We start from the raw sequence: 116,735 nt of genomic DNA, 5'->3' as shown, positions 1-116,735 counted from the left end.
GTTCTTAAAGGACGCTGGTGGGATATGATCGGGAGAAGACTGACAAATGTCATTAGTTTTGAAATTACTGGTTTTGTTCCATAAGTACGAGTAGTTTCCACACTGTATAATGATGATACTGTGTGAGATTTGAAATAAAAGATAACAAAAATATTTTGTTTTTTATCTTAAATCTATATTTACCTACTTACTAGTGAGTTTTGTTGTTTTTAAAAATGTTGCAATTGCTAATGCGTCATATGTAGTTAAAAACATTGTAATTAAGTACATACAATGAACGCGAAGCGGGGTTTGCAGAAGTCATCCACCATACAGCCCCGACCTCATTCCTACTGAATCCTTTTTGATAGAAGATTTGAAAAAAGAACAACCAACGGACTAGGCTCATTGGACTATGATTAAAAAATGTAATTGTAAAAATTTGTTGTGATTTGGTGTTATTTAAATGATTCACAAAGTAAAAATTACGCAAGAACAATAAATACACAAATTTAACCTCACTTATAAATGATACATTTTCGCGTCATTAATGGCATTTTACTCCACGAAGCAGTAATTGTAAAGCCTAAACACATCGTTCTACTGAAAAAAAAACAAAATTCTTGCTATTTTTATTAAATTCTGGAGGTTTCATTCGTTTTTCGATAAAGCCGTTACTGTGACGTCAGGCTCGCGTTTACCTAAAAGAAATTTCTTAGTTGATGTGCAGTGGGTCCTCTATTTACAAATTTATATTTTGGTCAAACAAACCGTGAGACGCAGGTATACTCCGTACGGTGATAGATTGCACGTTTTTAAATTCTAGTTCCAAAACATAAAGCAGTGAAAAATACTAAACTCTCCATCTCAATTGTTTCACGTTATGTAGAAAACCGTTGTATCCCTGTCCCTGCAGATTAATTCCCGCCAAACCAGTTTCTGTGTCTGTCTTCTGTCAAAAAACGTGCAATCTATCAGAGTACGGAGTATACCTTGAATTGGTCAAAGACGGTCAGTAGGCGGTAGAGGATTACCATCTGTTCCGTGCCTGAATACGGAGGTAAAATATCTCCATAAAATGCAATTTGCCCTGGGGAGAGAAGTCCGACAATGCCAAATCTGAATTGGCTGCACTGCAAACTGTTGTTTTATTCCTTTTTATTAAAGAGGGATCAAATTAATTTTCAAGCCGCCGGCCGTTATCGACGGTTTTGCATGATTCAAAATCCGCCGGGAACGTAAAATTCCCGGCCTAGTACTTACAAAAGTGACGTTCACTAAAAATTCGCTAGAGAATGAGAGCCCGATTTCAAGTCAGGGTGACAAATAGGTGATGCAGCGCAAATGTGTAGCTATCTTTGTCCTACACATTAATTACTAATATGCGTCATCTTTCTCAAACTTGCAATTTTGTGCCGTTACCATGACAATACAAGTTGCAAGTCAACTTGAAATCGGCCTCTGAGCAGGTGGCATTGAATATAGCCAACGGACTCCGTTTTGGCTTAGGGACGCGAGGGTCGCGGGTTCGATTCCGCTTGTGAAACAAATTTTTTACTTTTTAAAAATGATTTAAATTTGTCGGCATGAAAATTTTTGTGGATTACACGTCCAGAAAATGTTTTGCGAGTGCTCGTGTTGCTTCGCCTCGGCTAAACCGCCTCGGCTACGCAATATCACTCACACTCGCAAAATATTATTTTTAGAATCTGCGTCTCTAATAGGTCTATTATTGTATTCAATTTGGAGTCGTTTATGGCTATCTCTTAAAGCACTCGTGATTTAATAGATCTCTAAGAACATTTTTATCAATATTTCAGTGTATTATTGTCATTTACACCAAAAAACTTCCAATATTAATGTTCAAACTCTACTTTTTAACATATGTTGCAGTCGTTACCTTGAATTACCAATTAATACAAAATTCCCTAGAATTTGAAAGTTTATTTTTTTTATTTAAAAATTAAAACAAGGGTGCAAATTCTAAAAAATACCATAAAAAACTTGTTTTATAAGGGCATTGGCGCACTCGTTCCATACAAAACTCCCCTACGGGTCGTTTTCTACACCTGGAACTCGTGCGCCAAATCAACCCTTATAAAACTCGTTCTTTAATATACTATTTCTGGACTTGTGATCCAAATAACTATTGTAATCGAGTTATCCATGAATCCGAAACCGTATGTCGTTACTTGAACTCCATGCTACAATAATTACAGCGCAAAACACAGGTTAGATCTCGACATATCAATCGCAAAGACATACGGATTCAAATCCATGGATGACTCGATTACAAATTAATTTGATCGCTCGATATTTATAGGTATAAAAGTTAAGCACATTTGTGCAACTTTTTAGTGGCTAATGTGCTAATACCTAATAGGACAGTGATTGTATACATGTTAGATGCTTTAAAAATTTTATCCACTAACGCACTAACATGTTTCTTCCTTTTTACAGGAAATGGTAGTTTATTTTTAGAATTTGCGTCTCTAATATGTCTATTACTCGTTTATGGCTCGTGGTTTAATAGATCTCTAAGAAATTTTTACAAAATTAATACAGAATTCCCTAGATTTTGAATATTTAATTTTTTTATTTAAAAATTAAAACAAGGGTGCAAATTCGAAAAAATAACATAAAAAGCTCATTTTATAAGGGCATTGGCGCACTTGTCCAATAGAAAACTCCTACGGGTCGTTTTCTACACCTGGGACTCGTACAAAGGAAAAGATTTAACACCTTATGAGGCTACAGAAGCCAAATTAATAAAATGTTTAGAAATTGTAAATAATCGACTAAAATTAAAAATTAATGACAATTACATGTATCAGGTTTAGGGGCAGTTTTTTTTTTTTTTTTTTTGCCTTTCCCTTTTCACCTAACAGGCCTATCAGGTACCTTTTACGGTCGGCTTGGTTTCTTTTTCCTTTGTGGTGCGGCGGGGCTCCGGGGTACTTTCCCCGGCTACCTACGCCCACCCTCTCTCCACTCCTTTGGACGACACAACACGAATATCACAACACACAACATCCATGGGAGGCCATCCGGCCTGGGATTTGAACCCTGCTGACCTCGCGGTGGTGTCGGGAGAGTGTCGCTCTTCCTTCCACCACCCTACCGTCAGCCCCTACTAGACATACACACACATCCATGGCCCGGCGGAGTTTCCTTCCTTCGAAAAAATCCTCCCCCTTCGGTGGGATTCGAACCCACTAGCGCCGGGACCGCGACCTCGGAGCACTGTCTCCGACAGCCATGCGGCCACCCAGCCGTTTAGGGGCAGTTGAACATTAGCAAAAAAGAATGGTGTTATTTTGTTGTATGGACAAAAAAAGGTATTTGGTACGAAATAGTTATTTTTATATTAAGTGCGTGAAGAGAGTGTTTTTTGTGCATGAAAAGGTCTTTTACGCCGAGACGAAGGTCGAGGCAGTATAAGCCTTTGAATGCACAAAAACATCTTCACGCACGAAATATAAACAATATTTTTTCTATAATTGATTCAAAAAATTGAAATTAAAAATTCAAATTTTTGAAGGAACTCTGAAGTTTCAATGCAGTGACCATGTTGCTAGGTAACTAATAAAAAACAGTGCGTGAAGTGAAAGGCAGAAATAGTCGTGTGCGTGAAATCGCATTTCACACACTGTTTTGTATGGTTTCTATGGTTTCGATCTTACTAACAATGCAAAAAAAAATACACGGAAAAAAATGACCCACTTCATGCACGGATAACTATGCGTGAATTTCAATTTTTTCAATCAATAATAGAAAAAAATATTTAGAGATCGGGAATTTTGGCATGAAAAAAGGAAAAAATTGTGCTTATTTTACACTGGTGCATTATTACCAGAAATTATTGATCCACGTAAAAAACGGGACAGAGAATTGCGTAATATTAAAATGGGTGATATAATAATCTGATGAAGAAAATGCAAATAACTATTATATTTCTCCCTAATTTCTCAGCAGAAGGCCGACCCTTCTCTAAGCTGTTAGCTCAGGTAGCATGTAGGGTTGGTTGCCTACAACGTGAAATTTTAACGCTGAGAAATGACTTCATTTTTTTCGTTTTTTTCAACTAATATTCAAGTTGGAAACACCATCTTTCGTCTGCGTCACATTCACAACAATATCTAGTGAATGACGTGAGATATTTTCGACATCTCTTTTCATTTTGCCTACACAGCTTCTAAGCAGAGCATTCTATTTGTGGTTTTTTAACAAATTCATCAAAACAAAATTATATTTTTCTCTTCATAGTTCACTAATAAAAATGTTCTTAATTTATATACAAAAGAGAGGAAATGTTCATCTCATACCGTTTTCTCAAAAAATGTGATCGAAAATCCACTTTTTCGACCGTTTCAAACTCAGGTAAACCTTAACAACGAAAAAATTGTCGTGGTAATTAGCTACTAGCAAAGAGTCAGTGTAATTTTGATGCTATTGGCCAATTTGAAATTTTTCCTCATTACGATTGGCTGACAGGACTGTTTAAAAAATAATCATCTGTAAAAAAGACAATTAATTGAAAAATAAACGTTTTATAAAAAGACTTACCAAAATTTGTGATTATGGAAAAATTGTATCTTGGATGATGGTTTTTCAAAAAGTAAAAATTTATAGTGGCGAAATGTCAGCATTAGGTAAACATTTTCATACTTACGGCAAGAAGAGCAGATAATTTTCCATTATCTATCTAAATCCAAAGCGTACCTGATGATGTTATCAAAACACATTTCAGAGTGCATTTACAAGGACTTACAAAAACGGCGAAAGATGACCAAATTTCTCATTTAGTGTATGGGGGTTGATGATAATATTGAAAAGGAAAATGGACTAGTACATTTAGGATATGCAAAGCAGAGAAGCATTAAATATTGTGACTACCACAATTCAATGCTTCCCCACCTTGTGTGGACGTGCTTAACGCTTTAAATTAAAAACTGAAGACAACCACTTTTTTCTTGATGTAATTCTGACGAATATTAATACAGTTTAAAAAATTAAAAACTAACATTTAAACATAAGGTACCTATAAGAACACTATTAAGGTGGTTTAGTTTTATAATTAAGTCTAACAATTAAGTTAACAATTTTAAAGAACCTAAAACCTATATACCTATGTATGTATTAATTAACATTAGTTTTCCGTTGACCCCTTGTTAATTTCAATATTAATGAATTATTTTGTCTAAAATATAGTGTATTAATGGACCTCATTAATACACTATTTTTCATTAATCAACGATTTTTGCGATTTTGACGTTTTGATGATATTTTGATGTTTGCACTTACCAACACTGCAGCAGGTAGTGCAGTAGGGTTTTCTATATTTTATAGCTCCATAACTGCACAATTACGAATTCACTTTTTCAAAAACCGACATTTTTGGTTATAATTCGCATGTCATATTTTTCAAAGGTAACTAGGTTTCCGTAGCAATCGTGATTTTTACGTGAAATTGAATGTCTTCTGACACTTTTTGTGGAAAAGTGTTGAAAAATTTTAAAATGGCCTACCCTGAGGACAAAAAAAGAATGAAGGTATTTATAAGGTCTCATCTTTATGGAAAAAGATTAAATTGGTTTTGATTTGGCTTTAATTTCAAAATTTGTCACCAAAAAAAAAAAAGTTTGCGGTCAACGAAAAATTTTTGTAATCAACTCTTTTGTTAATCATTATCAAACTAGTTTATTAAATAACTATTATGCAATGGTGCAATCATTAATGCCCGGTTTCTGAAAGGGCCCGATAACGGCCGGTTAAATCAAGCGTCACTATGGAAACGCTAGAAAGTAACCAATTACATTACAATCATGATTTTTGTATTTATCGGAGAGTTAACTAACTGGCCCAAGAAAATTGTTTCCAGAAACCGGGCCTTAGTAACGTAGCGTCTGTTTCCATTAAATTTTGTATCATTTCTCGAGATGCATATTGTAAGGGTTTTTTACCATTTGTATCTTTAATATTCTGTTTAGCATTATTTTTTAATAACTGAAATATTTTATCCCGATTATTATTCATACATGCATAATGCATCGCGGTACGACCGTCCTTGTCGACAGCATTCACATGCGCACCTCCTTTAAGCAACGCTATAACAACATCCTTCGAAAAAAAATCTTTCTGACAAGCATAATGCAGAGGCGCTTTATCATTGTTGTCCTTCATAGTCACACTGGCGCCATTCTTAATGAGCAAAAGGAGTTTCTCGGCAGAACCACTGTAACATGCGTAATGTATCGGATAGAGATAGTCCTTGTCAAAAACATTCAAGTTTGCTTTATTTTCTATTAAAACGTCTAACACGATGTGAGGAATAGACGACTTCTCACACACAAAATGCAAAGGTGCGCTGGACGTTGAATTTTTGATGTTCACATCGGCGCCATTTTGAATCAGCAACTTCAGTTTTTCGACAGAACTACTCGCACAAGCATAGTGTATGGCGGTACGATCTGCCTTATCGATAATATCTAATTTAGCTTTGTTCCTGATAAGCATTTCGACGCAATCGGATGAAATATTCGGATTTTCACAAGCGTAGAGTAACGGAGTTTTACCAAACTCGTCTGGGATATACACACATATGCCATTTTGAATCAACAATAATTTCACTTTTTCACAAAAACCATTTCGACAAGCATAGTTAAGAGGGGTACAAGAAAACTCATCGACAACATTTAAATCTGCATTATTGTCAATTAAGATGTTCAAACAAGAAGGAGAAATAAATTGGTGCTGGCATACATAATGCAACACTGTTTGTCCACTCGAGTTTGTAGTATTGACGCTGGCGCCCCCTTGAATCAACAGTTTCAGTTTTTCAAATGAAGCACTCTTGCAAGCGTAATGTATGGGAGCATTACCAGTCTTATCTGTAATATCCATGTTTGCTGAGTTTCTAATCAATAACTTCACGACGTCGTCAGAAATCTTCTCATTATGACAACAGTAATGCAGAGCAGTTTTTCTATTTCTGTCTTCAAGATTCACTCTTGCGCCCCCGTTAACCAACAGTTTTACCTTCTCAGAACAACCGCTTTGACACGCGTAATGAATGGGAGCCTGACCACTCTCATCCACTGCATCCAATTGTGCCCCACCCTTGATCAAAATTGTTACAATTTCGTCAGAAATGTGCTGATCTTCAGAGACGTAATGGAGAGAAGTTTTGCCGGTTCTGTCTGTTAAATTCACATCGGCTCCGTTTCGAATTAGACATTTCAAAGTATCAGAAGGACCTTTCAGACAAGCGTAATATATCGGAGGTCGTCCTTTTTTGTCTACAATATTCAAATCTGCGTTATTTTCGATCAGTAATTCTAAAAATTCTAAAACGTCGTAAGAAAAATCCTGAATTTCAGATGCATAGTGCAGAACGGTTTTACCGGACTTATCTTTAATGTTCACATCGGCGCCATTGTGAATCAGGAGTTGCATCACTTCTAGGGAGCAACATTCTAGTAGAGGAGTTTTACCATTTTTGCTTTTCTCATTTAGTTTTGCTCCAGATTGGATCAAAAACTCAACTGCTTCAAGATTGTTGCTCTCGCAAGCATGATGGAGAGGTGTCCTGTTGTTGTAGTCTACCACATTTAGATCTATCTTATGAATTTTCAAAATGTTGGCAAATTTGGAGCTGCACATTGTACTTAGAAGTCTGGTGTTTTTAATAAGGTATTTTTGGTATATTTTGTTATACAATATACATTTTAAACTATTGATTGATTCATTGCGAATCGCCAAGTGTAAAAGAGTTTGTCCGTAATCAGTTTTTATCAAAGGTAAATTTTCGAATTGTCCTAATATCTTTGAATAATCACCTTGTATCGCGTAAAACAGAAGGTTTGGCAACAATTTGGATCTAAATGTAGAAATGATTGATTTGTTTTCATCTGATAATTCGATAAAAGGTAATAGCAGAAAGTTTTCGTCAAAAATAATTGAATCTTGACTGCTCTTGTTTTTAAGTGACAAAAAGTCCAAAATTTTTTGACAAGTGACATCCCTGAACAGTTCTAGTTTTACGTTTAAATAACCAATATGATATGCATCATGCGATGTATAAGTTTCCAAAATTGGATACTTTTTACGCCTCTCTAGTGCTAAATCGAAAGCGGTGCGTCCAATCTTGTCCCTGCACATCAACTTCTCTTCATTACATTCTTTCAAAAGTTCAAAGTGATTGTACAAAACCGCGATGTGAGCTTTGCTATTCTGAGACACAATTAGATCAAAAAAGAATCGAATGTTATTGTACTCTTCATTGTACATAAACTCATCGTTTTGGAAGATCTCATTGGAACTCTCCGAAATATACAAAGCTGCAAAATATTCACCGAACGAGTTGTGACAAAATTCTGGGGTCAGTGTATCCGACACATCAGTTATGAACCCGAAAGGATCTTTATCTCTTTGAATATTTTTCAAAAATTCCTGACAATTTAAATTTTCCACATTGTTCAAATATGTCGCAGCCGCCACCCTTTTATAACCGTCAATCACTGATGTCTTTGTAAAGTTCGTTTGAAGTTTGAATTTCTGGTCGATAAAATGTTGATACAAGTTGGTAGCTAAAAATGTCTCATTCAGCAAATGACAATATTTTTCTTCATCGTGAAGGATCAATTCCGTCAACAAAAAAATTTGAAGCGGAATGCCTAAAATATAGTTGTTGGGAATGCGCAGAATATTTTTCTCAATTATTTGGAAAATCTTGACCCAATCGTCACCATACATCTCTAGCCGGTTGCTAACGTATCTTCTCTGTTCGGAATCGTCGAATTGAGTTAGCGTTTTAGAAAAAACGTTAAATTCAGTTTCTAATGTAGTTTTCAAATTGTCGCGAGAAGTTATCCACTGTCGGTGTCCTTTAGTGGAAATATTCTTAATAATCTCCTTGACGACCAGCAGAGTTTTCTCAGAAATTTCGTCCAGTCCGTCCCAGAGAAACTCGAGCCTTCCTCTAGTTTTCAAGATTTTCAAAATCCGCTTGTTGAAATTTCCATTTTTCTTGTGGGTGTCGTTAAGAATGTAATCTATGAATGTTTCAGCGTCGGTATCTTTCTTGCGAAAATACAGTGCATGATTTCTGGCGCAGACCAAAATTCTCAAGACGGTCGGAGGAGCGTCATTCTTCAGATTCCTCATCAGCATGCTTTTTCCCATTCCGGGTTTGGCGCAAATAATGTTCACGTGATTTGTAGACGGACTGTCAAATAGTTCGGTTTCGCTGATGACGTCCTTGTCATACTTTGCCAAGTTGTTACCTACCAGCAGGTATTTTCGCAATTTTTCGATAGAATTCTTGCTTCTGATCCACTCTAGACAGTTGTCGTTGACGTATCGAAACTGATGGCATTCAGTGTCTGGAGATCTCTTGAGACACAATTCGTCAAACTGCTTTTGTGAATATTCAACGTCGGTGAAGTAAGTGACTGTGTCGTCGCATTCATTCTTGGAAAACTTTTCTAATTTGATGAACTTTATATGGTTAAAGCGGAGTTTAAAACTAGTCACATTAGTCATGGAACAGATAAGAATTAGAGTGTTTATATAAGTTTTTCTTAAAATTTTTGGGTCTATCATAATTTTTGTAAATTTTCTTTTGACGTAATACGGTGGCAAAACTTCGCCTTCTTTGTTTTCCAGACTGAAACAATTTCTCATTACAACTAGCTTGTCCGTGGTGATGTCTTTAATTTCATGCATTTCCACATCTAAGTCCGTCAAATTGACAGTTTCCGTACATGACAGTGAGTAAGTGAAATTGTTCAGAAAATTTTGGGACATGTCTGGTTCGTCTTGCAAGTCAGATAAATTTTGAAAGCTCATAGAAAAATCAATTGAAAAATTTGGGATAAGTATGACAAACTTGTCGTCAAGGCATAAATTAAGAGCTGCAGAAATGTTGCCTGTACCATCGAGAACCAGTGGACATTTTCCCATCAACCACAACATTTGACTTAGTTCTTTCTGGTTCAAATCGTCCACGCTTTCAATGCAACTTATTTTTATCTGATATTGACTTGCAATATTCTTCAGCAGTGGCAAAAATGATCTTGAATTATTAATTTCGTCCATGAAGTCTTTCCACAAAATCGTAACTTCTCTACGATTCTTTCTGTCAAAAATTGTAATTCTAAATCTTGATATAGTCTCTCGTAAAAGTCTTGTGTTATCGTTAACTGGACCCGGAGCGAAAGACAATGGTATTATAAATGGTGTTAATAATTGAATACCAATCGCACGTTTGATCCACGATTTCTCTAATTTTTTCTTCTCGCCTTCTATGAGACTCCAATTGATGACGAAGTAAATGTAATCTTTAAAAACTGACTCTTCGCAACTGAACATGTTTCTAAATTCATTTTGAGTCCAAGTTTCAAGTTCCTCAACGTTCATTTGATTTGTGTAAAGGAGAACATTGTTAAAAAACTTCAATTCTGATTCTGATAGATTCATTGGATTTGCAATTGTGAAATTGTAGGAGTGACCTTCGTCTGAAGTTGTCAGAAGCAAGTCTTGTGGACATTCATGTACTATGATGGTATCTAATCCTAGAGTAATATTTTGTTTTTTAGAACCATCGAATAGGGCGTTCGTGAAAAGAATAAATCTGACTGAGTCGTCGACAAATTTAAATCCTTTGATGTACTTCTTGATACTAAAATTCCCGCTTTCGTCGGTCAATCCGGCTGCTGTCAGTAGTCTTTCCTTGTTTACGTGTTTCAACTTCAAAGCGTAGGTTTGTGGGTTTTGGTTGTAATATTTAATTTCAAGGACCACATCGTCAAAATCTTCGAATTTTGCGTTGTTCGAAGATATAGAAAAATCTTCGATGTCGTCATTGTTTATCAGTTTCAAGATCAAATGTGCAATGTATAAATGTTCGTAGTCCTTACCCTGATCAGTGGTTCCGCTTCTTTTTTTAAAGATCTGAAAGATAACCTTTATTCAGAAGTTTGACAGGCGAGTACCTACAGTTTCAGCACGTTTTGAATAAAATAATGTGGTCTATTTTTACAGAACTGTTAAATAAAATAAATAAACAATTCCTCTAGGATGCAAATAGTATTACAATTGTTTTAAGAATAATGCAAAAAGATTTTCTGAAAACGGAATATAAGTTGTGATAAACAAATTTCAGCGTTTTAATAATCTCGATAAAACATTATTAAGCAATGTCCTCGACAACAATCAACAATTTGTCTAATCAGACATTTAAGCGCTGTGATGTGTTGAAAAATAATCCAATTTGCATAATTCTTCTAAGTAGTGATAATAATAATTTATCTTGATAAGAATTTATGTCAAATATTTATCATGTAAGATCAGTGATGATTTACTGACACATTTTTATTTTGACGTTTTCTTTTCCGACCGAAAAAGTACTTACCGAGGAAAAGACTCTTAGAACATTCGTTTGTCCCCGTAATTGGATTTGTTCTGTGCTCTGAAATTAAATTTCGATGTCAATTTTTGTTTATTGATGTAAAAGCTCTACTCTAAATTGTCATTTTATTCACCGGCAAATTAAAAGAGAGCTCTTATTGGTTCCCAGCCATGGATAAAATTGACAGGATCTTTGATCCATCGGACTTGGACCAATCAAAATTAGAAATTGCAGTAACTGCAGCAACATAACCAAATACAAAAACGTAACTATGGTAACAAAAAGAACATTAAGATTTAAAAAAATTAAAACATTGATTTATTATTTTTTTGTATACCTACTCGTATTTGATCGTAGATAAAGTATAGTATTATACTCGCAAGTAAAGGTTTTTATCCACCCAAATAATTACAGAAGGCGCCTTCGGTTTGTGCTGCAACCTTTATTTTAGTGGATAAAAACCTTCTTTACTTGCTCATGTAATAATATACTATTTATTTAAAAAACCAAATTTACACACAAACGCGTTGAATACGACGTTTTTTTTTGTTCGACGAGCCCCTTAAAGGCTCCAAATCGCTTAAAATCAGCTTGACGTTTTGTTTTGACAAGTTGTGACATTTATCAAAATCCGTTCACACAGCAGAAAATTATCAAATTTTGACAGTGTCGAAAAAAAAATAGTAGCTTGAATAATAACAATGCGATCTGTTTTTTTATGTTTTGATGTCTCAGACACACGATAGAGATATCTCAAAATATTCAGTTTTTTACATACCTATATTCCAAAAATAAGATGTGCAATTACTGTTGTAAGAAATGGTGAAATGTTAGCTTGACTTAATATAAAAAAAATCTACTTGCAGAAGGCATCTCTGGGCCACTCCGGTGTTGAACATTTAAGAAAATTACTTTTTGCTTTACTGTATCGATTAACAAACTCTCAATCAGCGAACAATCACACACAGAATGCAATAAAAATATCATATTACATGATCACATTTGTAGAGCCTTGGATAAGAACGATCAGATCTCCACCGATTACGAACTAATCCACAATTAGGGATATTTAAAATATTTACACCTTCGGCCTAAAATTTTTAAAATATCCGGGTATGTTTGCTATTGGAAAATCTCATTTTTATCATACATTAATTTGTTTTGATAAACGACAAATTGAACTGATTCAACAGTTTCTGAGAGTGGTATTGATGGTTTTTCAGACACGAAATATTTGACAACTCGTACCATACACAGTTTTTTTGCAGATACGTTGGACTTGATGAACGACGCAGAAGAAAATATTTTTTTTAATTTATAGATACTTACTTGAATTATTAAAAAAAAAAAATTGCAAAATACATACAGGTTCACAATCACATAAGATGACGAGCCTGGTCTGGTAAAAATGCAACCCAAAATACACTTTACAAAGCATTCATTCTGTTTTGGTATTTAAAAATTAAATCAGGAATCCGAGTAGGTATTAGTCCAATTATTCTCCTTTAACTAAATCCTGCAAAAACGTCAATCTTTTCAGCATATAACGCCTCTTCGACAATTTTATGTGGATTTTCAGTGCATATTCTAATATTCTGCGAATTCCTGAAGTACGAAACCATGACTCGTCGGTGAAAATAATCTGTGAAAACTCCACATTATTGGCTACGTTGCCGACAAGCCAGTTGTAACGATGTAATCTTCTTGTATAATAATCTGTTGGGTTCAATTCCTGCTGTGACACGGTAGGGATGTAAATTCTTGTGTAACATTGTGTGCATTGTTCCAACAAAGAGATTCATTTGCTGACTCAATTGTCGGATAGATGTTTTTGATACATTTTCCTTTATCTTGAGTATTAGTAACAACACTGCCTCATTTTTGCAAGACACTACCAGTAAGACGAAACAAATTTACAGCTCGAGGCAAAAATTTCTTAAACTGGATGTAATCCATAGCAAAATTTGTAAATTCAGTTTGAAATTTTCAATGCAATTTTGCACCGAATAACCTTCGATTAAAAAAGTTTTATGTTCTACAGAAAACGAAACTTAACTAAAAAAAAAGACGTTACACAGTTACACTCGATAACACAAATGACATCTGTCAACTGTCAAAGAAGGTATCATCTCTTTTTCGCTCTATCTTCTTTCATCAGAAAGTCATAGCCAACTTGATAAACTTTTCATTTGAACACCCGTTATATTTAGATACATATATATATATATGTAATTATTTAATTAATTAGTTTGCTTTTGCTGCTTGAAGATCTGCCAATAATAATTGTTGTCCCTGTGTTAAGGACAAAGTGGAGGTGCGAGTACCTAACTTTAACGATGACCAAAGTTCTCAATTTTGGTGTATGGGTATTGAAAAGGAAAATGGACTAGTACATTTAGGACCTACAAAACAGGGAAGTAGTAAATATTGCAACTATAGTAGACCCAGAAATATAGTGATTTTATGAGGGATGGAGTACATTAACTTAAGGTGGTCAGTTATGGTGGGGCAATAAGATTCTGGCACCGGTCGCGCGACTGGACTCTACCTACCTTTGTCTCCGATGGTTCATTCTCAGACGGCTCAAAAACATCTGTCATAGAATATTTATAAACTCTCTTCAAGTTGGTAATAAAAGTGACCCCAAAATTGTAAAAGAAATTATCGGCCTAAGTCCATAAAATCACTATATTTCTGGGCCTACTATACCACAATATAATGCTTCCCCCCTGTGTGTGAACGAGTTCAACGGTTTAAATTAAAAACTGAAGACAACCAGTTTTTTCTTGATGTAATTCTGACGAATACTAATACAGTTTAAAAAATTAAAAGCTAACATTTAATTATAACATTATTAAGGTGGTTTAGTTTTATAATTAATTCAAACAATTAAATTAACAATTTTGAAGAACTTAAAAACCTAAAATTTAATTAAAAATAGCTTATGAAATGGTGCAATCATTGCGTAAGGTAGCGTCAGTTCTTATTAAATTTTGAATCACTTCTTGAGATGCATATTGCAAGGGTTTTTTGCCATTAGTGTCTTTAATATCCCTATTCGCGTTATTATTTAACAATTGAAATATTTTATCACGATTATTATTTATACAAGCATAATGCATCGCGGTACGCCCGTCTTTGTCGACAGCATTCACATGTGCCCCTCCTTTAAGCAAAGATATGACAGCGTCCATCGAAAAAGCATCGTTCTGACAAGCATAATGCAGAGGTGCTTTATCATTGCTGTCCTTAATAGTCACCCTGGCGCCATTCTTAATCAGTAAGATGAGTTTCTCGGAAGAACCACTGTAACATGCGTAATGTATCGGAAAGAGATAGTCCTTGTCAAAAACATTCAAGTTTGCTTTATTTTCTATTAAAACTTCTAACACACCGTGAGGAATAGATGATCTCTCACACACAAAATGCAAAGGTGTGCTGGACGTTGAATTTTTGATGTTCACATCGGCGCCATTTTGAATCAGCAACTTCAGTTTTTCGACCGAACCACTCGCGCAAGCATAGTGTATGGCGGTACGATCTGTCTTATCGATAATATCTAATTTAGCTGTGTTCTTGATAAGCGTTTCGACGCAATCAGATGAAATATTCGGATTTTCACAAGCATAGAGTAACGCAGTTCTACCAAACTCGTCTGGGATATACACACAGACGCCATTTTGAATCAACAATTTTACTATATCACAAGAACCACTTAGACAAGCGTAGTGGAGAGGGGTGCCACCAGAGTGATCGACAACATTTAAATCTGCGTTATTGTCAATTAAGATGTTAATAAAAGAAGTAGAAATAAACAAGTTCTGGCATACATAATGCAATACTGTTTGTCCACTCGAGTTTGTAGTATTGACGCTGGCGCCCCCTTGAATCAACAGTTTCAGTTTTTCAAATGAACCACTCTTGCAAGCGTAATGTATGGCAGCATTACCAGTCTTATCTGTAATATCCATGTTTGCTGAGTTTCTAATCAATAACTTCACGACGTCGTCAGAAATCTTCTCATTATGACAACAGTAATGCAGAGCAGTTTTTCTATTTCTGTCTTCAAGATTCACTCTTGCGCCCCCGTTAACCAACAGTTTTACCTTCTCAGAACAACCGCTTTGACACGCGTAATGAATGGGAGCCTGACCACTCTCATCCACTGCATCCAATTGTGCCCCACCCTTGATCAAAATTGTTACAATTTCGTCAGAAATGTGCTGATCTTCAGACACGTAATGGAGAGAAGTTTTGCCGGTTTTATCTGTTAAATTCACATCGGCTCCGTTTCGAATTAGAAATTTCAAAGTATCAGAAGGGTCTTTCAGACAAGCGTAATATATCGGAGGTCGTCCTTTTTGGTCTACAATATTCAAATCTGCGTTATTTTTGATCAGTAATTCTAAAACGTCCTGATAAAATTCTTTAATTTCAGATGCATAGTGCAGCACGGTTTTACCGGACGCATCTCTAATGTTCATATCGGCCCCATTTTGAATCAGCAGTTGTATCACTTCTAAGGAGCAACGATTTAGAGCGCAATGTAGAGGTGTTTCATCATTTTTGCTTCTCACATTTAATTTTGCTCCAGATTGGATTAAAAACTCGATTGCTTCAAGACTGTTGCTCTCGCAAGCATGATGGAGAGGTGTCCTCTTGTCACAGTCTACCCCATTTAGATCTATCTGATGAATTTTCAAAATTTTGCCAAATTTGAAACTACACATTGTACTTAGAACTCTCGTGTGTTCAATTAGGTAATTTTTGTGTTTTTCGTTAGACAGTATACATTCTAAACAATTGATTGATTCATAGTGGATCGCCAAGTGTAGAAGAGTTGCACTGTAGTTAGATTTTATGAGATGTAGCTTTTCGAAGTGTTCTAATATTGTTGAATAATCAATTTGTATCGCATAAAACAGAAGGTTTAGCAACAACTTGGGTTTAGGTCTAGAAATTAGTGATATGTCTTCGTTTGATAATGCAATAAAAGGTAATAGAAGAAAATTGTTGTCATAAATAACTGAATTTTGAGTGCTCCCGTTATAAAGCGACAGAAAGTCCAAAATTTTTTGACAAGCGACATCTTTGAACGGTGCGAGTTTTACGTTCGAATAAAAAAGATAATACTTATCGTTTGATATTTTAGTTTCCAAAATTGGATACTTTTTACGCCTCTTGAGTGCTAAATCGAAAGCGGTGCGTTCATTCTTGTCCCTGCAAATCAACTCTTCTTTACTACATTCTTCCAAAAGTTTAAAGTTATTGTACAACACCGCAATGTGAGCTTTGCTATTTTGAGACACGATTAGATCAAAAAAGAATCGAATGTTGTTGTACTCTTCGTTGTACATAAACTCGTCGTTTTGGAAGATCTCACTAGAACTTTCCGAAACATACAAAGCTGCGAAATATTCGCCGAACGAGTTGTGACAAAATTCTGGAGTGAGTGCATCGGACACGTAAGTTATGAACCCGAAAGAATCTTTATCTCTTTGGATATTTTTCAAAAATTCCTGGCATTTTAAATTGTCTAAGAGATCATTGTTCAAGTATGTCGCCGCCGCCACCTTTTTATAAGAGTCAAGCATTGATGTTTTGTCAGAGCGCTTTCTGGTGTGAATTGTGTCCAATGTGTCGTCCAAATGTTCCTTTTCTCTGAAATAAAGATGGAATTTTTGGTCGACAAAATGATGGTACAAGTCAGTCACCAAGAATGTCTCACTCAGCAAATGACAATATTTTTCTTCATCGTAAAGGATCAATTCCGTCAACATGAAAATTTGAAGCGGAATGCCTAAAATATTGTTGTTGGGAAAGCGTAGAATATTTCCTTTAATTATTTGGAAGATCTCGACCAAACCGTCTCCAGAAAACTCTAGCCGGTTGCTGACGTATCTTCTCTGTTCGGAATCGTCGAATTGAGTTAGCGTTTTAGAAAAAACGTTAAATTCAGTTTCTAATGTAGTTTTCGACATCTTAATGATAGTGGGGGACTTCAATGCGAAGATAGGGAAGGAGGAACGCAATGAAGGTGTAGCAGGGAAAGAGACAATCCACGACACCACTAACGACAACGGAGCGAAGATTTGCGACCTAGCGGCAGCAACAAACACATTCATTGTTAGCACGCAATACAGACATAAAAGAGAGCACAAGATAACATGGATGATTCCAGGGGGGACAGAGGGAAACCAAATAGACCACATGCTAATCTCCAAAAAGTGGAAAAGAATAATACAAGATGTTAGGACATACAGAGGGGCAAATGTCGACTCAGACCATCTCCTGGTTGTCGCCAAAATGAGGATGAAGGTGGTCAAACAAACAGGAGGCAGTAGGAAAAATGGATGGGACGTAGAGAAACTAAACCACACGAGACACAACGATGAGTACAAAAAAGAGATGAGAAAAAAATTAGAAACACGAGAAGAAGAAGTAGACATTGATGAAGAGTGGAAGAACCTAAAAGAAAGCATAACAGACACGGCAGAAACAGTGCTTGGACGAATAACAACAAGAAAAAGAAAGGAATGGTTCGACGAGGAGTGCGAAAAAAGAACGGAGGCGAAGAACCAAGCCAGAAACAGATGGTTAAAGACGGGAAACCAAAAAGACTTAGAGAACTACAAAGAAAAAAGAAAAGAGGCGACCAAATATTGCAAACACAAAAAAGAAAGTTGGATTGGGGAACTTATGCAGGAGGTGGAAGTCAACAATAGGGACAGCAGGGAACTGTATAAACTGATAAAACATTGGAACTCGACGAGTAAAAAGACACAAAGAATAGGTAACAAAAGATGGGAAACGTATTACACGGAACTTTTTAGGGAAGAAAAAGAAATTACAGGGAGAAAAAAAGAAAAAGTGGAAATGGAAGACAGTAACAACGAGGACGACGCGCCGTCTTATGACGAATACATGGAGATCGTCGCACAGCTTAAGACAAAGAAAGCAGCAGGGCCGGACCAAATTAGTAATGAATTAATCAAGCAAGGAGGGCACGAACTGCTAAGCAGAGTTTATAGAATACTAGTGGCGGTATGGCAGAGCGAGACAATGCCAGAAGAATGGAGAACAGGACTACTCATTCCACTACTTAAGAAAGGAGATCCTACACAATGTAACAACTACAGAGGAATCATGTTACTCAACACAACATACAAAATACTAACATCGATTATCAGGAAGAGACTGGCAGAACACACAGAAACAAAACTAGGAGAATATCAGAATGGATTCAGAAAAGGCAAATCAACCATAGACGCAATACACGTTATGTCACAAATAATAGAGAAGAGCTACGAATACGACATAGAGTTACATATATTATTTATAGACTTCAAACAAGCCTTCGACAACATAAACAGGCGCAGTCTAGTAGAGCAAATGCAACAAATGAAAATACCGGAGAAACTAATCAAACTAACGAAAATGACGATGGACAACTCAAAAGCAAGAATATCTACAACAGAGGGTGTAACAAACGAAATAAACATAGAAAGAGGAGTCAGGCAAGGAGACGCACTGTCCACAACGCTCTTCAACATCGCACTCGACGGTGCAATAAAGGCTGCAGGACTGGACAGAGCTATTACGGTGAGTGCAACTCAAGTAATAGCTTACGCAGATGACATAGCACTTATAACAAGAGATAAAAAGAGCCTGGGAGCGGCGCTGCAAAAGCTAGTTACAGAAACAGAAAAAAGAGGTCTACAACTCAACCAAGATAAGACTAAATACATGATAATCTCGAGAAGAAAGACAGACCATATTAAAGAAACAAACCTAGGGAGTTACACGTTTAAAAAAGTAGAAAATTTTAAATACCTGGGAGTGAACGTGAACGAAAAAAATGAACGAAGCGCCGAAATCAAAGAGCGAATACAAGCAGCGAACAAGGCTTACTGGAAATATCAAAGATACCTAACGGACCATCACATTAGCAGAGCAACAAAGATAAAAATCTATAAGGCAGCAATTAGACCTGTAGCGACTTATGCAGCGGAAACAATGCGACTCACTAATACAGACGAAGAGAACCTCGGGATATTTGAAAGAAAGGTACTCAGAAAAATTGCAGGGCCAAGAAGAACAGAAGAAGGGGAATACAGGACACTAATGAATCATGAAATAAGGGACATAATCGAGGGAGAAGATATTGTAGGATTTGTGAAAGCACAAAGGCTACGGTGGTTCGGACACGTACAAAGGAGGGATACACAACACATACTAAGAAAAACCCTAAATTGGAGACCAGTAGAAGGAAGACCAAGAGGCAGACCAAGGATAAGGTGGGAAGACCAGATACACGAGGACATTAGAAGGATAGGAATAGAGGACTGGAGAATCAAGATTCAAGATAGGAAGAACTGGGAAAAAAACATACGAGCAGCCAGGGAGCAAGGCAGAATCTAACGAAAACAAAAGAGAAGAACAAGGCGGAGTGATTCACCGCAGGAAAAACAGAATCGAAAAACTCCACCATAGGAGTAGCGTAAATTCGGCATCGAATAATCGCTTATATATATATATAATATAATGTAGTTTTCAAATTGTTGCGCGAAGTTATCCACTGTCGGTGTCCTTTAGTGGAAATATACTTAATAATCTCCATGACGACCACCAGAGTTTTCTCAGAAATTTCGTCTAGTCCATCCCAGAGAAACTCAAGCCTCCCTCTAGTTTTCAACATTTTCAAAATTCGCTTGTTGAAATTTCCATCTTTCTTGTGGGTGTCGTTAAGAATGTAGTCTACGAATGTTTCAGCGTCGGCGTCTTTCTTGCGAAAATACAGTGCATGATTTCTGGCGTAGACCAAAATTCTCAAGACGGTCGGAGGAGCGTCATTCTTCAGATTCTTCATCAGCATGGTTTTTCCCATTCCGGGATTGGCGCAAATAATGTTCACGTGATTTGTAGACGGACTGTCAAATAGTTCGGTTTCGCTGATGACGTCCTTGTCATACTTTGCCAAGTTGTTACCTACCAGCAGGTATTTTCGCAATTTTTCGATAGAATTCTTGCTTCTGATCCACTCTAGACAGTTGTCGTTGACGTATCGAAACTGATGGCATTCAGTGTCTGGAGATCTCTTGAGACACAATTCGTCAAACTGCTTTTGTGAATATTCAACGTCGGTGAAGTAAGTGACTGTGTCATCGCATTCATTCTTGGAAAACTTTTCTAATTTGACGAACTTTATATGATTAAAGCGGAGTTTAAAACTATTCACATTTGTGATGGAACAGATAAGAATTAGAGTGTTTATACAATTTTTTCTCAAAAATTTTGCGTCTATCATAATTCTTATAAAATTTCTTTTGACGTAACACGGTGGCAAAACTTCGCCTTCTTTGTCTTCCATATTATGACTATGTATCATTACAGCTAACTCGTCCGTGGTGATGTCTTTAATTTCCTCAGTTTCCACATCCGTCAAATCCGTCAAATTCACAGTTTCGGTACATGGAAGTGAGTAAGTGAAATTGTTTAGAAAATTTTGACACATGTCCGGTTCGTCTTGCAAGTCACATAAATTTTGAAATCTCGAAGAACAATCAATTGGAAAATTTGGACTAAGTATGACAAACTTGTCGTCAGGACATAAATTAAGAGCTGCAGAAATGTTGCCTCTGCCATCGAGAACCAGTGGACATTTTCCCAACAACCACAACATTTTACTTAGTTCTTTCTGGTTCAAATCGTCCACACTGTGAATGCGGGTCATTCTTATTTGATATTGTTTTCTAATTCCATTCAGCATTACAATATCATTGATTTCATTCTTGAAGTCTTTCCACAAAACCGTAACTTCTCTACGATTCTTTCTGTCGAAAATTGTAAATCTAAATCTTGACATAGTCTCTCGTAAAAGTCTTGCGTTTTCGTTAACTTGACCCGGCGCGAACGACAATGGTTTTATGAAAGTTGATAACAATTGAAGAGCAATTGCACGTTTCACCCACGATTTCTCTAACTTCTTTTTCTTTCCTTCTGTAAGACTCCAGTTGATGACGAAGTAAATGTAGTCTTTAAAAACTGATTCTTCGCAACTGAACATGTTTCTAAATTCATTTTGAGTCCAAGCTTCGAGTTCCTCAACGTTCATTTGATTTGTGTAAAGGAGAAAATTGTTAAAAAACTTCAATTTTGTTTCTGGTAGATTTTTTGGATTCGCGATTGTGAAATTGTAGGAGTGACCTTCTTTCGAAGTTGTCAGAAGCAAGTCTTGTGGAGATTCATGTACTATGATAGTTTCCTCTCCGAACTGAATCCTTTGTTTTTCGGAACCGTCGAAGAGGCTGTTCGTGAAAAGGATAACTTTAACGGAGTCGTCGACAAATTTAAATCCTTTGATATACTTCTTGATACTAAAATTCCCGCTTTCGCCGGTCAAACCGGCTACTGTCAACGTTCTTGTCTTGTTTGTATGTTTCAACTGTAAAGCGTAGGTTTGTGGTTTTTGGTTGTAATATTTTATTTCAAGGACCACATCGTCAAAATCTCCGAATTTTGCGTTGTTCGAAGATATAGAAAAATCTTCTATATCGTCATTGTTTATCAGTTTCAAGATCAAATGTGCAATGTATAAATGTTCGTAGTCTTTACCCCGATCAGTGGTTCCGCTTCTTTTTTCAAAGATCTAAAAGATAATCTTTATTCAGAAGTTTGACGGACGAGTTCAGTTTCAGCACGTTTTGAAGAAAATAATGTGGTCTATTTTTACAGAACTGGTAAATAACGTACGAGTATATAAAAAAATAATTTAAATTGTTTTCATAATATCTTTTGATAACGTGATAAATAAATTTAAGAGTTTTAATAATCTCGATGAAAAATTGCTCGAAATGCTCGTTACGACGTAATTCTTCAAAGTACTATAATGATATTTTATCTTGATAAGAGTTTATGTAAAATATTTATCATGTAAGGTTATTGATGTGATTTATTAGAAAAATTATTCTGACGTTTTTTTTTCAACAATAAAAATATTTACCGAGGAAAAGGCACCTGGAACATCCATTTCCTTCTCCAATTCGATTTTTTCTGAACTCTGAAAATTAAATTCGACATTAATTTTTAGCAATTACCATGAAAATAATAAAAGACGTTGAAGGAGAATTAAAATTGTTCAAAGTTTCTCTGTGGAATTTAATGATTCATTGTATTTAAGAATTGACGTGTAAAGTTTTTATGATCTGAGAAATGAGAGAGTCTTTTGCAACGAATTCCAGGAGATGAGTGAATCGTTAAATCATGGCGAAGTATCTTATGAAGATACACAAGATATTTTGTAATTTTTGGTTGTAATATTTAATTTCAAGGACCACATCGTCAAAATCTCCGAATTTTTTGTTGTTCGAAGATATCGAAAAATCTTCTATATGGTCATTGTTTATCAGCTTTAAGATCAAATGTGTAATGTATAAATGTTCGTAGTCTTTACCCCGATCAGAGGTTCCGCTTCTTTTTTCAAAGATTTAAAAGATAACTTTTATTCAGAAGTTTGACAGGCGAGTGCAGTTTCAGCACGTTTTGAAGAAATAATGTGGTCTATTTTTACAGAACTGTTAAATAAACTATACAGGGTGTCCCAAAATGAGCGTACTAACTACTTAGTACCTTATCGAGGATGTTTAAATGCACACGAAAAAAATATGGAAAAAATGTTTCCGACAAAAAAATTAATTATTTTAATTATTATTATTCTTAACGGTAATACAATGTAAACAAAGATATATTCGTACATCATTACCTTGCAATATTACCGTAGTGGATTTAAAATAATTTTTTCGATTTCCAAAGCTTTTAAATTCTCTATTATGCAGGATGAGATATCGGTAGTGAATGATCTTGTACTTTGTGATAATATGTACAATTAGAGGTAGCTGTCATGACAATTTCATACATATATTTCAAAATAATTGACCTGTTAAGTGCCACTTTCAAAGACCGCCAAATCAGCAAATAAGTCCAATAGATTTTTTTTTTACATTTTTCTGACGTTTACGGTAATCTCTTCTACACCGTAGTGCACCGTTAGTACGCCATTTTTGGGACAGCCTGTATAAATAAAATCTTTTGAGGCACAACTAGAATTACAATTGTTTTACGAATAATGCTAAAAGATCGCTGATAACGGACCATAATTTCTGATTAATAAATCCAGTGTTTTAAAAATCTCGATAAAAGATTATTATTAAGCAGTGCCTTCGAAACTAATCTACAATTTTTGTAATCAGACAGCGCTGTTATGTGTTGAAAAATAATCCACTTTGACATAATCCTTGATAAGGATTTATATCAAAAATTTATCATATATAATACAATAAGTGGTCTAATTTTTTCCGACAAAATTTGTCATTTAAGACATGAGTAGCTTTTGCAACGAAAATTACACGAGTCGACGAAGGAGACGAGTGTAATTTTCCAAAATCAAAAGCTACGAATGCCTTAAATGACAAATTTTGCAGAAAAAATTAGACCACGAATTGTATTCGACTTGACAATCCACCGAGAAAATTTTTATCGAGTTGACCTAATAAATTTGACGTTTCATTTTGACATAAATTTTTTCGCTGAAAAACCACTAGTTGTTTTTTCATTCAGCTGGTTGTTTTTTCACTCTGCTCGGTGTTTTTTCACTATAAATCAATTTGATTGGTCCAAATTTGAAAAACGCTGCAATTCGATTGGTTAAAAATTTTCGAGTTGGATTGTCATGCAAAATTGGTGATTTAATTTTAATTTTCCAACAAAAAAGTACTTACCGAAGAAAAGATTCTTGGAACGTTCCTTTGTTTCCTTACTTCGTTTTGTTCTGAACTCTGAAATTAAATTTCGATATTAATTTTTAGTAATTACCACCAAAACATGTAGTAAAAAGCGTTGAACGAGAAAAATATATGGCAAAAATATTTAATAGAATCAATCTTTTTTTTTTGTAGAAGATATGGACCTTTGAGCTACAATTTTTTTTAATTGCTTTTAGTCTTCTACGTTGTCAAACAACCTCGCAGGTAAAATTTCGGCACATTTTAAAAATACACTCTGTATATCATATTCTATAAAACGTACACCAATGCGGTTTCCTTGTTTTAAAGCATATTTCCTATAGGTTACTTGGCATTGGCGTACATTTTATAAATGATGATATACAGGGTGTATTTTTAAAATGTGCCGAAATTTTACCTACGAGTTTGTAGGACAACGTAGAAAACTAAAAGCAATTTAAAAAAATTGTAGCTCAAAAAATAAATGTCATTTTATTTTTTGACATAGATTTTTAAAAATATTTTTTCCGAGTTCTACATGAAGCCAGTAGCTCGTGGTTAAAATATCGGTACAACTTTCAATAACACCCTGTATATAGAATTTATATATTATATAATTTTCTAACATAAGCTGACATTGCCCCACTGAGTTGTTCCGCGAATTTTGGAGTACCCAGTATATTTATTTACTTTATTTATGCAATATTGCCATATTCTTCAAAATTTCAAAGTATTTTTTAAATGGGAAAAATTTGAAACATCGAGATAAGAACATTTTAAAAGTGTGCAAAAGAAAATTTTTATTGTGAAAAATAATAATGTGATCTGTGTTTTTATGTTTCGATGTCCCAGACGCATGATAGAGACATTTCAAAATATTTAGTTTTCTATATTCTAAAAATAAAATGTGCAATTCCTGCTGTAAAAAATCTTAGCTTGACTTAGTATTTTCAAAACAGGTCTACTTACAGAAGGCATCTCTGGACTACGAGTCCTCCGGTGTTGAACATTTAAGAAAATTATTTTTTGATTTACTGTATCGATCACGAAACTCTTAATCAGTAAACAATCACAATAAAAATATCATATTACATGAACATGACACTTTTATAGAGTCTTAGACTCTTAGATAAGATCGATCAGATCTCTACTGATTACGAATTATGACCTACTCGTAAAATGTCAATATTTCAGCAAGATAACGCTCGCCCACATACAGCCAGAAGAACACTAGAGTGCTTAAAGGACGCTGGTGTCAACGTTTCATCGTGGCCTGCCAGATCTCCTGAAAGAACATGTTTGGGATATGATCGGGAGAAGACTGACAACTGTCATTAGTTTTGAAATTACTGATTTTGTTCCATAAGTAGCTTCCACATTGTATAATGATGATAGTGTGTGAGATTTGAAATAAAAGATATCAAAAACATCCTGTTTTTAATCTTAAATCTGTATTTACCTACTTACTAGTGAGTTTTGTCGTTTTTAAAAATGTTTCACCTGCTAATGCGTAATAGTTATAGTACTTCTAGAAATAAGTAAGAACAGAGTCAATTGCTTTATGGATGTAATTATCCTTGGTAAAATGGTTAGGGATTGATACCCAGCTGTTAGGGCGCAATAAAGCAATTGACTTTGTTCTCACTTATGTATTTCTAGAAGCTCTTTAAAAACATTGGGCCGTATCACGACACCATTATTAAATTTAATCATGACTCTAATTACCTTGGTGACGAATTCATCTCTTTCTGGCAGGTTATAATTGCATAAATCTACATCGTTTTATGTTTACTTTAATCACGACTCTAGTTAACGGCAACTTTAATAACGGTGTCATGATACGGCCCATTGTAATTACGTAAGTCGTAAGTGCAATGAAAGCGAAGCGGGGTTTGCAGAAGTCATCCACCATACTGCACCGACCTCATTCCTACTGAATCCTTTTTGATAGAAGATTTGAAAAAAGGACAACCAACGGACTAGGCTCATCACAACGTAATGCGAATTTAGCAATCCTCAATCCAACGTGAACGGTGTTTACCTGCATGTCACTATTTACAAAACATAATTACAGAGCCAAAAAATTAAATTATTTGACCTTGAAATGTTCCACTCAACGTGAATAACGTTTATTATGTTTCAAATTTGTTGATAATTGCTTCGAAAGGTTATGTTTGTAATCAACGTAATAAGTGAAAGAAATTAAAAATTGTCAAATTGACAGGAGCATAAAATAACCGCACAGTAACCAACAATAAATAAATCATTCTTTAAATTAATTTTCTGGAAGTAAGAGATTAAACCACTAAAGTACACAGATACCTCCAACCTTCAAGAAAATCTAAAATTTGCCAACAGATTTGTTCACAGTAGGAAGATTTACTGTTCTTGTAAAGTGCTAATTTTATGACTGACGGGTCTCGAGAGGGTACCTGCTGCAGTGTTTGACCGATCCAAGAATTCTGAATACTTCTGCAACTTGAACTACACCTTGCCCAAAAGTTTTATTACTGTGCAACAGCCTTAAGCCAGACAGCGTGTGACGTCACGAGGAAGGCCAAACGTCAAAATTTGACATTTGTTTACATTTTCAGAAAGTATCAAATACGGTGTTTTAATCATTCTTATGGAAAATTGTGAGATAAGCAAAAGCTTGGTGGCAAGTGTATATAATAGTTTCAGTTGATACCAGGATATTTACTGTTCATCGAACGTCGCAAGAGACGTTGAAACCTGGGAAGTATTTTTATACCCTATCAACATTTTCCTGATTACAAGTCGTTGTAAGGGCAATTTAGTTGAAACTATATTTGCTACACATATAATTAAGATGTATGAAGCATTTGTTGTGATTTGGTGTTATTTAAATTATTCACAAAGTAAAAATTACGCAAAAACAATAAATACACAAACTTAACCTCACTTGTAAATGACAATTTTCGCATCATTAATGGCATTTTACTCCACGAGGCAGTAATTGTAAAGCCTAAACACATCGTTCTACTAAAAAAAAGAGTGCTAACCAAAAATGTTACTGTTTTTATTAAATTCTGGAGGTTTCATTCGTTTTTCGATAAAGCCTTTACTGTGACGTCACGATCAAAAACGATTGCTGCCTCTAGATGGCAATGTCTGGCGCTACATTTTAACGCACTGTTGCCAGATAGTCAGCTCCATGATTGTCAAGTCGCATGATACGAATTATAATAGAAAATTCTCGTCGCGAATTGAAATGACAAAAATATTCGCTGGTTCTCCGACTAATAGAGAACTCGCAACCTTAAAAAGTTTGTCGTATGAGCAGTTAATGACAAAAAGCTGACAGTTTGCTAAATCGATTGATTATGTATAGGTGAACATCCAAAAAAAAATCCAAAAATTGTCGTGTGCAACAGGACGTTACTCAAAATTTTCGAGTTACGTAGCCGGTGTTCAAGTATTTTTTTTGGTAGAAACTTTGTAATCTCTTCTGTAGCCATATGGTTGTCTCTTCGACGCTCGTCAAAAATTCGTTAATTTTGCCGTGTTTTTACGTTTCTCACTCCATTGCTCGAAAACTAAGCCTCAAATCGAAAAAATGTCTTTTTTAAGAACTAAAGATCGGTATTCTCTGATTACGATGGTGTTTGTTATTATAATTTTGACGGAATATTAGTTAAGTTATGATTAAAAAACTAACGTAGCAACAAAATCTCTAAGCCATTAGAAAAGTAAACCGCGATCACCCGCCCGCACCGCCCTGTTCCCAGCGGTCACCCCGATATCATCTTACCTATCAAAACAAACGAGAGTAATCAATAAATAATTTCCAAAGAACAGTTTGTTGAAAAACAAAATGAAAACGGAGGAATGTATTTGCAGAAAAAGCAAGTAAGCACGAAAGAACACAAGTCAGAATCTTAAAAATTGAAATTCTCAAGTTGCCAACATAAATTTTCAAATATTGGGAACACCATGCACTGCTGTTAAATGTCAAAAGTCATGTCGACTTCTCAGGTGAATGAGACGAATCCTGTTGGTGATAATTTTTCAGATATATTTTTCTCATTAAGAGATAATTGAAACTGTGTAAAAACAAAAATTGTGTCATATCCTAAGCTCTCCCTCCGCGATAGGACTCACACATGTCGTGCGTTCATTTAAATTTATCCTCAAAGGTGGCGTTGAAGAGTCGAGATGACTTTAGAGATAAGGTTCTCGATGATAAATAAGGTAGCGACAACTCATTGTTCATTTTTGAGACTCCAAATTAAAAGAGAGGACATTATCGACAAATGCCGTGAGTGTGACAAAGATAGAAGAGTACTATTTTTAGGGATTTTTGTGGCTTGAAATTTTACGTGCCAAACAGATTAACTTAGCATTACGCCAAATTAAGTGAGATGGAAATATTCGTCGCAACCGTTGTCGTTACCTTATTTATTATCGAGCACCTTAGATTTGGAGCGCACTATACGTATTACGGATCACGGATCAGCTGTTTAAATCTTCGAGTGGTGCGTTCTCAATAGACTCTTCAACACCAATTTTGAGGATAAATTTAAATGAATGCACGATATCATAAAATTTTATTTAGATAAATAACAAAAGACAATATAAAAATTATGATTTCGATCTATGCTTTTACTTTTTTATACTCGTAGTAACAAGCTTCTTTTGAAGTTTTATCGTATTGTTTGCAAAATCCCTACATATGTATATCCCAAGAAAAAAATTTGCTTCTTGTACCATTTACTTCTTCCTTTCTTTCAACATAACTCGACATTAGTCTCTGGGCATTATGAAAATGTCATAATCGAGCTGAACCTCTTTGAGAGACTTGTACGACACCGCTTCCACCTCATACTTCCTCAAAAGGCTGCAAAAGGTTAATCTTCATCATTGTCATTGCCATTTTCGTGCCTGGAGTTCAATAAATTACGTTTAAGTTTTTTGACAATTTTTTCACTCACCTGCACATATTCTGGAACCGTGACTGAACCGCAAAAAAGCACACCGATGTCTCTTCTCAACTTGTCAGGCAAGAACCTGTCGCTAATATGAGAAATAACTATTACCTGACTTCCATAGCAAAAATACAATTTTGAAGTAATGATTCAAGGAGAGAAATTGTCACTTTCTCTGTTTAGGCAGGTAAAGTAGGTACTTTACCTGACTCCGACTATGCCTATTCACTTACAAATATTTTGAAGTGTAATAAATATATGTAACTAATCGGTATATATATTTATCGCGGAATCAAGCGATTCAAAATCAAATAAATTCCTTTTTGAGAGGATTTCCCTTGCCATTCAACGTGGAAACGCTGCAAGCATTTGGGGCACTTTTCCAGATTCCGCAATATTATCGGAAATTTTTGTATTATAAAACAAAAATGTTTATGTAATTATGTTATTAATATAGATTTCTTTTGTTATTAATCGGTTCCATTTAATTACCATTATCTAGTTATAATAGTTATTTACTTTCTAAAATATAAATCTATAGCTAAGTAAACAAATAGATTGACTTTCGTAAGTAGCAGTCGATAAAATCTTGCTTGCAACACGGCAGTAAAGTGTCTATCGAACTCGTTTGCTCGACTCGGCTCCGCCTCGTCTCGTAATCTGCAAACTCGTTCGATAAACTGTCACTTTAATGCCTTGTTACATAAATAGTTATTGTTTTCTAGTACATAACACCTTCCACTTCAGTTTGTGTGATAGGTTTTTCTTTCTTTGCATATTTTGTTGCAGAGAAATGTAAATTTTGGTGGTTGTACAAGTAAATATACTTCTGTGACTATGATTATGCATTTTTTCGAAACGCTGGAAATTATATTTTCTTGTTAAATAAACAAGTTTAAAAAAAAAGAACTTTATTTACAGACACGACGGCGGTACAACGACTAATAACAACTGATTACAACTGATTATCAATCTTGCTCTTACAGACATATATATAGGTTTTTCTTGTTTTGAAACTAATTGAAAACAGTGTTAATGTGACAGGGTTAAATATCTATAATTTGATAAGAATATGAATGATGGGCTCACAAATCTAGCTATGATATTTGGAAATAGTGGATAACATTGTATTCTTACTATAATTCGGTTAAAGAACTCTAACTGTAATGAGTAAGTGACATTATAATTGCTTAAATAGCGGGGTCAGATATCTAACTGAAATTATATTTTTACTATTTATGAAATAATGCGGTTAAAGAACTTATTCTGGAATAAACAAGTACATTATATAAAATTGGTGAGGTCAGATATCTAACTTGGAGCCACCACTGAGTGCAGCAAGTAAAACAGCAGCAAAGTTGTAAACATGAGAACGATATTGGCCCGGCTGTGCGTGAGGAATTTACTAATGGGATTATAATATGATAATCTGTAGTAAATTAATGAGAATTAAATAGGTAGTTAACCGGAACCGCTTAATTTGTTGTTTTGCTTTCGTTCATAACACAAATAAATTATGTGTAAGAACGCTGCACTTCTCTGATGTCAGAGTATGACATTCCTGATAGGAAATTTTTGTGTTGGGTGTACATTTTATAAAATATGATATACAGGGTGTATTTTTAAAATGTGCGAAATTTTGCCTACGAGGTTGTGGAACAACGTAGAAGACTAAAAGCAACTTAAAAAAATTGTAGCTCAAAAAATAAATGTCATTTTATTTTTTGACATAGAATTTTTTAAATATTTTTTCCGAGTTCTACATGAAGCCAGTATCTCGTGGTTAAAATTTGTACACGCATTTCAAAAACACCCTGTATACTAATTTATTGTCAGATTGTAAAATATAAGTAGTGTACCTAGAAAAAAAATAGTATGCCTTATTCCATAAGATCACTTTCTTAAAAGAAATATTCGAAGTTCGGCTATCCAACTCGAAAATTTTGAATAACGCCCTCTTGCATAGGACAAGTTTTTGACAACTTCCTTTGCCGCTAAATTCATCTTTAAACCTAAAGGTAACTATTTTGAGAAGTTTCGAGAGCTTTAACCTACCTGGAAAGTCTTTGGAATCCTGACAAGCTCAAGCACAGCGATGTTGTGTTGTTCACTTCTTGAGGCCCAAATCATTGGGAACGTTCATTATGGAAAGAATAACGTTTGTTCCAGCTAGAATTGTTTAGAAATCATGAAATTGTGAAGCACAATGCACAAGTCGAGTTTTCAGCACCACCACAATAATAAGTATTTAAGTTTACATGAAACATTATCGATAATAATTGAGTAAGCTGAACAGGTTGCTGAGACAGCATTTTCTCAAATCATAATTTGTAAAAAAGACATAATTAATTGAAAAATAAACGTTTTATGGAAAGACTTACCAAATTTTTTAAAGTTTGATGATGCTTTTGCAAAAAATAAAAATTCATAGTGAAGAACATTAAACATTTTCATACTTACTGCAAGAAGAGCAGATACTTTTCCATTGTCTATCTAAATCTGAATGTGTATTTGATGATGTTATCAAAACATATTTGAGTCTGCGTTTACAACAACAAATTGTAAAAGACGTTACAAGAACGCTCAAATAAGACTACATTTCTCACTTTTGCTATAAAGGGGTTGGTGATAATGTTAAAAGGGAAAATAGACTTTAGGATCTACAAAACAGAGAAGCATTATAGTATATTATGCAACAAGATTTATAAACGGCACTTTAGACACGCGTTTTATGTTAAGCACGAGTGAAGCGTAGCGGAGCGAGTGTTTAATAAACAAGTGTCTAGAGAAGTTTATAAACGAGTTGAATACTATACTTTTTCTACGACCAAATTAACAAATGGAACACACAAACGAAACAAGCAACTTTTTTATTAAACGTTAATTTAAACATACAAACTAAATGAACATACCAAATAGGAATATATATATTTCTCAGGATACAAACTGTTGGTGACTTCAGGTCCATATTTGAAAAATATAACGAATTATTCCACTGCAATGACGTTTTCTTTCACGCCGGATGCGAAACTGATAAATGTCAAAATACCAACTTGATCTAGAGCTAAATATGTCCAAAAAAATATTTTTTCTACTTCCTTCTCTAAAGTGTCACATTTTGCACTGACAAATAGTGTATAAAACGTCACTTTGAAAACGATTGTTCATTAGTCACAACTTGGTGTCCATTCGGGCGTTTTCGGGATATTAAACACGCTCGAAGTTTCTTTAAACACGGCTTGAATTTTTTGGACATATTTACCTAGCTCTAGATCAAGTTGGTACTCGTATTTTGACGTTTATCAGTTTCGCATCCGGCGTGAAAGAAAATGTCATTGCAGTGGAATAATTCGTTGTCTTTTTCAAATATGGACCTTGTAGCAGGTCAAAGTACCACTATTCGTTTGGCCGGGGTAGGAGGCCAAGAGGTCCTACTTAGGTATGCTCGCGGGACTAATAGATCGCTGTTCGAAAATCAGGAACTAGCAAGATAACGCACGGCACATGACGTCGCGACGCGCCCACCCTGCCGTAACCTTTTTCGGGACGCTCATTTCGAAATCATTCAGTTTGTTTGTGTCGTCAATCAAGTCAATCTTCAGTTTATCGGTTCACTTTCAGTTTTCTTTCAGTTTCGCTTTCAGTTTCACTTTCGGTTTTCGTTTGTTTCTTTCGCGGTTTTCATTTAGAGTTTTGCTTTGTAGAGTCTTTGTGCCAGCCAATTTTGGGGCCCCTAAATTCTAGGCTGAGGTGGCCTCACGCCTCTAGGCTGTCTAGCTGCGGCCTATCTGTTTATCGTTCTCTTTTTTCTTCTTTCTCCTTTCCTTTTCCTTCAATCCCTCTTCTTCTTCTTCTCAGCTCGGGTAACCGTACGGCAAAGTTAGTTCCGATTCCCTTTTGTTCCCGTGACTTGCCGGAAAGTTATCTTCTTCTCTTCTTTTCCCCTAACCTTCTTCCTTCATGCTTGTGTGTTCAACCTTTCGAGATCCTGCGCGAAATAGCCGTCAACATCTATCGTGAATTACGCGCGGACTCACCGACACATTACCGCTTCAACATCTGAATTTTCCGATCGGTGATTTCCAACGTAAACAAACCGGCGCCATGATCTGTCATTTAGCGCGCAAGTGTAGTACCGCCGGAAGTAGTCATCAAGATGCGCGGTCAGTGCAATTACCGGGACGCCTTATCGCCCAACGGAATAAGGCCCAGATCTTTCGTGTTGCTATCCTAGATACGGGGGTAACCAAAAAAACCCATCGCGAGCGGAAATCAGGGGACTCGGTCGGCGACCGCCGAGCGGGCGGCTGTGCCGCAAGTCGCGAGCTGCGAATCACGTGCGTGGCGTTCGGGATCCGCAATCATCCCCGAGAGCGGATTGCCGAACGCCATGGTGCTTATCGTCCGGTGCTGCCAGCCTTCGGGGCCGTCGAAGAACCCGAAAATTTACCGTACCACTACCGTTACCGTTTATCGTGGTCGAGAAACCCCTCGGCGTCTAGCGAGATAGAGGTAATTATCCTTCATTAGCGTATTCACTTCACTAACTTTCGTCTATTAGGGGTAGTTCTAGCCAATTACCGTACCGTACCGCGAAGGAGTACCGGAAAGTCCTCCTTCGATTTATCGTGGAGCAACCCCTTTCAGCGGAAAGGTAATTACCGAATCGATTGAGTTTCGCAACACTAACGTCAATTCGTTAGGGGTCGTTCCTTTGGATATCGTTCTTTAGGGTGGTCATCGTCAGACCGCATATCAATATCATATCATATCATATATTCGCCAGAATCATCGTTTTGAGGGTGACCGTTCGCCACATCGTTATTTCGAGCCGTCACAAGACCAGTTATCGTCTAGTCACACCGTGACGCCACCGTTTAGGGAATAATACCGCACGACAAAAAGACGCTCCTCGAGGACACACAACCATCTGACGAAAGATAAGTCGCACACTCACTCTTATTGCGGACAATTTTCATTTATTTGAGCGCCTCGAATTTCCCGCTTCTCACGTAAGCATTTCTGCATTTCCTTGTAAATTTTTTTGTATTTTGTAAAACAGTAAGAATTCTTGTCAACGTTTTTTTTTGCAATCAATTTCAATTTCGGAGCTTTACCGACTTCACACCTTCCTGTAGTAATCAATTTTCGTTTATCGTCAAGGTGAAAACCAAGCCTTGACCTTGGGTTAATTTCATTAGCATTTACAGGAGGAAGTTGAAGGTTCGGGAGAGTTTCCTTTCACAGATTTTAAAAATCATTTATTACTCGTCTAAGGATTTCTTGTTAAGTTAAGTTTCGGTCAATTGTAAGAGAAAAGCTTTTCTGGTTGAGACCACGTAAATTTTAAGACCATCTAAAGGTACTGGTTCCGCATTTTTATTCATTTGGTTACATGCGAACCGTGCTCACACTCGTGTGAACCAGTACTAAAACAGCACGACCAATTTTGTGTGAGAACTTTGCATTGGACCGAATAAACCCAATTTTATTTTATTATCAACGAGTATCAATTCACGCTCCCTAGACGTTTAAGATCAGAGCACTTGTCCCGGCAACTGGACAAGTTTGAAACCAGCTCAAAAAGGTTGCCTGGCGCCCATATCCTAACCCACGCCCTCTGCCCCGAAAAAACCCCTGAGAGCCCGGTGCTGTCACTGGCCAACTTTTGGTCACATGACATAAATAAAACTATGAATAATTTATTTATTATTTTATTGATGATACACCTTTGTTAATAGAAAAATGAAAAAATGAGAAAAATATCAGAGTTAGCTGAATAAGTTGCCATGAAAATATATAATAAAAAAGTATAAGGGCCCCTATGCACACTGCCCACTTCTAAGGAAAACACCCCGATTTTCAAGGGTGAACAGAAAAGCAGAAAAAATCGTGAAAGCACCCCCGATTTTCAAAGCCCTGTATTAGCCTGGAAAATCATTTTAAGGAAAACAACCTGATTTTCAAGGTAATTCAAAAAGTGCGAAATTTAGAAGGCCCCCTCAGAACACTTTGTTTTTTTGCTGATTTTACCGTTTTTAATTTGGAACATTTATGTCTCAACCACAGACAATAGAATAGACAGTTAGACAACTGATTTTACTTAATGTTTTTATTCTTACAAAAAAAAAATTTAATTTAATTTTTAATTTGTTGATGTTCTGCAATCCGATGAGTTTGCCCTCCTATAAAATGAATAAAACATAATGAATAAACCTATTATCCGTTTTTTTAAATAAACAATGTCAGTGTCAAAATCGGGTACCTATAAAAGTAGCTCATATCGTCTTAAAAGGCAAAATTGAGAAATTAGATTTACATTACGTACCCGGATTTGAGTGAGCAATACACCTCGTTCAGAAATTTCTTCAATTAAAACCATACAAATAAAATTCTTTCTCATTTTGACACTTACATTGTTTATTAAAAAAAAGGATAATATATTATGTATTTGCTCACTGTAGGTTCCTCAGCGCTGTAATGAAGTTTCTTTTCTCCGTCAAGTCACCAAACACTAGTGTTACATTTTGCGCTTCTCGATATATTATTAGCGTTGCAGTTTCCGTAGGTACGCCATTTTCCTCATCGGAATCAGGTTCCCCGTCATCGTACGTTATTATATTGGCATTATAAAGAGCCAAAATGACTCTCTCATCTTTGATTAGAAAATTAATATGATCCTCGTACACTCTTACGGTTACGTTTGCTTGTTCATCATGGAGAACTTGATCAGCTCCTCTTCTTTCGTACAACAAGACGGTGAAGCTTAACATCTTCTTCCTTCCAAATTTGGTCTTGTGTCTTTCTCGTTGGTGTCGTTCACGTTGGAAGTGACGAAAATCCTCTATCAACTTTTTCATATCCATTTTATCTAAAATAAAAACTATCTACTTATTGGTTTTTATCATTGTTTTTTAATACGTACAGTCTATTTTTTAATCAAAGAACCACGACCTGTTGATTTAGGTTTGTAAATATAAAATTTTACTAAATTTAGGGAATTTAATGATATCTATTGGCTATACCAGCCAACGTCTGTCATTTTTAATGTCCTTGAAAGTACGCAAACTCGCAGATAAAATTTGAACGTGTTATTAAAAATGCCTCGCAAAGTAAGGCATTTATTAAACTCTCAAATTAGTTGTTATTCGTTGTTACTAACTTTATTAACATGCTGCGCTACTAATATCTCTAATAACCTCAATTTTTATATGATGAGATTTTTCACCCTATGTCAAAAGTGTACAATGTTGCCACCTCTATTTTGTGTGTAAATTGCGGTGTTGTGGTTCTTTGATTAAAAAATAAACTATACCTACTTATTCTCAGCACACGCCATTGACAGTTCACGAAAATGAAATGCGTCCCAACAAGATCAATAAGAGACGCGCGCAGTTGTATGTATAAATAGTTGCATACGTTGCATGCAGAAAATCAAATCGAGCAACTTTTATGTTGATAAATAACATTCCTATGAAATCGCTTTGTTTTTTAAAAAAAGTACAATAATATTCCATTTCTTTATCGAAGAGAACAAAAATAACAATTTTAAACAAATTTTAAGAATTTATGCACAAGTTCTTTCACTTTTCACAGCAATTTTTCGCAACAATTCACCTTCTGTCAGATCAAACAGAATTTCTTCGTCATTTGATATGCAACAAACTGTAGATATTCCATTCTCTTTCAACTTTATAATTATGTTATCTTCCGAAATATTTTTTAATAATGTTTTTTAAAAAGAGAGATATTATGTTGCATCACTCAGTGTTCTACTTTAATTTCTTTTTTGTCTAATTAATATCCAAACGGTATTGTATCAACGTTTTCTAGAATAATTCTCTTGTCATAAACAAAACCAAATTCTTTTGTTTCTATTTTATTTAAAAGTTCTTTATAATTTAGAATCTCTGGTAATTCGATTATATTGTGTACTGATTTTTTTGTCTTTGTATTCTAAAATATTATTTATACTATCGGAATTAATCTTTTCGGACGTTTCATAATTTAACGTAAATCCTTTTATTCTACAAACAACTTTAGCTGTATTAGTCTTATAACAATAACTTTTTGGGCCTGTTGATATCCAGTCTATTATCCATACGCCTTTACCTAATTCGTCTGTCCAATGTCCCAATAGACAGCCTGTTTTAACAGTGTTTTTTCCATCATCTATATATACAATACTATCTGTATCATAATATGCTACGCTTTTTCCTAATTTATCTAACATTTCGTATAATCTTAGTCTTGCGTTTGCAGTTGTAAAAGCAGCTATAAATATATTGGTATTGAAATCATTTTCTATATAGCAATCTTTTAACTTATAATCAATTTGTAACATATTTTCATTTATATCGTTTATACGTATATTATCAAGTTTCTCGTCTAATAAAATTTCATAAAACCTTCTAACATCTGTAACATATTCTGTTGCACCCATATTTTGTCTTTGCCCAAATTTACCCCATAAGGAATTTAAGCATATTTTCGCAACAGCCCTCTTTCCAGGGTTATTTTCTATTTTACCCAATACCTAGATTTTCTTTTATGGTTTTTCTATATTCTTCTTCTGATTCAAAATCATCCTGCCAAGGGCTTGTTTCTAATTTAATTTTCATGAACGCTTTCACATATCCTTTAAATAAATTTGATGATTTTTCGTAAAAATGCCAAACCTCATCAATAGTTATTATTTTGTAACTCTTTTCAACTGCTTTTTTTACTTCGTTGGTACACCAGGTTCCTCTGATAATTCTTTGAGATTCCGTATGAGAACATTTATCTTTTTGATTATTTAATTTTGCGCACAATTGACATAATGGAAATGTTAGTTTTTCATCATCAGATTTGGTTTTATTCTTAACAGGTAAAACGGGGTGATACAAACCTTTTGGTGGTAAAATTGCACATTTTATTAAACCATACCAATCTGAATTATACGTACGAGGTTTGAATAGTTTAGTAGGATGTCCAACTGGATAATCATCGTAACATTGTACTGTTGGATATAAACTGCAAATATCTATATATTTCATTTTCTTCCCCTTAACGCGCAATTTTGTTGCATTCGTTCTTCCTCCAAAGAATGCTTTTCTAGGACTAAGTTCTTCCAATTCCTTAATTTCTTCTTCAATTTGTTTCATTTCTTTCTTATATTCTTTTGACTTCGTCCACTCACATTCCCACATTTCTATTAAGTTATAACCAGCTTTTTTTAATTCCTCGCTTCTTCCTATTGTTTTCTCATAAAGATCTTCCATAGTTGTTTTATTCTTATTATTAATAAAATCTGAACTATAACATTTAGTACAACCATGCCAAAAACACCCGTGATATTGGTAAACAGTATTGGATTTTTTATCAAATCCGTCAACTTTTGATCCAAATATTTTCACTTCACCATTGTTTAATGCGTGTTTTATATTTGGATTATGAAAACTATTTAACCATGAAATTGATTGTTGAGAATATTGATCTTTTTTCGGATTATCAACAACAGCTATTGTATCTTTCTTAATATATCTTGATCTATATATAGCCAAGCAAACACCTGCAATAGTAATATACCTAAAAGGATTGATATTCTCAATTTCTAGAAACTGATTTCTTAATTCAAGACATCCTCTTCTTAATATATCAACATCAGAATTACAATAATCATAAAGTTCTTTTTTAAAATCAAACAAATAATTTTCTTTTCTTTTTTGTTTATGCCATTCTCTAAAAACTCTTCCCTTTCTTTTGGTTTCATAGAATTAACACCATAGTATTCTGTATCAGGTATTTTTCCAATATAGTTCTGATTTTCTGTTGTATTGAAAAAATGTGGAAAATAACCTTTTTTAAGTTCTTTTAGACCGAATGTTTTGGGGAAGTTTTTTAAAGGTCCTTGAACAAAATTACTACTATCAATAATTCTTAAATTAATTGATTTTATTTCCATTAACATTATTTTAGATCCATTATATACGCAGAAAGGTTTAATACCGTTTTCAACGCAATATTTTAGAATAAAGTAAGAATCATAACCTTTAGAATAATGTGCAATAGCTGTGTGTCCTCGATGATCTCTAGAAATTAACCATTTACAGAAATCTTCGTTAGTCTTAAAAGAATTAACATTTCCGCTAAAATCGTGAGATATAACTAAATTAGCGATGTGTTTGCCTGTTTCTTGCATCGCTTCATAATCAAAGAATAAATATTTTTCTGTATAGGTACAATTATTTGTATGCTTTCTAGAACCACAGTCAACACACACAAAAGGTTCTTCATCATCCAACGGTTTTTTAACACAGGTTTTGCATTTCTTGCATTGATAAAGCCAATAGTTTTTGTTTTTAATTTTTTCTTTAGAGTATATTTTAGTACAACCTTTTTTGTTACAGTTTTCACAGCCTTTTACTTTGTATATTTTATCACCGTCTTTCATTGTTGTTTGACAGATTCCACCTTTTTGTCGTTTCCATTGCATATAACATTTATGTTTTAATATTTCAACTTCTTTATAAAAATTTCGACATTTTTCCCATCCACATCTGTGTTCTTTACTACCCTCTTCTATCATTTTGTTACCTTTTTTAATTATTTGATTACCCTTCTTGTTATTTCCTTCTTCAATTATTTTATTTCCTTCTTCAATCATTTTTTTACCTTCGTCAACCATTTTATCACATCTTTTGAGTATTTTATTACACTTTAAGCATTTATGAAATCTTTCACAAACTTCTGAATGATTTTCTAAACATTTTTGATTAAAGTAATATCTATTACATTTTTCACAATATATTCTTTTTGAAGAGTCTTCTTTGTGATTTGATTAGACTTGAAACACATTACGCATATTTTATCCTTCGTTTTGCATTTATGTCCGTCTTTATTTTGATATGGTTTATCACATTTTTCACAATAATAAGACTGACCGTAGAAACCTGTCATACTATTGATTGTATCGAAATGATTTCCATTTTTATATAAATAAACTTTTACATCTTTTTCAAGTCCTGAATATATTATAGAATTCAAACATTCGGCTGCTACGATTTTTATTTGAATATTTAATAATCTTTCTATATTCGCAATATCATCTAAAGTAAAATAATTTCTGTTATATTCCCCAAGTTGATTCTTGAGCTAAAGTAGTTTGTAAATTTCTTCCCATTCTTATGTATCTTATATCATTATGATCATATTCTCTACCAAGTATAATATTTATATGATAAGTTAATCCAACAATAACAGCTCTTGGACAACATAAATTATCTTTGTTTTTTATCGGTGTTATGCTTTTCTTTGTTCGTGAGTCTTCTGTTATATTTAATAATCTTTTCGCATTAGTAGCACCTCTAGGCATATTAACAACTTCGGCATGAAATGTGCAACCGTATATATCTAAATCTTGATTTGAAGTTAAGATACTTTGAATTTTGTTTAATAAATTGTCAATATCAGAAGTTCTTGATAACCCTGTGGAAATAGGATTCCAAAGATCAGGATGATTAATCATTATATTCATTAAATCTCCTTCTTTGAAATTTGTTTTCAGTTTTACTATTTTAATCATTTCATTTAAATCCTCTCTAATGACAGTAATTTTTTTCATAATTATGTCTGAAAGATCAGACTCGGGTGCTTCTTCATCTTCGGCTTTGCCTCTGGACTGGCCCCGCCAGTCTTCCACTAATATAACCTTATAGTAAACTTTGTGTCTTCTCCATTTTTTAGTGTATTCAGCTTTTGTTTTTTCTTCTATTATTTTAATTTTAGATTTTTTTGAAAACTCTAAAATAACTATCTTCGAAAGCGAACGGTTGGTCGTTAATTTTTTGTAATAATTCTGCCTTCTTCATTTTAGAGTAACCTTTGATATTCTTTTCTTTAGCAATTTTTCTTAATTCTTTTATCGTTGTATTCTGAGTCTATTCGTTTTTTGACATGGTTTCCTCTAATAATAACTCCTCTAAACTTTGCGACTCGATTTCTTTAAGAACAGTACCTATTTAAATTTTCATGTTTTTTTACTATTTTGCTTTATTTTTATAACTAGTTTTTCAGCAATCGATTTTAATTTTTTAATATTGAGTCTACTTAATTTATTAAACCAGTCGCCAGCATCGAGCTCTTCTTTTAGAATTAATTTTATGAGGTCTGATTTAGTCTTCGAGTTGTATTGTGAATAGTTTCTTAAGCCCAGTCTTTTTGCAATGGTTTTTAATTTTTTTAAATTTAGTTTATTTAGGACAATCTCATTATTTGTCCGTGGTGTTAAAAAATATTTATCCATCGAGGACGGCTCATGGTGAGGCTTCGGCTTCGCCTCTGGGCTGGCTTCACCAGGCTTCGCTGAACTCGATAGCGAAGCTATCTCGTGAGTCGAAGACGAACTGTCTTTATTAATTTGTTCAATTAATTATATTATATTAATTAATTATATGTATATTATATCGTGTGTTCCACAAAAAACTCACTCGCAGCAAGCCATGACAAAAGTGAAGTATGTCTTAGTACCAGATGTGAAATGAACTACTAAAGTAAATTTATAGGTTATCTGTCACTCACAATATGATGAAAATTTGTAAGTAACAAATGAACTACTTCCAGTGATCCTAAAATCGACATGACCAGTCTATCTATCTCTATAGTCATGGCTTACTGCGAGTGAGTTTTTATTGGAACACACGATATTATATTAATTATATTTTTAGAAAGTTTTAGTAAGTTATCCTTTTAAGTCGTTAATACAGTGAGCGGCAAAAGTATGGAATAAATTCCTTAAAAATTAAACAAAATTTTTTTCAAAAAAATCTTTGGACAGGTCAATTTTAGTTTATAAAAATACATGTTTTAGTACCAAAGAAAATTCCAAGCAGTCATTTGTTTTCGAGTGATGACGTCATCGATACTTTTTTTAAATGGAAACCCCCTATTTTTCTGATTCTGATAGCCCCTTTAATTGTCTAAATGACAGTATAAAAATTTTGTTGTCTTACATAAGGAAATTTTTGAGAAAAAAAAAAATAAAGTTGGAAAAAATTAATTTTATAACGAACAAAAACAAGTCAAAAAATCAAGTAAGTAAATCAAACAGTCAAATGTTACTGTCAATTTCATTCGTATGTGTTATTTGTTTTACAAAACGTTTTCGAAAATGACTCATTTAACAAAAACACAACGTATAGAAATTTTAATTTTGATTGGGTGCTGGGATAAAACTAAAACAGGGGGAATTTCTTCATAAACTTGCTTATTATCAACAAGCTGGGGGATGGCAATTCAAACATTTAATTCCATAATTTTAAGTACTGACTAACACAGTTTTTGACTTGTTTTTGTTCGTTATAATAGTATATTATATATTGAGGGAGAGAAATGCATGATTTTTCCTAAGGTGCAGTTTGTAGCCAGAGGGCGAAGCCCGAGGGCTACAAAGCACCGAGGGAAAAATGAGCATTCTCTCCAGAAGTATATATACTATTTTTTTCACGGTAGGGAGTAGAAACAGCACAAAAATCTCAAATTTTAAGAATAAAAAAATGATGACAAATGAGTTGTCATCTTTCGATTAATTTAATGGAATTAGTAGTTGCCTTGACAACACAATTAGATTTTTGTCACAACAGTCAAAAAAAATGAAAACTCCCATTAGATTTTTGTCACAACTGTCAAAAAAATGAAAACTCCCTAGGGAGCAAATATTTGCTCCCTAGGGAGTTTTCATTTGCTCTACTTCTGTCACGATGTTGACATCCGAAAAGTTGATTTCTACTCCCGATCGTGAAAAAAATTTATTTTTTCCAACTTTATTATTTTTTTTCTCAAAAATTTCCTTATGTAAGGTAACAAAATTTTTACACTGGCGTTTAGACAATTAAAAGGGCTATCATAATCAAGAAAAAAAATAGGGGGTATCCATTTAAAAAAATAATCGATGACGTCATAACTCCAAAACAAATGACTGCTTGTAATTTTATTTTATATTAAAATATGTATTTTTATAAACTAAAATTGACCTGTCCAAAGATTTTTTTGAAAAAAATTTTGTTTAATTTTTAAGAAATTTATTCCATACTTTTGCCGCTCACTGTATATTTTTCTAATTTTTCATGCCATATTTTTTTGAAATGTCTTTTTTTATATCGTATCGGTACATCCATAAAACATACATATATTACAAGTAAATTTATCATTTCGTCTTTTTTTACAATCACAACACACGTATCCGATTCCATATTTCTGATTTTTACTTTTAACAAAATTTGAAGGAGATTTTATGGTTTGACAAATGGAACATTTTCTTAATAACGACTCATTATTCGGAGATGTTTGTTCATGATCAATCTGACAATATTCGGTCTCTCCACTCTCCATTTATTAGAAAGATATTATTTCATAATAAATGGCTCATAATACCAAAAGGGAACAGTCAGCTAAACAAAAGATAAATATAATAATTAAAAAAGATTATACGTTAACAGAGTCTAGTATTCCATCAGTTAAGAATTTAAATAATATGCGATCAAGACAATTAGCATTAAATTTTTTAGCACAAAAAGGAGATCCTACTTCTAAAAATATTACCTTAAAAGAGTTTGCTAAACAGAATAAAATTGGTGAAAACACAATTAGGAATCAAATAAAATTTCTCACTGGTGAAACATTAATAATTAAACATAACAAAAAATCAAACAACATAGAACAATATAACAAAAAACAGAAACAAATTAAATCTAAACACAAAGCAAACACATCTCAATCAGATTACAAAGCGTCCCTGAAAGGGACTAGTGCTCAGCATGCCGCTGGGAGTATAAAAGACGAAGACTGGCAGACGGCTCCGCAGGCCGAAGAAGAATTTGAAAAATTTTTTGATAAGGCGTTTCGATGCAATCGGATGAAATTTTCGGATTTTCACAAGCATAGAGTAATGGAGTTCTACCAAATTCGTCTGGGATATACACACGAATATCATTTTGAATCAACAATGATTTGACTTTTTCACAAAAACCATTTAGATAAGCGTAGTGGAGAGGTGTACGAGAAGACTCATCGACAACATTTAAATCTGCATTATTTTCAATTAAGATATCCATAAAATAAGGAGAAATAGACTTGTGCTGGCATGCATAATGCAACACTGTTTGTCCGCGCGAATCTGTAATATTGACACTGGCGCCTTCTTGAATTAATAATTTCAGCTTTTTAAACGAAGGATTCATGCAAGCGTAATGTATGGCAGCATATCCACTTTTGTCTGTGATATCTTTATCCGCTGATTTTCTAATCACCAACTTCACAACGTCGTCAGAAATCTTCTCATATTGACAACAGTAATGCAGAGCAGTTTTTCTCTTTCTGTCTCCGAGGTTCACTCTTGCACCGCCTTTAACCAACAGTTTTACCTTCTCAGAAAAACCCTTTTGACACGCGTAATGAATAGGAGCCTGACCACTTTTATCTACTGCATCCAGTTGTGCCCCACTTTTGATCAAAATTGTTGCAATTTCGTCAGAAATGTGTTGATCATCACAGACATAATGCAGCGGAGTTTTGTCGGCCTTATTTGTTAAATTGACATCGGCTCCGTTTTGAATTAGAAACTTTAAAGTATCAGCAGAGCCTTTCAGACAAGCGTAATGTATCGGAGATTGACCATTTGTGTCGACAATATTCAAATCTGCATTATTTTCGATCAGTAATTCTAAAATTTCTGGAGAAAAGTCCTGAATTTCAGAAGCACAATGCAGCACGGTTTTACCGGACTTATCTCGAACGTTCACATCGGCACCATTTTGAATCAGCAGTTGCATCACTTCTACGGAGCTACAATCCAGAGCACAGTGTAAAGGAGTTTCACCTTTTTTATTTTTCACATTTAGTTTTGCTCCAGATTGAATTAAAAAATAGATTGCTTCAAGATTGCTGCTCTCGCAAGCATGATGGAGGGGTGTGTTCTTGTCAGAGTCTCCCACATTTAGATTTATTTTATGAAGATTCAAAATTTTGGCAAATTTGAAATTACACATTGTACTTAGAAGTTTTGTGTTTTCAATTAGGTAATTTCTATATTTTTTGTTATACAATATATATTCCAAACTATTAATTGATTCATTGCGGATCGCCAAGTGTAAAAGAGTTTCTCTGTAGTCAGTTTTTATGAAAGGTAGATTTCCGAATTGTGCAAATATGTGCGAATAATCAATTTGTATCGCGTAAAACAGAAGGTTTATCAATAATTTGGTTCTAGATCTAGAAATTATTGATTTTTCTTCGTCTGATAATGCAATAAAAGGTAATAGCAGAAAGTTATTGTCAAAAATAAGTGAATTTTGTCTGGTCCCGTTATAACCCGACAAAAAGTCCAAAATTTTTTGAAAAGCGACATCCTTAAACTGTGCGAGTTTTACGTTCCAGTAATAAATATAGTACCCATTGCTTGTTTTACTAGTTTGCAAAATAGGGTACTTTCTACGCCTGCTGAGTGCTAGGTCGAAAGCGGTACGCCCAATCTTGTCCCTGCATATTAACTCTTCTTCATTACATTCTTCCAAAAGTTTAAAGTTATTGTACAACACCGCGATGTGAGCTATGTTGTTTTCAGACACAATTAGATAAAAAAAGAATCGAATGTTGTTGTACTCTTCGTTGTACATAAACTCGTCGTTTTGGAAGATCTCACTAGAACTTTCCGAAACATACAAAGCTGCGAAATATTCGCCGAACGAACGAAAGGATCTTTATCGTTTTGGATATTTTTTAAAAATTCCTGACAATCTAAATTGCCTACGAGGTCATTGCTCAAATATGTCGCAGCCGCCACCCTTTTATAATCATCAATCACTGATGTTTTGGTAAAGTTCGTTGTCGCGTAAATTGCGTCGATTTTGTCGTCCAAATGTTCCTTTTCTTTGAAATGAATTTTGAATTTTTGGTCGACAAAATGCTGGTACAAGTCGGCCGCCGAGAACGTCTCATTCAGCAAATGAGAATATTTTTCATCATCGTGAAGAAACAATTCCGTCAACATGAAAATTTGAAGCGGAATGCCTAAAATATTATTGTTGGGAAAATGCAGAATGTTTTTTTTAATTATTTTGAAAATCTCGACCAAATCATCACCGTACAACTCTAATCGGTTGCCAACGTATGTTCTTTGTTCGGAAACGTCAAATTGGGTTAGCGTTTTTGAAAAAACGTTTAATTCAGTTTCTAACGCAGTTTTCAAATTGTTGCGCGACGTTATCCACTGTCGGTGTCCTTTTTTCAAAACGTTCTTGATAATCTGCGCTACGACTACCAGATTTTTCTCAGAAATTTCGTCCAGTCCGTCCCAGATAATTTCGAGTCTCCCTCTAGTTTTCAAAATTTTCAAAATCCGCTTGTTAAAATTTTCATCTTTCTTGTGCGTCTCGTGAAGAATGTAGTCTAGGAATGCTTCAGCGTCGGCGTCTTTCTTGCGAAAATACGATGCATGATTTCTGTCATTCTTCAGATTCTTCATCAGCGTGCTTTTTCCCATTCCTGGATTGGCGCAAATGATGTTCACGTGATTTGTGGACGGACTGTCAAATAGTTCGGTTTCGCTGATGACGTAGTTGTCAAACTTTGCCAAGTTGTCATCTACCAGCAGATATTTTCGCAATTTTTCGATAGAGTTCTTGCTTCTGATCCACTCTAGACAGTTGTCGTTGACATATCGAAACTGATGGCAGTCAGTGTCTGGAGATCTCTTGCGAGACAATTCGTCAAATTCCTCTTGGGAATATTCACCGTCGGTGACGTACGTGACTATGTCGTTGCAGTCATCCTTGGAAAACTCTTCTAATTTAACAAACTTAATATATTTAAAGCGAAGTTTAAAACTATCCACATTTTCGATACAACTGATAAGAATTAGAGTGTTTGTGTAAATCTGATTCAAGAATGTTGGGTCTATCATGGTTTTTGTCAAATTTCTTTTTACGTAGCACGGTGGCAAACTTTCGCCTTCTTTGTCTTCCAGACTATCGCTATGTGTCATTACAACTAACTCGTCCGTGGTGATGTCTTTAATTTCATCAATTTCCACATCCAAGTCAGTTAAATTCACTGGTTCCGCACATGGCAGTGAGTAAGTGAAATTGTTTAGAAAATTTTGAAACATGTCTGGTTCGTCTTGCAAGTCAGATAAATTTTGAAAGCTAGAAATAAAATCAATTGCAAAATTTGGACTAAGTATGACAAACTTGTCGTCAGGACATAAATCAAGAGCTGCAGAAATGTTGCCTCTACCATCGAGAACTAGTGGGCATTTTCCCATCAACCACAACAAATTACTTAGTTCTTTCCGCTGCAAATCGTTCACGCTTTCGAAGCGACTCATTCTTATCTGATATTGTTTTCGAATTTCATTCAGCAGTACAAGATCATTAATTTCGTTCTTGAAGTCTTTCCACAAAATCGTAACTTCTCTACGATTTTTTTTGTCGAAAATTGTAATTCTAAATCTTGACATGGTCTCTCGTAATAGTCTTGTGTTTTCGTTAACTGGATCCGAATCGAACCACAATGGTTTTATAAAACGTGATAATAACTGAATAGCAATCGCTCGTTTCACCCACGTTTTCTCTAATTTTTTTTTCTTTCCATCTGTTAGACTCCAATTGATGACGAAGTAAATGTACTCTTTAAAAACTGACTCTTCACAACTGAACATGTCTTTAAATTTATTTTGAGTACTTTCTTCGAGTTTTTCAACGTGCATTTGATTTGTGTAAAGGAGAAAATTGTTAAAAAACTTTACTGTTGTTTCTGGTAAATTTATTGAGTTTTCAACTGTGAAATTGTAGGAGTGACCTTTATCCGAAGTTGTCAGAAGCGAGTCTTGTGGAGATTTATGTACTATGATAGTTTCCCATCCGAACTTAATTCTTTGTTTTTCGTAACCGTCGAAGAGTTTGTTGGTGAAAAGGATAACTTTGACGGAGTCGTCGACAAATTTAAATCCTTTGATGTACTTCTTGATACTAAAATTTCCGCTTTCGCCGGTCAATCCAGCCACTGTGAGCGGTCCTTTCTTGTTCGCGTGTTTCAACTGGAAAGCGTAGGTTTGTGGGTCTTGGTTTTTATATTTTATTTCAAGAACGACGTCGTCAAAATCTCCGAATTTTGCGTTGTTCGAAGATATAGAAAAATCTTCGATGTCGTCATTTTTTAACAGTTTCAAGATCAAATGTGCAATATATAAATGTTCGTAGTCTTTACCTCTATCAGTAGTTCCGCTTCTTTTTTCAAAGATCTAAAAGATAACCTTTATTCAGAAGTTTGACAGGCGAGTGCAATTTCAGCACGTTTTGAAGAAAATTATGTGGATCATTTTTACAGAACTGTTAAATAAATAGATATAGACATTCCTTTTGGGACGCAAATAGAATTACAATTGTTTACTTAAGAATAATGCTAAAAGATGTTCTGATAATGGACCATAAGTTGTGATAAACAAATTTAAGAGTTTTAATAATCTCGATAAAATATTGCTAAGCAATGCTCTCGAAACTAATCAACAATTGGTCTAATCAGCCGCTTAAGCGTTGTAATGTGTTGAAAAACAATCCACTTTGCATAATTCTTCTAAGTAGTGATAATGATAATGTATTTTGATATTATATAACATTAGTGATAAAAAAAATATTTTGACGTTTTCTTTTCAACAAAAAAAAAATACTTACCGAGGAAAAGACTCTTGGAACATTCGTTGTTTTTTTCCGTAATTCGATTTGCTCTGAACTCTGAAATTTAATTTCGATATTAATTTTTAGCAATTTTCATGAAAATAGTAAAAGGTGTTGAACGAGAAATCAAAATAGTTCAAAGTTACTTGTGGCATTTTAAGTTTCATTGGATTTAAGAATTAGTTTGTAAAATTTTTATGATTTGAAAGGTAAAAGATTTTTATAAGTACAGCAAATCCTAGAAGATGAGTGAAGCATTAAAATTTGGGAAAGAATCTTATGATGGTACACGAGCCTTAGACTCAGTATGTTTACTTCTGATATTGCATAAGAGTATACGAGTTACTAAACTTTTGATGACTAATGTAGGTTGTTTTCGAAAACGATTTTCTTCAGTAAGAGGATTTGACCTGGACCATAAAATACGAGTAGATGATAAAATTGATTTTATTGTTCGACACTGTCATTGTAGAATTTTTTTCTATGTGAACGGATTTTGATAAATGTGACAACTTGTCAAAACGAAACGTCAATTTAATTTTAAAGATTTTATTATCCGTTCGCTTGACATCCGCACTGTTAGGTTGACAGGCTGTTGGTAATATTCAAAATCCCTATTATACTAACTTGGTAATTTACGTACAATAATGACGCCACATTGGATGGCATTGTATAGGTCATTTATCTATTGCTGATGTTCCTCCTATAATTATTTCTCTTGCCGCGTCCGATTCAGAATCAGAATTGATGTTCTATTCTGAGGAAGATTTAGATACAATAACTTAAATAGCCTTAAATAAAATAATTTGAAACACCAGTTTATAACCCAACTTCTTTCTATTTGACAGTAGTAATTTATTTATTTTATCACCAGATTTAATGTACACTCAAAAGAAAAGTCGAAATTTTGATGTACATTCGACCAATTTAGATAAAAAATGACACTGACAGTGCGGATGTCAGGTGAACGGATAATAAGCGATTTGGAGTCTTTAAGGGGGTCGTCGAACAAAAAAACGTTGTATCAACTCCTTCTTGTGTAAATTGGACTTCTTTGGCACCCAATTTACACACGAACTCGTTAAATAAATAACTATTATTTATGGAATATTGCCAAATTCTTCAAAATTTGAAAGTATTTTTAAAATGGGAAAATTTTGAAACATCGAGATAAGAAAATTTTAAATGTGAATAATAATGTCCTGCTTTTTTATGTTTTGATATCTCAGACATGAGTGATAGAGATATTTCAAAATTTTCATTTTTCTATTTCCTGCTGTAAAAAATATTAGCTTGGCTTAGCATTTTCAAAAAAACTCTACTTACGGAAGGCATCTCTGGACCACTTCGGTGTTGAACATTTAAGAAAATTCCTTTTCGCTTCACTTTCGATTAAAAAACTCTTTATTAATCAGCAAACAATCACAGAATACAATAAAACTATTATATTACATATCACTTTTATAGAGCCTTAGATAAGGACGATCAGATCTCCACTGATTTCGAATTAATTCACAACTAAAAATGTTTATCTTTAAGCGGTCGAAAATCGCGCCTTTGTGTATTTCCATAAAGTGGAGTAGAAGTACTTCAAGTCCTAGGAGTAGAAGTGTCCCACAGGCGGCTTGACCGGGTCAAATGTAAGGTCATTTGAAGCATTTGTCACGATTTATTTATTAATTACAACTATCAATTACACGAAATATTTAATAAATAAATTATCCCTATTAAGATAAAGCCTCTAAAAAAGCGAAATAACGAAATTATTATCCAATATTTAATCGATTCCACTGTGATTAAAGACGAGCCGCCCTTTGTGAGACTTGTGGGCGTGTCCAACTGCCCATGGATGTCAGATCAGATGTAGAAGCTCTTTTTGTGCTTCGCCCAGTTGTCGACCTCAAGTGCGTTTCGGTCTTCAATCTCTGGGCTTGGCACAAAAAGAATCACTTCTACTCTTAATGATATACATACTATACTATTTTCTTTCATTTTGATTTAAACCCATAATACAAGCATCACGATTTTTTAAAGAATTAAAAATAAATATTTGCAAGACTTGAATACATATCTAGAAACTTTCTTCGGTGATAATTTTATCCAACATATTAATCAGATATGCGATAGTTTTTTTAAGTAGTGTTTGAAAATACACGTGTAGTAACACAAGTCAGTGATAAAAAAAAAGATGTGCTTGGATGATACTGCGTAAGATTTGAAATAATTTAATCTTGAGTCTGTATTTAAGTACTGACTTAACAGTTTTATACATATATTTTTTAAATTCCTTGATAGTTATCTTTAAATGTAATCTTTAAATCGAAAATTTAGTTAAATGATGGAAGTGTAGAATTTCTATCTACAAATAAGTAGAACAGCTACATCCTTGTTTTGATAAAAAAAAAAAAATAAAAAAAACCTAAAAGAATCTCGTCTTTAAAAAAATTTGAATTGCTAATGCGTAAAAGTCAAAAACATGGTAATAAAATGCATTGAACGGGAAACGATGTTTGGAGAAATCATCCGCCATACACCCCCGATCGAATTCCTAGTGAGTCTTTTTGACAAAAGATTTGAAAAAAGAACTAGTGAATTGGTGATCAATTGATCATATTTCAAATATTTTCTCTCATTAAAAGATAATAGGAATAGAAAAATTATATAATTAATCAACTTAAGTTTTGTTTTTTGTTTTATAAAACAAAACTTTCCGATAATAATGCGGAATCTGGAAAAGTGCCCCGAATGCTTGCAGCGTTTCCACGTTGAATGGCAAGGGAAATCTCCTCGAAAAGGAATTTCTTTGATTTTGAATCGCCTGATTCCGCCATAAGTCGGTTTCCGATGACATTAATGAAATCGATGGCTTCTTTGCACCAAGAGCCTAAGGTTTCAAAGGCTAAACCTTTAAATATGTAATTTGACGAAATAATTGAACTATACAGTATGAATCAATTGTGAGGTATTTCTGAAATTTTCTTAGATGCAACCCAAAATACTAATTTCACTTACCGCTTGATACTGTGTTTAATATAAATAATAAATTGAATCAAAATTGCGTTTTTGGCTACAAAGGTCAAAATGACAATGCAAGAAATTAATCAGCAAAATGACAACGTAAAAAGAAAACTAACGTAAAAATTGTTCAACATGCATTCTATTTTGCAGTAAACACGCCTCAACCCTGTTTAAAAAAGACCTTTGAACGTTGTGTAATGTCTCTGGCGTTATGGCCACGAATTCTTTGAGTTCATCAATCGTAAGTACAGGTGTTTGGTAGACTCTTTCCCACAAGAAAAAAATCTAAAGGCGCTGCTAGAGCCTCATTACGTTGTTGTCTTGTTCATTTATTCACATCCAACTGTTCCAACAATAAGGGCTAACTCATTTTGTAAAAAATTTAAATAAATAAAAATGTGCCTGCAATTTGGATACTTCTGTAGATACAGATCTGCAGCGACCATGGCATTTTTACGACTTAGGTACCCCGTACATGAGAAACCATGTCCACTTTCTCACTGTTTGAGTCATAAGAGTTCATAACCAAGCTTTAGCAAAACTGTCAAGACAAAGTTGACAATTCTCAAAGCAATGCAATCATGGATTAATGTTTTAATTTTTTTTAAATTACAGATCTAGTGAATGCTGTAATTAGTATTTTTGGTTGCATCAAAGACCATTTCAGAAATACCCCACAATTGACTCATACTGTATTTGCTGTTTGCGTTTGCAAGCCATTTCAGCGGCAAAACCTGAAACATCAGGAGTTTTCATAACGTAACTGTCTGGAAGTGTATCTACAATAGTAACGTCTCAAATTAAAGGTTGACCTTTAATCCATGGTACTAAAGTCATCCCATTTGGGCGTTTTCCATCATCCCGAGACAGTCCGTTTGGTTCTAAAGTTGAATTAACATGATTAGAAGTCAATATTAGAAGTTCATAATAGAATTAATTTCAGTGTGTCTTGAAAATCTACCACTGCTTTTTGAACAACTTAGACCGTGGTTACCAGTTTCGTCAACTTTCGCATTACATTTTCAAATATGAGGTGTACAAAGATTAGAACCAAATCTTAAACCAATACAAACTTGGAAGGAAGTGTTATCTAAAAGAGTACCTGCCAATATTAGGAGAAGATATTGCATGTAACCAAGATCCTGATTCTCTGCATTGCAAAGCCTTAAAACGAGCCAAGTCTCTAGGTGAATTAAAGATTAAATCATTGGCAATTATTTGCCAATGGTACCTCTGAAACGAGTAATTTAAACGCTTCAACTGCCCCTTCAGGCAATGAAAAACGCTCGCAACGCATTTTATTTTTGATGTGTGCGAATAAGAAGAAGTCATTGGGCGATAGATCAGGCGAATATGGGCAATTCGATGTTGTTACTGGTCAAAAACTCGACAGTTCGTTTTGTTGTGTGAGCGCTTGCATTGTCAAGATGAACAATCCAACATCTGCAAAGCATCGTGACATGCAACTGATTGTGCAAAATCGAATGTATTTATTTCACCGCAATGCCTAAGGATGCATCTATCTCCCTATATGTCATATGTCGATCTGCTAAAATCATTTCACGCACAGCATCCACTTCTTTTGCGACGACAGAGGTGCATGGACGACCTTCGCGAACATCATCATCAAACGTTGGTCTTTCATTGTTGGATTCTGGAAACCACTCGTAAACCATGGTTTTGGATGGTGCTTCATCCTCAAATAACGAACTAAGGTTTCTCACACATTGTTTTGGTGTTAAATCGTATCGAAAAGCACAAAAATCATTGTTTGGAAATCACAATTCGAAATTTCCATTTCTTCACACAATTATTACTTTGTAAAATTCTGTTAAATCGAAACTGGTCGGTTTGAAATCGAACTGTCAAGTGAATTATAGGTAAAAAACGTCAAATTTTACGAATATGACATTTGCTAAACGCTGGCCACACTAGGAGTACTCGATTCCGCGAACTTTAGCAGTGGCCCTCGTATTATCCCAATTCTTCTGAAATTGTAGGATTGTTGGTCTTTCGTTTCCATTTTCTACATCCGAGACTGCTAAAGCTTCATCATAATAAGCTCATTATCCTTTGAATTTAATAATAGAGAAACAAGCTTTTTAACACCATGAATTGAAGATAGGAAAGCAGGGAGGCAAATATCGGAAATGCGGCGAATTCCCAGGCCACCAAAGAAAATAACAAAGTATGACAAAAAAAAATCAAACTTAAATCTAATTACAAAGCAAGAACTTAACATTCGTATCGAGAAACCGCACATATTAGAACAAATAACAATACATAACCAAATCTATAAAACTAGTCACAAAAATCGTTTTACTACTCAACACATAGTTTTTCTATTTTAGTTCTAAATTGCCCCTCTGGCAGATTTAAATATTCAAGAAATTTATTTAATATTGTTAGAGCCATATAAGAAAAACTACCTCCAAATTTTTTGGAAGATTGTTGTGGTTTGGTGAATGTATCGAATCTTATATTCCTACAATGTTCCTCAGACCTTCTAATCAGCAGCTGATGTAAATAACTCGGAACTTTGGTTAACAAGAGCTTATGCAAAAAGACTACTGCTTGGAATAAAGTTCGCAATCTGAAATTCAACTCATTGAGTCGCACAAGATGTGGTGTGATATGATTAGAGCGCGGATTAATAAGCATAAAAAAACACAAAATAAGCGCTTAAATAAGCATAAAAATTTTAGAAAATAAGCATAAAAAATGGCATAAAATTTTAAAATAAGCTCAAAGGTTACAGTAAATAATTAGTTCAAAACTCAATGAATAAATTGGTATATTAAATATTTACTTGTTTATTATCTCAAAACTAAAATTAACTCAAACATAAAATAAAACAATTGCTAAAAACACTAAAGCATAGAGTGACAGATCTAAAAAAGACACTTTTCTACCTATTCACTTTATGCAGAATCATTTCTAAATGAACTAATAATCAGGTGTTTTTCTAAATTTTCAACTGAAAATCCCATTCTTCTGTCGGTAAGAACATTTTTGAAGAAAGAAAAACTTCGTTCGACCTCCGCACTAGTAATGGGAGCGTTTTTAAATTTCGGAATAATATTAATAGGTACATCTATTGTCAGATTTTCAAGAATGTCTCCTTTTATGACTTTTGATATTTTTTTCAAAATCATGAATCCTTCATTCTTAGTTAAAACTTCATTCATTTTTTTTGAAACAGCATTACCAAAAGGTCCTCTTACTTTTGCAACTTCTTTTTCAAAATTTTCTATTATTTCAACCGATTCTACCAAAGGAAGATCCCTCGATTCCAGCTTTTTTATGGCTTCGACAATGAAACTGTAGTTAGTCTTGATAAATGCCAAGTTTTTTTTGACTGTTTCATTTTTTAAGACTTTTTGACATTTTGTAACTGCTTCAGAAGTGGATGGTGAAAATTCTAACACAATTTCCTTGAAGGAATCAAAATGATCGGCATAATAACAAGCAGCAGCCAGCCATGTACCCCACCTTGTTAAAATGGGTTCAGGGGGAAGTGGTACGTTTGGCATTTTTTCTCGAAATATTTGAACTCTCAAGGGAGCCTTTAAGAAAATTTTCTTTCCAGCACTGATTAAAGTATTTACCAGTGGAAACTGCATCCTAATAGTTTCCGCCACACGATTGAGCCCGTGTGCTAGACAAGTGCAGTGGGTTAAATTTTCATAAAAGATTTTTAAATTGGAATATGTTTTCACCATATAGGCAGCAGCGTCGGAAAGCATCAGCAATATTTTCTTGTTTGGTACAGGGTTTGGCAAAAAGAAGTTTGTTAATCCTTCATTGATGAATCGAGTAACAGTATTGTTGTTAGTTTGTTCTAACTGCTTAGAACTAATTAAAAACGCTTTTGATGCACAATTTTCATCCAATACTCCAATCATTAAATGAGCTATCAATCGTCCACAAGAATCTGTGGTTTCATCTACACAGAACCATATATAATTATTTGCAATTATCTCCTTTATTTCTTCGATTACATTTTTGTAAACTAAGTCGACATAGCTTTTGCGAAGGGTTGATTCTGCAGGAACATGTCTGCCAGTGTATTTTTGTAAAAAACTTTTAAATACATTGTTACTTAGTTTTGTTAGAGGTATATTAGAAGATACCATCGAATTACATAAATCAAAGTAAAATTCTTGTTCATCTGTTACTGAGCTACAAGCTAACGACTGGGCAATGGTCTGTTGTTTACTTCCACTTTTTAATTTTTTCAAATTTTCTTTATGAATTGTAGTTTTAAGATGCTGCATTATATTGTATTTCTTTTCACCATTGATCTACAAAATAATACATTGGCAAAATAATTTTCAGATCTAATCCAAAAATCTTACCGTTTTGAGGCACACTTGACAAATTAATTTGCAGTTTTCATATCTTAATTCGGAGTGACTTCGTATCCAATCGTCGACGGAAGGTTTAGCTTTGGGCATTTTTCAAAAAGTAGGTACACGCAAAACACCAACGTACACACTAAAAATACGCTCGAGGTATGTTACCAGATAAAGAACCAAATAAACACTAAACTAAGAAATGATCTTCCGCAATGTTCCAGTAAAACAAAAAAAAATAACAGGTGAATTTCTATCCAATCCGGGAAGGGCGGCGGCATGAACTTCACAAGTTTTCCCAGAATTGCGTCGGGAGTTTTATTTGTATGGAACAAAAAAATGACATGGGAAGTCATAAAATTGGTTCACAGAGAAAGCCGGTCGCAAGCGGTGTCTCATCAAACAGGGGTGTAATCTATAAAATAATAAGACGTGATGCACTAAATATTGATGGGCCAATGCGGATCTGAATTACACGCGACAACTGGTGATTTACGACCTGCAATAGCCTTTGATAATGCCGATTTAGATTCTGAATTTACCTTCTTGTCAGCAACCTTGTCAAAACGTAAATTTGCACCAAAATTCCTGAAATATGCACCAAAATGGCACGAAAAAAATTAATATGCATGAAAATGAAAAATAAGCAAATAAGCGTAAAAAAAAATTGTTCATTCTTTTTTTTTGTCGTAGTTTATATATATACAAAGTTTTAACGCTGTGCCATTAAGAATTATCAATGGCATAATACCTAGGAATCCGCGCTCCAGATATGATGTCTACGCGATACACAGCGCACAAACCGTATGCAAGCATTCTGTATTTTTTGCAACTTAAGGCAGTTTTATTTGTTAAGAAATAATAGTACACCAAAGAACAATAATCAAAATGTGGATAAATAATAGTTTTGACTAATTGGAGCTTCGTTTGTTGATCAAGCTGAAATTTGAGACCATATACACTTCTCAATTTTTGCATAGGCTTCCTATATACATATATTGTTTTTTGTTCGACACTGTCAGAATTTGAGAATTTTCTCCTGTGTGAAGGGATTTTGATAAATTTGACAAGTTGTCAAAACGAAACGTCAAGCTAATTTTAAAGATTTTCAGCGATTTGGAGCCTTTAAGTGGCTCGTCGAACAAAAAAACGTTGTATTCAACTCGTTCTTGGGCTTTTTTTGGCACTCGTGGACCTTTAAAATGCTCGTTTCTCTCGCGTTTTAAAATGGCCATCGCTTGCCAAAAAAGACCCAATTTACACACAAACTCGTCAAATAAACTACTATTATTTAATGAGTTCGTGTGTAATTTGGGCTTTTTTTGGCATGAGTGGGCCAGTGAAACGAGAGTTTTAAAGGTCCACGATACTATTATAACTCTCAAATCAGTGTCTCCAGAACAGCAAAAGAACTCGCATTTGTTAAAGTTTAATTCAAGTCCAATTTTTATGGATCAATTGATAACTTTCTTAATGTCGGACAAAACTACTTCTGGCTAATCAGCTAAGGTTCCATCATCTAAATACCAAAAATTCAGTTGAGAATCCAAAGATAAAATAATTGGTTGAATGGCAAAACTAAAAATCATAGGACCGCAAGCATCTCCTTGCTGGGCTCCAACAGAAGAAGAAATCAAATGATCACCGAAAAATAAAGTTGAAGGATTCCAATAGTATTGATAAAGATAAGAGTAAAGAAGTGGGGTATGACATTTGCACTTCTTTTAGAATACAGTCCCGTTCGACTGAGTTAAAGGCGTTTATGAAATCTAATTAAGAAGAACTTTGCCAGGGTTTCGGTCGTTATTTACAAAGGTTCGAGTGGTATGAATTGCTTAGTTGCCACTCCAAGTTGGTGTGGAGAATAAAACGAATTTACAATATGACGACTTTGAAAACAGGATAGCTTTGAAGTAAATCTTCGTAAACAGTTTCCTATAGCGATCGATCTAATTCCTCCATCTTTCTTATGAAGGGCACATAAAGACGAACCATATAATAAATGACAAATTTCTGAAGGAAGTAGGCCAGACAATAAAAAATTGCACAGTTTTGTTAAAGCTCTTAGTGCCTGCTGACCTGCGTCATCCGCTGACAAAGATATAATTTCTTTCAAGTATTGTGGTCTCATGCCATCTAAACCCGGTGACTAACCGGCAGAAAAGGAATTGATAGGTTCTCGAATGTTTTGCTCATTGACTATTAAAGAAAAGTCTCCTGGTTTGAAAGCGTCTGAGAAAAAAAGTTGGCGAGATGGTGAAGGATGTTTTTTTTTTTAATTCTTCAGCAACATCTTCATTGAATGAAGCTAATGAGTCATCCGAGGACAATAATAATTTAACAGCTCCATTGATATCAAAATCGGCTACTTTTGCTTCAACTTTCTTAGCTAATGATAAATTTGTACGTTTCTTAGAAACAGTTCGTATTTGAGGAACTTCAAAATTAGAAAGATTTTCTTTTATATGCTTATTCAATGACTTATCAGATTTCTCTGCTACATTGAAAGCTCTATAGGAGAAAAGCAAAAGATTCTCAAAGGAAGAGATTGATTTGGTCGAGACAATTATTAATAATGGAGCTTAATTTATCCACAGCTAAATGTCTACAAGCTTTTGGTAATCTTCTAATAGTTGGTAACTGATGTTTTAAATTAATAAGCAATGTTGTGATTGAATCGGTTCAAGAAAAGGTAGAAGAAGTTGATATCAATATGATACTTATCTACATGAATTTGGAATCTGTTATTATCCTTAAAAGATTTTCCAGGACATAGAGTACAAAGTAATCTTTGTGATCCACTAGAATGACTATTTTGAGACCGGAATTGCTTCTCATAATCCATGGAATTAGATAGAGTGGGCCGTATGATTTCCCTTTCATTAAAGTTAAAGAACGTCGTTAAGTTGCTTTGTCTCTGTCTAACATAGTGCTTGGCATATACTCTCACATTGTCTAATCAATTATTTAGTTAATGAAAGGCTTAACGAATGGGAAATCATACGGCCCAGTGTTATTAATTGCTTAATTTTTCCTTCTTGTGTTATTATTTTTTGAGGAAAATGATTCTCACAAAAACGATTGGCCCATTAGTCCATGAATTCTTGTCCTAAGGCCCCTTTCGTTTTTAAAATTCCTGTTGCATTTTTCACATCGAAAAACTAATTTTCCTCCAGAAATTTTATGATGACATTTCTGTCGAAAGACCTGCATCAGTTAAATATTTGTCACTAATTTTCCAATGGGTAGTTCGTAAACGGAACCTTGAGTCTTGAGGCAATTTAAATTCAAGAAAGCTATTATTATTTTCGTAAAGAGAATTATTAGATGATGTTGACAGAGGCATAGCACACTGTTTTTTTTTTAATAGGAATTGAAATCGAAAAACGGAAACAAAAACAAATCGAAAACAAAATAAATTGTCGCTAGATAACCCTCATTACATTTTATTTCTTTCGCAGTATAGTGTCAGTACTTGGACACGTGAAATTAGTTATTTCTTATGGAAAAGACAGTAAAATAATAGTAGTTTATTTGACGAGTTTGTGTGTAAATTGGGCCCACAAGTGCCAAAAAAGGCCCAATTTACACACGAACGAGTTGAATACAACGTTTTTTTGTTTGACGAGCCCCTTAAAGGCTCCAAATTGCTTAAAACCTTTAAAATTAGCTTGACGTTTCGTTTTGACAAGTTGTGACATTTATCAAAATCCGTTCACATAGGAGAAAATTCTCAAATTCTGACAGTGTCGAACAAAAAAAAAATTATAAACCCGCTTTAGCAACTAGTCAGTCATAAATTACAAAAACATTTTCGATTTTCTTCCTGAAAGTCATCTATCCTTCGTTTCAAGATTGAGATATTAAGGTGAAGCATGAAAACATCAATTTCTTTATTTCAAAGTACATTTACACGCCTTTATTTCTTTCTCAGTTGTTCAGACACCACAAAAACAAAAATTATTATAATCGAGAAAGGTACAATTAATTCACTTTGTCTGAGTGTTTGCGGATTCCTAAGGAAGACTCGAGAATTGTTACCCTGCAATTTAAATTCACTTTATTTTACGTACCAAAGACATTTCGTAATTACTTACCCATGTGTGGAGAAAATATATAGATATAATTAGTTTGTTTCTGTTGCTGAAGATCTGTCAATAATTGTTGAAGCATTTCTTCTGATAAGGAGTAATTTGAAGATTTTACTGAAACTGAATTTAAAACGACGAGTTACTTATCGATTGATAAACTGTAACCTTTGCAACCGGAGATCATTTTGTGATATACTGATATAAATAAAAATCTATCTAATCATCTCTTCAGGTTTACGAAATAGTACAATTTGAACAACTGTTCAAATTGAGAGAATTTTTCAGATCTTGATTGGCGTAGTGGAGCGGCTTCTTATAGTTTCTGTCTTTGACTTCGATCGACGCCCCTTTACTCAGTAAAATAGTTACTTTTTCGAGAGAATTACTCAAACATGCGTAGTGGATCGCGACGCGACCATCCTTATCTGCAAGACTTATATTGGCACCAGACTCCACCAGATCCGCCACGATATCTGGGGAGATACTGCTGTACATGCAGGCATAGTGCAAAACCGTCTTACCATCCTTGTCTTTAACATTCACCTTGGCACGATTTAAAATCAGAAGTCTCACTTTCTCTGAACAACCCCCGATACAAGCGTGGTGCATCGGAGTACGACCTTGCTGGTCGATACTGTTCAAATATGCGACGTTGCGGATCAAGAGTTCTGTCACAGTGGGAGACACGCAAGAGCTTTCGCAAGCAAACTGCAGCAGAGTGCTGGTAGCAGTTTTAACATTTACATTGGCGCCATTGTCAATCAGCAGTTGCAGTTTCTCGAGAGAACCGGTCATGCAAGCGTAGTGCGCAGCGGTACGGTCGCTGCTATCGACCAGATCTAGATCCGCTTCGCTTTGTATTAGCGTTTTGACAAAATCGTAAGACAGTTTCTGCTTTTCGCATGCATAGTGAAGCGGGGTTTTGTTCCAGTTGTCCGCGACATTCACTTCGGCGCCATTTTGAATCAACAACTTCAATTTCTTGGTGGACCCGCTTAGGCAGCAGTAGTGAAGAGCGGTACGGCCGCATTTATCGGCGACATCCAAGTCTACCCTGTTCGATATTAGAAGTTTTACAACGGTACTAGAGATGGACCGAGTCTCACACGCGTAGTGTAAGATTGTCTTACCGCGCGCGTTCTGGGCATTAACGTCGGCGCCATTTTGAATCAACAGCTTCACTTTCTCGGCAGAACCGTTGGTGCACGCGTAATGCAGAGGAGTACGACCGTCTTGGTCCACGACATTTATTTTCGCCGATTTCCTAAGCAACAACTCCACAACATCGTCAGGAATTGTCTGGTCTTGACAAGAGTAGTGCAGAGCAGTCTTGTTGCTTCCGTCTCGCACGTTCACTCTCGCGCCACTCTTAATCAGCAGTTTTAGCTTCTCGGAAAAACCGTTTTGACAAGCATAGTGAATAGCGGCCCGACCACTCTTATCTTTAAGATTTGACTTGCCCCCAGAGTTGGCCAAAAACGTGACCAAATCATCGCCAAACTGTTCGTTCTCGCAGACATGGTGCAGCGCAGTTTTACCGCGCTCGTCTGGAGGATTGACATCGGCGCCATTTTGAATCAGAAGCTTCAAAATGTCGGACGAGCCGTTGAGACAAGCGTAATGAATGGGAGCGTGACCAGTCTTGTCGACGATATTCAAATTGGCACCGTTCTGCGTTAGCACTGTTAACGCGTTGACAGACGAGTCTCGACAAGCGCGATGGACCGCAGTTTGACCGTACTCATCTCTAGAATCGACGTCGGCGCCATTTTGAATCAGCAGTTGTATGACTTTTGGAGCGCAAGCGCGGTGCAGCGGGCTTTGGTTGTTGTTGTCTCTAGCGTCTAGATCCGCGCCGGATTTAATTAAAAACTTGATCGCGTCAAGATTGTTAGCATCGCAAGCATAGTGAAGAGCTGTTCTGTTGTCACCGTCCCTCACGTTTACATCGATCTTGAGACTTTTCAAAAGGTCGCCGAATTTGGAACACATTTTGCTCAAAAGTTTTGGTTTGGTGGTCAAGTAATCTGTGTAATTTGGAGTGCACAAAATGTGGTTCAAACTCTTGACCGATCCGTGCTCTACAGCCAAATGTAAAAGATTTTCTCTGAAATTGGTCATGACAAACGGAAGATTCGAGAACAAGGTGAATATCTTTGAGTGGTCGATCTGTACGGCGTAGAACAGAACAGAGGGAAAGAATTTTGTTCTGAATTCGCGAATTCTCCTCTTGTCCTCGTTTGACAGTCTCGTAAACGGCAGTAACAGAAACGCGTCGTCAAAAAAAATTGAATTTTCACTTTCGCAGCCGTGTTTCCAAAGGAAATCAACGATTTGTTGAAACTCGGCGTCGTTAAATCGTCGCTTTGCGCTGGGACAATAAATAATGCATTCATTCTTTTCTGTTTTCTCAGTTTTGAGAATTGGGTACTTTTGGCGCCACGTCAGTGCCAGTTGGAGGGCGTTGCGCTCGACCTTATCTTGACGCGTCAACTCCGTCGCGTTGCATTCCCTCAAAAGCTCGAGGTTCTTGTACAACACCGCAACGTGCGCTTTGCTATTCTTTGACAAAATCAAGTCCAAGAAAAATCGAATGTTTTTGTAGCGCTCGTTATACAGGAAATCGTTACTTTGGAAGATGTTGGTGTAGTTTTGTGAAATGTACGAAGCTGTGAAGTACTCACCGAAAGAATTGTGGCAAAACTCTGGACACAACTCCTCCGAGACGTGAGTTATGAGGCCGAAAGGGTCCCGGCCGCTGTGAATTTTTTTCAAAAATTTGTCACAATCAGAAACTTCCACTAGGTTTTGGTCCAAGTAAGTCGCAGCTGCGACCTTTTCGTACTCACTCAGTAACGACTTGTGCGCGCTTTTGGCAGAAATGGAATCAACATTTTGATTGTCAATTTGGAATTTGTCGTCTACAAAGTGTTCGAATAAGTCCGCTGCTGTAAATACGCCATCGATAATATCCAAATTCGTTTTTAGATCTCGACCAAGCAACTCGGTCAGCATGAAAAGTTGCAAAGGCGCCTCTATTATGTTGTGGTTGGGAAACCGCGCAATGTTTTTTCTGATTTTTGCACAAATTTTGACCAAGTCTGCGTCGTAGCAGCCTAGACGATTACCAACGTAACTTTTTTGTTGGTCGTCGTCAAGCGGCATCAGGTTTTTGGAAAACACGTTAAATTCAGTTTCTAGCAAAATTTTCAAGTTATTTCGAGACGTTATCCACTGTCGGTGTCCTCTTCTGGATACGTTCTTGATAATTTTTTTGGCAATGTTTAAGTTCTCGTTTGAAATCTCGTCCAGTCCGTCCCAGATGAACTGGATTCGTCCATTCGTTTTCAAAATTTGCGAAATTCGTCGATTCATGTCTCTCTTCTTGAAGATATAGTCCACAAACTCCTCCGCGTCAACATTTTTCTTTTGGAAATATCTTACATGATTTCTGACGTGAATCAAAATTGTCAACACACTTGGACGAGCTTCGTTTTTCAAATTTTTCATCAATGTAGTTTTCCCCATTCCAGGATCCCCACAAATAATGTTAATGCTATTGGTTGAAGGACCGTCAAACAATTCACTCTCGTTGATAGACATTTCACTTATCCCAATCCCTTCACCCTTCAATAGATATTTTCTCAACTTCTTGATCGAGTTGCTTCTGATCCACTCCAGACACTCATCGTTGACGTATCTGAACTGGTGACAGTCACCTTTTCGAGATTTTTTGGCACACAATTTGTTGAACTCCTCTTGACAGTATTCGCCTTCGCTGACGTAGATGACTGTTTCGTCGTAGTCGTTGGAAAAATCTTCCACTTTGACAAACTCGACGTAGTCGAAGCGACATTTGAAACTGTCCAAGTCCTCGATTGAACTGATCAGTATGAGATTGTTTTTGGAAACTTGGTTCAAAAACTTTGAGTCGATCAGGACTTTCGACAGGCTTCGAAAAATGTAGCAAGGTGGCAAGATTTCGTCTTGGTCGCTCTTGGGGATGTACTTGTTCGTCATCAAGACTAGTTCGTCTGTTGTGATCTTCTTGATCTCACCACGGTCCAAATTCATTTCACTTAAAGTGACTGTGCCGGCACAAGGAAGCGAGTAGACAAAGCGATTCATGAAGTTCTGGTACAGTTGGGGTTGATTCTCCAGATCTGACAAATCTTGAAATTGAGAAGAACTCTCGATGGAAAATTTTGGGCTCAGTACTACAAACTTGTCGTCTTCACACAGTTTCAACGCTGGATTCAAGTCAGTCCTGCCATCTAGGACCAATGGACACTGTCCCATCAACCACAATATCACATTACTTTCTCCACCACCAAAATCCTCCAGATTGTCAACATGATTCAACTTCACCTGGTACTGTTTTCGAACGTCGTTCACCTCTTTAAGATCTATCTCATTCTTGACATCTTTCCAAATGCTCTTAACACTTTTGTAGTTTCTCTTGTCGAAAATTGTTATCCGAAACTTTGACATGGCATCTCTTAGGAGTTTTGTGTTTTCGTCGACTGGACTCGAAGAGAATGACAACGGCTTGATGAATGGTGACAACACTCGAATAGCAATCGCACGCTTGATGCACCTCTTACTCAACTTCTGTGTTGTCCCCTCTGTCAAATTCCACCCGATTATGAAATAGACATACTCCCTAAAAACTGACTCATCGCAATTGAACATTTTTGTAAACGCTTCCAAAGTGTCAACTTCGATTGTGGTGACATCTGCCTGGTTGGCATACAAGAGACAGTCTGCAGCGTTTTCGATCTTCAACTGGTAGCACTGTCCCGCTTCCCAAGTAGACAAAAGTGGATCTGGTAGAGAGTTGTCAACTTTAACTGCAGTTTCCCCGAAATTAAATTTTTGGCCGTTGAAAGTCGAATTTGTGAAAACTATCAACTTGACATTTGATTTAACATTTTTAGCATATTTCTCGAAGTTTCCATTGTCGCCAGTCAATCCAGCAATAGTCGACACTTTCCTGGTGTCGAAGTATTTTAATTGAAAAGCGTAAATTTGTATTCCTCGGGTGTGGTATTTGATTTCCACCACTATGTCGTCAAAATCGCAAAATTTTTCATTGTTGGAAGACAAAGAGAAGTCCTCGATTTCTTCATTTTCGATTAATTTGAGGACCAACTGTGCAATGTAAATGTGTTTGTAGTCCTGTGCGGGGTCAGTGGTTTTACGTCTTTTTTCGAAAATCTAAAAAAATGTTTTACCGTGGTAGTGATTATTTCTTTGCTTCCTAAAGTATAAAAATGAAAACAACGAATTGTTTCTCAAGCATTTTTTTTAATCGTTGATGAATTGTAATTATCCAACAAGGTGCTATCTTTCGTTCAGATCGTTATCACAAGATATGAATTATCTTGGTGGATAAGAGATTAATCAAGTAAGACAGAATGTATTGTACAAAACATTTCAATAAAAAAATTGAGTAATAATTACACACTATTTCTTATTGACGCAGAGCAGAGCAGAGCCACCCCACAAATTGCAATTCGACAAAATTAACGAAAAATGAAAAACTGACGCTAACATTTTTCATGAAAAATTATATGAAAAATGTACGTTGCGTCTCCTGTAGCAAATTTTATTGCAGCAATGTTTTTCGTATCAAGTAATAAATTACAAGAAAGGATATATCGCGCATTCAAATGAAATTTTGGGTTGAGTAGGCGTTGGAAAAATTAAACCGTTGAGAACAGTGTAAAGTTTGATTTTCCCGCCTTTTGACACGAATGACACTTATTTATGTTTAATCGGGACATAATTGAACATGTTTGTTTTCAGCAAAAGGAGCCCTTAGAAATTTGCTTCGAGAATATGAATCGTTATTCTACTTTTAATATAAAACATTGCAAAGAATAAAAGAAAGAAAGAATTTTTTGGCTCTAAATTTTAGGTTAGCTGTCAACATGCTCCAGTTAATCTACGCTTTAAAAAAGCACAACAATTGACGGTTTCCAACGCCTTCCCAGCCCAGAATTTCATTTGAACGCGCGACATATACTTACTGATAAGAGGTAAACTTACCGAAGAAAAATTTCTGGAAATCTTCGTTTTCTCTCCTGATCGCACTTGTCGCTGGTTCTGAAAAAATGTATTTTGCGATTAATACAATTTATGTTTTGGACAAAATAACAATAAAGTAAATTCTTAGTGAATGTGTCAAGTCAGACTACAGTTTGTCAGTTCAAAAAGTTGTACATTTAAACACTTACCGTTGTCATAATTAAAACTATTAAAGATAGTGAAACTACTTCACAGTAAGAATTAGTGTTTAAAAGTATTAACCAAGTTCATTGTGTTATCTGTTTCAAAAGTGGAAGCAGTAGTCATACTGTACAGAATACTGTAAAAAAATTACGTCTCACTCTCATGGAGATTCAGATAAGACTAATCAATACACAATTAAATCATTGATATTTGTTGATTAATTTTTAAAGATTTGAAGACATTTTTTTCATTTAATAAATAAAATGAAATTTGAAAATAAAATGTTATTTACGACATACTTATACGGTGCGATCGAATAAAAAAAAATCAGAGTAGGCGAAAATGGTGGTTTGAACCAACCAAAGCATCAGAATAGCACAATCCAGATAAATCGTTTTTTTTTTTATTCGATCGCACGTTATTACGTTTATAAATACACAAAATTTTACAGTTTTTGATAATATTAGATCTGTAAGTTGTCATTAGTAAAACAACGATAAAATTGTGCCCAAACAACAAAAAGAAGAAAAAAAAATAGACGAAAAGGTGCAATACTCATAAAGTGATAAATAATAATCCATTGTTTAAAGATTTGAAGAAGATAAAACCCAAATATGTGTTTCATTATTAAATGGAAGAAGGTTTGAAGTACTGGATATGCGATAGTTAATCGGTAAACAGGATGCAGATCTGGACAGTACAATGGGAATTTTTCAATAACAATTATTTTGCAAGACATATTTTTTATCATATCTGTAAGATAGTGTATTTTGTTATCACATCTATCTTAGTATTAAAAACAATGTATTGATAATGATATTGTGTCTTTACGCTCCCCACATTTACACCTTGCAGAAAATGATTGGTATTGCATTAGGAGATCACATTTAGAGCAATCTGATCTACACTTTAAAACAGTAATAAATACTTGAGAAATAATTGAGTCAGTTTATTCAGAGCACTTGGTTAAGTCTACTATTACGTATTAAATTATGTAAAAAATGAATCAAAATAAACCGTTCTAAATTTTTAATTTTAGAAATCATTTAGAAAATTGTTGTTGTTTAGATTTAGATCTCTCATATCTCATTGATGCTTGTTCTTATTGTTTTAATGTGTGATGATAACAATGTAATGAATAAAAATAGAAGAAAGAGAAAAGATAAGCTAATACTCGTATCCTTTCTAATCTAGTTAATTATCCATTTACGACATTAGAGCTGTACAAAATTTTATTGGAATAAAAACGTGTTTGCTGTTAATAAAATTCGACCACGTTTTTGTTATTAATTGATTGTTAATGTATGGAGATTTAATTGAAATTAATGCAACTGTGATTTTTAATAAATCCATCAAGGTGCTGTCTTTTCGCTCGTCATAAATTATGTATTTTTATTCAAATAAAAAAAGATAAAATGTAAAAACAAGTATTAAAAAAAAATGAGATTGCTAATCTTGTGTACCGTGAAAAGCTGACATTTTATCTTCAAGTGGAGTTTCAGGTTTTTCTTGCTTTGATCTGATGCTGTTTAAATTTACACTGTATTGGTGTTTTTTATTTTTACATGCCCTCGAGGTAGACAACTGCCCTCCACAAATTTACAACAAAATTAAAAAAAGGCTTCACAATTTAATTTTTGCAACTGATTTATCTGACAACGTTTTTGAATATTTTATTATTCGAGTCTGAGTGAATTGGTATATAATTTTGATTCCTCGTAGAAATTTTAACTTTTCACAAATGATTTCTTTTATGCTCTTGGTGGTGTCAAAAGCAACATCGCGCGTTCAAATGAAATCCGGGACTGAGTAGGCGTTGGAAAAATTAAACCGTTTAGAACAGTGTAAAGTTTGAATTTCCCGCCGGTTGCCACGAATGACAGTTGTTTATGTTTAATCGGGACATAATTGAAAATGTTTGTTTTTTTCAGCAAAGGGTGCTCTTAGTTTTCTTCGGGAATAGGAATCGTTAAGTTATTCTATTTTTAATGTAAAAAGAATGCGAAGAAAGACACAAAAGAAAGATTATTTTTGGCTCTAAATTTTAGGTTAGCTGTCAACATGCTTCAATTAATCTACGCTTTAAAAAAGCACAACAATTGACGGTTTCCAATCCCTTCTCAGCCCAGGATTTCATTTGAACGCGCGATATTATCCTGCATCAAGTAAATTAATAAGATACTTTGCAATAATTATTTTAGCCACTTATTTTTTAAAGTTAGACTTTTTTTAAATGATAAACATTGGCCTTACTTTTTTAATAAAGGCAAAGCAGAAAAATAGTTCTGTCATGTTTTCCAACACCTAATCCGGTTTAGTTAAACTGTTTTTTTTAATTTCAAAAATTATCCAGGTATTTATTAATTCTTTTTATAAGAAATGTTTTCTTGTAATTCCAATAATATTTATACATACTTGTTTTATTTATGTTACTGTTAAATAATTGTGTATTAGTTATCTAGACATTCAGCTAATAAATTTCTTGCTAAACTGTATTATATAAAATGAAAAACATTGGCAAAGCTTCTTTTCGCAGAAAAATTTTGTAAAATATTCATTTTTTCCTGCCGCGAATTCTAGAAGTTAATTCTGGAATCAAGTACATATTAACAATTTAATGTATTTTTGAAAAAATCAACAATAAAATTAATATTAAATAATAATATTTATACAATTTTGAACAGATCCGATGAACTGTAGGTATACTGTAGTACATATATTTTTTTTTTTTTTAAATTTGTAAATGGGAACTTACCACTGTCATGCTGGATGTTATTAAAACTACTTCACTTACATAAACTAGGACTAAAATACATAAAAAAATAGTTTCATTGAGTTATCTGCTAACATGTGGAAACAGTGACCACATGTTACAGACTATTAAAAAAAAAAGAGATCTAAACTTATAAGCTTTCGATAAGCCTAATCAATACCAATTAAATAATCGATATTTATGGATATGAGTTTTTATTGATCTTCTCTTCCTTACGTCATATTGACCTAATTCACCAACATTTTAATTTTGGAATCTGCAATAATTGATCGTTTACATAAGACTTTATTTGTTTTGAAATTTTAATTCTTACTAATACAAAGTACCAAATTTTAATCTAGAATAAAATCTTAAAATAGATATTGGCGGCCATTTCAAGTGTCGGTAAAATCACATATAAAATCTAACTGATTTGCCACTTCCTTATCATTAAACCAAAGGAAATTTTGTACATTTATCTCAAGTGTTTTCCGTAAATTACGCCACTGGCTCTAGAAATAAAACTACCTAAATTTCGAAGAAAAATTTTAAATGAAACTGATTTAGCTTAATTTTAATTTTGAAAGCAATATCATAAGGTTTATTTAAAAAATTAGGTTACAACAGTTCTAAGCCAACGAATATCGGGTGTTTATTTAAGTTGGCGTCGAAGAGTCGATTGTGAACGCACCACTCGTCAGTCTGCACTGTAAAAATAAAGCGTGATCAAATTAATTTGCAATGGAGTTATCCATGAATTCGAAATCGTACGTCGTTACTTGAACTCCACGCTCCAATAAACACAGTTTGAAATACAGGTACGTACGTACTATTGCGGGCAAAAAAAGTGGGACATCAACGTCATTGTCTTGACTTTTAATGTGAAATAACCCTTATCTTATTCTAACCCTACTTTGAATTGATTGACGTTGTCATTAAGTATTGTAGGTTGTAGGGAATGATTGTAAGTAAGCACGTAGTGAAGATTTATTTAAGGCAAAGTCCCAATCAAAATCTATCTTTATCAAAAGGAGAGAGCATTTGGAAAAGGAAAATAGGAGTATAAAATAAATTTTTAAACTGTCATCTGGAATAGTGTCAAAAAAATGACAATAAAGCTTAAACTACATCAAATTTTTCAAAACTGACAGAAATTTGATGTCCCACTTTTTTTGCCCGCAATAGTACGTGTATCAATCGCAAAAGACATACGGATTCAAATCCATAGATGACCCGATTACAAATTAATTTGATCGATCGATACAAACAACGTAAAAATTGAGGTTAGATTTAACCAGCTGATTCGTGATCTGTAATTCGTGGGGTGTTCACAATCGACTCTTCAACGCCTATTTTGAGGATACATTTAAATGAACACCGGATACAATAAAAATTTAGAAATTAATGGAAGTGTGAAATACAATTAATTGTCTCAATAAAAAACGTGTGCAAGTACTCAGAAATATGGTACTCACTGCATGCAATTTCAGGAATCCAGTCATTAGTATTAAAAGAGAGTGGCATCGTTTATGACGTCCGTGTTGTGTTGACCTCCACATTTCGTTGATTTGACCCCGATAGAAAACATGTACCTTAGTTTGTTTCAAATGCTTGAAAATTGGTAGATTAATTTATTCATTATTTAAAATATGCCATCAAAATCATTGACGAACCAAATAAACCGATTATTTATTTTTGGGGAGTGACCTAGATGATGCTTATATAGTTTACTTATTAAATCATGTGGTACTGTTGTAGTATTATTAGAAGAATCCGTTTAATTCAATAAACTATTGACAGACTTTCTGCTTATATGTTTTATTCAAAACTGTTTATAACATTCATTTGTTTTTATAACAACCGCTCACTAATTAATATCAAATATAAATTTAATATTACAACAGCCCCCCTTAAATTTATTTTTTCTTTATTCTATATTCTTAATGCCGGAATTTTCTAAGCAATAGTTATGTTTGAATTTTGATAGAGGCTTCGTTAAAAAATCGGCGACCATTTCACTCGTTTGTATGTATTTAATTTCTATTTCTTTTCTTTGCAATATTTCTCGTATAAAATGATGCCTGATATCTATGTGTTTGGTTCTGGAATGTTGAATTGGGTTTTGTGCGAGGCTCCTTGCACCTTGATTATCGTTCATTATTTGAATTTGTTTATCTATGTCCAACACCTCCTTTAAAAATCGTCGCAAATAGATGGCTTCTTTTGTGGCATCGGATAAAGCCATATATTCTGCTTCTGTACTTGACAGTGCTACTGTTTGTTGCTTTCTTGCTTCCCAGCTGACAGAACAATTTGCAAAAATAAAAATATATCCTGTGTAAGATTTTCTGTCGTCAGGATTCGCTCCCCAGTCAGCATCTGCAAAACCAATTATATCTTCAACATTTTTTTCGTAAACTAATCCGTAGTCGTAGTACTCTTTTCGCAGCAGTCCAGTGTTCCTTTCCAAAACACGTATTATATTGACTTAAACAGCTTACAGAATATGAAAATGATAAATACATAAGGGAACCAATTAAAGTCTGATATGGACACCTCGTCATCTCTTCTTTTTCTTTTTCCGTTTTTGGACACATTTCTTTTGACAGTTTAACATTTGGGTCCATGGGAGTTGAAACTTCTTTTGAATTTTCCATTCCAAAACGCTTTAATAAATCATCAACGTACTTCTTCTGACTCATAGTAACTTTGTTTTTCTTTACGTTAAATTCAATTCCCAAACAATATTTAATCTGTCCCATATCTTTCATCTGGAAAATTTTCGCAAGATTTTCTTTCAGATTATTAATTTCTTCCATGCTGTTAGACGCTATTATTATATCATCTACATACACTGCTATTAAAACCATGTTTTCTTCGTTTCCTCTTCTTGTTTTTCTCATATAGATGCATTTGTCTGTGCTGAGGGGTCTTAAGTTCAACTTCTGTAGGTTCTCATCTAATTTTTTGTACCATTGACGACCTGACTGCTTCAATCCATATAATGCTTTTTTCAATAAACAAACTTTGAAGAAATTATGATTGGTCAAAAAAGAAATCACCTTTACTATGTTCGCGAAATTCTAGATAAAAAGGGAGAGACAGCAGCTGCAAGTATGAACATTTCAAGAACAAAAATACAAGAGTGGCATGAAAAATTTGGACACATTAACGAACAACAATTGAAAGAACTTGCGAGAAGTAACGAAGTTTATGGTTTGAATATTGGATGCAATGAACATTTAATAAATTGTTCAATTTGTTTGAAAGCAAAACAAACTAGAAAATCTTTTTCAAGAAATGAATCACATAAAAAAGGAAACATTATTGGAATTAATTCACACCGATATATGTGGACCAATGAGAGTAAACTCGATTGGTGGATCAAGATATTTTATTTCGTTTATTGATGATAAGTCAGGTTGGTGCGAAATTTACTTTATCAAGAAGAAAAGTGAAGCTGCCAGTGCATTTTTTAAATACAAGGCAATCAGCTAGGAAAAAGAATAAAATGTCTTCGATCGGATAATGGAACTGAATATTTATGTAAAGAATTTGAAAGTTATTAGGAGAAACATGGAATAAAACATGAAATGACGGTGGCATATACACCAGAACAAAATGGCGTTGCAGAACGAAGAAATCGCACTTTAATAGAAATGGCAAGATGTATGATGATACAATCGCAATTGTCGCCCTCATTTTGGGCAGAAGCAATTTCTACAGCAAATTATTTAAGAAATAGATGTCCATCTAGAAGTATAAATGCACAAACACCGCACAAATTATGGACGGGAAAGGATTTTAGCGTGAAACACTTTCAAATTTTTGGAACGAAAGGTTACAGGTTAGATAAAACTCCAAATAAAGGAAAATTTGATCCAAGAACTAAGAAATGTATTTTCGTGGGTTATTCAACAGAAAGAAGAGCGTATCGAGTGTGGTGCCCCGATTCTAAAAGAATTTATGCAACAAGAGACGTAAAATTTGTAAATAATTTTGAAGTAAAAGAACAACCGATGCAGGAAGAATTTACTTCTGAAGATATTATGAAGAAAGAAAAAGAAGTTGAAATATATTTGAACAATTATAGAAAACTTGAAAATGAAAATGAATCCATAGAAAATCAACCAGGAAATGAAGAAACAGAACGTGAAGCTAGTAATAATGAGAATCAATTAGAAGATCAAACAGAAATAGAAAACTTGCAAGAAAATTACACCGAAAGAGGAGAAGTAGAAACAAGAGAAAAGCGAAAACCTGGAAGACCAAAATTTCTTTATACAGGAAAGAAAGGAAGACCTAAGAAATTATACGTACAAGCATGTGAAGAAGAAATAACAGAGAAAGAAGGTTCAAGAACAAATGAAATTACTGAAGAAGATCCAAAAACAATTAAAGAAGCATTTTTACGACAAGAATCCGAAGAATGGAGAGAAGCGATGAAAAATGAATTTAATTCTCTAAAGAAAAATAAAACATGGGAAATAGTTGATCGCCCAAGTGATCGAAAAGTAATAGGCTGTAAATGGGTTCTGAAAACAAAATTTAATTCCGATGGTACGATCGCTCGTCGAAAAGCAAGATTAGTTGCAAAAGGTTATGCTCAATTGCCAGGAATAGATTTCCAAGAAACTTTTGCACCTGTTTCAAGATTATGTTCTGTAAGACTAATAATAATGGCCATCGCAGCACAATACAATTTAATAGTTCATCAGTTGGATTTTGTAACAGCATACCTGAATGGGGATATCGATGATATTAAAGAAATTATTTAAGTGGTTTTTCATAGTTTCTCCTTCATTCATTTTGGACATTATCAGTTGTTTTAACAACGTAGCTTTTCTTGCAGGACCTTTTGATTCATAAAGCTCCTTTAATTTTTTCCATATTCCATTTGAAGTTACACAATTTTTTATTTGCCTTAATTCATTGGGATTTATCGCTAAGATTAAATCTGCTCTTGCCTTTTTGTCGTTTTCTTCCCAAATCGTATTTTCTTCATTATTTGGTTTCTCAATTGATCCATTTACATATCCCCACATTTTGTTCTTTACGAGAACTGCCTCCATCTGAAGTTTCCATGTATCATAATTTTCTTTTCCCAGTGGTTCAATTCTTATTACATTTCCACTCATCTTCTTCTATTAAATCTTCTTTCTTTTAACATTCTCCTGGGCCCATAACCCTTTGTAGTATTATTAGAAGAATCCGTTTAATTCAATAAACTATTGACAGACTTTCTGCTTATATGTTTTATTCAAAACTGTTTATAACATTCATTTGTTTTTATAACAACCGCTCACTAATTAATATCAAATATAAATTTAATATTACAACAACTGTCATGTATTGATCCTTTTTTTAATTAAAAAACTAGCAAAGTTGTATGAGCGAACTGGTTTTGAGGTGATGAACTGATGAACCACAAAACGAGATTTCACACAATGGGAGACTGTTTAACGTTTTAAACGTGACGTAAACATAAACTTCATGTCACTCCAGAGGTCAAAAAACCAAGGTATGACGCAGAATCCCACCTTATGCCCTTGCGAAGCAAGTTCGAACCAATTACGAGTTACATGTATGCCGAGAAACTACAGAATGAATGCGAATTTTTGGGAAAAGATTCATAAATAAAGTTTGTGATGCTCATATTATTTTATTTTTCAAAATTTTCAATTTTTCAAAATTGTAAAAATGTATGGGCTCTCACAGGTGGAACAGTAATAAAAAATTTCGCATTATTTTTTGTTTTCACTTGATACTATAAAAAAGATAAGCTTATGGAAAATTTTAAGCTTTCTGAAACCTCCAAAAAATGTTTAGCGTATCACAAGTAACGTCCATTTATACTAAGACAAGATACCGCTACCATTAATCCGCTCAGTTTTCAAAAATGAACAGAAATTAATTGTTTTCTCTAATGCCTGATGCGGTAGGCATTTTACATCGCTCGGTTTTCGTTAAAACACTTCTACTGCGCGGTCGTGTTTTAATTTAAAAACCTCGCGCTATAAAATGTAGCGCATATGTAATGTAAATAACTATTTCATGCACCAAAACACTCGCTTCATGCAGTTATTAATAGGTATAAAAATAACTATTTTGAACGGCCTGACGCTCGGTTTTTGTTAAAACACTCCCGCTGCGCGGTCATGTTTCAATCTAAAAACCTCGCGCTGTAAAATGTAGTCTACTGCATATGTAACGTAAATAACTATTTCATACACAAAAAACACTCACTTCATGCACTTATAAAAACAACTAAAAATAACGGCCTGAACTACTATATAACAAAACACATTCCATTATTGAAAATAATTTATTTTTTTACTGCCAAACGGCTACAGAGAATAATATAGATTTCATAACAATAGCAACATTTCAACTGCAACTATCTATCTAACACTACATAATTCAAACATTTTGAATAACTCCCTTTTGCGCGGGTCAATTTTTGGACAACGTTTTTTTGTTTTAAATTGCTTACAAATTTTTTTAAGAATCTTGGACCAAAGGTTCTCATTCATTTTCTACGTTTTTGCAAATTCGTTTCTAGTGTCCGTTTGAGAGCTTTCGGATTTTGCACACTGGATCTCAAAGTTGTCTGTGTCAGTCGTTGCTTTTGATTGATTGCTTGAGTGGGTCTTCTGGAAGTGAAGAGAGCAGAATCTTAGAAGAAAAATGCGACTAGAAAGGAACTCTTGAAGAACAAAAAAATTGTAATCTTCTCCTCGTACTCCTTCTCTTTGGGAGTGTTGTAGCTTTGTTTACTTCTTCTTCTGTAATCTTAGAAGCATTGTGTTATTTAATTTGTACGTTACCAATGCAAAATTAAGTTTATGCCAATTTACTACAACAACTATTAGAATCTTTAATACTACAATGCAAATAGATGTCCGTTTCGTGTCACAATATGGCGGTACCCACGAAGTAGTGTTGCTACGACACGTCCCTTTTGACAGTAAAACCTGTCATTAATTTTATAAAAAAAATATAACAATAATGGATAATGTAGACGAACTTGAGCGACAAAGAGCAGCAAATAGAGAACGACAAAGACGTAGGCGAGAACAAGAGGAAGCCAAGAAGAAAGAGATATTGAAAATGAGCGTAGAAGATTAAATTATCAGCAAAGTGATAGCGTAAGAGAGACACATAGAGAAAGAAGCGGTTTGTCACAGGAAAGAAGAAAAGAAGAGGTGTCAGATACTCAGATAATTTAATAATAAAATGTAAAATAATTTTTAAATATTTTATCGCTCCGTGCGTAAGTACGGGCCGTTCCACTGGTACTGATAACTTGTTGACGCACAAACGGGAAAGTACCATAGTAATATATACAAATAAAAAAACATATCTACATATTATTATTATTCAAAGTTGAGAACACTATTATTAAATCACTTTTTTTACTACACTACCAACTTAAATCCCATTTTTTATATTCAGGAGAATTGACATTGATTGACATTGTCATTTATTATTCTGCCAAAAATGCATATTTAAATTGCTGTTCTTTAAACTGGTTACCATTAATCACAATCTCATCACCATAACAAATTATGTAACAAAGATCTGTTTTTTAAACCTGTCGCAGAATTTTCACAAACTTTCACTTTATGTGTTTATGTATTCACTATTTGTAAACAATGAAAAATTATTTACCTTTCACTAAATAACACTAGAAAAACGGAACTTCACAGTGTACCTACAAGTCAAAATGCCAAGCTATACATATTAGTAATATTACTAATGGTAAAAAGAATTTTTTACATAAGCGCATATATACCGTCCAGGTGAAATTTTGGGTGGGATAATCACTTTGGAATATATCATTAAAATGCGTTTTAGACTCAAATTCACTTCACAGTTGTCCAATATTTGAACAATTAATTATCCATTAACACATATTAAAGCTTAATTTATTTAAATTTAATAACTAGCGTGATTGATGTACAACACATTATACAGGGTGTCTCTGAAGTGCGCGGCAAAATTTTAACCACGAGCTACTAGGCTTCATGTAGAACTTGGAAAAAATATTTAAAAAATTCTACAGGTGTCCCAGAGTTGCGAAAAAGCTCCATAACTTGTTTGTTATTAAAGATATCAACTTTTACTTTCTTCTTTTTCTTTTAATTTTTCAAAAAAGCTTTCGACCAGTATAATAATAAATGCGGGGTGCCATTTGAAAAAAATGAGTGTTTGACATTTTTAGCTTGTTATATTTAAAAAATCGTAGTAGGCATATGCGACTAAGCACGTAATTGACTAAACACTTAACAAATGTGGCAAACATTCAGGAATCAAACAGCGTCAAATATTTTAATTTATGTGCAACTATTTGGAAGGTACGAATTTTCGAAGGGACCCCTGCAATTCGGAATTCTGGTAAAAAAAGCGCCATTGGTCAAAAACGATGACAGATAAGTAAAAACGACCTGTGCAGATTCGATTCACAATTTAGCATAGAATCCAAAAATGAAATCAAACTGGGTAGGTTCCATTTAAAAAAACATAACTTTAGCGTTTTTATAATATTGGGACACCTGTATGCATACCGCAATATTTTCCGAATATGCAGTAGAAGCATAGCTATCATCTAGAAAAAAGCAAAAGTTGATATCTTTAATAACAAACAAGTTATGAAGCTTTTTCGCAATTCTGGAACCCCTGTATGTCAAAAAATAAAATGACATTTAATTTTTAAGCTACAATTTTTTTTAATTGCTTTTAGTCTTCTACGTTGTCCCACAACCTCGTAGGTAAAATTTCAGCACATTTTAAAAATATACCCTGTTTATCATATTTTACCAATGCGGTTCCTTATTTTAAAGCATATTTCCTAGAGGTTACTTCGCATTGGCGTGCATTTTATTATTTAGCTATCTGAAGAGTGAGTCGAGAGGATACATATTTTATAAAATGTACGCCAATGTGAAGTAACCTCTAGGAAGCTTAAAAATTAAATGTCATTGTAATTTTTGACAGAATTTTTTAAATATTTTTTCCGAGTTCTACATGAAGCCTAGTAGCTCGTGGTTAAAGTTTTGCCACGCACTTCAGGGACACCTGAATTTATTTTAAAATAATCCTGTTCTACCTAAATGATCCATTTATTGCATCATCTAAACCAAAGCAATGGCCAGTTCATTTTTGCAGTTGTGTTTTAAGTGTCGTGGGTATTTCACCAAAAACCTCAAATTCACAAGATATACCTAATAACTTGTCCAAAGCCGTTAAATATTAATTTACATTTTATTTATTTTTTTTAATGATGAAGTTATACATTATGCATAAGAATAACAATATTGTTTACTTAAATATTCGCATATATTTGTTCTCGTGCGTCTTTTCTCTTGATTGATGATATTTCTTTATTCTCAGAAGAGGTTCATTGCAAATAGTCGACCTCGACAGGTTTACTCCTGATTTTGCCTATTGTATTTACCACAGAGTGTCGTCGCGATCCCGTCGAGATGTTGATTCTTGCAAGTGCAACAATACCTAAAGTTTTGGTGTCGATTCTGATTACTTTGACAGTAACTTTACTCCTGAAATATTTTTGGAATAGACGATGGCTCTACTATTATGCTGCAAAGCTTCCAGGACCACTCGCATGGCCTTTGTTGGGAAACGGTCTTGCATTTCGTCAAGGAAGAAATGGTAATTGTATTTAAAAAATAGAAAACATTCGAGAGAATACGTAAAAATATATTCTTCAAATAACTAGTGATAATAAAAGTGATTTTCGATTGGATACAAATCGGAGAAACGCAGTGCCTTTCATTACTTCCAATCATTAATCTTGTTGCAAGACCTAAAACTGTTCAATTGCAGAGTTTTATTATCAACTGCTTCGACACATCGACGTAAATCCAACAGTCTTCAGGCTTTGGTTTGGACCCTACCTCCACATCATCACTTCCCGCCCTAAGGACGCAGATCAGCTCCTCACCAACTTCTTGGAAAAATCTTCTTTCTTCAGATATGGAGATATGTGTTTCGGAAATGGTCTGGTAACGTCCAAAGGTAAATTTTACATTCGTAAAAAAATCGCACATTTATCTAGTGTTCTTGCAGTGGACGTGTGGAGAGGACGCAAGAAGATGATCATCCCAACGTTCAATCAGAAGATTTTGAATTCGTACACTGATGCATTGCAAAAACATTCCAAGCGCTTTGTAAGTGATGTCGAGAGAAGTTACGACGGAAATTCCATCCAATTGTTGCCGAAGATTTGGAACCACGCTCTGAACGGTTTCTGTGGTGAGTTTTTTCTTCAGTTGAAACCTGAAGTTGATGTTTTGTTGTTGCTAGAGACGTTTGCTGATATCGATGCAGATCTAGTCGTGGGACAGGATCAGTACCTGACGAATGTTAGAAGGTAAGCAAAACCAGTAATATTTCAACAATAATAACTGCAAGATTTGCTTCTTATTTAAGATTTGAAGAACTGGTGCTCGAGCGGTGTTTAAAACCTTGGCTTTACCCCAACTTCACCTTCAAACATTCTCCGTTAGGCAAAGAAACGACAAAATTGTCGGAAAACATCTGGCCCTTTGTCACTCAGGTATTTTATTGTCTCTACAAAGTCGGTATCTTAATCATATTCTTTCAGTTGATGAATCTGAAGAAAATGACACTTTGTGACAATTCTGGTAAGTTATCAAGTGTTTGTCTTCCTAGACGTAATCATACTCTTTGAGCAGATGATGATTTGAAGAAGAAACGCCACCTGAACCATTTGTTCTCATTACTCGCTGAAAAATACATGGAAGAAGAAGACGTTGCAGCAGAACTGCAGAATATGATACTTGCCAGTACTGAAACGACGTCGTATTCTTCAGGTTTCACATTTCTCGCATTAGCGATGCATCCTGAAATTCAGAAAAATGTCCAAAACGAACTCGACTCAATATTTGGGACGAGTGACAGAGACATCACGTTAGAAGATGTCATCAATATGGAGTATCTAGAACGAGTTATCAAGGAGTCACTGAGACTGTTTCCTTCCGTTCCATTCGTAATGAGAAATATGGACAAGACCATCGAAATTGGTAAAGGCTGCAGCCTGTGGAGTACTTTTCTTCTAATCACCTCGTACACAGATTCACACGTCTTTCCAGCTGGAGCAGACATCGTTGTCGCCATAATGAACATTCACATGAGACCCGACCTGTGGCCTGACCCTTGGAAGTTCGATCCAGACAGATTCTTACCAGAAGAAACCGAGAAGAGACATCGGTGTGCGTTTATGCCGTTCGGTCACGGTTCCAGAGTGTGCGCAGGTGAGAGCGCACTTCCCAAGAAATTTTAACGCAATTTGTTCAAATCTAGGTGTGAAAATGGCGATGACAATGATGAAGATTACGCTCAGCACTCTTTTGAGGAAGTATGATGTGAAACCGGTGTCGTACAAGTCGCTTAAAGAGATTCAGTTGGATTACGCCGTCTTCATGATGCCCAAAGACGAATGTCAAGTTGTGTTGGAAAAAAGGAAGAAGTAAATGCTATAAGGAAACAAATATTTTATTTTGACCTGTATTTAATGTTTTTTTTTGCCCTACGGGCTTTCTGATTTCTGTTTACACTTTCATACAAACATAAAATATATCCATTCATATTCAAGATTTTTATTAATCTCCCCCACTCCTCTCGTTCTCTATTCTTTCTCTCCTCTTCCATACCTCTTTCATCCATCTCCCTGCCATCTTCGCTCCATATTTCTCCCCGTTCCATTCTCTCCCTCTCCCTCATTTCGCCGCATGTGTACGAACGTCTCACTGTCTTCGCGTCACCTCTTACACCTTCTCTCTTCTCTTTCCGTCCCATTCCTGTTTTCTCTCTCCTCGTCACACATCTGAATCTCGCCATCATTTTTCTCACTCACTCCCCTCTCTATTGTACTTCGATTCTCTTATTCTCTCTCTTCTCTCTTACTTATCCTTGTCTTTGTCCCTCCACCTTTTTATTCACCTTCTCCTTGTATATTTTCTCGCCGGGTCGCTTTCTTCTTCTCTCCTTCTTCTAGAAATTTTTCTTCAGTTTCTCCTCTCTCTCATCGTCTCATCCCATCTAAACCACTCCCCGTTTATCTGTATTTTCCTGTATCCTATTTTCACCATTTTTTCTCTATCTCTCTCTTCTAAGGCCAACTCTCTTAACTACTTTTGAGTTTCCCTTTCTTCTTTTGTCAAATCGTCATTTATATACATCCTATCATCTTTTTTCCTTCAACTTAATCTTATTTAGCACAATGTTTTTCTTCTGCTCTGCATCATCTTATCTTTATTTATTTTAAATGCTTCCTTTACATTCACTTTCACCCCTATCTTCCTTTTTAACCATTCTTCCACCCCCCTCTCTATATTTCCACTTATTGCCCCTATTCTAGTTATTATAACATTATTCTTCCTCTCCTTCTTTTCTCCTTGTTCCATTTTTTCCTCTATCATTTTCATACTTTTCCTCCAATCTGCCTTCTCCGCCTGCCCTTTTTCTTCCCTTCCTCTCATCTCCTCTCTCACTGCCGCTAATTCTTTTTTTAGTGCTTTGATCTCCTCTCTTATCTCCTCTAATCATGGTTGTTTTCATTTCCTTATCCATTTCCTTACTTTGATTTTCTTCTTCGTTTTTATTTATCTTCTCGTTCTGGAACTATTTCTGAGTGGGTTCTTGCCTTCGTTCGACGTCCTCTCTCTTGCACTTTTCTTTCCTTACTTCTGACGATTTCAGGATGTACGCTCTTCCTTGTAATCCCTTCTTCTCACTCACTGTCGCTAATTCCTTTCTTCGTACTTTACTCTCCTCTACTATTTCCGCCATATCCTCTCTTATCTCTCTAAGCACGGTTTCAATTTTTTTTCATTTCTTTGCTTTGATTTCCTTCTTCGCTTCTACTTGGGGATCTTTCGGCTCTGGAACTCTTTTTGAATGGGTTTAGGCCTTCTTCCGACATCCTACACTCTTCTCTTTCTCTCTTGCTGCTTTCTTTCCTTGCTTTCGGCGATTTCAGCATGCCCTCTCTTTCTTGTCCGCTGTCTTCTGCTTATCACCTCTCACTCACTTGTCGTTGTTTACGTTTGTTTTCGCTGATCTTTTTCCACGTCTCCTCCCTATCGCTGCCAAACCTGTATTTAATGATTTTACAATACATTAAATGGAACGTTTTCAAAAACTCTTCAAAGTAATCTTCCAATGTGATTTTCTTGAACACCACCGTGAGGGTTAGATTGGATTTGCTACTGGAAAAGCAACTTTATTTTGCTTCCTTCACACCTTCGTTAGTCGTTCACAACACTACTTTATAATAAATCATGAATTTTACAAGCTGGAATTAATATTGTGGATTTTATTATTATTAAGAATGAGTAATTTACCAGCCTTATTACCAAACGCGACACCACTGGTAAGCAATGAAGCTGAAATATCAAAGAAACTTCAATGATGTACTGTTGTTAACCTAGAAAACAACTTTTCGATTTCAGTAAAGTTTACAGACGTTTACAGTAATGGTAAGCAACAATTATCTTAGAATAAGCGGTAAAGTGGGTTTTACCATTGAGGATAAAGCATTAATTATTAATAATTAATTAATTAAATAATAATTGTTTTTTGAGGGGTAGGCAACCAGTAAAACGACTGTGGATAGCAAATACCGTGCGATCGAAAATTAAAAAAATCTAGATGGCCATGATTAACACATTTCAGTTGGCAGCACGTAAAAATGTAATTCAAATGGCATCTGATGAGTGATGACATTTGAATTACATTTTTACGTTGCCTTGATTATTTTCTTTTTGTTGAATTAATGCAAGTAATTATTGATAACTGCAATTTAATTGATGTCCCCGGTCCCGACTTTGCGAAGGTCATTTGAAAACATGAAGCGAAGAGAGTAACATTATGTTTGGAACCTGAAGGCAGACATTTCGAACATTTACTCTAGTTCATAGTTCCTCATGATTCTTTTACAACCGACAGGTCACACATAATGCATACCTTTAAGAAAATCAAGATTTCAACGTTCTCAAAATCACTAACCTAACTTTTAAGACTGACATCTGATATTTGAAATTTTTGCCAACTGAAATTCTTGGTCACAGCCAACTCTATTTTTTTTCGATCTCTCGGTATAATTCTCATATGATCAAATTAAGACAAAGGTTTCGGTAAAACAAAAGATGAGGTAGCGCTCTTGATTTGTTTTCTTTTTGATCACTCGGTATGACCTAATCTACACATTTCTATCACTTTATATCACTGAAATAATGACTCATTTGTTTTATTAATCCTAGAATTATTGTGAATCCGTAAATCTAACGTAATCACGAGTGCTACATATTATTTTATCAAATTTGAACTCACTTTTCATTAAAAAACCTGAAACAAAGAGTAAAAAGGCAAAAAGATCCACCATTGCAAGCTTATGTCAATAAGCAAGATTAGAGAAAGTTTCACATTTCAAAACACTTGACATACTCCGAATTCACTAATCCATATTATGATCCTTTATCAGAAAGACGAATTAACTGATTTGTCAATGTTCGCCGAATTTATTTTTCTAGAACTATATTTACGAGTAATTTCTGATGTGAGATAACTCGTATCTTCAGTTTAGTACTGGCTTTGGTCACAAAATGAAGTGTTTTCTTTTGCTCTTGTGCGCCCTTACACTGTCAAACAGCCAGGATGCCAAGCCGGTTATCCTAAAGGACATCGGTAAGTAAAATTTTGCGATTTTTTCTGGTACACGATCTAACCTTAGAAGGGCCACGAATCATCAATGGCGTCGAAGCTGGTCTAGGCCAGTTTCCCTGGCAGGCTGCGCTTTTCTTCCAACAAGAACTGGGATCAAGGTTCTGGTTCTGTTCCGGGGCGATAATCAGCGAGGAATGGATTTTGACAGCTGGACACTGCGTCAACACGTAATTCTTCTAGTAGTTTTCTTTCCATTATATTATTTTTTGTTGTTATTAGAGCCGAGTCCGTTCTGATATACACAGGAATAATTGACATCTCTCTAGAAATCCAACCTTCGGCAATATCGACAGAATTCATCCTGCACAAGGACTTCGTCGCTGACTCTCTAGCCAACGATATTGCATTGATCAAGTTGCCAAAATCGCTCACTCTTGATGGTAAGTTAAAACAAATATTGTTTTGCCAAAACAAGTACCAACACTCGATATTTTGATGCAGAATACACAACGACCATCTCGTTGTCATCTGATGAGATAAAAGCCGGTACCGCTATAACAGTGAGCGGTTGGGGTCGTACCAACGTAAGCAGCTCCGCTATCAGCAACCTCCTACATTACATAGACCTGACCACTATTAGCAACGAGCAGTGTCAAGACGCTTACGGTACTACAGGGTTAATCCTTCCGGAGATGGTTTGTGCCGCTTTAAACATCGATCCGGTGCAAGCTCCTTGCCATGTGAGTATTTTTCAAAAAATTCTGGTAGTTTTTTTCTGATGGAAATTTTAGGGCGACAGTGGCGGTCCCGTTGTTGTCGATTTTGGTACTAATCCTCGTCACGTGGCTATCGCGAGTTTTGTCAGCGACGCAGGATGCGACAGTAGTTATCCTTCGGGGTACACCAGGACTGCTGCCTACAGGGACTGGATTAAGGAAAAGACAGGAGTCTAGTCGCAAAGCTATGGCTTGGAAAAATATAATTTAACTTATTCACAAAAATAATTCTATAAATTAATAAATTAATTAAATACATTTTCGTGTTTACTAATGAGAATTAGGTATCTTAATCATAATCTTTGTTATATTATGTACCATAACAAATACCTTCTCAGCAAAATGCATTCTTGCTGTTGTTTTTTCAATGAGCCCCTTCGCATAGATAATTTTTAACATTTTGTAATGATTCATATATTTTATCTAATCTAAAGGATGTTTTATTTTCGCATTTAATTTTTTATCTTAATCTTGGTAACGCTCATATCTAAACCTTTACTTGCAGATGACTATACTAATACCGTGAGATCGAAAAAAAAAAATTAGAGTTGGCTGTGACCAAAAATTTCAGTTGGCAATTCGTTAAAATTTTATTCTTGATTTTCATAAAGGTGTCCATTATGTGTGACCTGTCGGTTGTAAAAGAATCATGAGAAGCTCCAATCGTATTTACGAACTAAAGTAAATGTTCGAAATGTCTGCCTTCAGCTTCCAAACATAATGTTATTCTTCGCTTCATGTTTTCAAATGACCTTCGTAAAGTCGGGACATCAATTAAATTGCAGTTATCAGTAATTACTTGCATTAATTCGGGAATTTTAATTTTAATTTATTTAATTTTACAAATGTTGTTGAAGTGAAAGTATGCGTTCCACAAATTTCTATTATTATGGAATTTAACATGACTTTGATAAAGCACGGATTCGTGAGAGTGTTAAACGCGGGCCCATTATTCTTCGCTCATTACAATAGAATGGAAAAAATTTACCACAGAAAGTGACACAAGAAAAATAAATTTAATAAAATAGACGAAGACCAAGTTATCCTATAAATGCGAATTATTGTTAATCGTGTGTACCACAGAGCAGCCCAGAACTTGCTACATCTTTATAAGCACCTCTTTGTGAAGTCTGAAAATCACACACATGGTCCAAGAGTACTCCTTCTATTGAGCTAAAGCATGACACCTGTCCGCTCCTGCTTCTCCTACTAGGTATTGCTTCAGACTGAGCTTAAAATGGCGAAATGATTTCTCAAACTTCACTTTCGTGAATTAAGGCAATCCTTTGTGTGTCATGCGACTTAATAACTAATATTGTTATAGGCAGACAGGAAACCCGGGTCAGAGCTGAATGAAATGCAAAAATAATTTTTTATTATCAATTTTAATTTGTATATATTTGGTAATGAAATGACTGAAAAATGCATACATATGCATTACTACTCAATAAACGCAGACAACCTTGCTTATTTATTTTCTTAAATTTAACCCCCCCTTCTTTCACTCACTTCGCCATAACTTAAACAAAACCTAAGTTTCGAAGGTGAGGTGTTCAGTTTTGCGTTACTCAGGTAGTTTACCAGAAGGGTAAGTGATCAAGACATTTCTTCCAGTATTTCACTTATAAAATTAAAAACAGTATATGTTGTTTGGAACTGAAGAAATCTAGCTTTTCTGCTTTCTTCAGTTGTCTCGTACTAACGGCGGGACATAGTCATCCATGGTGTCATTTTTGCATTTTCCCTAATACTGCCTATTCATTTTAGATGTGTCTTGGTGAGACCTTTCGCCATATTTTTCACTGAAGAAGTTTTCTATCAAGTTTGAGTAGTTTTCATTAGTTTATTTTCTAGAAAGTTTTCAGTCAGTTTGCGGAAAACTCTCCAGGTGTTTCACTCCTTGGATACTATTTTTTTTACTGTGTATAAATCTGCTCCAGAGAAAAATCCCACCTGCTTTCGAGAGTTTGTCTTAACTCCTTTCACAAACTGATTCACTTTGTTGTATCAAGGGTTGCCACATTTTCCAAATAGGTGTTCTATGCCACAGTCTGCGATTTGACATCATAGTCAAGACGTGTCAAATCTAAAGCTTTAGGGGATTCTTCGTGAACTCCATTCTATATAATTTTCTTTTTTGCTAATATTTGTTTTATCTAAGTATACCTCTTCGTTTTATATATTTTGTACACGTATGTACATATTTTTGACCATTTATTAATAATAACTCTTATATTGTGGATTAAATATGTAGCTGGTATTAAGTTCTCATTTTGTTTTTTAAAGATTTTAATAGTTTTGTCAAAGAAGTATCGAGCGATGAAGGCGAGTCAACCTCACGCTAGATCCGGCGAATCCGACTTCGTGTACAGCCAGTGGCTCTCCTCTGCCCCTCCGGGCGAAGAAGTGGTCATTTCCGGCATGTCCGGTCGCCTCCCGGATTCCAACACCATCCGCGAATTTCGCGACAACCTCTTCAGCAAAACGGACATGGTAACCGACGACGACCGAAAATGGAAACTAGACCTCCCGAAAATACCCCAGAGGAGCGGCAAAATCCCCAGCGTGGACCGCTTCGATGCCGGATACTTCGGAATGCACCACCGCCAAGCCAACGTGATGGACCCTATGATGAGGATCTTGTTGGAGACGGTGGTGGAGGCGATCATGGACGCCGGAATGAATCCCTCCGAAGTGGAAGGTTCGAGAACGGGAGTCTTTGTTGGTACGTGTTGGTCAGAGATGGAGCACACTATCCTGACGCGTATTACAGAACCGCAGAGATTTGGAATGACAGGGTACGTTTCGACGGCGGTACTATCGGTACTGAGTTAGTACGTTTTAGGTACTTGCGCTCTCTGAACGCGCACAGGGTCAGCTACTTTTTGAAACTGAATGGTCCGACGAGCATCATCGACAGCGCTTGCAGCAGTTCCTTGAACGCTTTGGACTTGGTGTTCAGGGCCATCAGGAGTGGACGATGCGACAACGCTATAGTTGCCGGCAGTAATATAATCCTACATCCAAGCAATACCCTTCAATTCTTCCAGTAATGTTATCTGAACTTGTTTGTAAATATTTGCACAATTCTGTGCTTGCTCTAGGTTGGGAGTACTGAGTAGCGAAGGCATCTGTCGTGTGTTCGACCAAGACGCCAAAGGCTACGTCAGAGGAGAGACCATTGCGAGTATCTTTCTCCAAAAAGCAAAGAACGCGCGCCGGATCTACGCCAAAATCATCAACACCAAAGTCAATTGTGACGGTTTCAAAGAACAAGGCATCTCCTTCCCCTCTACTCTAGTGCAAAAGCAACTCATGACGGAAATCTACGACGAGAGCGGGATCCACCCCTCCGAACTCAGCTTTTTTGAAGCGCACGGAACTGGTACTCAAGTCGGAGATCCCCAAGAAGTCGAAGCCATCGACCACGCTTTGGCCAAAAAACGCGACAAACCTCTCTTGGTCGGTTCGGTCAAGTCGAATACCGGTCACGCCGAATCAGCTTCTGGAGTTTGTTCCATCATCAAAGTGTTGATAGCGATGGACACTGGGTTGATTGCTCCCAATATCCATCTGAAACAGATCAAAGCAGGCATGGAGGGGTTCGAGCAAGGAAGAATGAAGGTGGTACTCGATTTGACAGAATTAGAAGGCGACGAAGCTCTCGTAGGAGTCAACAATTTCGGTTTTGGAGGTAATAACTCTCACACGGTGTTCAAAAGATTCAAAAAGAAGAAAGTCGACGGAGGAGTTCCCAGCGATGATGTTCCGAGATTGGTCTGCGTTAGTGGACACACCGAAGAAGCAGTTTTGTCTTTGTTGAACGATGTCAACAGTAGAGAACTTGACGCGGAACATGTTGGGTTACTCCATCACATTCACAAAAAGAATATTGGCAATCACATTTATCGAGGCTTCATAATAGCGTCGAAGAACGGTCCGCTCAGGACCTCATCGAAGTTCTTTTCCTTTCAACACAAACCTCTTTACGTCTATTTCGGGCAGTTCGAAAACTCCTTCAAGCTTCTAGGTTCTTATCTTATGCAATTTCCAATTTTCAAAAATACAATTTCCAGGTAAGTCTTTCATCCTTATTCGAAGATTCAACCTAGTTTATCTTCCTTAAAGAATCGATAATATCTTGGCAACCAAAAACGTCAACATCTTGGACACGATTTTGAAGGATCAAATGCAAGAAGACAACATCCTCGGTGCCATCGCCGTGCAAATCGGACTCGTCGACGTCTTAAAATCGTTAGAACTGATCCCAACCGCAGTATATGGCGACTCTTGGAGCAAGGTAGTTAGCGCTTACTACTACGATGTCATCACCATAGAAGAAACGGCATTGACAGCTTACAAGATCAGTCAAAAACCGTCGGACTTTGTATCAAACGTCCTTTTCGACGGCATCCCTGAATTGAATAGTTTGCCTAAATCAGTTCCCAAGAAAGAAAACCGATACTTTGCCAAAAACACGAATTTGTCAAAACTGGATTCGCCCGGCGACTTCTTGGGTCACGAGACGTTGCTCAACGTGTCTAAAAATTCGTTCGTCTTGAATGTTTCCGACCAACACTTAAACGACAAAGACGTGTTGCTTGCGGAGGACAATGTCGTCATGTTTTTGGAGGTTCTGGGAAGGTATCTGCCAAAACCCAACCCGTAAGCTGGTTTTCACTTAAAATTTTGTAGATTGTACGAATGCGGTTACAATCCTCAACTGCACAAGTTATATCCCGAAATTGTGTATCCCGTGAGTCGAGGTACTCCCATGATCTCACCCATGGTCAAGTGGGACCACGACAAGAGCTGGTTCGCTTACAAGTTTACTGAGTTTATTGCGTCAGACGCTGAACAGAGGGATTACAATGTTTCGAACGACTACGAAGAGTTCAAGCACATAGCGGGGCACGTGATTGATGGTTTGTTGGACTAGCAATTAGAACAATGTATTGATGAAACGTTTCAGGTCGCAATTTGTTTCCCGCCACAGAATATCTGCATCTAGTATGGCAAACCTTCGCTCAAAGTCGGAGACTGTTGGTGAAGGACTTGCCGGTGGTTTTCGAAAACTGCAAGTTTATACGTGCCGTAACGATGCCGAAAAATGGTTTTATCAAACTCATCATCACTATCCAGAGAGGCACTGGCAACTTTGAAGTTATGAACAAAGACGCAGTTGTTGTGACAGGTCGAATTACTCTCTGTTCCAATATGAGCCAAGAACAAATAAATTTAGAACCAAATGTTCTGAACACTGAAGATCCAACACTAGTCTTGGAGCAAGACGAGATCTACAAAGAACTCTACCTTCGGGGATATAATTACGGGCAAGCCTGACAATGTCGTGTAGATTTTCTCATAAATTGTTTTCAGTGGTATGTTTAAGAGTATTGCGAGGTGTGACATAGATGCCTCCACCGGTCTGGTCAAGTGGGAGGACAATTGGACCAGCTTCATGGATAAGATGCTTCAAATGAAGATCCTTCAAGCTGACAGTAGATTGCTCAGCGTTCCTGTGAAGATAAAGAAGTTGTCAATTGATCCTTTGAAACACTTAGAAGTTGTTGACTATTTCAAAGATAAGGAGTCGCTGATTCCGGTGCACGTCTACAAGGAATGCAACATCATAAAGTATAACTTGCTGCCAACCTTGACGCTTTTGAATTATTTTTGTGCAGATCTGGCGGAATTGAAATTCATGGGTTAACACTAAAGTCCATTTCCAAGAAAAAAGCTCGTTTGGAACCAGTTTTGGAGAAGTATGAATTCGTTCCGAATCAGGAGTCGCTCAATTTGTCCCAGCTGATAAGAGTCAACACCCAAATCATCCTCGAGAATAGCCTAGAAGTTCATTTCAAAGCCGTTGAAATTGTGGAGGGTTCTGGTGAACCTCTTTTGCCTCTGGTTTGCAAAGTTCTTGACGACGTTCCGATCGTCACTCCTGATCTAATAGTCTCCAGCGAAACTATCTTGGACCCGATTCCTGGTGTCAAAGTCGAAAAAAAATTTCTAACTCCTGACAGCAACTTGCTTTTGATCGTCGCCACTAAACTTCTACAAAATCCCACTTCCTTAAAACAGGTGTTGAACGCTCTTCACCCTAAAGGTTTTGTATTGACTAGCGAAGAAGTCGACTTTGAGCTCTCGGATTTGGACAATATCGAAGTTGTCACCGAGTACACGACGGCCCAAGAGAAATTAATCCTTTTTAAGAAGTCTGAAGCAAACATTGAGACGAAATTTGTCGAGGTGTCGTCGAACAATTCCGAGTGGTTGTCTCAGTTGCAAAACTTTGTAAAATCTGAAGCGAATGTTGTGGTTTACGGTCAAAATCGCGAACCTGACGGCTTGATCGGATTGGTCAACTGTCTCAGGAGGGAGCCAGAGGGACACAAGGTCAAATGTTTCTTCATGATGGACGAGGCGCCGGATTTCGACCCTCAACTACCTTTCTATGGAAATCAATTGAGAAAAAATCTAGCCATAAACATTTACAAGTCAGGGAAGTGGGGAACTTACAGGCACTTGCTTTTGGAAGAGGTGCAAGAAGTGGAATGTGAGCATTGTTTCGGGGATGTTTTGGTAAAGGGAGACTTGTCGACCATGAGGTGGTTGGAAGGGGCGCTCATTGACGAGTCCCGACTCCCAGAAACTAGAGTTCCCATCTACGTAAGTGCAGTTTATTTTAAATGACGATGATGACTCAGCGCTTCCTTGCAGAACTCCTACTCCGCCATCAACTTCAAAGATATCATGCTGGCGACGGGTCGCATCAGCGCGGAAACTATCACCACCGACCGCATCGAACAAGAGTGTCTAATAGGCTTCGAGTTCGCCGGATTAGATCCGAAGTACCTAAGTTTTCAATAAAATACCACACGTTTCTATGATAATTTGCTTAAAGGGGGCGCCGAGTCATGGGAATGATTGACAATCGTGCTCTAGCAACTCATGTCAGAGGTAATTCTCAGTTTCTGTGGGCGGTACCCGAGTCGTGGAGCTTGGAAGACGCAGCCACCATTCCCGTTGTCTACTCCACAGTGATTTACGCTTTGCTTTTGGTGAAACTGTCCAACTAAGAATATGCCTTTTAATCCACTTGCCTTGTAGGTCACAGACCTCAAACCCAAGAGTACTGTCTTGATCCATTCCGGTGCCGGCGGCGTCGGACTCGCCGCTCTGAACGTCTGTCTCCACCACCAGTTCGAAGTCTACGTCACCGTCGGGACTCACGACAAGCGAGACTACCTTCGAAAGCACTACCCCCAGATTCCTGAAAGCCACATCGGCAACTCCCGCGATACCTCTTTCGAGAAAATGATCAAAGCGGGTACTAACGATCGCGGTGTTGACGCCGTTTTGAATTCTTTGACCGAAGACAAGCTCAGGGCATCGGTGAGATGCTTGGCGCCAGGCGGATGCTTTTTAGAAATTGGAAAGTTCGACCTTGGGAACGACTCGAGTCTCAATCTTCTCTTGATGGAGCGAGGAGCGAGTTACCACGGAATCATGTTGGATCAGATCTTCAAAAACTCGCCGGAATTAAAAGAGAGACTTGTCGACGCAATGTACAAAGGTGTTCACGATGGGTACGTTAAGCCCTTACCGAGGGTCGTTTTCGGCAGAGACGAACTGGTACAGGCGTTCAAATACATGACCACTGGGAAGCATATAGGGAAGGTGTTGGTGAAAGTGAGAGACGAAGGTGTTGGACCCAAAAAGTTATTCCCGGCGCTTCCGAGGTGAGTACTACTAATAGAAGAGGTCGAAAAACACATCTTTGGGGCTCACCTGAGGTACTAATTAGTGTAATTGCATTGAAGATTCAACTGCGACTTGACCAAGTCGTACGTCATCATTGGAGGGTTGGGAGGTGTCGGTTTGGAATTGGCTGATTGGCTGGTCTTGAGACAAGCCCGAAAATTGGTCTTGGTCTCCAGATCGGGAGTACAAACAGGGTACCAAACCCAAAGGATAAGGTAAGTTTGTGATATTGAAATTCTTCATCTAACTCCCTCCAGATTTTGGAGGTCTTACGGCGTTGAGGTTGAAATTTCGACGCGAGACGTCACAACCAAGCAAGGCTGTCTTGATTTGATCAACGACGCTACGCAACTAGGTCCCATCGACGCCATCTTTAATTTAGCCGTGGTCTTGAAAGATGCGCTCTTTGAGGACCAAACCGAGGAGACTTTTCACCTGTCCTTGGCCCCCAAAGCTCGAACCACCACCTATCTCGATCAAATAACTCGCGAGATCTGTCCACATTTGAGGTCAGTACTGAGTAAGCTTCCCAGGTGGTGATTTTCTGGTTTAGGTATTTCGTCATCTTCTCTTCGGTTTCTTGCGGTCGCGGCAACGCCGGTCAGACCAACTACGGCATGGCCAACTCGATCATGGAGAGGATCTGCGAGAGGAGAAAACGCGACGGATTTCCAGCTTTGGCGATCCAGTGGGGCGCCATCGGAGACGTACGTTTGGACCAAGTAATAGCTGAAGAGTTGTGACTGTTGTTGTTCAAGGTGGGACTCGTTGCCAAGATGCAAAATGAGAACCAGGAACTGGTCATCGGTGGTACTCTCCAACAGAAAATCTCGAGTTGTCTGGAAGTGTTGGATAGATTCTTGAAGCAAGACAATACGATTGTTTCCAGCATGTTGGTCGCAGAGAAACATAACAGGAGTCACGGTGTGGTCAGCGCTGTCGAAGCCGTTGCCAACGTCTTAGGCATCAAGGACATCAAGACCGTGAGTCAACATGCGACGCTGGCCGAGCTGGGGATGGACTCGATGATGGGCACTGAAGTCATCCAACTTTTGGAGAAGGAGTTCGAGATTTACATCACCGCCAAAGACGTCAAAAGTTTGAGTTTTGCCAAGTAATAACTTCCAACTTGTGGTACTCTTGACCTTAACCTTCATTCCAGGTTGACGGAGATCGAGTCAGAGAAGAAGAAAGTTGTGGAAGAGAAGAGTCTGAACAAGATGCAAAAAGACAGCAGACAGCCAAGCCTCCAGTTACAATAAACGATTATAGGGATATTTAATGTTTAACCAACATAAGTCAATAGCTGGTGGATGTTTGATATGTGAACAGACTATATGTTAAATGACATTTTTTACATAGTTTTTTTTTTAATGTAATTACTAATTATCCACAAATTCAGCGAATTCTCTTTAAATCTGTCGAACATTCTCCATTTAATTCGTTTTCCGTTGAGCGTTACAATTTTTTATTTTTTGATAGGTACGTCAATGTTTGGTATAATACGGTTTTGTTTCTCAATTACTTCGTGTTTCTTCTTAGTGTCACTATATATCACAACTTATCTAATTCGTGATTCAATTCATGTATTTTATTATCAGAAAACTGACCGACCCTTACCGTTTTATTTAAATACAGCCCAAAATCATTTAAATCAAGAAGTCAGATGCCCATTTTGCCCAGCCGTTACTATATGACGCTATTATGAATTGTGATCACACTGTATACATTTTTCTTTTTTGGAAATTTTACAGTTTCGTTTTAGTTTGTCTTGATTTATTCTCTTAATCCTGAATAAAATTAAAAAAAACAACTCTGAATCTAAATTTGTAAATATTTGGCATTCCGACTCTGTTGTGTATCTCAAGGCTCTAAGTCTTGGTGTTCCGTTTTGCAATATATATTATTTTTTTTTGGGAAATTCACAATGTCTTTTTGGTTTCTTCTAGCTTAATTCTCTTAATCCTGGAATAAAACAGATGAATGATATTCTATTATATTTCACAATGGCAAAATGGTCGGCTTAATCACGCAGGAAATGTGCGGTTATCAGTTTTCGTGTCTGCACATTTCTGAATAAAAAACCGTGATTGATCGATCACCGCTATGATTGATGGATAATTCGATCCTAGGCGGAACAAAAACAATTAAAAAAATTGTTAATATTATTTTTCCAATACATATTGGCATTCATTCTGCATCATTTTAACTTGTCTAAAATTGTTTTGTCTTCCAGCAGAAATTCCTTTGCGAAAATATGCAAGAACTTGGCTTGTTAAGTAGTTAAAGACTGGAGAATCTTCCGTTGCTTTCCACGGAAATGACTTAATCTCTTCGACTATAATCCTCTGTCATGTCAAACCTTATCAAGTCGCGTTCAAACTCCTCCACCTGATACCTGACGCATATATAAGAGAAAATCTCATCTTCCGTATTCCAATCGTCAAAATGCGTGTCGTGTTGCTCGTGTTTTGTGCCGGTTTTCTTGGGGCCTCCTCGGAGGACATCATAATCAAAGCGAGAGCGCTGAAAAGCATCGGTAAGCCAACATTTTTGCCCCAAACCTGCCTCCAACACTGTCTCTAGGACCGCGAATCATCAATGGGGACGAGGCAGTACCGGGACAATTACCCTGGCAGGTGGGAATTCTGGGGAGAAATTCCGCCGGAGCTTACTTCTGCGGAGGTTCTTTGATCAGCGACGAGTGGGTCTTGACCGCCGCCCATTGTCTCGAAGGGTAATGATCTTAGCAAAGCCAAGACGAAAATAATGAGAGTTTCAGAACCACTTCAGCCACCATCTATTCGGGTACCACCAAAATTTCGAGTTCCGATAAAGTGGTATCGCAAGGGGCTAGTTTTATCCAACACGAGAACTTCGTCTATGCAACGTTGAACCACGACATTGGTTTGATCAAATTGAAACAACCACTCAAACTGGACGGTAAGTTGTGACATCTCTAGATCCCAAAGTACTAACTCGCACTTTTAGAGAACACCAAACCAATTGCTCTTGCAATTAGGGAACCACCACTCGGTAGTAACGTCACTGTGAGCGGATGGGGCGTCACTGCTGACAGTAAAATTAAAAATCACTCTTGTCGATTCCTTCTTACTTTATCTTCTAGGCGACATCTACACTAGCGACATTTTGTACTACACTACAGTGAGTACCATCGAGAACAGCGATTGCGCCAGGATTTTCGGTTCAGCGTTTGTTATTGACGGGGTGGTCTGTGCTAATCCTGGAAATCCCCACACCAGTCCGTGCCAGGTGATTCCCCAAGTACTACAAGTGCCCAAAAATGACTCTTTGATGTTGTAGGGTGACAGTGGCGCTCCAGTCGTAGTTATGGATTCTTGTGGCAAACCGGTGCAGGTCGCTGTATTTAGCTTCACAAATGGTTTGGGTTGTGAGTACCCTTACCCTTCGGGAAACACAAGGGTTGCCTACTATAGAGACTGGATCAGGGAGAAGACAGGGATTTAAGTTTTGATTTGTAAATAAAATGTTTAATCGCAAGTGATGGTTTTATTAAGGGGTGTGGTACTCGCAAATCGAAGGCAGTACCTGTGGTAACAGCACCAGTTTTAAATTGGTTAAGTACCGTGATGGCAATTCTACAATAAGAGACCAGTACATTAAAGACAAAAAATATATTTTTGATTATTTAGAAATCGGTACTTCTCAGACAACTTTACTAACAGAACAAAAAGGAAGATTTAGATAACATTTTCTTTGTTCAAACCTTGTATAATATTGTTCTAGACAAAATAATAATAACTGATGATTGAAAATATAACAGACAGATAATATTATTATAGATAACCAATCTGTAGTTGCTATGGTACTTGAACCAATCCTTCAAGTCCGTTTAAAAAAATGCTGCTCCTCGTTAGTTTAATTTGTTTTTGTGCCATTTTCCCTGGACAAAGCTTGACACTCGTGTCAAAAATTCGGTCACCTGTTGGTGGTAAGTACTAAAACCGTTCTATCCCATTTGCCAATGACGATTTGTAGTACCGCGGATCATCAATGGAAACCAAGCCGAGCCAGGCCAGTTTCCATGGCAAGTGGGAGTCCTGAATATTATATCTAACTTGGATCTGCATTTGTGCAATGGCGCCATTATCGCCGAAGATTGGATCTTGACATCAGCCAGTTGCATTGTTGAGTACTTTGAATTGAGAACTTTAAATGCAAACATTGCAAGCGATTTTGCAGGGCTAACCTGATAGGTGTGTACTCAGGGGTCGTCGACATCAGTGACCCAAACCGGGGGATGTACTCAACGTCGGATTACATCGTTCACGAAGACTTTGACAACGCGACGCAACGCAACGACATCGGGTTGGTACGTCTCAATTCCAAGTTAGTGTTCGACGGTACGTCAAAATTTTGACACTTTCTTGTTCGTTTCTACGAAAAGTACTGTTGCAGACAATACCAAGCCTATTGCTTTAGCCGAAGAAGAGTTAGGAGCGGAAGTTGAAGTCACGGTGAGCGGCTGGGGCCACTCTAATCATGGTAACATCACGTCCAAAATTCAAATTTCCGCTTAATTTTAATTGTAGACGATGGCATTGATAACACCTTTCTTTTGCAATACATTACTGTATTGACAATTGGTAACTCTGACTGTCAAGAGATCTACGGCAGCGACGTTGTCTCTGATGGAGTGGTGTGTACCAGAGGACAAGATCCTGTAAGAAATCCTTGCGCAGGTGATAGTGGAGCTCCTTTGGTCACAAATGTCGTTGGTCCAGTCCACGTGGGCATCTATAGTTTTATGAGTGCTCTAGGCTGCGAACAGGATTATCCTGCAGGATATACAAGGACGGCGTACTATAGGGAGTGGATCAGAAGCAAAACTGGCATTTGATGTGGTACCACTCAGAAATATAAACCAAAGTATTTTCCTATAAATCCAATAAAAAACCAGAATCAACTTTGTTTGTTTTCTTGTGCTTTTGTGCTGCTCTTTTAGAAGGCAGTACCATCAGGAGTAAGAAAAAAAATAAAAGATTAAGGAAATCAGCAGCATTTGACACTTTTACAAAATCAACTTTGAATTGCTCCTGCTTTGTACGATAGTCTTTCATAATAAATGTTTGTTTTGTCTTTTCTCAAGTCAAACAATATCTGGAAGGTACTTTCTGGAATATGCACATATTTTTTCAACTCAGTTGAGTGTGCAATAAGATTGGGTCAAATGCTATTCCTTGCAGCACTCTATTACGTGGAAGAAAAGACAATAAGCCGTCTCTAATTTATATGTATTTATTGATACAAAAGAAGATCAAACTCCAGTGTGGTTCCGGATCCAGTCCCTATAGTAGGCGGTCTTTGTGCTCACAGTGGGATATCTGCCACATCCAAAACCGCTCCAAAAACTAAGAATTCCAACATGGAGCGGATCCGTGGAAGCATTAAGTACTACCGCGTCACCGCTGTCGCCCCAGCAACCACCACCATCCACAGTACACACCACTCTTGAAGAATACGTATGGGGGTAGGTCTGTCCGCACTTTTTTGAATCGTAAGTGCGTACTTCGGCGTAATTGAGACTGTCGCCGGGAGGGTCAGGATAGCCTAAAATGTAAATGGTACCAGTGGTACCGTCACACTTTAATTATTCTCACATACTGTCGCTGGTGAGTCCCCATCCGCTAATCGTGACGGTAACATTAGGTGGTACTTCTTGTTCGCTCAGTGCTATAGGTTTGATGTAATCTACGAAAGTACCAAAAACGTGAAAGAATGAAGAAAAGGATGCGTTCACTTGCCATTGAAGATGAGAGGTGTTTTTAGCCTCAACAGTCCGACGTCGTTCGTATAGTACTGACTGTTGTAGTTTTCGTGAAGAATAGATTCGACGGCTGCGATGGTGGTACTGTCAGGTGATGATAGATTCGTCGAGCCGGCCACAATATCTGCTGTTATGATCCTGCGGGAAACATTTTGACGCTCGCTTCAGGTGCAGTTTTTAAGGAGGTTTTTACCCGTAGACGCACTGACCAGATGTCAAAATCCATTCTTCGTTGATGATGGCGCCACCACACATGTAGTGGAAGGTTGAGGAAGTGGTCTCGATGGCCACCTGCCAAGGAAACTGGCCTTCTGAGGCTGGGATGCCGTCGATAAGTCGCCCCCCTGTTATAAACATCAAAAAGAATAATTAATTGTGAAAAATACATTTTCTAAATAGATTCGTGGTGTTCATTTGTATTCACCCGGTGAAGAATGCAAATAGAAGAATCTATTTTCCAAAATAAACGTTCTTTTGTAAATCACTTGCAACGAAAAATTCACATTATTTGAACAATACTCAACCAGATTTCTTCATCTTACCAATGTCTCGAGTTAATACAGTTTTGGGAAGACCATGTAAAGGCCAAGCCCAGATTAGACAAAAACACAAAGAAACGGATAAAATAAAAAAGCGACTCATCTTGCTACGACAACTAGTCTTGTTTCTTGTTTTCGTTTTCAATTTCCAACAATTATAAGTAAATTGATAAGATATTTTGCACAATCTGTGATTGTACAATCTTAATTTAGAATACGTTGCTGATAATAATAAAAAGAGTAACGTGTAACTTTGCATCAAAAAATATACAGAGTGTCTCAGCTAAGACTTTCGAGCCTAATATCTCGGTTATTTGCCAACGGATTCTTACGAAATTTAAAATACTGATATTTTAGACCGTGAAGGTTCAATTAGTAATAATAAAATTACCTCAAGTTAAAAAATGTTATTTTAACACATGTTTCCTTTATCGAAAATTATGCGCGATTATTATTAGATTGTTAAACATTAAAAAATAGGGGTCTACACAAACAATTAAGTAAATCACTTGTTTGATTCAACGAAAAGATTAGATTTTGTCGTTAAAAATGTAATGTAGAATTTGAAGGTATTTGAGCAGTTACCTTTTGAAACGATTGTTGATTAATTGCCAAGCAACATTTTGTACACACTTTAAAGTCTGTCAAAATTGGGCGTGCTTTATTAGAAACGTCAAATTGTGAAAATTTATTTTATCTAATCCCGTGGGATAAATGACACTTATCCCACTCATTTGAGTGGAATAAGGAACTTCATTACCGGACGCATTTCATTACTCCACTCAGTGGGGTAAGTGAGCTTCATTACCCCACTCAGTGGGATAAGTAAGTCATTATTCCACTGAGTGGTGTAATGAAACTGGCGGAAATAAATAAGATTTACCTTTTTTTTAAATTCGGGGCGGTCTTAGATAAAATTTTGTACATAACACGTGGGCTAAAGCATATTACAGGAAACTCGTGTGATTACAGATGAACTCGAGCTAACGCACTCGTCATCTGCAATCTTCACACTCGAATCCTGTAATATTGCTTTTATCCCACTAATTGTGTAAATAACTATAAATACTCTAAAAATAGACTACAGTGGCAGAAATTTCAATTTTGTTGAAAAAGGAAAAAAAATTGCCTATGGAGAGTGTCGTAAGAACTTCAATGACACAGTGCGTTTTCTCGTGGAATACTATCTAAATGTAGGCTTTGCAAAATGTAAGGTTAAGAGAGCCGTCAATTTATTTGAAGACACAGGAAGCGTACGTGAACTAAATACCTTGCTAAAATATCCCGATCGTGTTTTAGTTCTTTATGGAAGAATTAAAGCATCCAGTATAATAAATTACGTCCAAATGTTGTCTTTAACTTTGTAAGTGTTTGTAAGGTTAGCAAGATAAACGTCAAATATGTCACCTGCGCTTCTGCGAAAAGGGATGACCAAAATTCTGCAAAATTGCGCGTTTGTTTCATACGCGTCTACGTTTTTGCATTTGCAGCCACGTTTAACACAGTTTTTTGCTTTTTTCTTGCAAACCAGACGTCTTTCAAGGACGAGTTTTTCCCTACAGCATTTTTTATTGACGATCAATTTTTTATGTAAATCTTAATTGATTCAACATTTTAAAAAGGCATGTAAAAATTACGTTTTTAAGACTTGGGTGATTGCATTAATGGGATTTTATTCTTCACCGTCTAAAATATCTGCATTTTAAATTTCACAAAAATCCGCTGGAAAATAACTGAGTTATGAGGCTCGAAAGTCTTAGCTGAGACACCCTGTATACATACTCTTACTTTAAGTTTACAATTGATTCTTGGAGAATCACTATTTCGACACACTTGGAGAAGATAATAATTTTTTTTTTAATTTTAAATCTTTAAAATATATTTTCGGAATTCTATGTAGCAATAAGTATTATTCTCTTAAAAACCTCTTACAAAACACAGGATATGTTATCATCATTACTATCATAATCATAGACGCAATTCTAACAACTCTCTGTTGTACCGGATATGAGAGTCTCTTCGTTTTAGCTCTGCAAGACAATAAGACAACTTTCGAAGTTTTGGAATTGAGACAGAGCTGGCAAGGCAGCACTTTCTGGAGCCATCCACTGTTCAAGTGTTGTAACAGTTTTTGCCAGAAAATACAGACCTAAATCCCATAAAATTTGTACGTTGTAAGCTTTTGAAGTACTTCTTGATGATTTATCCGTCGAATGATGAAAACATGAAATAGCTGCAAACTTTTACTTCCAGTGAAGACACTGATGCAATATTTTTGTAGCTTTCTGATTCATTACGTATCACTTTGTTATTTGATTTATTTGTTCGAATGTTCGAATTTGCTTATCACAAAAATAGTACCTTATCATTCTTATCCCATTACGATTGGCGATAACAAAATTATCTCCACATTAGCCAACACGTTCACGCACCACATTATGCATCTGTTATTGACCATTTTCCTCTGTTTTGGGGCAACTCTAGCCGACGAAGGAGAAATCCAAGGTACACAACTCTGAATTGTTATTTTGGTTCAGTTCGGAATTTTTTCAGAACCGTGGTTGCATTACAGTACTGCAGCCTTGTCTGGACAATTTCCTTGGCATGTAAATATAGTGTCCAATTCTATGCGCTCTTGTGGCGGTGCCATAATCAGCGAAGAATGGGTTTTGACAGTTGCACACTGTGTACAAGAGTAAGTACTGGAATGTATCGAGTTTCCAAAATTAGTGCAACCGTTCCAGAGCCAAAGAATTGCTTATTTTCCACGGATCAAACGATAGAAATAGTGTAGACACTGGTGTTTCTTACTCAAACCACTTAATCATCCACGAAGATTTTGATAATGAGACTCGGAGAAATGACATCGCTCTCATCAAGCTCGACTCACCTCTGACATTTGACGGTAAGTCAACACAATCACTGATTCAATCACTAACCATGGATTTAGACAGCGTCAACTCTATCGACGTAGCTGAGAAGGAACTACCGCCCGGAAAAGAAATTACCATCGTGGGTTGGGGACTAACGAATGACGGTACCATTCTCAGCGTCACAAATCTCACCTCTGACTTGACCAATTTTAGAGAATCTTGTTGACAAGGAAGATACTCTCTACACAGCAACTGTCAGGAGCATTAACGACACTCTATGTCAACAATTTTACGGTGTTGAGGTTGTTGGTCCTGAGATGGTGTGCGTTAATGGAGGAGTCCCTGTCGAAAGTCCGTACGAAAGTGATGATGGTGGTCCGATCAATCTCACAGGCAGTAGGGTTCTGGTTGCCATATACAGTTTTTGCAACAGTTTGGCATGCAGAAATGACTTTCCCATGGCATTTATCAGGACTCAGTACTACAGACAGTGGATTAGAGATAAGAGCGGCGTCTAGGTTCTAACACTCTATCTATCACAAAAAATAAAAATATTTTAACAAATCCGTTTATTACAGTTTTCTATTTCTTTATCTGTTGCATAAAACACCTACGGAAAAATACGTTTGACTTCTTCTTTCTTTTCACAAGACTTTATCACTGCAAGGATTCACTTGAGGGTTGACATTTGTTGATATAACGGATGCGGCGTTACATATCTGATACATATCTATGAGTTAGACAACAAACTTTTCAAACGACCATCGTACAGCAAAGGGAATTCATTATCAAAAATATGTTACCTGTAACAAACATGATAAACCTGCGGTATCTGTAAATAATCCAACATATCACACATCTGTAAAGGACTGTTGTATTTGTGATAAGGCTACTTGCGTGATAAATTTAACGTTTCAATTCAATATTAGTGCAAAATTTATCTCATAAACGTTCACAATCTTTTACATTTGAGGAAATTTCGAAAAAACAGTTTAAATGCAATGTTCAGGTTAAATCTAAAATGGACTTCAACACTTTAACGAATCAGATTAATTTTGAGAGTTTGTCGGTAAGTTTGCTGTGAATTAAGTTAAGTTATAAAACATTCTTCTTCTATTTCTTGGCTACATTGGTCAACATTACTAAGCGTGATTCTGTTTATAATTTACCAGAATCAGAATATAACAGAGGTTTTCTTATGATAACGATAATGATAAAAATAAATTATTATCATTACTTGATAGAAATGCCTATAATACCGACCTGGATGCCGTCCCCTTTTTTACAATTACTTAACTGAAGAAATGTATTTTCAATTTTACTTTTTCGTAAAAGTTCTCTCAAGAACAAATTCATAAAAACGGAAATTTTAGGGCGCACAAGAAGAAGCACCAAACTATCGAAGAGACAACCCACAAGATTCGTTGGTAAGTGATGGTCCTTTCGATAGTTATTTTCTTTTCATTTAAGCTCAAAGTTTTATGCGAAACTATTTATAAATAAATTCAATTCTTTCACATTATTGAAATACACATATTTTGCCAACTAAAGCTTGTTTGATACGATACTAAATTTTTGAGAAAATTTACTAGTAAATGAGAGAGGACCAATGAACGATCAGGATCTGACAAAGACAGACTATGATCCTGATCGTTCATTGGTCCTGTCGAGGGTCTCTCTCATTTTCTAACAAATTTACTACGAAATTTAGCATCGTGTCAAACAAGCTTAAGAGAGTGTTTTACAGTTAAAAAAAAAATATTTACATATTTCCAGGTACCACAAGAAGAAAATCAATACCAAAGCCTTGACAGTTTTCAAGATTCTTCAGATGTAAGTAAAGATTTTTTTTCTGTTATTTCTGTCCTGTTCTGTTATAAATAAACAACAGAACGGTTTGCTTCAAGTGATTCACAATTATTTTTGAAACATAAAATTCTTTGTTTGAGAAGAAAATTATTTACTTTTAGACTTTTACTAAAAGAAGCGGGACAACTAATCAAGGTTACAAGTACGAATATTATTTCACGGCACACTTGATTCTGAATTTAATAACAAATGAGGAAGTCGAAAATTTTCGTTTGTCCTCAAACAACAAAGACTTTGGTAGTTTTGACGACGTAGTAGTAGAAATAAAATATTTCAAATCGGAAGCATGGGTAACTTATGCCGTACAGCTGAAGTACAAGGAAGAAAAGAAGTCGGTAGTCATAAATGGATTGACAAAAAATTGTGGATTAGAAAAAGTCAAGAAATATATTGAAAGTTGTAAATTCCATCAGTCCGTCCTACTTATTTATTTTACAAATTCCACTTTTGACCAGTTCAAGGAAAATGGTAAATCAGTGGTAGTCACATATGACAACAAAATCGTGGGATATGAAAGCTCTTCACTCGATTCTCTTCTGTCAATAAAAGAAAAGGGACAGTGTTACAAATTTGGCATTAAAGATGGCAATCTGTCGGAAGAAGAAGCAAAATTTTTCAACAGTTTTTATTTATACTCTGGTCAAGTCAGTGTCCCCGAAATTTGTTCAAGCACCCGCGAAAAATTTGAAAAATTGTTTGACTGCAAAAGTTCCGATGCGTTTAACCAATATATCAATTTTATCGAAGAATGGTGTCTCTCAAAAGGGAGAAACGGGACCAAAAAAAAATTGGATAAAAGGCGCATGCAACGTGTTGTTGCTCTGCGAGTGTTGTCCGAATTTATCAGACCCTTATCGTTCTCTTCAAATCAAGTCAATCAAAACACAAAACTATTGAGGCAAATCATATCGAATCACCACGTAACAAGTTTTGACCAAAAAAATTATGACCAAGTGAAGACGCTTTGGGAGGATGCAAAAAGTACAATCGACGTCAAAGAAATTAATGAGATTCAGATGGAATATCAAGTTACAGAGAAGTATGTGGAAAAATTGGATGATCTGGATGATAAGAAAACAAGCGCAATTTTGTGGTTGATGGGAAAATGTCCGTTGGTGATCGACGGGGACGACAAGGTAGAGAAAATTGTAAAATTACTTAGAAATGAGAAATTTGTTGTGCTGAGTCTAAAATTTTCTCTTCGTGATGTGTCTTCAGAGTTTCAAAGATTCTCTGATTTGGAAGAAGAAGACAAGACTTCCCTGCAAAATATCAAATGCTCGTTGTACTGTACAGACGAAGTTACATTAAAAGATTTGAATTATGACAGACTGGATGATGTCACCACAGACGATTTAGTTGCACTGACCAAGAACACTTTACTGATTAGAGAAAACGAAGAAGTATTACCACCGTGCCACATTTCTAGAAGCTTGTCAAAAACAACTTTGGAGTTCGATTGTTTAAAGAAAATTTCCAAAAACAATGTAGTTGTGATAACAGGTTCAGAAAATGAAGAAAGGTTTAAGTGTCGTTTCAAGGATATTAAATTTATTCCAATGGAAAATCATTCTCCTGCGAGTGACGGTGGAGTTTACACCAGCCAGAAAGAGCTTTCTGAAGAAGAATTTCAAGAATTGAAATTCGAGCATTGTCATCAATTTAGATACATCGATGACGAAACTTTGGAGTGGGTGAGAAGCAAGGGGTCAATTGAAGAATTAAGAGAGTATCAGTTGGAAAGTAAATACTTTATGGAAGAAGGTGAATTTTTTGATAGTTGTTTCACCAATCAAGTTAACATCATCTGTGCCAACCCCGGAATAGGGAAGACCACACTCATGAAGAGTTTGAAGAACAGCTGCTTAGAGAGAAATCTAACAGTGTTGGTAACTTGCAGAATCCACTCTTCGTATTTTCGAAAAAGAATAACCGACCCTGATCAATTCATAGAGTACATCTTAAACGAAACCTTAAAGAAATGCGCAAACCGCCAACTGGTTCTGCACTTTTTGAAATGTGAGGGACGAATGCAGTTCTTCTGGGACGGACTCGACGAAATTAACGTCCAAAATTTAGAAACCGTTAAGAACATTGTCAAGAATCTGGCAGGGAAAAGACACAGGCAGTGGATAACGTCGAGGAATAATTTGAAATGTTCTTTGGAAACCAGTTTCAACGTATTTGCAAAGACTTTGACGCAGTTTAACGATGATCAACAAAGAAAATACATTGGTAATCGTTTGAAATGTGTCGAAAAGGAATCTGAAATTTTTCAAATAATTAAACGAAACATTGACATCTTTCCCTACAACAATATCTTAGGGATTCCTCTGCAAATTTTTATGCTAACCGAATTGTTAAGTACAAATCAACAAAAGTATTTGGACTTGCTGAACAAAACGTTTTCATTGGCTCAACTCTACGAACATTTTGTCGAACAAAAATTCATCGTTTATTTCAGAGAGAAAGAAAATTTCAATGAAAATAACGACGACCTTTCTGACAGAAATGAGAAAGAGAAAAATTCGAGAATATGTGATTATAGAAATGTTGCCTTCGCTAAATATTTTAAAAAAGATATAGCCAGTGTAAATTCTAGAAGTAAACAATTTTTAACGGAAATTAAAAACAATAACAATAAGGATATTTTCGGGTTCGTTACATCTGTCTCGGAAGAATTAGTTCCGGAGTTTTGTCACAACTCTTTCGGTGAATATTTCGCGGGTTCGTACATTGCCGAAAATAAAAAAGAAGTTGTGAAAGAATCAGATCTGTCAGATGAAAAATACAGCAACATCCGATTTTTCGTGGATTTGATACTTGCCAAGGATTCCGAGCCTCATCTCTACGTATTGTACAGAAATAGTAACCTTTTGAAAGAAAAAGTCAGTGTCAGCCAATTAAACTGCGAAGATAGTGCAGGACGCAGTCCTTACGAAGTGGCTTGCACGTGGCGCAAAAAATATCCGCTTCACAAAATCACTAAGTCGACGCTCAAGGACTCGAATGACACCCGACACTTCACCAAAAGCTTGAAGAAAGTCAGCCCCGAAGAACTAGAACTTCAGAAAATCATAATTCACTTGGAGAGTCATTGTCAGACATCTAACGTTTCACTTTTTTTCCGCGATTTTTATATTTTTCTACCGTTCACAAAAATTTCGGTTTATGACTTAATACAAATCGGTAAGCTTAAAAATAACGATGATTTCACTATTTTGTTCTATGCGGTACAGTTCGATTACTCCACTGTTTTTAACTCATTTAAAATTATTCCACACATGACGCAACTGTTGGAGTTGGGATGCGAGTTTAAATCAGCAGAAACTTTAAAATTTATTCTGTCGAATCGGTCAAACAAAGACACGTTGTTGAAAAATGTAAAATTGTTGAGTAAGATGTGTTGTCCTGAGTTTACCAATATTTTTCAAGATTGTGGTATTGACGTTAATCTAAAAGACAAGGAGGGCATGACCGTTGCGCATTATGTTTGTCGAGAACACAACTACGAAGCTGTGACATTTTTGATACAGTTCAAAGCAGATTTAGATTCTGCAGATCAAGAGGGAAAGACTCCACTGCACTGTGCCTGCCAAACTCGCCAAGATTTGGACATTCTGGACGAAATGTTGAAAGACCCAAAATCAGAATCTCCTTTTCCAAATTCAAGCGGGGAACTGAAACGTTTGATAAAAAGCTTTGAGTCTCGAAACCACCGCTATCCTTATCAAATTGTGGAAAATTTGATTGAAAACAAAGCAAAAGTGAATAGTGTAGACAGACAAGGCAAAACTCCTTTGCATTATGCCTGCGAGAGTGCTTTTGAGGACGTAGTATTCCTTTTGATTGAAAAAAATGCAGATGTGAAGATCCGTGACAAATGTGGTAAAACACCATTGCATTGCGCTTGTCAAAACGCTTCCGACAATCTGACAATAATTTTGACCAATAGAGGCGCAGATGTCAACGCTCTTGACAAAAGCTCGCGAACACCTTTGCATTATGCTTGCTCCCATGCTTCAGCCAGTGTAATCGAAATACTACTCGCCAAAGGCGCCAAAGTAGATACAGAAGATGAAGACAAGAAAACACCTTTGCACCATGCCGCCATAAATCCCACTGTCACAGTCAAAATGGTAGAGGTGTTGGTCAGAAACGGTGCCAGTATGGATGCCAAAGATGAGAACGGTAAAACACCACTACACTATGCTTGTGAGAATGCTCCTGATAACGTCGTCGACTTTTTGATCAAAAGCAGCCAAAGTGTCAATGTTGAAGACAATCACGGCAAGACTCCGCTGCACTACGCTTGTGCCAACAGTAATCACGATGTGGTTAAACTGTTGATTGACGGTAAGGGTTGTCTGGACCAGAAGGACAAATCCGGTAAACTACCCTTGCATTATGCCTGCGGGAGTGTTCTGGACGAGGTGACGGACGGGTTCTTAGAGATGATGCTTAAAAAGGGTGCGAATGTGAACGATCTAGACGCGAATGATAAGACCGCGCTGCATTACGTTTGTGACAACGAGTATGTGGTGGATAACGCGGTGGACATGTTGACCAAAGCTGGTGCAGACGTGAACGCGAAGGATGAATCTGGAAAGATGCCGTTGCATTACGCTTGTCAGAATCGGTACGTTTCTAAATCTGCAGTGAAGATATTAATTGAGAAAGGTGCGAAAGTAAACGTTGCCGACAACAGTCACCGCTTGCCGTTGAAATATGCCGAAGAAAATCAGTTGGATCATGTGGTGACAGTGTTAAATGAGCATATCAGTAAAATGAAAACGCGCCAGATCGCATCTGTACCTGTACCTGTGCGTACTCGTAGTAAATCCATGCTCCAAAGGTTCCAAATCAACAAACCCTTTTAAAATACGACAATATTTTGTACTTAGTATAATAATTAATAACGTAGACAATTTTCTCATAACACGCTTTAACAAAAACAATCTTATTTCAGAAAGTCACAGGTTTTTTTTTTTACTGTTGAATACGTTCAAAACATTTTATACACTGAACGCTTGAACTTCAAAAAATTCTTGCTTGTAAAGAAGACTTCGACAAAATGTTCGAACTAGTTTAGCCATTTTAATTAATGCAATACTCATTTGATGAACGTGAAAGGATTTTTCGTCGTTATCTGCTGTCTGTAGTTCTGTAATGTGGACTTGCTACGATGCTACGTCTTCGGATAATCACATCAGCTGTACGTTTAGATCAAGAGCGAAAACAGGATATGTATCTTCGTCAGTCTCTATGGAAAATGTGCTTCACTAGAAATAAATTTCTGCAAGATGGTCAAATGAGATAAAACCTGACCAAAGCTATAGAAGTCAACTTATCAAAAGCTTAAGGTAATTGTTCTCTAATACACCAAATAACAATTTACAATTTTTTTTTCTACAGTCTTCCCCTTTCACCATTTGGTCTATCGGGTACCTTGCGGTCGGCTAATTCCTTTTTTAGGTGGTGCAGCTGGGCTCCGGGGTACTTTCCCCCACAACACAACACACACACAACACAACATCCATGGGTGGCCCATCCGGCCGGGATTCGAACCCTGCCGGCCTCGCGGTGGTGGTCGGAAGTGTTTCTCTTCCTCCCACCACCCTACCGTCAGCCCCTGAAAGACATGCACACACATCCATGGCCCGGCGGAGGTTCCTTCCTTGGAAAAAATTCTCCCCCTTCGGTGAGATTCGAACGCACTAGCGCCGTGACCGCGACTTCGGAGCACTGTCTCCGGCAGCCATGCGGCCACCGAGCTACCAACAATTTACTAATATTTTTTTAGATTATAACACTGGAATCTACAGAACTGAAATACATATAACGTCCGATTGGCTGTACTCACTACTGGAGTCATGAGGGAATAGAAAAGAGTCCATCATTAATATCTTGAAGGGATTATATCACCTATTAAACCACGTGACCGTCTGACACTGTTAGATTTATCTGTGAAGCACGTTCTTTTCAAGCCTGATTATGCAATGTGGTCTGTAATTTTCGAAAAAATCGCAAAAACTCCTCTTCAATAGTCATTTTAACAAACTATCTTAAAACTACACCAGATCAATAATGCTAATGTTTTTATCTTGTTGTTTGTTGCAAATTTTTTAATTTACACTTGTGACATAATATTCAATCAGAAAAATACAAATTCATAACCATTGTAAAATAAAACAACTACAACCATTTGCTTAGTCATGTTGTCTTTCTCCGCTTCCAGTTCTTTTAATTGTAGTTAAAACCATAGCGGGAGGCACTGTCTTCAAGTCGTAAGCCAGTCCGATTTTCGCCATGAAGTCGATAAAAGCGGTACTCATGTTACCACTGTAAGAATCCAGTTCCGCCGCTTTGTAGTCCCATGGAAAAGTGTGATGGTAATTGTGCCAACCCTCACCCTGTGTCAAAGCCGACACCCACACGTTCTCAGATGGTCTAATATATCTGGAAAAATCCAACTACAACCATGGCACCACAAATTACCATCGTACCTGTTGTACGGTTTGGTACCCCAGATGTGTGCCGCACTGTTGACCAACCACGTACAATGCAGACTTATCAGATATCTCAACATCCCGCAAACTGCAAACGCTACGTAGGCGTCCTCATTCCAGCAGTACCAAGGTACTACAGTTGGAACGACGAAGCAAAGTGTAGGGGCCAAAAGAACGTAGTACCTAATATTTAAGAAAACCAGTCCAAGGAGTCACAATTGTTGTATTCAGTCTCACTTTCTCTGGAAACGAACTACGGGATCGGCTTCCAAGTCACTCATGTCGACTGTTTTGCCCTTCGCGAAGACATCTGGATGTTTCCGAACCAAAAGCCAGCCCATGTGGGAGAAGAAAAACCCTCTGGTGGAGTTATGGGGGTCGGCGTCTGTATCGGTGAATTTGTGATGGACGCGATGGTCGCGTGCCCATTCGTATATACTGTTTTGGAAACCAATCGTCTGGAAGACGCACAGAAGGATCTTGAGCGGTAACTTGGCTTTGTAGGATCTGTGGGCCCACAGTCTGTGCACCCCAGAAGTTATACCTTGCGCATTGCACAACAAGATGATGTAACCTAACAATACCGAGTCCAGAAGAGATCTTCGAGTGGTTTAGTTAACTGACTTACCCCACAAGAGTGTCCTCCACTGGACCGTCAACGAGAGAATGTAGTAAACTCCTTGAAGGGCGACGTAGTGATACAGTAAAAACACAAAGACGTTTCGCCAAACTATCGCAAATTTGTAGTCCGGTTTGGATGAAGACATTTTTCTAAATAAAATCAAACTTTGTTGATGTATTTACAATTTGAAAGATCGCCAAAATTGTGAGAAATGAATTATGTTATTAGGATTATGCAAGGTTAAAGCAGTTAGAAACACGAAAGATGCAATTCGAGAAATTATTTACCTAATAAATGACATGCAAACAGAATAATTTAAACGATCATAATTATTGAAATTGGCATATTTGTTGTTTTCTTACTTAACTTGAATGGAGATTCTTTCAGAATTTATTTAGTACAGCTGAAGGCAGCCATTTCGAACATTTACTCTAGTTCGTAAATACGATTGGAGCTCCTCAACGAACAGGTCACACATAATGCACACCTTTATGAAAATCAAAATTTCAACGTTCTCAAAACCACTAACCTAACTTTTAAGACTGGCATCTGATAATTGAAATTTTAACGAATTGCCAACTGAAATTTTTGGTCAGCGCCTACTCTATTTTTTTTCGATCTCTTGACGTAAGGAATGCCAGAAAGCACACGAGAGTAAGCGAATATTGGTTGTAGAAACCACTTGACAGAAAAAACAGATTTAGCAGTTTATCAGAAGACAATAATGAAAGCAAAGAAGAAGATCAACAAAACAACACAAAAGATGTACTCGTAAGTACCAAAGCCACCACCCATGATCATCTACAAAATAGATAGGGGTTATCCAATTGCAAGTAATAAATATACCATAAAAATCACCAGTTATGAAACAATAAAAGTGCAAGTTTTTGATGTCAAACATTTAAAAATATTTTAAAACAAATAAGCCTTACAAAAAAAGATCACGAAGCAGTGAACATACACAATAAAAAAGCCATTATGTACCAATGTTTTATATTGACATTACACCAAAAGGAAAATAATAAGCAAGTATACATACATTAGGAAACAGTAGATATCATTAGATAGAACCTCCGTATACCAAAAGATAGTCCCCCAATGCACCAAATGCCAGGCTTACGGACATACTAAAACCTACTGCTATAAAACGTTCAAAGAGGATGACAAGTGCATAAACAACTGCAGCAAAAACTATACCTCACCTTAAAGGAAAAAAGAAACCTGTAGCAACAAGTGCATTTACATCAGTCCAACATATCCAACCAGAAATGTTCTACGCGCAAACAGTCAACAAAAACAAGACACAAGAAAATAATCAAGCAATACCAAAGATCAATCAACCTGTCAACAGTGTCAACAATTTGAGCAAACTCGAAAAAATGAGGAGTAAGCTCATGGAATAAATGAATACAACGCTCAATTTTACCACTGTCGTCAAGAAATTACTTTAATGGCAGAACATCAGAAATACAAAATAACTATCTGGAATGCCAATGGGCTTCAGTAAGAACTTAAAATATTCTTATACCTATGACCAAAACATAGATAGTATGATGATTTCTGAGACGCACTACACAGAAAAGCACTACTTGGGGATTCCCCAAATTACAGTGAAAACTTGATAATTGGTCAGTCGCATCATGTTCTGTAAGTCGTCAGCTTAATTATAACCGATGTTAATAAAGCGAAAAAAGGATTCATCAAAAAATAATTAAAACCAGTGTTAATAAAGTGAAAAAAAAAAAACAACATGCTGGAACGTTATAGATGTGGATTGGGGACTTGTCATTAATTTGGCACTAACTACCAAAAGTAACTATATAGGCGCGCCAATGAGGTATTTGGAATTTATGACAGATCTCATTAATGTACAGTTCAATCATAAGTTTTAAGGGGCCTTGAGTTTTACAATCCACATCCAAAACGTTTTGACTATAGATATGTATCGAGCGATCAAATTAATTTAATTTAATAATTAATTGAGTCATCCATTGATTTCAATCTGTATGTCTTTTGCGATTGATATGTCAAGATCTAACCTGTGTTTATAGAATGTGGAGTTCAAGTAACAACATACGATTACGGATTCATGGATAACTCGATTACAAATTAATTTGATCGCTCTTTGGAAGTTATGTACGTGTAGTTACGTCAATTGAAAATTATAAAAATAGTACATATTATGTACTATTGCGGGCAAAAAAAGTGGGACATCAAATTTCTGTCAGTTTTGAAAAATTCGATGTAGTGCAAGCTTTATTGTCATTTTTTTTGACACTATTCCAGCTGACAGTTTAAAAATTTATTTTATACTCCTATTTTCCTTTTCCAAATGCCCTCTTCTTTTGATAAAGAAATTTGATTGGAACTTTGCATTAAATAAATAGTCACTACGTGCTTACTTACAATCATTCCCTACGACCAACAATACTTAATGACAACGTCAATCAATTCAAAGTAGGGTTCGAATCAGGTTATTTCACATTAAAAGTCAAGACAATGACGTTGATGTCCCACTTTTTTTGCCCGCAATAGTACTTCAAAACGTTTTTAAAATTCTACAACTTTTGTATTTAAGGTTTTGTTCTAAAATAATAATTAGGGAAGCCAATACATTGCCACAGCGAAATTGGTGAAATTGGGCTGCATATTGCTTCCAAATCCACCGTATTCTCCAGATTTAGTCTCCAGCGACATATTTCTGTTACCAAACATGAAAAAATGGCTCGGTGAAAAAAGATTCGCATCGAACGAGGAGGTCATTACAGAAAAACTGAAACCTGTTTAGGAGAGTTTAAGTAATCCTATTTTTTGGTGGACGTTGAGCCAAGTGCTAAAAGAGTACTATGTCGAAAAATATATCGGAATTTTTTTTATATTTATTTTTGCTTCTTGCCTAACACGGGTACTTATTGTCCGTCACGTCAAGTTGTCACACCACGTTGTCACGTTGTCATGTCACGTTGTTTCGTCACGTTTTCACGCCACGTTGTCACGTTGTCTCGTCACGTTGTCATGTTGGCACGTCGTCTCGTCACCTTTTATTAGGTCTACAGAAAAGCGCGGTCGTAACCACTTTTTTTGAACAGTGCTCCCTCCATATCCTACGATGTACTCCAAATAGGCGTAAAAACTGAATGTAAAATTTATGGTTGCCGCTCCGTATAAAAAACATTAAATGATTTGAATAAGTGAGTACATACCGTTCACGCTGTGGTTCACGCACTGGAGTTAAATTGGGTGCAAAACAACTCAATATTTTTAGAATTGGATGTAAAACAACTCAATATTTTTGGATTCAATCGTTAATTTAAAAATAATAAATAAATTCCTCATCACTGCACTTTTCACCTAAAAAATGACAGTGACAGCGACAAAAATTGACCGTTCACATGAAAGCGGCAAAAATTTCTTACAAGGGCATGGCCTGCTTCAACTACAATAATTTAGAATAACCCTGTATTTTATTTTCCTTTTTAGTGAACCTCGGATATAATATGATATAAAACTCCGTACGGTGATAGATTGCACGTTTTTAAATTCTAGTTCCAAAACATAAAGCAGTGAAAAATATTATAATTGAAATTTTAACGAATTGTCATTGCCAACTGAAATTCTTGGTCACATCCAACTCCAACTCTAATTTTTTTTTCTTTATACCATACTGTTATTAGGATTTATCAGTACTCAATGCTTGATTGATATGATACCTATAACAGTCTAGGCCGTTATTCAAAATTATAGGTCGTTATTCAAAATTATCAGACCGAGGCCGTTATTTTTGCTACCGTTGCTACGGTTACGGCACAAATGACAACTAAATTTAATTTTTGAAGTAAAGAGAAATGTCAGTCTTACAAATAAATGTTAAGTATTATTGGTATAAAGAAAACTATAAAACAACTTACGGCCGATATGGATATAACAGTCTCGGTTGATTATAAAATCTCGGCTCCGCCTCGATTTTACAATATCTCAACCTCATCTGTTATATAACCCATATCGGCCTAATACCGTTATATACTATTTAGATCTCACGGTATTTATGTATCAGTAAATTAATAAACTATGAATATTTTGCTATCGTCTGTATTTAACTTGATAATGATAATGAAGTATATTTGGTTGCCGACGCACGAGCACGATATTGTGCAGGTGTTCTACTTTAAATTTTAATATTGCTAATTGTTATTACAATTTCTGTAAACATTTGTAACATTTTATCTTAAAATTGAAGAAATTATCCATTGGAAAAAGCATATTTTAAAATAATGTTTATTGTTTACACCTTTTGACGTATAATCTAACCTCAAACCAATGGAAAGACAACACAATGGAAAGAAAAAATTGCACAAAAGGTGAGAATCGGTGTATAGTGACATAATATGACTTTTTTCTATTTATAGCCTGTGAGTTTACATTCATAGTTCTGGAGGAGCGAATGATTATGAAACTGTAACAAGTCGCAAAATTATTAAATTTATTTCATAACCGTAAGCAAAAGCAGATGAGGAGAGTGGTGACAAGCTGGAGGAAAATGCATGCTAAGAGGGAAATAGGAATTATTTATCTCAAAGATGTCAGTTTTATTCAAGAGATATTAAAAAATGTGATGTTGATATAATGTTGAGACATGTCAATTCTGCGTCAACTCTTGTAGGCATATTTATATTTATTTGTTCTGTTACATTAATGTAGTTCTGTAAAATGGAACAACACTTAATAGGCACTGTTGGAGGAATTAAAAGTGAGACATGGAAATCTTCATTTATCATTTTATATCTCTAGTGAAATTCTAATTTTATTTAATCCAAATAAGTAGGTATGAGTGACATATTTTAAGAATGTTGTGATAACACTTTTATTTATACCTACATACCCAGATAGGTGAATTATTTTGTTAAAGATAACAAAACAAGTTTGTTACAATTTATTTATTGTAAAAAAAAATATCAACAAGAATTCACAAAAGTAACAGGTATTTTTAAGTCAAGAACTAATGTTGGATCTCACTTTTGAGCACTTGGGGCATAATCCAGTGTAAAAAAATTGGTTTTGATTATTGTATCACATTTTACCATTCATTGAATATTCATAAAAAATACATATTTTATTAAGTCGACTTTTTGTAATTTTTTTACCTACCTATTAGTTGATTGCGTCAAACAAAATAATAATAACGTCGATTAGTATTCTAGTTTCAATAATCTGCAATTACTTGATTGATAACATGACGTTTTGGAGTAATCGCTTCACTCTACTTCTTGGATTTTTTTTAAGCACAAGAAAATACAATTTCAAAAACGACACGACGACGATTTCATGTCTGATCTCCTACTTCACTTTTTAAAATTCGCAACTCATTTTAATGTAGGAAGGACATTCTTCAATATAGGTACTGATGCAACGATTTACATAACAGTTATTTGTATCGTAAGAGCAAAAAAAAATGCCATCAAGGATAGCTATGAAAAAGGAAGTGCCGTGTCTTTGATTAAGAAATTCGTCCTGCATTTGTGGAATCCTGAAATGAGTTATTTAAATAAACAATTATAGATGTTACTTATTGAATTTTTTTTTCTGAAACTTACAGTGCAAAGCGCATTATGGACATTTTTTTTTGCTGTTCCGGTACAGTTGGTTGCAAAAAAAAACCGGGAACTGTCAAAATCAAATTAACACATTTTTACAATTTTTTCATAATGTGAAACATTCTTGCGAGAGATAGGTTAGAATTATGGTCAAAATTCAAAAGTTATTTGATAGGTATTGTCAACTAGACAATTAATTGACAAATAGACCAAACCAAATTTACATTAGGAAAATTTTCTTTTCCCGTTTTTTTCGCAACCAACTGTACCTATATCAAGGCTGCCAGAATTGTAGTAACAGTGACGTTTCAGTTTCGGGCAGGTAGGTAGGTACCTAGAGTTGGCTTAAAAAAAAAACGGGAAATGAAATTTGACCTAATGTGAACTGAAAATTT

The 116,735-nt window shown here is 35.8% G+C and overlaps 12 protein-coding genes and 4 long non-coding RNA genes across 22 annotated transcripts; 9 read left to right on the top strand and 7 right to left on the bottom strand.

Moving 5' to 3' along the window:
- Positions 1 to 4,942: 4,942 nt before the first annotated feature.
- On the bottom strand, positions 4,943 to 25,229 carry LOC138128606 (uncharacterized). 2 transcript variants are annotated; one of them, XM_069044808.1, is made up of 5 exons: positions 25,138 to 25,229; positions 24,166 to 24,222; positions 22,392 to 22,448; positions 11,393 to 11,449; positions 4,943 to 10,932 (listed from the first exon to the last, which is right to left on the bottom strand). In XM_069044808.1, exons 1-5 carry the CDS (start codon positions 25,144 to 25,146, stop codon positions 5,833 to 5,835), a joined length of 5,280 nt encoding a protein of 1,759 aa, XP_068900909.1. In that variant the 5' UTR covers positions 25,147 to 25,229; the 3' UTR covers positions 4,943 to 5,832. The 2 variants fall into 2 exon arrangements, with proteins under 2 accessions (XP_068900909.1, XP_068900910.1); XM_069044809.1 differs by lacking the exons at positions 4,943 to 10,932; positions 11,393 to 11,449 and adding an exon at positions 19,873 to 22,037.
- Positions 14,180 to 17,370, bottom strand: LOC138128179 (putative ankyrin repeat protein RF_0381). Its single transcript, XM_069044362.1, has one exon. It carries the CDS (start codon positions 17,368 to 17,370, stop codon positions 14,332 to 14,334), a length of 3,039 nt encoding a protein of 1,012 aa, XP_068900463.1. The 3' UTR covers positions 14,180 to 14,331.
- Positions 25,230 to 33,372: 8,143 nt separating the features above from the next.
- Positions 33,373 to 34,613, top strand: LOC138127615 (uncharacterized). The gene is made up of 3 exons (XR_011158285.1): positions 33,373 to 33,626; positions 33,676 to 33,768; positions 33,818 to 34,613. It is a non-coding gene; the product is annotated as an uncharacterized lncRNA (long non-coding RNA).
- Positions 34,614 to 35,211: 598 nt separating this feature from the next.
- LOC138127608 (uncharacterized) lies at positions 35,212 to 36,534 on the bottom strand. 2 transcript variants are annotated; one of them, XR_011158278.1, is made up of 3 exons: positions 36,430 to 36,534; positions 35,574 to 35,985; positions 35,212 to 35,299 (listed from the first exon to the last, which is right to left on the bottom strand). It is a non-coding gene; the product is annotated as an uncharacterized lncRNA (long non-coding RNA). The 2 variants fall into 2 exon arrangements; XR_011158277.1 differs by lacking the exon at positions 36,430 to 36,534 and adding an exon at positions 36,040 to 36,195.
- A 7,363-nt stretch (positions 36,535 to 43,897) lies between these two features.
- Positions 43,898 to 45,968, bottom strand: LOC138129492 (putative ankyrin repeat protein RF_0381). Its single transcript, XM_069045784.1, has one exon. The coding sequence runs from the start codon at positions 45,764 to 45,766 to the stop codon at positions 43,898 to 43,900; it is 1,869 nt and encodes a 622-aa protein (XP_068901885.1). The 5' UTR covers positions 45,767 to 45,968.
- A 14,104-nt stretch (positions 45,969 to 60,072) lies between these two features.
- On the bottom strand, positions 60,073 to 69,397 carry LOC138127729 (uncharacterized). 2 transcript variants are annotated; one of them, XM_069043801.1, is made up of 4 exons: positions 69,277 to 69,397; positions 66,339 to 66,395; positions 60,294 to 65,504; positions 60,073 to 60,238 (listed from the first exon to the last, which is right to left on the bottom strand). In XM_069043801.1, exons 1-3 carry the CDS (start codon positions 69,283 to 69,285, stop codon positions 60,522 to 60,524), a joined length of 5,049 nt encoding a protein of 1,682 aa, XP_068899902.1. In that variant the 5' UTR covers positions 69,286 to 69,397; the 3' UTR covers positions 60,073 to 60,238; positions 60,294 to 60,521. The 2 variants fall into 2 exon arrangements, with proteins under 2 accessions (XP_068899902.1, XP_068899901.1); XM_069043800.1 differs by lacking the exon at positions 69,277 to 69,397 and adding an exon at positions 66,527 to 66,715.
- Positions 67,865 to 80,910, top strand: LOC138127730 (cytochrome P450 4C1-like). Of its 2 annotated transcripts, XM_069043802.1 has the most exons (10): positions 67,865 to 68,097; positions 78,667 to 78,945; positions 79,120 to 79,311; positions 79,363 to 79,548; positions 79,600 to 79,666; positions 79,726 to 79,852; positions 79,901 to 79,940; positions 79,992 to 80,339; positions 80,391 to 80,570; positions 80,620 to 80,910. In XM_069043802.1, exons 2-10 carry the CDS (start codon positions 78,759 to 78,761, stop codon positions 80,787 to 80,789), a joined length of 1,497 nt encoding a protein of 498 aa, XP_068899903.1. In that variant the 5' UTR covers positions 67,865 to 68,097; positions 78,667 to 78,758; the 3' UTR covers positions 80,790 to 80,910. The 2 variants fall into 2 exon arrangements, with proteins under 2 accessions (XP_068899903.1, XP_068899904.1); XM_069043803.1 differs by lacking the exon at positions 78,667 to 78,945 and having other exon boundaries at positions 67,869 to 68,097.
- Positions 80,911 to 83,842: 2,932 nt separating this feature from the next.
- Positions 83,843 to 85,191, top strand: LOC138127733 (brachyurin-like). The gene is made up of 5 exons (XM_069043804.1): positions 83,843 to 84,003; positions 84,050 to 84,209; positions 84,262 to 84,422; positions 84,484 to 84,722; positions 84,774 to 85,191. Exons 1-5 carry the CDS (start codon positions 83,922 to 83,924, stop codon positions 84,933 to 84,935), a joined length of 804 nt encoding a protein of 267 aa, XP_068899905.1. The 5' UTR covers positions 83,843 to 83,921; the 3' UTR covers positions 84,936 to 85,191.
- Positions 85,192 to 87,062: 1,871 nt separating this feature from the next.
- Positions 87,063 to 93,889, top strand: LOC138127603 (fatty acid synthase-like). The gene is made up of 16 exons (XM_069043678.1): positions 87,063 to 87,556; positions 87,604 to 87,807; positions 87,863 to 88,834; positions 88,887 to 89,402; positions 89,454 to 89,683; positions 89,731 to 90,091; positions 90,138 to 90,395; positions 90,443 to 91,433; positions 91,485 to 91,615; positions 91,669 to 91,825; positions 91,875 to 92,506; positions 92,588 to 92,743; positions 92,786 to 93,037; positions 93,082 to 93,235; positions 93,287 to 93,642; positions 93,691 to 93,889. The coding sequence occupies exons 1-16, from the start codon at positions 87,078 to 87,080 to the stop codon at positions 93,788 to 93,790; spliced, it is 5,949 nt and encodes a 1,982-aa protein (XP_068899779.1). The 5' UTR covers positions 87,063 to 87,077; the 3' UTR covers positions 93,791 to 93,889.
- Positions 93,890 to 94,907: 1,018 nt separating this feature from the next.
- LOC138129491 (chymotrypsinogen 2-like) lies at positions 94,908 to 97,476 on the top strand. Its single transcript, XM_069045783.1, has 10 exons — positions 94,908 to 95,067; positions 95,115 to 95,265; positions 95,311 to 95,471; positions 95,520 to 95,606; positions 95,656 to 95,801; positions 95,853 to 96,015; positions 96,549 to 96,702; positions 96,753 to 96,913; positions 96,969 to 97,055; positions 97,103 to 97,476. Exons 1-10 carry the CDS (start codon positions 94,977 to 94,979, stop codon positions 97,408 to 97,410), a joined length of 1,509 nt encoding a protein of 502 aa, XP_068901884.1. The 5' UTR covers positions 94,908 to 94,976; the 3' UTR covers positions 97,411 to 97,476.
- A 312-nt stretch (positions 97,477 to 97,788) lies between these two features.
- On the bottom strand, positions 97,789 to 99,039 carry LOC138127586 (brachyurin-like). The gene is made up of 5 exons (XM_069043657.1): positions 98,880 to 99,039; positions 98,531 to 98,681; positions 98,315 to 98,475; positions 98,175 to 98,261; positions 97,789 to 98,120 (listed from the first exon to the last, which is right to left on the bottom strand). Exons 1-5 carry the CDS (start codon positions 98,977 to 98,979, stop codon positions 97,828 to 97,830), a joined length of 792 nt encoding a protein of 263 aa, XP_068899758.1. The 5' UTR covers positions 98,980 to 99,039; the 3' UTR covers positions 97,789 to 97,827.
- A 1,825-nt stretch (positions 99,040 to 100,864) lies between these two features.
- LOC138127576 (chymotrypsin BI-like) lies at positions 100,865 to 102,313 on the top strand. Of its 2 annotated transcripts, none has more exons than XM_069043639.1 (5): positions 100,865 to 100,992; positions 101,430 to 101,571; positions 101,621 to 101,781; positions 101,827 to 101,913; positions 101,963 to 102,313. In XM_069043639.1, the coding sequence occupies exons 2-5, from the start codon at positions 101,504 to 101,506 to the stop codon at positions 102,265 to 102,267; spliced, it is 621 nt and encodes a 206-aa protein (XP_068899740.1). In that variant the 5' UTR covers positions 100,865 to 100,992; positions 101,430 to 101,503; the 3' UTR covers positions 102,268 to 102,313. The 2 variants fall into 2 exon arrangements, with proteins under 2 accessions (XP_068899740.1, XP_068899739.1); XM_069043638.1 differs by lacking the exon at positions 100,865 to 100,992 and adding an exon at positions 101,224 to 101,381.
- A 5,441-nt stretch (positions 102,314 to 107,754) lies between these two features.
- Positions 107,755 to 108,379, top strand: LOC138129490 (serine/threonine-protein phosphatase 6 regulatory ankyrin repeat subunit B-like). Its single transcript, XM_069045782.1, has 2 exons — positions 107,755 to 108,257; positions 108,364 to 108,379. Exons 1-2 carry the CDS (start codon positions 107,755 to 107,757, stop codon positions 108,377 to 108,379), a joined length of 519 nt encoding a protein of 172 aa, XP_068901883.1.
- A 115-nt stretch (positions 108,380 to 108,494) lies between these two features.
- On the top strand, positions 108,495 to 109,830 carry LOC138127609 (uncharacterized). The gene is made up of 3 exons (XR_011158279.1): positions 108,495 to 108,981; positions 109,034 to 109,319; positions 109,422 to 109,830. It is a non-coding gene; the product is annotated as an uncharacterized lncRNA (long non-coding RNA).
- Positions 109,828 to 112,026, bottom strand: LOC138127578 (acyl-CoA Delta-9 desaturase-like). 2 transcript variants are annotated; one of them, XM_069043641.1, is made up of 5 exons: positions 111,789 to 112,026; positions 110,756 to 110,898; positions 110,365 to 110,701; positions 110,125 to 110,310; positions 109,828 to 110,077 (listed from the first exon to the last, which is right to left on the bottom strand). In XM_069043641.1, exons 2-5 carry the CDS (start codon positions 110,892 to 110,894, stop codon positions 109,828 to 109,830), a joined length of 912 nt encoding a protein of 303 aa, XP_068899742.1. In that variant the 5' UTR covers positions 110,895 to 110,898; positions 111,789 to 112,026. The 2 variants fall into 2 exon arrangements, with proteins under 2 accessions (XP_068899742.1, XP_068899743.1); XM_069043642.1 differs by lacking the exon at positions 111,789 to 112,026 and having other exon boundaries at positions 110,756 to 111,021.
- Positions 112,027 to 113,971: 1,945 nt separating this feature from the next.
- On the top strand, positions 113,972 to 115,871 carry LOC138127613 (uncharacterized). Its single transcript, XR_011158283.1, has 2 exons — positions 113,972 to 115,107; positions 115,156 to 115,871. It is a non-coding gene; the product is annotated as an uncharacterized lncRNA (long non-coding RNA).
- The last annotated feature ends 864 nt before the right edge of the window (positions 115,872 to 116,735 follow it).

This window comes from Tenebrio molitor, chromosome 4, assembly GCF_963966145.1.
Source record: "Tenebrio molitor chromosome 4, icTenMoli1.1, whole genome shotgun sequence".
NCBI lineage: Eukaryota > Metazoa > Arthropoda > Insecta > Coleoptera > Tenebrionidae > Tenebrio > Tenebrio molitor.
This window is presented reverse-complemented; position numbering and strand designations above follow the sequence as displayed.

Bases quoted from the DNA above. Each gene is read 5' to 3' on its own strand.
- LOC138127730 (XM_069043802.1), top strand. From the start codon at position 78,759: ATGTTGATTCTTGCAAGTGCAACAATACCTAAAGTTTTGGTGTCGATT. The intron at 79,312-79,362 runs GTAAATTTTACA...GTGTTCTTGCAG, and splicing joins TGGTCTGGTAACGTCCAAAG to TGGACGTGTGGAGAGGACGC. The intron at 79,667-79,725 runs GTAAGCAAAACC...TTCTTATTTAAG, and splicing joins TACCTGACGAATGTTAGAAG to ATTTGAAGAACTGGTGCTCG.
- LOC138129490 (XM_069045782.1), top strand. From the start codon at position 107,755: ATGGTAGAGGTGTTGGTCAGAAACGGTGCCAGTATGGATGCCAAAGAT.
- LOC138129491 (XM_069045783.1), top strand. From the start codon at position 94,977: ATGCGTGTCGTGTTGCTCGTGTTTTGTGCCGGTTTTCTTGGGGCCTCC. The intron at 95,266-95,310 runs GTAATGATCTTA...TGAGAGTTTCAG, and splicing joins GCCGCCCATTGTCTCGAAGG to AACCACTTCAGCCACCATCT. The intron at 95,607-95,655 runs GTAAAATTAAAA...TTTATCTTCTAG, and splicing joins ATGGGGCGTCACTGCTGACA to GCGACATCTACACTAGCGAC.
- LOC138129492 (XM_069045784.1), bottom strand. From the start codon at position 45,766: ATGTACAACGAAGAGTACAACAACATTCGATTCTTTTTTTATCTAATT.
- LOC138127729 (XM_069043801.1), bottom strand. The intron at 65,505-66,338 runs GTAAGTTTACCT...ACATTTTTTTAG, and splicing joins TTTCCAGAAATTTTTCTTCG to ATTTTCGAAAAAAGACGTAA.
- LOC138128179 (XM_069044362.1), bottom strand. From the start codon at position 17,370: ATGTCGAAAACTACATTAGAAACTGAATTTAACGTTTTTTCTAAAACG.
- LOC138127586 (XM_069043657.1), bottom strand. From the start codon at position 98,979: ATGAGTCGCTTTTTTATTTTATCCGTTTCTTTGTGTTTTTGTCTAATC. The intron at 98,682-98,879 runs GTAAGATGAAGA...TGTTTATAACAG, and splicing joins TGTATTAACTCGAGACATTG to GGGGGCGACTTATCGACGGC. The intron at 98,262-98,314 runs GCAAGTGAACGC...GTACTTTCGTAG, and splicing joins AACACCTCTCATCTTCAATG to ATTACATCAAACCTATAGCA.
- LOC138127578 (XM_069043641.1), bottom strand. From the start codon at position 110,894: ATGTCTTCATCCAAACCGGACTACAAATTTGCGATAGTTTGGCGAAAC. The intron at 110,311-110,364 runs GTGAGACTGAAT...CTTAAATATTAG, and splicing joins GTAGTTCGTTTCCAGAGAAA to GTACTACGTTCTTTTGGCCC. The intron at 110,078-110,124 runs GTACGATGGTAA...GGATTTTTCCAG, and splicing joins GGTACCAAACCGTACAACAG to ATATATTAGACCATCTGAGA.
- LOC138127576 (XM_069043638.1), top strand. From the start codon at position 101,315: ATGCATCTGTTATTGACCATTTTCCTCTGTTTTGGGGCAACTCTAGCC. The intron at 101,382-101,429 runs GTACACAACTCT...GAATTTTTTCAG, and splicing joins CGACGAAGGAGAAATCCAAG to AACCGTGGTTGCATTACAGT. The intron at 101,914-101,962 runs GTACCATTCTCA...GACCAATTTTAG, and splicing joins TTGGGGACTAACGAATGACG to AGAATCTTGTTGACAAGGAA.
- LOC138127733 (XM_069043804.1), top strand. From the start codon at position 83,922: ATGAAGTGTTTTCTTTTGCTCTTGTGCGCCCTTACACTGTCAAACAGC. The intron at 84,210-84,261 runs GTAATTCTTCTA...TGTTGTTATTAG, and splicing joins GCTGGACACTGCGTCAACAC to AGCCGAGTCCGTTCTGATAT. The intron at 84,423-84,483 runs GTAAGTTAAAAC...ATTTTGATGCAG, and splicing joins AAAATCGCTCACTCTTGATG to AATACACAACGACCATCTCG.
- LOC138127603 (XM_069043678.1), top strand. From the start codon at position 87,078: ATGAAGGCGAGTCAACCTCACGCTAGATCCGGCGAATCCGACTTCGTG. The intron at 91,434-91,484 runs GTAAGTGCAGTT...GCTTCCTTGCAG, and splicing joins AAACTAGAGTTCCCATCTAC to AACTCCTACTCCGCCATCAA. The intron at 93,643-93,690 runs GTAATAACTTCC...CCTTCATTCCAG, and splicing joins AAAAGTTTGAGTTTTGCCAA to GTTGACGGAGATCGAGTCAG.
- LOC138128606 (XM_069044808.1), bottom strand. The intron at 11,450-22,391 runs GTAAATATTTTT...ATTTAATTTCAG, and splicing joins TTCCAGGTGCCTTTTCCTCG to AGCACAGAACAAATCCAATT. The intron at 10,933-11,392 runs GTAAGTACTTTT...GTTATCTTTCAG, and splicing joins TTCTAAGAGTCTTTTCCTCG to ATCTTTAAAAAAAGAAGCGG.